Here is a 144,179-nt window from a genome sequence, read left to right on the forward strand (position 1 = left end):
CAATGTATGATTTTTTAACTATTTATTTGTATGATACAGCTGCAAATAAGTATTTGAACACCTGAGAAAATCAATGTTAATATTTGGTACAGTAGCCTTTGTTTGCAATTAAACGTTTCCTGTAGTTTTTCACCAGGTTTGCACACACTGCAGGAGGGATTTTGGCCCACTCCTCCACACAGATCTTCTCTAGATCAGTCAGGTTTCTGGGCTGTCAGCTGAGAAACACGGAGTTTGAGCTCCCTCCAAAGATTCTCTATTGGGTTTAGGTCTGGAGACTGGCTAGGCCACGCCAGAACCTTGATATGCTTCTTACAGAGCCACTCCTTGGTTATCCTGGCTGTGTGCTTGGGTCATTGTCATGTTGGAAGACCCAGCCTCGACCCATCTTCAATGCTCTAACTGAGGGAAGGAGATTGTTCCCCAAAATCTCGCAATACATGGCCCCGGTCATCCTCTCCTTAATACAGTGCAGTTGCCCTGTCCCATGTGCAGAAAAACACCCCCAAAGTATGATGCTACCACCCCCATACTTCACAGTAGGGATGGTGTTCTTGGGATGGTACTCATCTTTCTTCTTCCTCCAAACATGCTTAGTGGAATTATGACCAAAAAGTTCTATTTTGGTCTCATCTGACCACATGACTTTCTCCCATGACTCCTCTGGATCATCCAAATGGTCATTGGCAAACTTAAGACGGCCCTTGACATGTGCTGGTTTAAGCAGGGGTACCTTCCGTGCCATGCATGATTTCAAACCATGACGTCGTAGTGTATTACCAACAGTAACCTTGGAAACGGTGGTCCCAGCTCTTTTCAGTTCATTGACCAGCTCCTCCCGTGTAGTTCTGGGCTGATTTCTCACCTTTCTTAGGATCATTGAGACCCCACGAGGTGAGATCTTGCATGGAGCCCCAGTCCGAGGGAGATTGACAGTCATGTTTAGCTCCTTCCATTTTCTAATGATTGCTCCAACAGTGGACCTTTTTTCACCAAGCTGCTTGGCAATTTCCCCGTAGCCCTTTCCAGCCTTGTGGAGGTGTACAATTTTGTCTCTAGTGTCTTTGGACAGCGCTTTGGTCTTGGCCATGTTAGTAGTTGGATTCTTACTGATTGTATGGGGTGGACAGGTGTCTTTATGCAGCTAACAACCTCAAACAGGTGCATCTAATTTAGGATAATAAATGGAGTGGAGGTGGACATTTTAAAGGCAGACTAACAGGTCTTTGAGGGTCAGAATTCTAGCTGATAGACAGGTGTTCAAATACTTATTTGCAGCTGTATCATACAAATAAATAGTTAAAAATCATACATTGTGATTTCTGGATTTGTTTTTTAGATTATGTCTCTCACAGTGGACATGCACCTACGATGACAATTTCAGACCCCTCCATGATTTCCAAGTGGGAGAACTTGCAAAATAGCAGGGTGTTCAAATACTTATTTTCCTCACTGTATGTTCAGCAGGGAAGATATCTGACCTTGAAACTCTATCAATAAAAGCATGGTATAAACCCATAATTCTGCATGGTAATTTGCAAAGGAACAAATCCAGAGGAACAAATCTTCTCCCTGTTAAATTTAAAAGTTTATATCAGTGTTTAGATGAGTACCCATTTAGCACAGATTATGCAGAGCAGAATATAATTTTTTGTGCAATTCCTTGTCTGAGATGGCTAATAATGGCAAATGACTAAAACTGCTGAGCTCCCTCCCCTGAAATCCTAATTATAGATTCGACTCATCAATGCTCACTGACGCACACACCAAACAACCAGTAGATCAAAGCCTTTTAGCATCTCTGCTGACCCAGCTACAGAATAGCTCCAGAAAGCCTAGGAGCCTACTGAAATGCTGAGACACAAACACTTCACCTGCACAAGCACAAAACAGGCCTTTAACAGAAGACGTTTTAGAGGCCCTGATAGGAAATAAGATCACTTCTACACTGTAGTGATTGGCTGTGTAAAAAAAGACCCATACTGACTGAATCACAGAGGAAATTAAATAAACTATGGTTTATTTGCAGTGGGATATACATTTTACAGTATTTTTATGTTAAAGTCTCAAGTCAAGTCAAGTGGTTTTTATTGTCGTTCAACCATATACAGATTGTACAGTACACAGTGAAACGAGACAACGTTCCTCCAGGACCATGGTGCTACATAAAACACCATAGGACATACACAGAACCACATGAGACTACACAGACTAAATAACATTTCTACATAAAGTGCACATGCAAACGTGTGCAAAAAGTATGGGACAGTACAATAAATTGCTAAAAGGAACAGGACAATTGGCACAGTGAGAGACAGTGCAGCGCCGACCAGTACACATTTGAAATCGAGTAGTGCTAAAGATGACACTTTCTAAAATGCTCAATGTAAACATAACATACCATGAGATAGTGTTCTATGCACATAGCAGTTATTGAGGTAGCAGCCAGGTATAAAGTGACAATAATTAAAGTGTGACTCTGGACATGTGCAAAAGTTGGATGGTGTGTGTGTCAGGCCAGTGCCTGAGTATTAAGGAGTCATCAAATGACTTAGTATTAAATGACATCAAATAGCATTTTCCAATAGTTTTTTGTAACAAAGCAAAACAATGCAGGTTATGTGTCTGTTACAATATAGTGTGATATCCGCGTCACCTCTTGCCTTTGTTTGTGAGTGAACTAAATGAGAAAGTGCTTGCTGTGAGTGTGAGTATACCTGCAAGGTATGGTCAAATTTAAGACTAAGTGACAAGTTTCCTCTGCAGGCTTGATTGCACTGGTGCTTCTGAAGCATTCCTATGTAAGAAAATTGTCTATTTGCTATTTTTCTTGCCTCAAGTTTACTCAAATTTGTAACACTATGAAGCAAGGAATATGTATGTTACATTAACCATGACCAAATGTACTAAGCTATAAAGAAAACATGGACACTGATTTTGTACTCCTGTGCTTTTGTATACTGTAAAACACATCAACCCAACATCCGTTATTGAGCTTTAAATTGTTTTCCTGCCAGCAATTAATATTACACTAAGAGAAAGACTTTTTAATTTGCATAAGTATCACAAATATGAATTATATTCTACAAAACACACCAAATCAAATTACATAAGCTAATACATTTTCAACATTGGGATGCAATTATTAGGCATACTGAAGTAATTCAGTATGATGCCTTAGAAATTTTATAAGAGCTCCTTTGGCACCCTAAACTGAATGGTTGCTGATATTCTGGAGCTGATCATTAAAGGGATAGTTCACCCAAAAATCTAAATTCTCTCATCATTTACTCACCCTCATGCCATCCCAGATGTGTGTGACTTTCTTTCTTCTGCTGAACACAAACAAAGTTTTTTTAGAAGAATTTTTATAGTATAGTAGAATATTGTATTTATTAAGAATATAATAAATGCCATAATGTGTTTTGATATCTTCCTCATTTATTTGAATGTTAATGATTATTTTAATGTTTATGGATTGGCCCCTTTCTCTTCCATTGTAAGTGCCTTACTATAACTACGATAAATTGCAAAATAATTTTTTGTGTTAATCAACATCATACCACAAATGCTGTCGATTGAGCTTAACTTGTATTGACCCTAGAACATTCCTTTAAAGCTTGATAAGAGGAATTCGGCACCTGTTTAACATGGGCTTCACTTCTTCATTTTACACCTACGTTCTATCTTCTTTTCTCTTGGAAGGACAAAACCGCTAGACTCATCAATGTTTACAGCAGACTTCCTGTGATGCTGTAATCCACACTTCTTTTTAGCTGGGTTTCCATTTTCCATCATATTCAAATGTTGACTATAATGATCCTTTTGGTATGAAAACTCAGAGGAGATAGAGGCCATGAGAGGAAGCGAAGTAGGCCTAGTTGCTTGAGATGTGTCTGTACATCGACTGTAAATGTCCAACATCAAGTCATCTGAACCAGTGGTAGTTACAAAGCTAAGACCCTCAGTCTCCAAAAGGGAAGGTTTATGAACATCCTCAGAGAGGCTGGACCTCCTCAAGCATTGTCTTTCATGCGAGCCCTTCCCTGTGGTTGTCATTGGTCTTTTCGTGTGCTTTGACTTTAGGGATTTTTGTTCTTTGTTCCTTTCAACCCCTTGCTCAGCTTCAGGTATACCTCTTTTTTCACAGCTTAAGTGCTTTTGAGTAATGTTAATCTTCATAGAAGACAACTGACTAGCACACTGCTCAACAAGGGAAGCTATGCTGATATCACTTCCTATCGCACAGGTGCTGGCTGGGGATAGCAGGTCTCTGGTTATTGGTAGTGGATTTAGTCTCTTGGACTGGGAAAGGCTGGGACAGGCCCACAGGTCTGAAGACTTGATGTTCTCAATAAGAGACATACAAGAAGGACACAGGTACAGATCTTTAGCTCCATTTCTCAGGGAACTCCTGCAAGATTCACAAAGAGATTGCTTGTTTATGGCCAGCACAAACAAAGATCTTGTGTCAGAGCCAGGTGAGCTTACCACAGGAGACTGCAAATCTCCATTTTGGGTCACTGGGGAGTTGATATTGAATATCCTGAAACATACACCACTCGTTGGGGTTTGGGGTAGTCTCTCTGGAGAGGCCAAGTTTGACATCACTGTGTTAACATCACATTCTGAAGGCAAATGCATTAAGGGAACAACAAAACCTGGCTTGTTTGAGTCTTTGTTTGTGAAATTAAGCATATCTTTCCTACCATTACCAATTCTTGGAGGGGCTCTTCTTGGTGGTTTTCTAACCCCTGTTGACTGGGTTTTGCACCTCAGAGATAAATTGTCTGTTTCCACACTGCTAGTTTGCAAAGACCTCAGTTCTGTTGGGTTGCTATTTTCTGTCCTTTGTTTCAGCCAGTTAACGATACCCATAGCCAGAGAGATCTCTGTGTCACAAAGCTTTAGTAAACAATCCTTCCCCATCCATTTACTCTGCAGAAGCTCTTGGCCTATGACGTCTCTATCCAAATGTGGTGCAAGATTCTCCTCTGCTCCAACGTGAAAGCTGTACATGGATAATGGAAGGTCACTGCATTGGCCAACAATGCTGTCTGTCAGATCTATTTCATCATCAAAGATGTTTGTCATCTCTGCCTCACTGGGGTCGTAGAACAGCTCGTAAAGAGCATCTCCACTGTAAGTGTCCCTAGGGAACTTGTTGGAGCGAACTGGGGTGGGGGAACTTTTGCTGTGGTCCTCAAAACCAGGAGAAACATAATCACAATAGCCTTCATCACTAATGTTCTCTTGGTTGTCACTTTTTGGTGTTATCACATCAGGATTCGGTTCCCTGATCTGTGACTCTTCATGTTTGGGTGGATTTGTTGTGACATTTTCAGATATAGTTGTAGAAGGATAATTTGCAATCGGTGTTATAGTTTCTGTTGCATTTCCCCCTGATCTTGAACTTTGCCCAAAGATTATAGTTCTGTTTAGGGTTTCCCACATTCCAAACATGTCCTGGACGTGATCTGGAGATGCCAGACACTCTTTACCTCCCTGGAAACCTGCAGAAGTAGGACTTTGCCTCTGAGGTACACAAGCAACTTTTTCACATTCAGGGCATATAAGGCATTCCTTATCAGCAAATATCTCTCCACAACCAGCCTGAGATCCAAAGCTTTTTAATGAGGCAGCATCATCACACACATTAGCACAATTTTCACCTGAAGAATCTGAGAATGTCTCACTGAGGTCATGATCATACCTGCTTCCTCTATGCCTTAAAGACTTCTTCGTCCGATTCACTGCTGGAAAATTTTCATCTGCAACACGACACAGTGTTCCTGGGGACATAGCTTTTTCATGGTTGTTTCTTTTATGAACTAACATAAAAGAAGCCTTTTTAGGCTTCTTTAGGGAGATCCTCTTTTTAGGAGTGGATTTTGCTATGCAGGGCACAAAGGGCACTTGTGGTGTAAGATTACGGTAATCAATGATTTCATGACTGCTGCCAGATGTATTCCGATTCTCATGAAGCAGCCGTGGAGGCGCCTCAAATCCTGAAAAGCTAACACTGGACACAAGCTTATGGTGATGGTGCTGTTTGGTCCTGTCTTTGTATACAGGGCTCTCATCCTGCTGCAGCCTTATTCCTCTCACACAGTCATGGGTTCTGCTCCTTTTAACAAAGCTGTAGAGCAGTCCATTGCTTTCTGAGAGAGTGTCACTAAGCTCTGGTGAGAGAACATCAGGAGTGTCTGGCATAGGCAGTGGGCATGGGCATTCACTGGTTCTCACAAATCCATTATTTTGAGTGTTTTGAGATTTATGCTCTTCAGTGTATTTACTTTGGCCATGTGCTGCATTTTTATTTGAACTCTTCCTTTCATCTGAAGGATTTTCGCTTTTTAGTTTCATATACATAACTGTGAATAGAAAATATGTATTCTTGTTATTTATGCACACACCGGGGCTTATGGACATGATAGAAATTATTCAGGCCTTTTACAATGTTAATTTGTTCTTAAATCATAAATGCATCTACTATTTCATCTTCAGAATTTATCACCAAAATTCAACAAGATTTTATGAAAAATAATATTAAGCATATGCTAATAGTTCCCTCTATATAGCGTGATCATTTCACTTCATGAGAAATTTAACAAGTTTCTTTTTTTTTCTTTAAGATGTTGAGTAGGCTTACATATATTCTTAACATGTTGATGTCTTTAAATTTTAACTTATATTTTATCTTTTTGATATTCTAACTCATTAAAATTTAACAAGAATTACAGATGTAAAGAATGTTTCTGGTAGCTACCAGACTTTAAATTGAAATTTATGGAATAAATAATATTAAATAAATAAAAACTGTATAGCGTCTACATCTTCCATTATGAACATTATTTAACCCTTGTGCATTGTTCAAATTCACTACCCTTTCGTTATGTTCATGGCTGAAAACAGGCACTACTTTAAACTGCTGTAAAAATGTATCAGATAAATATTTTTTTCAATTTTTTTTGCATAAATCTATTAATCAACCTTAGTCCTGTTCAAAACTACTAAAGGTTTAAAAAAAAAAATCTGGATTTTAACTCTTTAATTGCCAAATTCATAAATGATGTCACTGATTTGGGGAAAATAACATACAAAATGACGTATTTTCAATATAAAATGTGATTGTGGACTGGATTTTTTTTTACCTTTTATCACAGTCTTGGACATGTCAAAGATTAGAAACAACATTGGTTTCCATGCATTGTTAGTTTTTGTGCAGCATCAGATTTGAACTTTTTCTCCCTCATTTACTGTTCGTGGCTGTTTTTGCCCCATTGACTTCCATTATAACCACATTTTTTGATTGCAAAGCCATGACACCATATAATCATGCATTTTTGATTGTTTGTGGTTTCCCTGTTGGGAAGAGGTAAAATTTGTAATTTTTACTGTTGATAACCAACAGTGGCACCATTAACCCTTTAGATAGGCCTGTGAAAAAAAAGCTTAGTTTCTGGCTTTTACATGGAGTTATATGGAGAATAATAGCATATTAAAGTGTGTGTGTGTGTGTGTGTGTGTGTGTAGAGAGAGAGAGAGAGAGAGAGAGAGAGAGAGAGAGAGAGAGAGTGAGAACTCACCTTGTTGCGTCTGAGAAAATCAAAACATGCACCTCAGCTCTCAGAACTACATGGAGTAAACAAAAACAAAGTGCCTTTTGATGGTGAGAAATGCAGAGTAATCAAAAACAAAGCAAGTGGATTTAAACACTTGCATGCAAGCCTGCTGATCATTTGATGGTGAGAAGAGCAGCAAGCAACATGAGAAAGGGCTTGACTTGTAGTGAAGTTTTAGAGATGATAATGCAGCCTGACCCCTCCAGCGAGCTGCAGGATGTATTGTCTTCTCCCTCTGACACCACAGACTCAGCAGAGTCAGATCCTGATTTGGATGTGGTACCCTCATCATCCTCTCTAGCTTCCACTGAAGGCGAGGAGGATTCGGAGGATCCTGGATCTGGGTGGATTGGAAGAAACGGCGAAGTGTGGTTTTCCACCAACGCGGAGACGACTCCCTTTCTTCAGCCTGCCAGAGGCGTGACTCCAGGGCCGACGCGCTATGCCATCGCAAGGGTCCAGAACACGGATTCTGTGTTTAATCTGTTTTTCACAGAGGAGATGATTGACCTCATTGTCAGCAAAGCAGTGGTGACAGAGGGACCAAAAAAGAAGCCAGAGATAATTGCAGATTACAACCGCTGCAAGGGAGGTGTCGACACAAGGTATGTGCCATTACACATTTGTTACTACATGAATTTTACTTGAATTCATGTGCTTGTTAGAGATAAATTTAGGAGATACTGTTTGTGTTTTGACAATGTTTGCATGATTATTCTCATTGTCATGTGCAGCTTCAAAAATACTTATTATGAAATCTGTACTTATTCTTTTCTTGTTCTTTTATTTTTGTAGGTTGTCGGCACCTACAGCTGCAGAAGGAGGACCAATCGGTGGCCACAGACGTTATTTTTTAATATGCTATTATTCTCCATATAACTCCATGTAAAAGCCAGAAACTAAGCTTTTTTTTTCACAGGCCTATCTAAAGGGTTAATGGTGCCACGTGGTTATCAACAGTAAAAATTACAAATTTTACCTCTTCCCAACAGGGAAAACCACAAACAATCAAAAATGCATGATTATATGGTGTCATGGCTTTGCAATCAAAAAATGTGGTTATAATGGAAGTCAATGGGGCAAAAACAGCCACGAACAGTAAATGAGGGAGAAAAAGTTCAAATCTGATGCTGCACAAAAACTAACAATGCATGGAAACCAATGTTGTTTCTAATCTTTGACATGTCCAAGACTGTGATAAAAGGTAAAAAAAAATCCAGTCCACAGTCACATTTTATATTGAAAATACGTCATTTTGTGTGTTTTTTCCCCCAAATCAGTGACATCATTTATGAATTTGGCAATTAAAGAGTTAAAATCCTGATTTTTTTTTTTTTTTTTTTAAACATTTAGTAGTTTTGAACAGGACTGAGGTTGATTAATAGATTTATGCAAAAAAAATGTGAAAAAAATATTTATCTGAAAATTTTTTACAGCAGTTTAAAGTAGTGGCTGTTTTCAGCCATGAACATAACGAAAGGGTAGTGAATTTGCTCACAGTGTACTGTTGAGTTTTTGAAAATTTTCAAAGCATTTTCCTAAAATATGTGTGAAAATAAGATTTGTCACCAAAAATCATTCCATTTGCTAAAACACGGAGAAAGTTATGGCCAAATTACGACTCAACAGCACCCCCTAGTGGCTGAAAACATCCCGAACAGCACACAAGGGTTAAAGAATGCAGTTGAAGACAAAATATCTAATTAAATGGAATAAACTAATTTAAAATAGGCTATTTAGCCTATAATGTAGGTCCCAGTTAGACTTTTGCATTATATTATTCCTGAAAGCCAAAACAATGAGTACAAAAAAAAGGCAAAAACTATTATCTCAGTTTGTTGAGGTTCTCATACCTTTTTAACCAATACATTTCTATTACTTCCCCATCATGCTTACTGGATATGAGTTTTATAGAGATTGAACTAACAAACAGCAATTCCTATTCGATTAAACATTTTAAAGCTGAACAACTAAAATGTTATATTTACTTAAGGAATTTCAATTACTTTTTCCCCACATCTGTAAATAGTCTAGAATACCTAATGTTGGAACATATGTTTTTTAACTGTACAGCCAACAGCATATAAAATGGGTCACAGGAAAAATCGAATATGACATGCTAGAACACATAGCTCTAAAATTGGAATGATAATGCCTCGGATGGCGCGAAGTCTTAATCCTTCGGCAAAAAACTAAAACCTTATGAAAACGTGTAAATTCCCTTAACATGCGCCATTTCATGATATATGTAACGTGTTCAGCCGTTTGCGGTTCGTCGTTCGGCATTTGAGCTACGCCTCTTAATAAACATTATTTCGTATAAATGCGTTTGAATTCGCCTAATACACGGACCCGTCATTTAATTACATACCTGTATCAGAATGTGACTGAAGGCGTTTGGCGGGAGATGGTGTTCCAGATGCGCGTGACAAGATATGATGCTCTGACTGTCAGAGAGCGTGTGAAGAGAATTACGACAATCAATAAGGGACCAGGAGAACACTCATAACAGACAGCATGACCAGACACACTGCATTTATATGGCTGAAGCGTTGATAGTTTTTACTATGTGGTTATTAAAGGAATATTCCAGGTTCAGTGCAAGTTACGCTCAATCGACAGCATTTGTGGTATAATGTTGATAACCACAACAATGAATTTCGACTCGTCCTTGGTTTTCTTAAAAATTTTTTTTAAAAAATCGAGGTTACAGTGAGCCAATTACTGTACAATGGAAGCGAATTGGTCCCGTTTTTGGAGGGTCTAAAGACAGAAATGTGAATCTTGTAAAACTATAAAAACACTTACATGAATTCTTACCCATTAGCTTCCATTGTAAGTGCCTCAATGTAACCTTTTTTTTCCGGCTTTGGCTTTTTTTTAAAGAATAGGAGGGACCAGTCAAAATACATTTTTGTGGTAATCAATATTATGCCACAAATGCTGCCAATTGATCTTAACTTGTATTGAACCCAGAATGTTCCTTTAAGGGCTTTCATGAAATGTCTGTGTGAAATATTCAAAGACTCAAGCTCACACAAACAGTAAGGGAAAATTGCATAAAACCTGAATCAGAATAAGACTCCAACATAATTGTACAATGACAAGACCAGAGCACATTTTAATTAACATGACCACTTTAAAGATGCACTATAGTGGATGCAAGACTTAGTGGTAAAGAATGTTTGTTTTTACTGTGACATAAGCCATTTCTAGTTCTGAGATTTTCTTTTTCCTGGGAACAGCATCAAAACAACATTTATCATAAGAATATTTACCTCTTAAATATGAAAACATAAAATGTAATCATTTAAGGAACAAGGAATTTAACACTGACATAAACATAACAGAATCTTACCTAAACATATCCCCCCGCATGTGAGAGAAAGTACAAAACTAAACAGAAAGCTTAAGTTCGAGTTTAAGTCTAAATCTTTTAAGTGCAAACATGTTCATCATAGATAAGGACCCCATCCAAGGTACATCAGGCACAAGAGGTTATCATCTGTGGCTTCTTGAATGAGGTAGTGTACGTGCCCCTCAATGGACAGAGGCAAACCCATCACTTTATTCCTGTTCTTGATCACGCCCTGAAGTCGCTGCTCTATGTCCAAAACATGGGTCTTAGCCTAAAATGGAAGAAAGATTAAATTAAAGCTTATTTGTATTGTTACTACTCTGCCTTGAACAAGCTCAATGTGCATAAGAGTGCTTCAATATTCTTGCATCCAAACGTGTTGTATGTTTATATATAATTTAAGCCCACTTAGCTAAATATACAAGAGTCATAGATGAGCACTGTCATTTAAGCTAAAATAACCAAAGGGGCAAATTACCTTCTCATTGAGGATCTCTCCAGATTCATTAACTTGATTCTTGGAGGTACCCTTGACAGGTTTACTCCACTCAACCAAAGGATCATGAAGGAATGTTTTTAAAACACTGTATAAGAAAAAAGTATTAGACAAATACTGTATTTGCACAGTTTTATAATAGAAAAACTAGTAAGTAAAAGAAACAACTCAAACAATATGATTTGTTTGAAACAACTGTATGTGTACAGTTGAAGTCAGATGTTTACATACACCTTAGCCAAATACATTTAAACTCAGTTTTTCACAATTCCTGACATTTAATTGTAGAAAATATCTCAGGTCAGTTAGGATCACTACTTTATTTTAAGAATGTGAAATGTTGGGGGCCTGGGTAGCTTACAGAGTATTGATGCTGACTACCACCCCTGGAGTTGTGAGTTCGAATCCAGGGTGTGCTGAGTGAATGCAGCCAGGTCTCCTAAGCAACCAAATTGGCCTGGTTGCTAGAAAGGGTAGAGTCACCTAGGGTAACCTCCTCATGGTTTTTAAGTGGTTCTCACTCTCAATGGGGCACATGGTAAGTTATGTGTGGATCGCCAGCATGAGCCTCCATATTCTGTGAGTCTCCACGGTGTCATGCACAGCGATCCACGTGATAAGATGCGTGGATTGACTATCTCAGAAGTGGAGGCAACTAAGACTTGTCCTCCTCCACCTGGATTGAGGTGAGTAACTGCGCCACCACGAGGACCTAGTAAGCAGAGGGAATTGGGTATGCCAAATTGGGGAGAAAAAATAAATAAATAAAAATTAAAAGAATGTGAGATGTCAGAATAATAGTAGAGCGAATGATTTATTTCAGCTTTTATTTATTTCATCACATTCCCAGTGGGTCAGAAGTTTACATGCACTTTGTTAGTATTTGGTAGCATTGCTTTTAAATTGTTTAACTAGGGTCAAACGTTTTGGGTAGCCTTCCACAAGCTTCTCAAGTTGCTGGAATTTTGGCCAATTCCTCCAGGCAGAACTGAGTCAGGTTTGTAGGCCTCCTTGCTCGCATATGCTTTTTCAGTTCTGGCCGTACATTTTCTATTGGATTGAGGTCAAGATTGTGCGATGGCTACTCCTTGACTTTGTTGTCCTTAAGCCATTTTCCCACAATTTTGGAGGTATGCTTGAGGTAATTTTCCATTTGGAAGACCCATTTGCGACCGAGTTTTAACGTCCTGACTGTCTTGAGATGTTGCTTCAATATATCCACATCATTTTCCTTCCTCATGATGTCATCTATTTTGTGAAGTGCACCAGTCCCACCTGCAGCGAAGCACCCCCACAACCTGATGCTGCCACCCTCATGCTTCATGGTTGGGATGGTGTTCTGCGGCTTGCAAGCCTTGCCCTTTTTCCTCCAAACATAACGATGGTCATTATGGCCAAACAGTTACATTTTTGTTTCATCAGACCAGAGGACATTTCTCCAAAAGTATAATCTTTGTCCCCATGTCCACTTGCAAACTGTAGGCTTATTTATGGCAGTTTTGGAGCATTGGTTTCTTCTTTGCTGAGCAGCCGTTCAGGTTATGACGATATAGGACTAGTTTTACTGTGGATATAGATTCTTGTCTTCCTGTTTCCTCCAGCATCTTCACAATGTCCTTTGCTGTTGTTCTGGGATTGTTCTGCACTTTTCGAACCAAACTACATTAATCTCTAGGAGAGTGAATGCATCTCCTTCTGAGCGGTATGATGGCTGCCCTGTCCCATGGTGTTTATACTTGCATACTATTGTTTGTACAGATGAATGTGGTACCTTAAGACATTTGGAAATTGCTCCCAAGGATAAACCAGACTTGTGGAGGTCCACATTTTTTTTTTTTTTTTGAGGTCTTAGCTGATTTATTTAGATTTGTCCATGATGTCAAGCAAAGAGGCACTGAGTTTGAAGGTAGGCCTTAAAGTACATCCACAGGTACACCTCCGATTGACTCCAATTAGTTTCTGATAGGCTTGCCTAAAGGGTTGACATTTTCTGGAATTTTCCAAGCTGCTTAAAAGCACAGTTAGCTTAGTGAATATAAATTCTGATCCACTGGAATTGTGATATAGTCAATTAAAAGTGAAACAATCTGTCTGTAAACAATTGTTGGAAAAATTACTTGTGTTATGCACACAGGGGTTTTCAAATTGGGTTAAAGTGAGCCTCCCACAAGAGAACTTGAAGACAGCTTATTTTAGGCTACTTAAGCCAATTCAACTTTCAAAACATCAACATCAGATATCAAACGACGTCAGCAAGATGGACAGCGCTGTTTTGTCACAGAATCAAATGCGTAAAAATCCCTTCCATATAGGCCTACGTTAAGCAAAAAAAAGAAAAAGAAAAAATCCGATAGCCGATTTTGCCTCTTCATTTTCATCATCCCTACATCAGTGGGAACAATGAATCTGGCTTTTTGGGCTGCATGGTAGAAAGGAATAAACGTATATCGTCCTCCACCTGCAGCCTTGATCGGTAATTTGCTTTTAAGCAGGGTCAAAGCGGAAAACCTGCATTCACATAAGTAAGTGGAGGTGAAGGGGATGAGGACTTTCATAGCCTTTTTAGAGAGGTGGGGAAACTCAATCAATACAAAGCGATCCATTTTGAAACTCGCATATACATAACACGCAAGCTAGCAGGGCAGATGTGTACAGACGTGAAGCTTTATCAGGGTTCATACACATTTTTACCAATCATTTTCCATGACTTTGAGGCACATTTTTCATGACCATACATTTCTTAAAACATCTATGTACACATGCCAAATAAGAAAAATCCATGTCAAAATTTACCACAGCATATATCAACTAAAATTAATGACAAATGACAAGCTATGAGGTTTACTAGAAAATAAACATTTATTTAAACAACGCTCACTGACACCAATATGACTGTTAAATAATATAATGTGTCAAACCCTGAGAACTCCATTGTGTAGCCTTCATAAACATAAATGATGAAAAAAAAAAGAGAAAAAGTAAATAAAAGTGTCCAGTAACACTGACATTAACTTAATTAAGATTAAAACAGCAGACTTTAACGCTGTGGAGGCACGTTAGGTCCCAATGCGAGATAAATCCAATGAAAAAAATGCTTTTAGGATAAATGAGAAAGGCGTGTTTGTTTTTGTGCAACCGATGATGTCATCATGCTTAAATAGGCAAAAACGCATGCGCCCACAATTTTCGTGTTCTGTACTGCAATTAACAAATTTTCATGTGAACGCGCTCTGTTTCGGACTAAACTGCCAGCGTGAAACCCCCTGATTTTACACTGATGCGACTCTTGACAGAAAGATCAAGGGACATCAGTGACAACCAGCGCAAGTCTTCTCTCATGTTTTCCATTAAAAACAGGAGAATGTATGTGATACTGAGACTTTTAATGATTGCTCCACAAGAATTAAATAATAACACTGCTCAGACTCACAAGCAAACATTCCCATAAGCTTAATTAATATGGCAAGTTATTACATACAAGCATTTAATGCCTTAATATATTCAAACAATAATATAAATAAGAAATGTAATAATTCCTGGCACAAGGTGCCAAATCATTTACACCACATGGCATTACGCATATTCACAAACTACTCAGTTTACGCACCAATGCATTTTGCATACTGTTGTTCCGCGCGGGCTCTGAGTAGCACTTATTCACGTATCTCTGAAACTTCAAGAATTATTAGCACACTTGTACTGCTGAAAATATTTTTTTGAAAATTACATGACTTTTCCAAAACATTGAGTGTTAACTTGTTTTTCCATTACTTTTCCAGGCCTGGAAAATACAATTTCTAAATTCCATGACATTTCCAGGATTTCATGACCGTACGAACACGTGCTGCGCTTCCCCTGGGGCTCTCTGCCCCCAGGGGAGGTGCGCCTCACCAATTGAAAACCTCTGTCCTAAACTACTTGACAAAACTATAGCTTGCTAATATGAAATCTGTGGAGTTTTTGAGTTTTAATGTCTTCAAGTGTAAACTTATGACTTCAACTGTACATGTATATATGTTTTCTTTTCTATTTGTCTGATATGTTCACCTCATAAGCGGCTCCCTCTGGTCCCTCATGAGTCTGAGCGTGACTTCACAGGCCTGTCTGAACAGACCCTCTGTGCCCATGGGTCCCATTGCATCAACCATGTTCTGAGTGAGACGAAAGGGAACCACCTCAGGTACATCAAACGTCTCCCCCTGCAGCACCATATAACAAATATGTTCTAATGTTGTGTTCCAGATCAAAATCATAGAGAAAAATATGAGCTGTAATGAAATTAAAATACTGCAGAAATGTATTTTCATATAGCCTTTACTTCCTTGCACACCTTGTTGAAGAGACAGTTGAAATCTACATGGACACACTCGCCGGTTAGGGAATCAAACAAAATGTTCTCTCCATGGCGATCACCCAGTCCAAGAATGTAGCCCACCATAGACATGACGGCAGTAGAGCGACAGTAAGCAGACCTGCTGTTGTACCTGCAAACCACATGTGCCATATTTGTCATGTGCTAAAATGTAAATTTGTATTAGTTATGTAACAATTAAACAATTATTTTATATTAATGTGTTATTTAAAATGTTGTTTTAAGTGGAGGGGCCTGGGTAGCTCAGCGAGAACTCCAGGGTGTGCTGAGAGACTCCAGCCAGGTTTCCTAAGCTACCAAATTGGCCCTGTTGCTATGGAGGGTGGAGTCACATGGTGTAACCTCCTCATTGTCGTGATTAGTGGTTCTCGCTCTCAATGGGGCATGTGGTAAGCTGTGCATGGATCGCGGAGAGTATCATGAACCTCCGCATGCAGAGTCTCCGCGGTGTCATGCACAAGGAGCCACTTGATAAGATGCATGGTTTGACGGTCTCAGAAGAGGAGGCAACTGAGACTTATCCTCTGCCACCTGGATTGAGGTGAGTAACCATGCCACCATGAGGACCTACTAAGTAGAGGGAATTGTGTATTCCAAATTGGGGGAAAAGGTGATACAAAAATAAATAAATAATAATAAAAAAGTTAGTTTAAGTGGCTGTTTACATCAAACACATTGTTGCATCTGTCTGCACTGCTTTTTATTAGTTTTCTATCTAAATATGTGCTAGATGGACATTTTGTGACTGTTGCACCATGCCTTTTAATGTTTCATACAGAAGCACAGTGTTTTTAGGACGCAGTGTCAAGTTACAAGAATTTTTTAAATGCACTTAACACTGCAACTGTCAAAAACATCCAGCTAGCGCATATTTATAGTACATAGAAAAACAATTAAAAAAACTGCGCTGAACTATGCAAAGACACATTCAGTTTGAATGACCCTTAAGGGGGTCGCACACCGAACGAGAAGCGCAGCGCCGCGCCGCGCCACGTCTAGAACAACTCACAGGTATCGCACACCGGACGCGCACATACTATTCACGCGAGCTCAATTTTGAATCAACTCCTGGTAGAAGTCTAGAAGAGCTGCACGATGGGTGAGTTTTAACTTGATGTATTATTTATTTTTTATGTTAATTTAATAGCTGATGTTTGATCGTTAATCGAGTAAAAGTGTCTATCACGTTAAGTCTGTTATTTTGTTGTAACGTTATCCGTTGTCTTGGCAACTATGTTACATACAGTAGTATTTATTTAGCTAGCGTTTAGTTAACCCGAGTGACAACGTTAACCAAACAAGTTATTTGTTATATTCTTTTTTATTATATACGTAACTGACGATATGTTATGTAAGAGTGTATGGTTAGTATGGTAGAGTATTGAAAAATGGCACAACAGGGGAAAATGAAAGATTTAAAAGGGCTATGTTTGTTTTATATTTTTTCCAATATGACTTTATTCAAGCTGTTAAATTAGGAATGTTAAACTAAATGTATACTGCAGCACAGGGTGAAGTCAGTATGTATATTAACGACGATTTGAGACAAATAAATGTACATTTAATATACAACTATGTAAATGGCGCTCTGTGGCGCGGCAGGGTTTTGAACAAGGTCCTGAGCCGTAGCTGGGCGCCGCGGACAGACGCCGAATGGCGCCGCCGGTGTGTGTACACTCATAGAGAATAATGTGTTAGAATTTTAAAGACATGGCGCTGCGCGGCGCGTTCGGTGTGCGACCCCCTTTACTCTAAGCTCGTTTAAATGTATAGCTCAACCAAAAATGAACATTCTCTCATAATTTACTCACCCTTATGCCATCCAAGTGTGTATGACTGTCTTTCTTCAGCAGAACACAAATTAAGATTTTTTTAGAAGAATATTTTAGCTCTGTAGGTCCATACAATGCAAGTGAATGGGTGCCAAATTCTTGAAGCTCCAAAAAGTACACATAGCCATCATAAAAATTATCTGGTCCAACACCGACACTGTAGAGAGCATCCTGACTGGCTGCATCACTGCCTGGTACAGCAACAGCACCGCCCTCAACCGCAAAGACCTGCAAAGTGTGGTGCAAACAGCCAGACTCATCTTCGGAGGTGAGCTTCCCTCCCCCTCCAGGAGATCTACACCAGGTAATGTGTGGAAAAAGCTTGGAGGATCATCAGAGACTCCAACCACCCTAGCCATGGGCTGCTCTCTCTGCTACTATCAGGCAGGCGGTATTGCAGCATCAGGATCCGCACCAGCCGACTTCATGACAGCTTCTTCCCCCAAGCAATCAGACTTTTGAACTCTTGATTGCTCACAAAACATATATCAGAACTGCACACTGGACTCTAACTGATTTTTTTTATGATTGCTATATGTGCTTTTTGGAGCTTCAAAAATGTAGCACTCTTTCACTTGGACCTGCAGAGCTGAAATATTCTTCTAAAAATCTTAATTTGTGTTCTGAAGAAGAAAGAAAGTCATACACATCTGGTATGCATGAGGGTGAGTAAATAATGTGAGAATTTTCATTTTTGGGTGAACTAATCATTTAATAGCCAATCTTATGAAAACTTCTGCATACTATGACAGTCTAAATGTTAATGAATGTTAACACTGAAAAACGGAATTTCTACCAAGATGTGGGGTCAGGAAATGTCCGTAGGAACCACTCATGAAAAACTGGTGGGTGTCTGGCACACAGCACATCTTTGTGCAACTTCAGCTTCTCCTGAAAAGAGGCTGTTTTGGGCAAAATCAGCTTCCGCAGCTCTGTCCCACTGACATAGATCCCTGTGTTTTAAAGAGAAAAATACCTAAACTGAACTGAACTGTGTCAAAAAAGTATTTAATGGAGACATGATAGTCAACCTAAAATTTTTTAAGACGGAAAAATATATGAGTTTTAATGCCGAGGTGTGTAACTTTTCCTATCCTAGCTTAATATGCAGAGGCAACTACAATTTGCTATTTGTAAATGCAGTACATTTTCTAAAAAACTGAAAACACTGTGTCTCTGTGGCACTATAAAATTCCTGTTTGTTTTGAGATACCATACAACCCGACCTAACAACATTCACTCAACCAATGGCATGAGTTGGGGGCGGGACAATCTGTTTGTTCAATCAATAGCAGATGCTGGTCATATTAGGAAGGCTGTTTGAAAACAATGTTTATTTTTGCAATTCCGTTCAGTGGCACTAGTGCCGCAGAAATTACTCACCTCAGCTTTAAAAATCTCATATGTACTGTATATAAATAACAAATGTAAAGAAATTCCCATGACAAAACATTAAAGCCAGTTTTTAATCAGTGCTAGATCACTGTGTCAAATTGCTAACAGTATATCATTATGCCATAAATTGTGTACCTATAGCAGTGTATGTAATACCTTTCTCTTTATAGAGCTTTGTAAGGATGTGACGTAAGCCTGCTGTGTTGTTAACCCACTCTATTATTCCACACTCTTCATTCAAAGGAATGACTGCATATGTCCTAATGCGCAAATCCCTCCGTCTAGACTCAGCATCTTTTCTCAAAGACTAAAAAACAAAACATGCAAAAAAAAAACTTTTAATGTTTTGAGCAAATTTTCATTCATTATCAAATTTAGTCAATAGACCTTAGTCAGGGACCTACTGAATTTTACACGAATGAAAATAAGGCTGTAGGGGATAGAATTGCAGTCTGTACAATGGTATGGCCCTAGATCTAATTTTCACAACTCGTGCTTTTGGGAGTTAATTGTCTATTGAAAATGGTTTGGAAAGATGTATTTTCAATTTGTGAGCTGAACAATCAACATCAATTAACAGTGCCCATTGAACAGACTGTAGTTCTATCCCTCAAAGCTTGTTTTTATTACCATGAAAAAATTAAATATGGCGGTACTCTGACAAAGATCCATCATTCTTATATGAATATTTAGTGAAGAGAACAAATCTTTTAGCACTGTGCACAGTACCTTATTAATGAGACAGTTGAACTCCATCAGCCTGCAGTCTTTCCTCAAGTCATCTTTGGGTTTGCACATCATGGTGTAGAACTTTCCATCTGAGCCCTTGAGTGAGATCTTTTTTGGTTTCTGCAAAGATGCCAAGATCTCCACCTTGAAGAGACAAAAAGTTATGCACCATGCACTTCAAAACTGGGATACAGTATATAAAGAAAGTGGAGACATACTGTGTCATCGAAGCCTGCCAGGTAGACCCAGTGGCCTGGAAAAGCATCATGTTTGGGGTTGGCTCCTCCAGTGGAAGGAAGGGTGGGTATAAGGACAGACTGCAGTGGGATGAGGATCTGACTGAAGGTGGGCTCTTCCACCAGCTTCTTCAACATTTTGAAGTGTACACTCATGCTGAGAGTGCTGCTGTTGCCATCCACCTACACAACAAAATATGGACAATATTAGAACAATTTAATCTGAGAGCAAATGTCCAAACCTGAGAAACATTAAAGTTTAATCAATGCAAAAAGCCATTTTTGGAAAACAAGGTTAAATTTTCTAGCTAGGGGAAAAATCTCTCCTACCGGTTTATTGCCAAGCTCCACTAGCTTGTCAGTCAATCTGTTGGCATCACCAATAAATTTCCCAAATGAATCCTTCAAACTGACAGCCTTCTTCAGAATCTCCTTACATCTGATCATCCGAGTAGGATAGGAGGACTAAATAAATCAAACAGATACAAACATTAAACAGTTTATTTCAGAGAAAAGTTTTCTTGAGGCTTAATAGTCATACTGTAGTTGTAGCCAAGGTCTCTGACCTTTGATACCGCAGTCATCATCCACATAGCTTGTTGAGGGTAAGCTAAGAAAACTTTGGCCACTATTTCCAAAAGAACAGCAAAGACCTCATTGTTGGAGTGGCAAATCCGTGAGATCAGCTGTGAAAAGGCTGTGAGGAACTGGTAGGGAGAGAGGTTGCTGGTGTGTTCGCTAATCACAGAATTGATCTTGGCAAGTTCTGCACGCATCTGGGCTCGGTCTGAGCGACCCGCTAAAACAGAAGGAAGAAATCAGTTAGCCGTTCTATTTAAGTGCAGTCTCACTAACCATCTCAGATTTGGGGGGAAAAAATATTTTCATGCTTTACCTTTTTCGAACTCATAAACTTTGGCTCCAAAGTCCAGCCATAAGGTGAGCATTCTGGGCATGGCCTGATAGATGTACTGATTACCAAACTGCAAGGCTCTATGAGATGAGCAGAGAATTATTGTATCTAACTTTGAAAAACTTCCTACTAGAAGTGCTGTGTGAAAGCCCAAGGGAATTCTCAATAGAAAACATCTTACTTTCCAAAATATGTGACAATATAACGAATGAGGTTGCCCTGTCGCTCCAGTTTGTTGTCAGTGACCATTGGCATCACCTTGTCGTAGTACTTGGCCAAGTAGAAGTTACAATCCTCCCATTCTGGTAACAAATAGGTGACATCCTGTGCAAGGGAATTTAGAGCAAAAGTTATTGTCTGCTGAATTCAAATTATTTTATGCTTCCATTGACCTCACCTATAGTTGGCTGATTTACCTTATAAGTTTTCATAATAGCATTGCTCTCAAAGTTGGCGGTCTCCTCCATGTATCTGCCCACCAGCAGCATGGCATTCCCTTTTATCTGGATCCTCTTGGGGTCCAGGAGTGGCTGATCATCAGGAAAACATTGTTGTACACCTTTCTGTAGGATTATCAGAGCCTGATGTACGTCACCCTGCAATAAATCAGCTTTCTGAATAGCAATATAATATAAATATAACTTTCAGTTATAGAGTTAAAGCCAAGTTGAACATATTTATTCAAACTGCTATACCTTAGACCACAGCCACTTGGCTTTCTCAATGAAGAGTTCAGACAGGTGTGAGTTCTCGGCATTAAGCAGGGCATTGAAGGCTGTCTGGTGGTGGCCAGCTCTCCTGGCCACACGAGCACTCTGCAGCCAGCACTCCCCAACCTGCTCCTCACATGAAGACCTGCAAATATATCTTCATTAGAAGTGTATAACTTTTTAAATTATATGCTTTGTAAAAATTTTAGAAATTTTGTATGAATTCAGAAATAACAAAAACACACTGTTCTCAAAAGGCAGTTGAAGTCAGAAGTTTACATACACCTTAGCCAAATATATTTAAACTAATTTTTTCACAATTCCTGACATTTAAAAAATAGAAAACATTCCCTGTCTTAGGTCAGTTAGGATCACTACTTTATTTTAAGAATGTGAATTGTCAGAATAATAGTAGAGAGAATTATTTATTTCAGATTTTATTTTTTTCATAAAATTCCCAGTGGGTCAGATGTTTACATACACTTTGTTAGTATTTGGTAGCATTGCTTTAAATTGTTTAAATTTTAAGTTTTAAGTTTTGGGTAGCCTTCACAAGCTTCTCACAATAAGTTACTGAAACTTTGGCCCATTTCTCCAGACAGAACTGGTGTAACTGAGTCAGGTCTGTAGGCTTCCTTGCTCGCATATGCTTTTTCAGAGTATCGGATTGATGTCAGTGCTTTGTGGTGGCCACTCCAATACCTTCACTTTTTTGTCCTTAAGCCATTTTTCCACAACTTTGGAGGTATGCTTGAGGTAATTTTTCATTTGGAAGACCAATTTGCGACCGAGCCTTAACTTCCTGGCTGATGTCTTGAGGTGCTGCTTCAATATGTCCACATAATTTTCCTTCCTCATGATGCCATCTATCTTGTGAAGTGCACCAGTCCCTCCTGCAGTAAAGCACTCCCACAACATGATACTGCCACCTCATGCTTCACAGCTGGGATGGTGTTCTTTGGCTTGCAAGCCTACCCTTTTTCCTCCAAACATAACGATGGTCATTATGGCCAAACAGTTACATTTTTGTTTCATCAGACCAGAGGACATTTCTCCAAAAGTATGATCTTTGTCCCCATGTCCACTTGCAAACTGTAGGCTTATTTATGGGAGTTTTGGAGCATTGGTTTCTTCTTTCCTGAGCAGCCTTTCAGGTTATGACGATATAGGACTTGTTTTACTGTGGATATAGATAATTGATATGCACTTTCCGCACCAAACTACGTTCAACTCTAGGAGACAGAATGCGTCTCCTTCCTGAGAAGTATGGTGTCTGCGTGGTGTTTATTAGGGATGGTAAGATTCACCGATTCGCTTTGGTGCATCGGCATAAAAGTTAACGATGCATCTATTTAAAAAGTGTGCATCGGATACAAGATGGCATTTGCATCGCGATGCATCGTTTCTAACATTTTGCATTGGTAAAAAACTTTTAATGTGTTTTTGTAAAATTGTAATAAAAATAAATATAATGCCTTTCCTTCTTTTAGATTCTGTCTGACTTGCACTTGACGAGTAAATTTTGACCAGGCAAGATTTTGTTTATTCAGTTGCCATGACAACTAGGTTCACACCTTCCAAGGGCTTCTGAGAACAGAGCGCGAAATTGCGAAGTTAGCAGTGTTTGAGACTTGCTACCAGCAGCTACTGCCCGGATTATGCAAAACTGTCTGATTCCATTCAGTGCAAATCATCAGAATAAGGTAAATGCCCTGGCTATTGTAATCTATTGTGCTGTAGGTGTTTTGGATTTAGTGTTAAAACTGGATGATATCTACATTGAACATTATTATATATTTTTTAATTAATTAGAAGATGAATTCCATGTAGGGATACATGCAGTAGTCCCAACAACCATTTAAAAAAAAAAATAAAACTGTGTTTTTTTTCAACTGTAGTTGGTAGATCTTATTGAGTTGGTCATTTAAATTAGATAATAACGCAAAAAAGTGTTGACACCCCTGACATAGAATATAGATTAACATGGCAGAGGCAGAGCTGCATCTTTCACCAAATAATTTCAAATCCAATGTTTGGAAACACTTTGGGTTTATAAGAGAGATTGAGATTTTGATAAACCAATGTAGTTTGTAAAATATGTCATGCTGCTATAAAATATACAGGCAGTACGACTAATTTAACAACACACTTGAAGCGCCGACACAAAACACATTCGTCTGAATGCAAGTTACGGAACATTTCTTCATTGTTTATCCCCGAGCATCCTTATATTGTGGCACTGTTAAATGTGTGAACTGTTAAAAGTGTAACTGGTAACAGAACAAGAAAATAACATCTGGTTTTATTTAAACTTTTTATTTATTTTTTTGCACTACAAAGGCCTGTTTGTGAAAGGTCCATGTGTTAGAAGTCAGAAGGCACTTAAGTTTATTTATGATTTACTGTCTATCTGAACCTAAGAAATAAAAGCGAACTCTCTGTATCCTACAATACTGAATTGCATATAATAATTTCCCATGGCATTGTATTGCATTGAATCGCATTGTGTTGAATCTAAATCGGATCGCACTGCATCGTAACAGGGGTGAATCATATCGCATCGGTAGCTGCTTCATATGTATCTTTAATGTATTGTATCGTTGGGCTATGCATCGAGATGCGTATCGCATCGGCCTCAGTTATGGAGATGCGCATCCCTAGTGTTTATACATGCATACTATTGTTTGTACAGATGAACATGGTACCTTCTGGCATTTGGAAATGGCTCCCAATGATGAACCAGTCTTGGAGGACCAAATTTTATTTCTGTGGTCTTGGCTGATTTCTTTTGATTTCACAGGTACACCTCCAATTGACTCCATTTAGCCTATCAGAAGCTAATTGGCTAATCATTTTCTGGAATTTTCCAAGCTGCTTAAAGGCACAGTTAGATTCTGATCCACTGGAATTGTGATATAGTCAATTAAAAGTGAAACAATCTGTCTGTAAACAATTGTTGGAAAAATTACTCATGTCATGCACAAAGAAGATGTCCTAAATTACTTGCCAAAACTATAGTTTGCTAATATGAAATCTGTGGAGTGTAGCTCGTTACTTTGTTTTTTGACACAAAAATTCTGTACATTCTACTGAAATAGGCAAATGGATAGACTTATCTACTAATCTAAAGTAATATGCTCTTACCCCTTGCTGAGGCTGAGCAGAGCTCTTCGCAGAGCTAGGACTGGTTCCTTGGCTCTGAATGAGTTCTGGGTCATGAGAAGGCGGGCGTCCCATTTTAGTTTGGGCTCTGGCTTCTTGGATCCTCCAGCTTCCATGCTATCTTTCTGCAGCTCAGTAAAGGCATGCTCCAACTCACACAGCATGTGCAGCCTAACACACACCACCGTATAGAGTATAGAGTAAAGCAGTGCCAAAAATCATTGTAGGTGCACACTGAAGAAATTTCTCTTAAACAGTTCTTAATATTTTTTTTTATTGTTTATACAAAAGAATGTACCACTAGATGACATTACCTGACTAGGTACTCATATCCTCTCTGATAGGTGCCACACTCAAAACTGGCAGCCGATAAAGGGACCACCTGCTCTTTCCTGGCTATTTTAAGCTTTTCATACAATCCTTCAGAATCTTGCTTCTTGGCCGCCAGCAGCATTTGGCCAAGTCTGACACCCCAAGTGCTGGAATTACAATCTGCAAAACACAAATAAAAATCTTACCACTTTTTGATCTGAATGACCTTATATAAGGTTTCTAAAAATAGTCAAAACCCTGTACCAGAGGCAAGATAGTCCTCAACTAAGTCCCATTTTGAAAGCTTCCAAGCTGCCTCAACCCGGTAAGCATTCAAATCTGACTTCCATCGAGGCCTATATAAAGGAAATAGAATTAGTTTTAATAATACAAAACCTGGGGATGCTTGAAACACAGTTTAATTGAAATCGCCCAGAGGCCTTTAAGTCTGCATTAGTAATGCTACCTGCTTGCCAGAACTCCATTGACCTGGGTTATTACAGAGGAGAGTTGACCAAGACCCAGCATAGAGTTCATAAAACCATGGTAATGGACAAGCTGCATACAGTGGTGGTAAAAAAAGAGGGAGAAAAGCATCAATTAACATGACATTTTTTAAAAATGAGAGGAAATGTACAGTATTGATTGGCATTATTTACATTTACATTTATGCATTTGGCAGATGCTTTTATCCAAAGCGACTTACAGAGCCCTTATTACAGGGACAATCCCCCGAGCAACCTGGAGTTAAGTGCCTTGCTCAAGGACACAATGGTGGTGGCTGTGGGGATCGAACCGACATCCTTCTGCTTAACAGTTAAATGCTTTAGCCCACTACGCCACTACCACTCCATATTTACACCTATGTCAGTAGCCAAATTTCCATCCATGTTTTGCGCTGTTCTGTTATCGACAAAGTGAAAATGGGTACAAAAAATGTTTGCGAAATTTTCTCTCTCGTTTCCATCCAATTGGCCTTTTATTGATAAAACGGTGTGTGTGTGCTGACTTCATTCTTAAAAAAAACACACTGTCGCATATGTTTTGGTTTATTGCAAATGAAATCTGCCCTTGAGCCTTTTTTACAAAATTTTGTGCATTTTGCAAGTTGTGTACATTTCGTGTCCTAGATGTCCCCAAGTCTTTGTAAAATGGAGAGAATATTATGACAATTAAAATTTGCCAGTTTACTGTAATTTTCATTTCACAAATAATTGCAATAGTAGGAAATATCAGAAGCCTACATAGAAACTCCTGGAAATGGCCCATGACGCAGCTGTGTTTGCGGCATCCAATCTATACATGTAAGCCTAACCTGCATTCTGTAAATTTGGTCATGTGACAATTTTATTTTATATTTATGCCAATTTCTTTATACAAAAAGTCTTTCCAAACTATTATTTTGGGATATTTGAAGTATCGACATATACTCACTGACCACTTTATTAGGTACACCTGTACACCTAATTATTCATGTGATTTTCTAATCAGCCAATCGTGTGGCAGAAGTGCAATGTATAAAATCATGCAGATACGGGTCAGGAGTTTCAGCTAATGTTCACATCAACAGATCAGACACATCAGAATGGGGAAAAATATGATCTCAGTGATTTTGACCTTGGCATGATTGTTGGTGCCAGACAGGCTAACTGGAAAAACATTTCCTGGTCTGACGAATCTCGATTTCTGCTGTGACATGCGGATGGTAGGCCACTGCAGCCTCAATTTTCTATTTATGGCTGACAGGAGAGGAACCCAATGTGGTCTTCTGCTGTTGTTGCCCATCCACCTCAAAGTTCGACATGTTGTGCATTCTGAGATGCTATTCTGCTCACTACAATTTTACAGGGGTTATCTGAGTTACCGTAGCCTTTCTGTCAGCTTGAACCAGTCTGGCCATTCTTTGTTGACCTCTCTCATCAACAAGGCATTTCGTCCGCAGAACTGCCACTCAATGGATGTTTTTTGTTTTCAACACCATTCTAAGTAAACTCTAGAGACTGTTGTGCATGAAAGTCCCAAGAGATCAGCAGTTACATAAATACTTAAACCAGCCCATTTGACACCAAAAATCATGCCACGGTCAAAATTACTGAGATAAAAATGTTTCCCCATTCTGATGGTTGATGTGAACATTAACTGAAGCTCCTGACCCATATCTGAATGATTTTATGCATTGCACTGCTGGCACATGATTGGCTGATTAGAATCACTTGATTAAGTAGGTGTACAGGTGTGCCTAATAAAGTGCTTGTGAGTGTAGAATTTAAGTGCTAAAATTTAATTAAAAAAGATTTTGAGTGAAAAAAACATTTCATTTTATTGATAATTTGCATTTCCAGCAGCTATATTGGTAAACATTTTGATGCAATAAACCCCAAAAAAGCACTTACTAGAAAATGTAATTACAAGGTTCTAACCTTTTAACCTTTTAAGTTTCTAATTACCTTAAAACATATTAACTGTAAATGTAAACTGTAAAATGTACTGGTAATAAGCTTAAGCTTGGCTATGATTTTGTTTGGAGAATGGTAGCATGCACAGATCACCTGAATTTGGTTGGTACTGATAAGAACTGGTGTGTGTGTGTGTGGTACTGGCCTGGTCTGGCTCCAGTTGGATTGCTCTGTCATAGCAGGCAGTAGATTCACGCAGCAGTCCAATACTTTCATGCTCCAGGATTTGCTCTCTCAAAGATGGCTCTTCTTTCCTTAGAGCATTCACACCCCTCACACCATCTGGCTCGTGCATGGCCGCATACAGAGTCTAGAAAAAGTTTGATGCGGTTTACAACAACAGAGAGCGGAGCTCATTTCAAACCAAGTAATAATAATACTAATGTCCATGCCAGTTTTTTTTACTTTTACAAATATTTTAACTTCAATATAACCTTATGAATATTTGATAGATCATAACTAAGTAAACTAATGATGCTAATATGATGTGTCTCACGTAGAATCTGCACACTTCTCTCTCTAGGCTGATCCACAATCTGTGGAATTCTGTGGAATACTTTTGGTATGGTCATTTTAAAATGTGTTTAAAAAGATCTGAGAGAATTACACTCATACATTAGGAGCTGAATGCATAATCAAACTTGATAAATTCAAATTTTGAGAAATGTATAAGTTTGAATGAGTCAGAGTGATGAAATTATTAAATCTGCAGAATGTTCTTCTCATAGGCAAAGTTTAGATAATCTATTCCACTTTAATCAAATTATCTTTGCAAAACACTTACAATACATTAAATGCAAATATTAGACATACAAAACAAATCCTGCCAGTGCATCTATCGTGTGGATTTTCAAAACTCAAAACCTGCACAACCACAAAATCTCAGGCAAAGATATGCAAACTGTAAGGACCTGTAGGAATGTAAGATGGTCCTGAATGTTCTGCTTTTTCTCACGTATAAAGGACTCAAAGTGCATGACAGCCCGTGTGTAGGCTCTGGAGCGGAAAGATGCTTTGGCCAGTACATCCTGAGGAATGCTGTTTAGAAAGGCTACCACACTCTGATATTCACTGTTCTCTGGGCCTAACAGGAAGAATAAAGAATCATAAACACTGCAAAGCAAAAAAAAGTCTAAACTTACATTATGCATTATATCGGCTGTAATTTTCATTTTGCGTTTATATACCAGCACAGGTTTACGGCATGTAGCAAAACAAATCCAAAAGTCCACTTCAGAACTCCTTAACTCACCAGTTGTCTGTGGCTGCTCTCTGGCATGTTTGCCTGACCTTTTGTTGGTACTCAGGCTCTGCAGTTTGTGGCGGGACCACTGAGTGAGATGATCCATCATGGAGAAGACGGTCTGTGTGCTGAGTTGACTCAGACTGGAGGCATTGTCCTGCAGTCGAGCTAACCGCGGGTCACCCTCCTTCAGGACTGCCTTGATCTCCTCAGTCACCTATAGGACACAAGAGTACAAACTCACTCACTGATTAAAAGAAACACTAGTATTTTAAGGCTTGTTCACTGATACTTTCACTAAACAATCAACATTCCCATCAACAATCATTAGCATGTTTTTTCAATAGGGATTGAATTTCTACCTCTTGCTGCTCCTCTTGAGTGCATCCAATAAGCACATAGACCAAAATGTGGGGCAGGAGGTAGATGGTCACTTTGTAATCATGCTTTATGATAAAACTACAGCAGTTAAAAACCTTTCCAGCAAGCTCATGTCTAACCTAAAAAAAATAAATAAAATAAAATAAAATAAATGTCATGTATATTAGAAGTTAGATTTTGTATTCATAGAAAGCAAGTGGAGACAGACTTACTTTACTGATCAGATACCCTGCCCATGTTGCAGACCAGTCAGAGAATTTGCTTCCACGGCTGCTGAGATATATCGGCTTTTTTAGCTTAGACCAGTTCACCACCTTCTGAGAACTCTTATACCTTCAGATGATTAAAAGAAGTCAGTTTTATACTCTGGACAGCTGGATTTGGATTTTGGCACAGTATAAGCCAGGGGTCAGCAACCTATTTCACACATGCCCGCATTGGCACATGGAGGGGTGATCACTGGCACGCAATCAACGGCGAGAGAGGAGCAGAATATTTTATTCATGTGAAATGCTGCACCTGCATTCCAATCTACATTTTTATGTAACTCTTCCTCTTGATCACACAGCATGTTTTCTTTCATCAGCTGAATGGGAGGCTAAACAAAAAGTTAAAATGTGACAAGACTGCAGAATACTAGAGCTGTTGGAAAAAATGGTTTCAGCAATTCATACTCAAACGATTCCGAATCGATTCTCAAAAAATCAGAATCGATTCTGAGTTCAGTTTAAATCATGGCAGAACAGTGGTACATGCCATAGACATATGTGGAAACAAAGACTCGAGTTAAGTGCATACACTAAATTGAAGTGCACAAACATGACTGGTTGCAGACCAGCTGTATCAAGCACATGCCCATTTGTGCCCGAATGAAACTACGATCCACAGATTTTTTCACAAACCCACTCACATAGCAACGGGAGAGTTTATTCGTGATAAGAAGCCAACAAACAACATGAAAGACAAGCTTGCACCCATAATTGCACTGATTTGCACACAACAGGGGAAAACACTGAAGGAAATAATGACGAGGCAGCGGTTCGGGAGATGTTGATGTTTTCATTTAATTACACCCCCCCTCCCCCCGATGCCTTTCTCTACTCTTTCGTGCTCTTGTCATTGTCGGTCACTTGTTTCTCAGGACAGAGCGCACACCTGATGATAAATGTTTTATCTTCTACTCGCAGAGCAAACAGATAGAACAGTACATACGGGACGCTTGATACATTTCTGAAGCAACAATTGCGCTATTTAAACTGCTTTACTGTCACCTGTGCAGGTGTGGAGAGGAGAAGCTGACAGCTGCACTCTCAAAGAAGCAGATATATCTCTCAACCTGGACCAGCAGCTTCCAGTTGTGTTTAAAAATGAAAATGAATAGCATGCCATAGATTAATATTAAATAATAATTAAATGCTAGTAAATGATTTACAATGCTTAAACAAAAATAAAAATAATAAAATAATCAGTTAAAGTAATAGTATTCAGTGTGTTTTGATGGAGAACCAATTTTTTTTTTGTGCTTTCAAGAGATTTTTTATAAGGTTCTAAGGAAAGAAACTGAAAAACTGAGATACATTTTAAACTACAGAACTATTTATTTAATCTTGTGGATGTTCCATGTTTTGTTCACAGCTCATACTAAAGATAAAAGGCCAGTTTATGTAAAGTGACTCGTTATGATTTTTAAAACAGCTGTTAAATAAAAAGCTGAAAGGGACAAAATAGAGTAAAAAATTAATTTTGAAGAAACTGAAAAAATAAATATATTGAAGGACAAGATGCATTGTGATGCATCGAGAATCTTTTTATAATCGAAGCCAGTGAAGATTCACATCTCTACAGTATACCCAAAAGACTCGTGCAGCACATTTAAGCCATTCACACATCATGAGCCGGCAGCGCTTCACTTTCGGTTAATCGCAAGAGTAAACGAGCCCGTTTTACTTCGGTCAGACTGCTGGATGACACCCTTCATTTCATGTTTCTTTTTGCTTTAAGAAAAGCACGTCATGTAATAAGGAAAATACCACTATTAATACACAGCCATTGACCAGGAAAATAAAAATGGCACTTCATGTCAAAAAGGCTGCCGACCCCTGGTAAAAGCCAACTGCAACAAGCTATGTGTGCGATCTTGCCAAACCTGGTATTGAGATGGGGTTCAAGGATTTCCTGAATCTGTTCTGGGAATCTCCTCCATAGTCTCCGACCTGGTGAGTCTGTCCTGCCCTCTCGACATTCAAATAGTGACAGCAACTCCTGAAACAGAACTCTCTTGGTCAACAACAGACATTTACAACGTCTACAACATAGTAAACCAGAATCGATTTCAACTGAGATAGTACACAAAGCCTGTCTGAAAGTGAGAGTTCTTTGCCTTGTTCCATACCTGCATGGCATATGCTGCAGCATCTTGTGCTCTCACATCATCAGCATAGGCCAAAAAGGTTCTGGTCAATTCTGTCAGTAGCTCATAGGCAAAGTTTGGATCATCAATCCCACTCTAAAACCATCAAGAAATTTGATTTATTCTTTGCAAAATGAAACCATGGTCAAGATTCTGCTTGAAACAAAACTGTTTGGAGAATGTTTTTACCACAAAAGTCAAGCCAGCTCCCTGTGTGTCAGTAGGTGACAAGTCTAGACGGCCGGGATCAATGGCTCCCAACTCCCCCAGGCATTCCCCACATAAAAGCCTAGCCTCAGGATTGACGTCCTGGCACCCCCGGAGCAACACAGTCACTAGCTGAGAGATCACTGGCTCTACCATTTCACTGTCCAACACATGCTTCAACAGAGCATCCTGTGGAACAAAAACTAATTATAGATTCAAATAACAGACATTCTGTGCACTCAATGATGAAAGTGGTTCATAAGGTAAATTCATTAAAAACAGTATATGGGATGGGTATGGATATGAGTAGCTCATCGAGTATTGATGCTGACTACCACCCCTGGAGTCACGAGTTTGAATCCAGGGTGTGCTGAGTGACTCCAGCCATGTCTCCTAAACAAAAATATTGGCCCGGTAGCTAAGGAGGGTAGAGTCATGTGGGGTAACCTCCTCGTGGTCGCAATTAGTGGTTCTCGAGTAGCATGAGATTCCACATGCTGGGAGTCTCCGCGGTGTCATGCACAATGAGCCATGTGATAAAATGTGCGGATTGACTGTCTCAGAAGCGGAGGAAACTGAGGCTTGTCCTCCGCCACCCGGATTAAGGTGAGTAACTGCGCCACCACCAAATGTATTTTATTTTAACAGTATACGAGTATATGAATCATTTGTTATGTTAACTCAATTTTGTGAGGAACATTAGTAGATGATGAGTTGTGACATGTAGATACATGTCTTTGAAACAAAGCTGGAAATGTTCTCAAATTCATTAAGAGTGTGTCTGACCTGGTTCTTATATATCATCTCCTTCAGGCTGGTGAGGGCATGGATGCGCACGTCCACATTCTCATGCTGGATGGCCCGCATGGAGAGCTGTAATGCTGTTTGCATGTCTGTACTCTTGGAGGTTTGCTGTGGTTTGTACATTTCACATATCATTACTGCAATCATTTAATTTATAATGTTGCTCATGTCTCAATGCCTAACACAAATTTGTACAACAGACTTTTAAACTTGTACTTTTAGTCCTTTGATGGTTGTTTAGGTTGTACCTTACGGTAGTCTTGAAGCACTTTGTGGATGTTTTTCAGTTCTGGATGGTCAGGCAGGAAGTAGATCTCATGAAGAAAGTCCTGCACTTCCTCCCTTAGATGAGAGTATCATAATGAAACCATTTTAAAATAACAACCTAAAATTCACATCTATATGACTTTTTCCTAGATAAATTAAAATGCTCTTCATGAAAATCTATATAAAATTCAAAGCACTTAAAAAATAACACCAGATCTTGCCTACGGCAAAACAAGAGAAAACAGGTACTATACACACCTGTTCTCTACTATGAGGTAGTGCATGATTACCGCCGTCTCTTTAGGCTGGATGGAGATGAGAGGTAATAGAGCAACAATTACATGACTCAGGAGTGGCCCCAGATAAGATGGATCAAGACAGCGCACAAAACAGTCCCATGTCCTGTTAAACAAAAAGATAAGAATGAAAACCATATCCTTTTTTGTTATTTTTGTGGGCAAAGAGCAATTAAGATTTCATCCTCAGATCTGATTACATTTTAAATGCAGATGGTTTCTGGAGAGCTTAAAGATTGTTAAAAATTATATGAGAAATACTTGAAATTCTAAACAAATGTTCTGTTGAGCTCATCGAGCTAATTAAAGGACCATCTGGATCTCATCGTTAGCACTCTCATAGAGATGGCACTTATGATGCTATTTCTTGTGTATTTATTTGCATCCTTTTCAGTGCTTCAGACCAATCTACAATCTACATACCTGCAGCAGAGTTCTGGGAAGTCCTCCTTGTATCTCAGGCCAGTTCTGAGTGTGGTCATCATCTTCACTCTCACTAAGCTGATGTGCTTTGGTCCCATTAGATTCATCAGTGCCATTATACTGTTCAGAGCCTGAGAGGAAAGAAGTAATAATACGGCAGCTAAAGTAAATAGATTCATATCTCTATCCCATTTACCAATATCATGATAGCTCCAGCAATTTCTTCTTTGGATTCTTTGTACTTGTTCAATAGTACGCTAAAATTATTGTAGCTAAAATACTGAGTTTCTGGTTATGTCTTCGCTGTCCTGACACCAAGCCGTTACACAACAGAAACAAGTGATACATCTATTTCATGTTAATCTTAGTTAGTGTACCAACTAGTGGAGGTAGACCAAAATATCGGTTTTACAGATTAATCGGTGCTGATAGTTGCTTTTAGGAACACTTGTTATCTGCAAAAATCTATGCAGACATTTACTGATAAATTGTTCCCCTCTGTGTCCGGTGCTGGAGGATTCTAGATGTAATAACTGTGGCCTCACTCACTCACTGACAATATTTGTCCATATATGTATCCTGACTCCAATGCAAATTTGGTTAATTAGATAAATTGAATGTTCTAAATTGAGGCAAGGGCATGAAAAGAAAAATGTGATGATATAGGAACATGCCCTGTCAGCACACACAATGAGTCTCCAAACTTTTTTTCTTGTGAATAATAATAAAAAACCTCATCTGGTGAAATACATATCTAATGTATATAATGTATATCCACACACATACAGTGTCCTTAATCTGGTGAATATATAGGCTATAAAGCTTAATTTGCTTTAAAAAGCATTGAAATGGAGCCAGGTCTCTAAAAATCCTGAAATAAGTGGGCTTGTTCATAGTTCCACGATATGCTTCAAATCCTCTTTTTTTTGCTATTATTGGGATTTTGGTTGAACAATTAACAGCATATGGAATTTTATCCATTTTGAATTCTTATAGCCTCTATCTCTGAGCTTGTCATATTAAGGAAAGCCTAATTACGTTTTTAAAAAAATTCTATAAATCGATTTTAAAAAGTATCTGTCAATTAATCGGTTATTGCCCTTTTCCATCACCTTAGTTATCTGAATTTGCAAAATCCACTATCGGTCAACCTTTACTAATTAACCACATAAAGCAACCAGACATTTTGTAAGTCAATATTTCTAAAGCATCATGCTGGCTAGCCCCACCCACTGTGAAATCTAATTGGTATAAATTCCAGCTCCAGATCACTGGATTTTAAACATATAATTTGTTCTTATTGGCTAGACTTTGAGTCGCACAGCATTTCACTTTCAGTGAGGATGGAAAAAATACATTGTATGTCCAGAACATGGTAGGAAAGATGTGGTAGGAAAGATCAAAGCTACTGAGAGCTACCAATAAATCCTGTACAGACAAAACATCCATATTTTGCATTGCAAACCAGACAAAACAATATCTAAGATTTTCAATACATGCTGAACACCTAACCGTTTTCTTTTTCTCCTTCTCTCCAGCACTAGAGCTCAGCAGCTGCATGTTGAAGAAGGCCAGGATGCCCAGGAGCTTGGGCTGCAGGTAATCAGCCTGCACAGAATTGTGGAGACTATTCAGATATTGTTATTTCCAGACAGAGCACTGACTACAATAGAAGGCTGACATTAAAACTATGTAGAACAATTCTCTTGGGTCAGTTTATGCTTAATGGATAAAATAACATGAATCTTGAGAGACCTAGTTGCACTTGAGCTCTGATCTGTAATATTATTTGAACTACGAGAAATTAGGGCAGCTGTACCATGCGCCCTGGGGTGGTGATTTCTCTGGGTCCCTGATAGGGATCATCACTGGAAGCGAAGGAAGCTAAAATAGCAAGTCCATTAAAGACCTGCTGGTAGTGTTCTCCTAAACGCAACAGCAGTTCGTTATGAAGACCCTGGAAGTCTTGTCTAAGCAGGCTGCCCAATTCAATTTCTGTCTCATTCTATAGAAAAACAAAAAACAAAATACAGTTAAGTTTTAACAACATACTGTACAACCAGCAGGAAGTGTAAATACAACCTCAACTTTTGTTTGTCCTCATCTGAAAATCCCACCTTAAGGTAATGAAAGGCTCTCTCCAGCTCCTCCTTGGTACAGGAACACACAAGGTGGGAGAAAATGAACTTGAAGTTATTGATGAGCATTTCCCTGCGATTGACATTCAGCTGCTTTGCAATGGTGCGAATAAGGGCAGAGGCGGTGGGACTGGCCTTGGCTGCCAAGAAGGGAAGAAGGACCTGTAAAGTCCGCTGTGAACAGAGAGAGAGATTACATGGTTGAAATTACACATTTAAATCACACTTTGGTTCATCAAAGTAATGTATAATTAAAGGTAATTTAAATACACTTAAAATCATGAGCCCTTGAGATGAAGACTCCAGTCTATGGTTGCAGCGATATACCGGTTTCACGGTATACCACGGTTTAGAAAATTGACAGTTATCATACCATGTACATTTGCTTATCTACGTTATTGAGAAAAAAATGCAACTGGACGGAGAATCTCACATGCGCGTGCGCATCTCCTTTGTCAGGCGTGTCAACTTGCGACACACACACATGCAGCGGAGAAAATGTCAGAGACAAGCGAGGTGATGGGATCTGACATGAGTGTGTGAGTTAAAGCAGTGTTTTTCAACTGGTCTATTTGGACTGGGTCGCGGACAGCAGGGAAAGAACAATGCCATGTTTCTCCCATTGAAGATATTTTGGCGGCCGCCCAAGTGATAGACTATTTAAGACTGCCGAGGCAGATTTAATGATAATCTCGCAAACAGCTAAAGCAGACATGGGCAATTTACGGCCCACTGTATAATTTAGCGTAAAAGTGTTTTTTTTTCATTGGACATTTCAGTTAACTTGCATTGGGACATAACGCATCTCTACAAGCGTTTAACATGCTCAGGGTTGCCTGATAAGAGACGCAACACCCCCAGTTTGAGATTTATATTTGCGCAAATTGGAAATATTCCGTCTAATGTTATACTTAATTTGTGCAATCTGGCAACCATGCTCGTGAGTGCACTTTTTCTGTCTCTCACTTTTCCCTTTGAACAAATTTAGCGATCTGTAGTGCAATATTCTGCTCAAGGAAAAGTGTTATACGGCTACTCTGTGTCCATTCTTGAGGCTGCTTGTGATGTTTGGTGCTACTTTGCAGGTAAACCTTCTCAGTGATTAAATGAAATATAGAAGTAGATCTCGGCATCATTGACACATGGAGGAGTAATCATTGACATGCAAAACCATCCAGGAGACCCGCATCATGACCCTTTTAGCATGTAAACGGGTAAAGTTTTAGAAAAAACAAGTAAACTCGCCTCCTTTGCGACAAACATGAAAAGTTCTATAATTTTTTTTATTAAAACAGACCCCTGATGTAGAGATTGTTAGATTGAATAATAAATTAACAGGGAAGTAGAGATGGTAAAATACATTTATAATCTCAATCTTTATTCAGTTTTTTAATGCCTGATAGAAAAGTATCTACCTTTGTAGAGCACTGTACAAAACTTTAGAAAACCTTTTTAAAAATATTAATAATTACACACCATCACCTTTACCAATTTGTTTCAGGATTTTACATGAGTAAAACAAATTGTTATATTTTAACAAAATGTTTCAGTTTCATTTGAAATAATCTAAAAGGTAGAACTAATTTTATATCAACAGTGGCAGTTTTAGTTAAAGTTTCAAGATGTGTTTCAGATAGTATTTATTTTTCATAAATACATTAATTTATTATTATTATTACTACTATTTAAGACTAGTACACTGACCTAACCATGGTAATGAGGAGCCTTTCCTTATGTGTAATATGTGTATAAATATGTAATATTAGTTAACAAATGGGATAATAATGGGCTCATATATGTAAATATGTTCTTCAATTTTTAAAAGGGGTAGAGAAAACCTGTAGATTTCTTTGTTGACATCATCAACAAAAATAATGTCACTTGATGCATGTCCTTGTACTGGAAACCATGAACAAAACTATACAACATAAAAGGAAATGCAACCCAGGATACATTAATTACAGGTTATGTTTAATCTATGGCAGGTCGACACTTGATGTCCAATGTAAAATCTGTCCTGAAGCAAAACCAGCTGAGAAATACTGAGTTAAAGAGACAGACAGGAGCAGTCTGGCCTCGCTGTCATGCACCTACAGCATATGTTAACTGTTAATAATCATTGGACAAAAGCTCACACAGCTGATGTTATTTTTCATTTAGTAGTTAATTTAACATACTATGCTAACATGTAAACTAACATGCTTTAGTTATATAACATGTTATAGTTATATAATTAAACCCTAACCCTATAATTGTTTATTATAATTCTGTTATCTTTCTTATTTTTTCTATTTGTTTTATTTTCAAAAGGGAGACTTTTTTACACATACTTCAATACAAAGTTTAAAGTGTTTGCTCAAAAATACATAAATAAATAACCCTTCTGTTTTCACTGATAATACTAATAATTGTGTAATACCGTGATTCCGTGAAAACGTGATAGATGGTTATCATACCGTGAAAATCTCATACCGTTGCAACCCTACTCCAGTCACATCAGTAACATTATAAAAGCTGTTTAATTTTACATGGAGAGGGTCTCTTCATGGGGGCTACCAAATTAGGATCACATGACCAGCCGAATACTACTCACTTAATCTCAGTAACCGCCCTGTTATTGGACACTTTCCCTCTTGGATTAAATTAATCATGGCTGATTTTGAAGTGAATTTCTACAATGGCATTATTAACTGGAAACAATTGCATTTGAATGATGCTGCATTCATACCTCTCAGGCATCAAATATGTAGACTTTTCTTGATACTTAATATTGGTTTGCAAACAGTTAAACACACTAATGCATAAGGATTGTTTTTGTTGGACTCATTACATTTTCTCAGAGTGATTTCATGATTACATCAAACTTTATTGAACTATATTAATCAAAAACCAAAGGCTTTTCCTTTACATCAGAGGCTGATTTTGTCAAACCTGGTATCGAGATGTCTATTATTGTGCTTACGTTGAGGAAACGGTTCAGGTCAGGAAAATCAAAGACATGTGCCACATTAGAAAGGATGTCCAGTGCCAGTTCTCGCTGATGAGCCGCCTCCTCCTGCAGAGCCTCATTGCTCTGATCTGGCGTACACCGGAGAGCCGTTACATGTCGTGAGTGCAAGGATTCCACCAAAAACTGTAATAGAACATGAAACAAAGTATGAAAAGAAAAGTGTGCATTTTGAAAATAATCTGCAGCCATTACTATAATTTTACAAAATGCGACGACAACAACAACACACTCAACTTGATCATTTAATTTACTCACTATGATAATGTGTGTTTTTTTTTTTTTTTATTTCCATTTTATGTTGTCTCTCTAAAAGAGTTAAATCAAGAGGGACAGAAAATTGAGAAGAAAGAGGGGAATGGAATTAGGAAACGTTGCAGTCCAGACTTGAAACTTCATCACCTATTTGAGTATATACACTACTGGTCAAAGGTTTTGAAACACTTGACTGAAAAATATAATTGTGCCACCATATTCATTTATTTCATTATAAAACAAAAATTTTATAATAATAAAAAACATTTTGAAATTGATGACTTGGACCAAATAATAAAGAAAAGCAGCCAATAAGTGCCTGACATAGATGGGAACTCCTTCATATCTGTTTTAAATCATCCCAGGGTGATTCCTGAAGAAGTTGGTTGAGAAAATGTCAAGAGTACATGTCTGCAAATTCTAGGCCAAGGGTGACTACTTTGAAGATGCTAAAATATAACACAGTATTGATTTATTTTGGATTTTGTTTAGTCACAACATAATTCCCATAGTTCAATTTATGTTATTCCATAGTTTTGATGACTTTACTATTATTCTAAAATGTGTAGAAAAAAAAATTATAATAAAGAATGAGTGTTTCAAAACTTTTGACCGGTAGTGTATGAGCACTACCACTACTACTAATGCTGGACCACAGTTTTGACAGTATTATTAGGGTTACACTGACCTGGCAAATTGGGTTCCTATACTGGTTGAAGAAGGATTGCAGTTTTAGGTCTCTACATGTAGCCAACGCCTGAATCTCTGTGTAGGCTGCTACTGAAACCTGAGTGGACTTTGAGAGCAGGCAGTGCAGGAGACGAAGCAGAGCAAAAGACACCAGGTTCCCTTCAGCAGCTCTGACAAGCGCCACAAGCAAGAAAAGCACCATAACATGCAACAATATCTTATACATATTTAAAGCATCAATACATATTAATAGTGGAACCAAAAGAAGACAATATGTTACATGGCATAAGGTAGAAGCATTTGCCCTACCTCCCAATTTCTCCGGTGGTAAATATCAGTGTGTTTTTGAGTTCATCGTTTCTGGAAGTCTTCGCATTTGTATAAGCTTCTTTCAGTCGGGACACAAGGAGCTGTGGAGCAGGAAAGCAAATCATAAACCATGCTCTAAGCAAGTACAAGCTTATGATTAAATAATTTTATGCGTTGATATGACGATCTGTACCTCTTTGAGAAAGCCATTTCCATTCCAAAACTCTAGAAGATTCTTGATGTTTTGGCCGAACATTGTGCGTACTTCCTGGTTTGGGTCTTCAATGAGGTTGACCAGTGCACTGACCAGAGCTTTTGTATCAGGGTCACTGTTACCCAGATCCACATGCTTGAACAAGTGTCGTATGTTCCTGATAAAGGCTACCATTTCAAAAGACAAGTTAACGTTGCATATAAGTTTCAAGTCATTTTAGGTTAGTGTTGCTCTGAATTATTTGTCTTCCTAAATAACCAATACAATGGTGAACTTGGACTTTATACTGAAACATATCAGCATGGACACATGAAGACCTTGTTTATTAACTTGAATTGGTCAGAAAATAATCAGGGTTGGTCATGTGACCTCAACATGTTATGGCATAATGTGACTCACCTTAACTGCAATAAAATATATTTTTCTAAGCCTGATACAATTGGAGCCTTCATGTTTTTTAATTGTGTACATAATTTAAAACATATTTGTCAGAAGTACTATTCATTTGCAGAATGGTGGAATGCCTTAAAGGTGCACTCAGTTTTCAGGTAGATCCCATTGTAGAAATTCACTATTCACAGTCAGCCATGATTAATTTAATCCAAGAGGGAAAGTGTCCAATAACAAGATGGTTACTGATATTAAGCAAGAAGTATTAAGCTGGACATGTGATTCTAAAATAGCAGCCCCCATGTAGAAATGTTTCAAAATTACAATTAATTTCTTTAAGAGTAAATGTTTTTTTAATGGGGAAAAAATTACTGCGTGCACCTTTAAGTCTGATACAGGGAGCAAAAGAAACTTAGAAAAAAAAGAAACGTTTCTTTTTCAGGACACTGTATTTTAAAGATAATTTTGTAAAAATCTAAATAACTTTAAAGATCTTTATTGTAAAGGGTTTAAACAATGTTTTCCATGCGTGTTCAATGAACCATAAACAATTAATGAACATGCACCTGTGGAAAGGTCATTAAGACACTAACAGCTTACAGACGGTAGGCAATTAAGGTCACAGTTATAAAACTGAGGACACTAAAGAGACCTTTCTACTGACTCTGAAATACACCAAAAGAAAGATGTCCAGGGTCCCTGCTCGTCTGCGTGAACGTGCCTTAGGCATGCTGCATGGAGGCATAAGGACTGCAGATGTGGCCAGGGCAATAAATTGCAATGTCCGTACTGTGAGACTCCTAAGACAGCACTACAGGGAGACAGGAAGGACAGCTGATCGTCCTTGCAGTGGCAGACCACTGTACTATGGAGCGGGACCGATTTGGAGGTGGAGGGTCCGTCACGGTCTGGGGCAGTGCGTCACCTCATCATCGGACTGAGCTTGTTGTCATTGCAGGCAAGCTCAACGCTGTGCGTTACAGGGAAGACATCCTCCTCCCTCATGTGTTACCCCCCCCCCCACCCCACCCCCTCCTCCTCTGCTCAGGGACACATTATTCCATTTCTGTTAGTCACATGTCTGTGAAACTTGTTCAGTTTATGTCTTAGTTAGAGTTTAGAAAAGTATAAGGTTTAGTTTAATGATTATATAATATTTACTTTTGATATGTACTGGATTTGCCTCTAGGTTACAGTGTAATGCTTAGATCATTGTAAAACAATGATGCAAGCCACTTTTAAAACGATGAGTATTGTGAAAAGTGCTATAAAAATAAAAATTACATGACATGCAAGATTGACAAAAAGTCTTCTTGACTTAAATACTTCAAAAGCTCACAGTAATTAAATTTAGCCACTTACATTCTTCTAAATAAGCTTTTAATCCCCATCAGTGTAAAAAAATAGAAAAATTAAATATCGCTTTATTGACAGTGATGCTGACTGGACTAACCTTTCTTCACCTTCATGTCCTCTCCAGTTTTGAGCAGCAATAGAAATGGGGTGAGAATGGAGGCACCGATGAAGGATGTTTGGCTGAGATGGGAGTCTGAAATGCTGAGACCATTACAGAGTAGCTCATGGGGAGGCATCGTCTCCAGAGGAAACTGCAGCTGTGAACTCTCAGACAAACAGCAGGCCAGTTGACCTGTAATGCCAGCCAGCTCTATCTTTACTTGTGTTGAGCTGTCCTGAAGTCTGTTCCTAAATACAGTTGAAGTCAGAAGTTTACATACACCTTAGCCAAATACATTTAAACTCAGTTTTTCACAATTCCTGATATTTAATCGTAGAAAACATTCCTTGTCTTAGGTCAGTTAGGATCACTACATTTTAAGAATGTGAAATGTCAGAATATTAGGAGTGAATTAGTTATTTAATCTTTCCTTTCATCACATTCCCAGTGGGTCAGAAGTTTACATACACTTAGTACTTGGTTGAATTGCATTTAAATTGTTCCACAAGCTTCTCAAAATAAGTTGCTGTAATTTTGATCCATTCCTCCAGACAGAGCTGATGTTATCGAGTCAGGTTTGTAGGCCTTCTTGCTCACACGCTTTTTCAGTTTTGCCCACAAATTTCCTATCGGATTGAGGTCAGGGCTTTTTGGTGGCCACTCCAATACCTTGACTTTGTTGCCCTTAAGCCATTTTGACACAGCTTTGGAGGTATGCTTGGGGTCATTGTCCATTAGGAAGACCCATTTGCGACCAAGCTTTAACTTCCTGTCTGATGTCTTGAGATGTTGCTTCAATATATCCACATAATTTTCCTACCTCATGATGCCATATATTTTGTGAAGTGCACCAGTCCCTCCTGCAGCAAAGCTCCCCACAACATGATACTGCCACCCCCATGCTTCATGTTTGGGATGGTGTTCTTCGACCTCACCATTTTTCCTCCAAACATAATTATGGTCATAATGGCCAAAGAGCTCATTTTGTTTCATCAGACCAGAGGACATTTCTCCAAAAAGTATGATCTTTGTCCCCATGTGCACTTGCAAACTGTAGTCTGGCTTTTTTATGGCAGTTATAACATTGGTTTCTTCCTTGCTGAGCAGACTTTCAGGTTATGACGATATAGGACTTGTTTTACTGTGGATATAGATACTTGTCTACTTGTTTCCTCCAGCATCTTCACAGAGTCCTTTGCTGTTGTTCTGGGATTGATTTGCACTTTTCGCACCAAACTACGTTCATCTCTAGGAGACAGAATTCATCTCATTCCTGAGCAGTATGATAGCTGCGTGGTCCCATCGTGTTTACACTTCCGTACTATTGTTTGTAAAGATGAACGTAGTAACTTTAGGCGTTTGGAAATTGCTCCCAAGGATGAACCAGGTCCAATATCTTATTTTCTGAAGTCCTTGCTGATTTCTTTTGATTTTCCCATGATGTTAAGCAAAGACGCTCTGAGTTTGAAGGTAGGCTTTAAAATACATCCACAGGTACACCTCCAATTGATTCAAATTAGCCTATCAGAAGCTACTTTGCAAATTGCCTAAAGGCTTGCCATAATTTTCTTGAATTTTCCAAGCTGCTTAAAGGCACGGTTAAATTTATGTATAAACTTCTGACCCACTGGAATTAAAAGGCCATTGCAGACATGAACATTCCATTTCCATACCTTGTGTGAAAATTCTACAGTGTTCAGGGTTTCCACAACTTTTGACTTTTCCAGTTATTCATGTTTAGATAATGATTTTGAAAAATTAATGAACAGAGGTTGCACTCAAAAAGAGCGGTTTCTAGCTGAAGCATTTCTGAACTGAGCATCACTACCACAATTTATATTCATTAGAAAGTTCCAGGACTTTTTAATAATTTTAGAAGGAGAAGGGCTGAAAATAACAATAAAAAAAAATCCCAAATATGTCTAGTTTTTCCTTGACCATGGGAATCCTGATTAATTTACCCAGCTGAGACAACTTTTTCATCTAGATTCTCAGTGTATGACTGTTAGGGCCTGTTTACACTTGGCAACTTCATGCATTTTCAGTGATCAGATCATGAAAAGACCTGGTGTAAATGCATTTGAGATGGATTGAACTCAAACACTTCAGGAGGTGGTTTGAGACACATTCCAGATGAAACTGGTAAAGTGTAACTGTGTTAGTCACATATGTAAACTTTGATCTGCCCAAAAAGCATTGCATCAACATAACAGCTGTCCCCGAGTATTTACATAGGGCTTCTGTCCCACAATAACATCAAATTAACCGTTGTAAACAGACAGAACTTTTTTCCTCACTTATTTGATGCAGAGAGTTGATGAAACTGTAACACTGACATGAGAGCAGCTGATGCGCATCATACCTACGAGAAGCCCAGAGGGGGGGAAATAATGTTCGTGCACAAACAGGAAACACACGCTTGAACAAACTGTTCAAGGTCACTTGGAAGAAAATAATAAATCTCATCTTTTAAAATCGCTGCCCAGAATTAGCATAGTCATGGACATGAACTCTGGTTTATTTGCATATAGTGTGGGAATTGAAGATCAGATTTACAGTATATCCGTTTGGTGGAGACAAATTGGTCAAGTGTAATTGGAATGAGCTTATTCAATCGGATAGCTATCCGATCACTAAAAACCCATGAAGTGACCAAAGGTAAATAGGCCCTTAGATGACGTACAGAAGGACCTCGTGGATGAGGTTGTAGGATTTGACACCCAGGTGGTGCAACAGCAGGGGGAAGCCCCGAACAGCATTGGCCCGTTCAGCTTCAGTCTTACTCTGAAGAGCCCAGCGGTACACAGATGACCGCCAGTCACCACACACACTCTTCGACAGTAGAGAGAGCAGGAAAACACAGTGTGCTCGAGTCTGTGCAGCTGCGGATAAAATTACAATTAATATAAAATAAAACATAGTTCAAGTACATTTAAAGCATTTAGGAACTAAATTAAAACAAACAGCAATAAAACTTTTGCTTTGGTACTTCCTGTTAGGTATGCAGAAAGTGTGGTATACCATTAAAAGATTACAGACTTACAGTAGCCACGAGCAAGTTTCTGGGAGAGGGCAATCAGACTTGCAGGGAAAGAGGCTGTCTGATAAGCAGCTTGTGAAGAATGCTCAAGCACCCATGGAATCGACAACAGTGCACAAAGATTCCTGTATAGACTTGTGTCACCCTGGCTATTGGCTGCAAACAGAAAAAAAATGAATGCAAATGATCTAAGGCGATGTTTTGTCTTATATGCACATGAGTCCTAAAAGCTCCAGTCTCCAGTGACCTCGAGGGGAGTGCATCTGATTTCATGATAACATACACTTCATCAGTTGCTGCATGATGAAGTGCAAAAAGTTTAAAAAGACAAAAGAAAGTGCAATAAACATCTGGCATTGTTTCAACCTATAACACAAATATAAACACAAATGCGACATTTCAAAAAAATTCTCTGCTATTTCAGTGGAGGACCTGTATTAGCGGAGCTTCAGATGTTTGTGCTTCTCATCTGTGTCACTTCATGTTGATATTCAATACAGTGAAGAAGATCTGTAATGTTCTCATGCTTGTAAATATATTTGCTTTTTCAAATTTTCTGATCAGACTTTTTTTTTTTTTTTTTATATAACCTGTGCGTGATCAGCAGTGGTTGACGGACAGGTGAGTGGGTCGTGCTTCGTTGCTGTCTGGGATGCATCAGGATAGATTAGTGTTTACACCTCAAATGCAATGTGGTCGTGTTTTTGACTACGTTTGCTGTTTTTGTGATCTGATCACAAAATATTTTGGACTCTGTTGTGTTTAGCGCTGTCCACTTGTAATCGGCCTACTCATTCTTAATACAAGGAGTAAACAGAGTCTAACATAACATGCCCTGGAATGATAAACATAACTGACAGTTATAAACATAACTGACATGAAAACAAAGCCCTTTAGGAATGGACACATACCGTTAATGTAAAGGACAGCATCAATGATCCTGACAGTACCATCTATCATAGGCTCCAGCTCTTCCTCATTAGAGGAATTGGCCATCACAGTGCGACAGCTTTCCACTACCTGAGCCAAAATCTGAGGCTTTAACCAAATCAACTGCACTGCATCCAAGGTCTCTGATGTCTTCTCTCCACTGCCACTGAAGAGGTTTTTAAAATGAGAATCACTAATCAAGACAAACAGGCCTAAAATGAAATTGAGATTGTGATTACTTTCTACCTCTGTGTGGCATTCAGACAATGCTTGGAGCAGAGTGCAGCCAAGTGGAATATAACTGCCAGTCCTTGTACAATGCTCACACACTGGGTCAATTTGTGGTCCCTTAGCTGGATTAGCAAGTCTTCTAGACGACTGTCTACAGCAGCCCACACCTCACTTCTGCTCTTCATATCTACCTGGCTGAACATGGACAAGAATAATGTGCATAGTCAGAAAACAGATTGAGGGAATAAATAAAAGAATGAAGGAGATAAGAAAAAATATTGTATACATAGCCTGGGTTTTGGCCCCGCTCCTCAGCTGGGTTGGAAGAGAGAGGTTTGGTCGTTTGGCTGGAACCTCCTCTTTATACATACTAGGATCAGTCAGCTCAGAAACACTGGCCAGTGTATCCTGTAGTGCAGCGAAGGCCTCTGTCTTTAGGGCACTGTACAGGTAACCTTCCACACTCTGCTAATTTTAACAAAACAGATTTATTTTTACTATTATAGTATCACAAGAAAACGACATAGTGGATCCCATATATTTGCAGTATAATTTATATTTGAATGTACATGAACGGGACTGAGATTTGAAGGAATAGTTTACCCTCCTGCCATCCCAGATATTTGTGACTTTCTTCTCCAGAACACAATCAAAGATTTTTAGAGGAATAGCTCAGCTCTGTAGGCCCATACAATGCAAGTGAATGGTAACCAAAATTTTCAAGGTCTAAAAAGCACATAAATGCAGCATAAAAGTAATCCATTCAACTGCAGCAGTTAAATACACGTCTTCTAAAGCGATCCAATCAGTTTTGTGTGAGAACAAACCAAAATATGACTCTTTCTTACTCTAAATCTTGATATTAGCAGTCTCCTTTGCCATCATGGTTTCAAGCTCGATGACACTTCCTACTGCCATCTAGCACTCTGTGAATATCTCAAGCTCTAGGAAGTGTAATTGAGCGTGAAATCACGATCGTGCCTAGAGGCTGCAATGGCACAGTGTACAGTGAAAAAAAAGTGTTACATATTGGTCTGTTCTCACACAAGACCAATTAGATTGCTTCAGAAGATGGATTAAACCACTGCAGTCATATGGATTAGTTTTACTTTGTGTGCTTTTTAGAGCTTTCAAAATGTGGGTTGCCATTCACATGCATTGTATGGACCTACAGAGCTGAGACATTCTTCTAAAAATCTTAATTTGTGTTCTACAGAAAAAGTCACAAATATCTGGGATGGCATGATGCGGAGTAAATGATGAGAGTATTTTTGTTTCTAGGGTGAACTTTTAAGAGCTACTGCGGAGGACAAAATTTTAAATTTTGGTCTGTTGATCACATAAAGCTTTCGTATGACTTCAGAAGAATTGGAATACAGCGCACAATTAATATTGACCAATTTATGATGCTTTTTAGTCATTTTTGGAGCTCGACAGACCCTGTTCCATTCCCCTTCATTTTATGGAAAAGAGCAGCAAGGACATTCTGCTAAATTTCTCCTTTTGTGTTCCATTAAATAAAGAAAGTGACAGGGATTTGGAATGACCTGAGGGTTTTTAAAAATTATGATACATTTTTATTTTTAGGTGTACTATTCCTTCAAGTCATTACCTCCTGCTGTCCTCGAGTTCCAATGGTCTTAATCAGAGCTTGGCAAATTGCTGTGACTTTCTTTTTTCGGATCTGCACCGCACACTCATAACCAGGAGGAACAAACCCCAGGATGAAGCAGAAGACATCACAAAGTGTAGCCTTCGCCTCCATCACCATCAACTGCTCAAGAATCCCACCAACCACCAGGTTCTCAAGCCTCTCCATCAGCATGTTTAGGTGGACTCTTTCAAACTTGACATGAGCACCTTGCTCTGGCTGGAAAACACATTGGGAGAGACTCTGGAACTCCTTGGCATAGACACGGAGATCTGACACCTCACAAGCAGGCAAGGAGTCCAGAAGATGTAAATAAGCAGAGAAAAATGGCTGTGAATGGTCTTCAGGGAAACCTCCCAGAGTCACAATTTGAATTAAAAGCACCATGGACACTGCTTTGAGCTTTGGGCTTCCATTTGACATGATCAGACATGTAGTATCCCAAATGATGCCCACTTCTCTCAGGAAGAAGATACCTTTCAGAATATCTGTCAGAACTGTTAATGAAGTTACTAACAATGCCTGTGCTGAGGCACTTGAGGACAGCTGAAGGACAGTTGGGGTCAGGTAAACAGCAGCTTCTGTAGACGTGATGGAGAAGCATTCCACCACCACTGGCCATTCTCGTCTGACAAAGAGATTCTTATGCACTAGATCTTGCATTAAATGAATCAGCTCTGTTGAAAACAGACCAAATATGACTGGACCCTTGGCTCTGAAAAGATGTAGCAAAGAACAAATGACTGAGGAGATCCTCATGTGAAGATCCTCACATTCTGGGCTAGCAGCAATTCGCAAGAGGCGGTTTATGATCCATCTACTGAAATCTGTGAAGGGAGAAAGACAGTCAGAAAATCGAAGCTCAGCAGGATGTATTTGAGCATAACTTTTGATAGCTAGAGTTGCAAAGGGATAGTTCACCCAAACATGAAAATTCTGTCATGTTGTTCCAAACCTGTATGACTTTCTTTCTTCTCTGGAACACAAAAGGAGATGTTAGGCAGAATTGAAAATTCTCATCATTTACTCACCCTCATACCATCCCAGATGTGTATGACATTCTTTCTTCTGCTGAACACAAATGAAGATTTTTAGAGGAATATCTCAGCACTGTAGGTCCTCACAATGCAAGATAATGAGTACCAAAATCTTAAAACTCCAAAAAGCAAATAAATGCAGCATAAAAATTATCCATTTGACAATAGTGGTTAAATTAAAGTCTTTAGGTGTGGGTGAGATATATAATATAATACAATATAATATAATATAACATAACAGCTATTCAGGTTGACTGGGTTCTAACATCAACAGAATAAATGCAAAATGGACCAAGACTAAAGTTGTCTACAAAGAGAGAGAGATTTTATGTATTTTTAAATATTTTGATATTTAAAATATTACTCTTAATGTCACTCATAAGTTTTAAAACATTAAAGGAAATCAAGTCAAAGGTAAATATTAATAAATGACTTCTTAAAGTTTATGAAGCACACATATACCTATGACAAAATTGTGACAATGTATATGACAATTAATCATCATAATTGTGCAAGCCCTAAAACTTGTCATAATTGCAATTATTTGTTTGACAATTAAACCTCAATGTCAGCCAAATTTCATAATCATTTCAGCCCTAGTGTGGATTACTTTTATGCTACCTTTGTGCTTTTTGTTGCTTCAAAGTTTTGGTCACCATTCACTTACGTTGTATGGATCTACAGAGATTAAATATTCTTCTAAAAATCTTCATTTGTGTTCTGCAGAAGACGGAAAGTCATACACATATGGGATAGCATGAATGTGAGTAAATGATGAGAGAATTTTCATTTTGGGAGAACTATTCCTTTAAAAGATAGAATGTCAGACGAATTTGGAACAAAATTTTCTTTTCTTCTGATTTTCAAGTGAACAGTTCCTTTCAAATAAACTGTTTACATCAAATCAGCCTACCAGTAGAGCTGTTTTCTGTGTTTTTGAAGTTATCTGAAAGACATGCTGGGTTTAAGAACATCAATGAAGAGGATTTAATGATGTGCTGCACAAAGTCCAGAAGCATGACACATGCTGGTTCAGAACTGGTCTTCTTACACAACTCCAGAGCAACTAGAATATGAGAAAGAAAAACAGTAAAACTGTGAAGATATATAGTAAAGTCTGAGACAAAATCATACAAAATTGAATGATTTATCACCTCAGAATTAATTTGGACATCACTACATTTGCCTTAAACTTTAACATACTTAAAGCGGTAACATTAAAGTTAGTAGCTTAACCAAATGCAAGCTGAAATCTTACCGACATCAACATCAGTCAGAATTCTGTCAATGAACTGACACAGTATCTGACGAGGTTTTTGCACGGCCTGGTTGTACTCAACAGCACTAGCACTGTAAAAGACAAAAGTGGGTAATGTCTGACGTAAATATGTACATTAAGTACATGTTAATAAACTACCAACATTATATAACGGGAAAATGTCCAGCACTGTTAGCAGCCATTGATGTTACCTGGCTAGATCTTGCAATGCAGGAATCATTGCTGACATCTCCAGTCCCTGCTCCATCTTTACTAAGCAAATTAGGTTTTATTGTTTACAAAACAAAAATTAATTTAGACGTAATTTGCCTTATAAAACATTTAGACAAATGAACTCAGCAGTCTGTCCATCTTCTCCTCTCATATTCGCCTCACTTTCAAAAACTATTTTCGTTCTTTGGAACTCATGTACGGCAAGCGTCATGGGACAGTTTGTGTGTATTTGCGAAACGAGTGATGGTGATGTGCAGTCACGGTAGCCTATCAGCGCTCTGCAAATTGTACGTTACGGAAATGTACCGTATGACGAGGGACAATAACAACTGTCAGAAACCTCTTTCATTTAACATGGGGATCGCAAAGTTGGCAAAATTAATTCGTTCTGATGCGCCAACGTCTGTGCGCAACAAAGAGATCGGCGATTATTCTGGTAAGATCAGTGCAGTGTTTAATAATGTGAAGAAGCAGCTAATTGAGCTGTTTTACAGGAATGCATTACCAACATGAAAGAAGAGAAAACAGTAAGAAAAGCCCGTGACAAGCTGAAAAAGCCATTAATTGTTCTAATTGTTATGTATTTGACGGAGGTAAAGTTGTTTTTATATTGGACATTTGTTAGACATTCGGCAGGCAAAGTTAGGGAGAGTCTCTAAAGTGTGAAAAGGACAAAGGATGGTGAAAAATAGATTACTCTGTGGCTATGTGTAGCTTTATCCAGATGTAACGTAATGTTAAGTAGAAATATATGGTACAAAAAACAAACATTTAAAGCCATAAATGGCTTATTCCTTAGGATATGTAATGATATTATAACAATGTAATGTAACTGATATTGCATTTAACCTATAGCTAACAGAAATAGATGAATGTCAGACCTATAGCACATGTATATACAACACCTTTTTTATGATTTTTAATTTTATTTTCAAAAATAAACCTGTGTGTGGCCTGATGATGTCAGACCACCTGTGATATATTTACAAATACCTGACTCCAAGATGTGTATCTTACATGACTTGGATTTTGGAGATTTAATTTTGTGAGTTTTTAAGAATTTTTGAAATGTTCAAACTTCCTGATCATGTGACATAGTGATGTCAGACCACCTGTAATGCATTCACACACACCTGACACACATCTTACTTGACTTGGATTTTGGATTTGAAAATTTCAAAAATTTATAAAAAAATACACAAAATTATATTTCAAAAATTCAAGTCATGTAAGATGTGTGTCAGGTGTGTGTGGGAATGCATTACAGGTGGTCTGACATCACCAGGTCACATGACCAGGAAGTTATATGGAGTTGAAATTTTTAAAAAGTTTAGAAAAAATACACAAAAATAATATTTCCAAGTTCCAAGCATGTAAGATGGGTTATAGAGATGTTTGTGAATATATTACAGGTGGTGTGACATCATCAGGTGAAATTAGCAAGAAGTTAAATGGATTTTAGTATTTGATAAATTCCAGAAAAATACACAAAAAACATATTTCCACAATCAAAACTGTGTAAGATATGTAGCAGATGTGTATAAATACAAATACATTGCAGGTGATGTGAGGTCTTTAGGTAAAGAAAAGCCAGAAAGTTCATTAGTAGTTATAACATGGATATAAATAATAAGAAAATTTAAAAATATTTAAATATAACTGAATTTGTTTACCAACATAAACATTACACATGTAAAAGGATCCACTTTTTAATGTAGTCATGGATTAGTTGATATTTGTGCTGATATTTGTGCAGTTTGCACTTTTGAGACACTCGCTAACTTTTATTGCCCTTGTTGGGATCACTGTTTTGCGTTTTTCACTTTTGATGCTTAAAACAATTACATTTATCGAATACCATCATAATTACTTTTGTACCAATTAATGTTAAAGGAATAACCAAATGTCAAACAAATATCCAACATAAAAACAACTTTAATTCACTATGTATTTGTGCTCCAGGGAAGATTATTGCACTGGATACATCTATTGTGTTGAATCAGTTTCGCTCAGCTGTCCCTGGCCACCTGAAGCTAAGGTGAATTCTACATACAAAAGCTTGTCACATCACATCTAAAGTCATCTTAAAACACTGACTTTGTTTTATGCTGTATTAAAATCTGTGTCCTTTATCTTTATTAAATGTTATGTTCAAATGACATTCTAATACTTATTTATATTTACAGCAGATAGATGGTTTTCCACAGTGTTCTATTATGATATGAACTTCTGATGTTGTAGCCCTCTCACAGGCCTGTTTTACCGCACACTTACTTTCCTGGAGCATGACATTAAACCTGTCTTTGTATTTGATGGCAGGCCTCCCAAAGAAAAGAGAGCTGTGGTGAGATGTGCACTAGCAAATTTAAATGTCTCAGTAAAGTCTTAAAGGTGCACTCAGTAATGTTTTCCGCATTAAAAAAAAGTTTTACTCTTAAAGAAATTAAATGTAATTTTGATGAATGCATATACATTCATGATAATCCACATGAGATGAAGAATCCAGTTAGAGGTCTTCAACCTGACATGGGCCCGACAAGATCCGAGAACCCGGTGGTTTTCGAACCGGGTTCGGGTCAGTTTTTCAAGTAGGACTTCCGGTTGGGTTGGGATTTGTAATTAATGAAAAAATAAGCTTGAACCTTTTCGTGCACGCGCACACTCTCACAGACACATGCAAATGGACCAGCTTTAAGCTGCGTTCACACTGCCAGCTACTTTGTCGTGGTGTGTATGGAGGGTCTAAACAGCAATGTTTCTTTACAATTAATAATATTATTAAAATATTAGGATCACGTGAGCTCTACCATTTTCTCACGTATTGGCGGTCGCCCCCGAATGTCGCTCTTCATTTGCATACAGTTAAACATTTCTCAACATTGTCGTGTTGCTGGACACGCCCTCATACATTCGCCGTCGCTCGTGTTGCCGGAAGTTGCCAGCTCTCATTGCAAATTAATGAGATGAGGTTGTTTTGTTGCTGTGTGACGCAAGCAGGACGAATTTCTTTGAAGTTTGCACCGCGTCTCACTTTTTCATCAGCATCTTGCGCAGAACCAGCATACTTTAAACACCATGTCAAGTTAAAAAGAACTGCAAATTGTCAAAAAACGCATGTTGAGACACATGTGCTCAGTTTCATTCTTTGCGCTGCGTCTAGATTGTTTTTAGCGCAGGTTTCATAAAGATTCAACAATCTGAACTAGTTCAGGGTCCATAAAGGGGACTGTTTCATATTATTCCAGATTGTTCTGCACCAAGTGAAGTTTCAGTAAATAAACGGTAAGGCAATCAGGGGCGGCTGGTCCATAGGGGGCACTGGGGCACCGCCCCAACTGGTGGAAAGTTCTTTTAATTTTTTTTTAATAAAAACATTTTAAGTACATTTTTTAACTTATTTTAAGTGTGTGTTTAAAATTCATAATGGCTTGTAATATATAAAATATAAATCATTATGTAGGGGGAAATTAACTTCCTTTTCATCCCTTCTCTTGAATTCTGGCCAGGTGGGGTGTTGTTACGGGTCGAATTTCATTTTAAGACCCATGCAGTCATATCAGTAACCTGCAAAAAAAGCTGTTTTATTCTACATGGAGTGGGTCCCCTCATAGGGGCTGCCATATACTACTGCTTAAAGGTGCTATAAGCAATTGTTATGGAAAGGTATGCAGAACATTTTCCCACTCCCTGAAAGATACCACTGAAATAAGTGTCCTGAGATATCTCACCAGTCTCTGTGACAGCACTAGACTCTAAACGGCAAACAAAAATGTATCTGTGGGCTGCAGTCTTTGACACTTTGTTCCTGTCAATCATTATGCATGTTCTCATAGTGTTGTAGATGAAACAGATGGGGCTCAATGCCATATTCAGATTCAGAATAATTGCCAGTTCAGGGCGCTATAGAGTGCAACAGTGCCTGCCCACTTATTCAGCCATCTGGGTTCCAGAAGTATTTTCCCCATTCATTACTTTAAGAGACTTTTCGTAAAATCCCCCTTAAAAGTGTTGTAAGCCATGAACCAAACCAACCAGCTCCGAGGTAAATCACAACCACAAACTTTGTTTTTGAGGCGAAAAAGTATTTGAAAATCAAACAAAAAGACAAATGTACAAAGATGTGGATTTACCGTCCTACATGAGGGCACGGACTATGAAGCATTGCAAATTATGTAATTCAATAAAAAATGATGGTAATATAAAACTATTGATTTTAGATTGTTAATTATAAGTATAGAAACAATATATTTTGTGTATATTGCTAAATATCCTGATATGTACAAATATATAGTAAGTAGTTTAATGGCGAAGAGACACCAACTCAATTACGTCCTTCACAGTGCGTCATGGGAGTGGGTGGTTGCTCTTGAGGCACGTTTCGCGGGCTTCTTTGGTAGTGGTTGTCTTATTGTCATCTCTGCTAATGCAGACGTATGCCTTTAACGGAAGCATATACCATCGATGAACAATCTTGTAGCTCACTGTAGGTCCGCCTCTAAAGGTGTATAAGTTATAGTTGAATATCAATTGGTCTGTGGGATAAATGTATGGGATTTTTCCTTTTTAACCCAACTGTTGTACTCTATTTTGCTACTGTTGTGTTTGACAACCGTGGGAACATGCGTTAATGCTGTGTTTCTCCTCAGTGACAGTCTCAATGGTATCTTTTATGTGATGGGTTTTGGAAATAGAGGGCGTGGCTAATTCAACGGCAAAGTCTTGTGGAAGTTAGAATGGCTTAAATTGCTTACAGCACCTTTAAACTCAGCAACCGCCCTGTTATTTGACACTTTCACTCAGATTAAATTAATCATGTCTGACTTTGAATAGTGATTTTCTTTAACTGAAAACTATTGTGTTTCAATGATGCTGCATTCACACTGCTTGGTGTCAGTGTAAGTCCAAGATGACATTAACAAAAACTTACTGAGTGCACCTTTAAAAGTGATTTATTTTAAAAAAAAAATACAATAAAGAAGTTTTTGTACAAAAATAGAGGTTAAAAAAATCAATCAATTAAATATGAATTTAATAAAAATCTATTTTTTATCCCTGTAGCTGGAGAAAAGAGCTCAAAGCACAGGCTGGAGCAGCTCACTGAGTTCAAACACAGGTAGTATAAATGTATGGCCAAAACATTGTGCTAAGAATGGTTCTGCCAAGAAAATAAATGTGAATCACATTCTATTTTACGTAAATGTTAGGAAAAAAATAAGGTTAAAAAGACATTCTTTCTCCTAGGTTTTGTTAAACTCATACTGTAATGAGTTAGGCTCTTCACGTTTTTCAAGTTTCATGCTTCCCATCAATATTCACAGTTTGCTGAAGACTATGACATATTTCCCATGCTTTTGCAGTGTCCTGCTTTACACAAGAATGCCAACATCTTCTACTCCTCATGGGTGTACCATGTATCAGGGTATGACTTTCCCTTTTCCCTATTTAATTGACCTCAACCCAAATAAACCAAATAGAAATGTTTTACCACATAAGGGTCTTATAATTTTGACTTTCAGGCTCCAGGTGAAGCAGAGGCACTCTGTGCCCACTTGGTTAAAAGTGGCGCAGTTAATGCTGTAGCCTCAGAGGACATGGACACACTAGCTTTTGGTGGAACTGTTCTTCTACGCCAGCTCAATGCAAAGAAAGACAGGTGAGAAAAAGTCTCAAAATAATTTGCCGATTGCCGACTTAAAGATTCTGAATATTATAGATTTTGAAGGAGACCATTGAACAAGATAATTGAGGCTATGTATTTCAATGATAAAAGCAGTGTTATTGTTTTAGTAATTACATTAGTGCTTTTTTAAATGTTATTACAAAAATTGCTTACTTTATTTTCCATGAATGCCCAAAATAGTAAATGAAAGCTGCTTTAAGTTGGATACAAATTATAAATGGCTTTGAACCAGCATAAACTCACAGCTGGTGTGAGACAGTTTAATCTACAAAATATCCTACTTATATTAATACTATATTAGTACTGTGTCTATTGTGCAACCAAAATATCCTACTTATATTAATACTAATAATGACTGTTATTGTTGTTTCTATCATATTTTCTTTTAAATGAGCCTGTTAAATGCCCTCCTAAATACAAATAATAGTTAGGGAGCTATTTTATTTATTTATACCTTTATTTTGACCAACCTGACACATGTGTAATTATGGGATTACAAATATTATATTATTGTTATATATATATATTATGCAATATTAAATTATGGAATACTATGGCATATACAGAACTGTATATGTACAGACAGAGCAAGATACAAATCTTACACTACAAATAATTCACAGGAATGTCCTTATTTCATGTATCTCATAGTGAGGTGTCAGAGTACTCCTTGCCAAAGCTATTGGAAGCTTTACAGCTGACACATAAAGAGGTAAAACATTCAGTCTTTTTTCTGATCTTCTCCTGAATGTCTAGACCGACACAACAATGTTGACTCAATGGCATGAGATGGGGGCGGGACTGTCTGTTTGTTTGATCAACAGAAGTGGGGAGTGGCATATTCCATTTGGTTATAGCACAGAAATTACACACTTCAGCTTTAAAGGGGTCGTGACATAACTTTTTTTTTATTATTTTACTATGTTCATTGAGGTTCACGTATAATATTTGTAAAAGAACAAATTCACAAATAAATTATATATTTATAAAAAATTTACAAAATATTTGTAAGACATGATAATTTTTCACCGTTATACTGAACCTCTGTCAGAAATGCTCAGTTTTGGTGCTGCTTCTCCTTTAAGACTTGACAGTAAACGCCCACTTTTATGATTGGCTCTCTGCTCTTGATTGGCCTGCTATCTCCTTGCCATCTCACTGCTACCGGGTGGGGCTTCGTAAGTGATCAGGTAAAGTAGGCATTGATTTGTGTATGTGGAGGCGGTCAGATGCAAAAATCTACCGCAGTGTGACATCACAATGTGGAGGAAGTAGAGAACGAGTTGATTTGACAGCTTGGTTTACACAAATGTTCTTTTTGCATTGAGAAGGACGTTTTGAGTTCTAATACATGCAGTATATTTTTATAGTGCAATGACCTCTCAAATGTCAAAGGATCAAGGAAGGACCTGGGTAGCGAATAGTGGTTCTTGCTCTCAATGTGGTGCGCGGTAAGTTGTGGGTGAATCTTGGAGAGTGGCATGAGCCTCCACATGCTGTGAGTCTCTGCTGTGTCACGCACAACAAGACACATGATAAGATGTGCGGATTGACGGTCTCAGAAGCGAAGGCAACTGAGACTTGTCCTCCACCACCCGAATTGAAGAGAGTAATCATGCCACCACGAGAACCTACTAAGTAGTGGGAATTGGGCATTCCAAATTGGGAGAAAAGGGGATTAAATAAAAAAAGATCAAGGAAAATGTGATTCTTCATGCCATGACCTCTTTAAGAGAAAAATAATATAAAAGAACAGGACTTTGGTTTAATACAGGAAAGTGTGCTTTAAATTTTTCTTCACTGTCTTCTGTTTCTCTCTCACAGTTTGTTGACCTATGTATCTTATTGGGCTGTGACTACTGTGATAAGATTGTGGGCCTCGGGCCAAGTCGAGCACTAAAGCTTATAAAGGAGCATCATACAATAGAGGTTGTGATGGAACACGTCAACAAAAAGGTTCATTTTCAGAAACGATCTTATTAAAGGAAAAGTTCACAATTCTCTCAATATTTACTCACATTATGCCATCCCAGATGTGTATGACTTTCTTTCTTCTGCTGATCACAAACAATTGATCTGTTTCTCACCCGCACTTCATATCACATCTGAAGACATAATTTTAACCTCTGTAGTCTTATGGATTACTTATATTGTTCCTTTATGAGCATTTTGGAGCTTCAGACTTTTGGTCACCATTTACTTTCATGGTATGGACCTACAGAGCTGAAATATTCTTCTAGAAATATGTTTATGATCAGCAGAAGAAAGAAAGTAATACACATCTTGGATGGTATGAGGGTGAGGAAAGGAGGACTTTACATTACTGGATGAATTATTCATCAAACAGAATGTTATGTGTCAGAGAAATCAAGCATTGATAAAGTTTACCCCACTCGATGACCATATTCTGTACTAAATAATCCTGTGTAACTGACAGTTTCTGATTCTTAAAGACACACCCTATCCCTTCTAACTGGGATTACAAGGCTGCCCGCAAGCTGTTTTTTGAAAAGCCACAAATTGATGCCCCTGTACTGGCTTGGAATGAGCCTGATGAAGAGGGCCTGGTGCAGTTTCTATGCCGGGAGAAACCTTTGAAGTAGGTCTCTGAGTTTAGCATTCAATATGAACTGATACTGTATTCTTGGACTGTCAATAGCTGGACAAATAAAGGTTGAGAATGCATAATGTTATCTGATTCTGTTTAGTTTGTTTAGTTGTGTGTATAACCGTTCTTTAGCATCTGTGATCACTGTTTTAAAGGGAAATAAAAGTGCGGGGACGCATTCAGAAGTTTCGTGAGTCTCTCTTAAAGAGAAGGAAAAAGAGGGAGGTGGATGACAAGATGGGGCCAACTAGACAGTCACGTCTTGAGGAATTTTTCCCTGCAACACGGAGGAGAAAGGTAAGATATCAATTAATGGTATAAATTCTCTAATTATTTACTCACCCTCATGATATCCCAGGTGTGTATGACTTTTTTCTTCACCAGAACATATTTGAAGAAAAATTGAAAAATATCTCAGTACGTCCTTAAAATGCAAGTGAGTGGCGATTTGAAGCTCCAGAAATCACAGACAGTCAGCATAAATGTCATAGATACTACTCCAGCGGTTAAATTAATGTCTTCTAATGCGATACGATCACTTTTGGGTGCGAAAAAAGATCAATATTTAAGAACTTTTTAACTATAATTCAACATGAGGGTAAGCTTCACGAGAAGGTGGATATTTTTTCCCAATATGGAATGCCCAATTCCCACTACTTAGTAGGTCCTCATGGTGGCATGGTTACTCATCTCAAGAGGACAAGTCTCAGTTGCCTCCGATTCTGAGACCGACAATCCACGTGCATGACACTGCGGAGACTCACAGCAATTCCCTGTACTTAAATATTTATCTTTTTCACACCAAAAGCAAACATGTTGCTTTAGAAGACATTAATTTAACAGCTGGAGGCGTATGGATGATGTTTATGCTGACTATCTGTGACTATCTGTGAAACAGGAGCTTCAAAAGAGAAATCACCATTCAATTGCATTTTAAGGACCTACTGAGCCAAGTTATTTTTCTAATTTGATCAAAAATTTAAAATAGAAAAATAAAGACTTGACTTGGCTTGAAATGTGTTTTGTGAAGAAAGAAATTTATACACACCTGGGATATCATGAGGGTGAGTACATTTCTTTCTTCCTTTAAGGAGTAGTGTAAATTGGCTGCTTGCTTGAACAGTTTAACAAGCATTCTTGCCTTCCTTATCCAGGCAGAATCTACAGTTGTTGGAAGATCTGGTGGCACAAAACGATCAAAGACTAAATAAAACACAGTGTTGGTTGAACCATGTCTTCAACCGAACAGTCAGAATATCTGGCATATCTGATGATGAAGATAAAGCATGGATAACTTTCTCTACTGAATATTTCAATTTTTTCCAAAAAGCAACATAACATATAACCAGTGCCAAGAGAAAATATATTTTACATTTTTGTTTGTATCATGCAAAAAATACTTTCATGTTTGGTAACCTGAAGTAGATTACAGTAAACTTTTTAAACTACACTGTGCCTCATGTTTTCTTAATGTCATACAATACTAGTATGTGTTGCTCCTGTTTGTGTGGCTCCATATGTAATTGCTTATATAGAGTAAATGCTATGTATCAGGGGATGCACAGACTAGTCGACTACAACTAAGTAGTTGATAGGGGTCAGATAATTTTTTTTCATTGGCTTTTTGATGAGGGGGGGGCTCCACTAAGGTCCTCTAGACCTGCTCTAGTGTAGCCTACTCATTGGAGGCCAAGGGAGGAAGGGACCCAGACCAAAGGTCCTTTCAAGGCAAGTCAGTCCACTCAGAGGCCATCTTGGAAACACTCACATGAAGCTATTTTTATGGATATAAGCGGCATGAAAATACAGTTCTTATTGACAGTACATGAATGGGGAAAGTCTGAAATGTCCAAAACTGCCTCTCCCCTCACATAAAAACTAACATGGTATCAAAATAAGTATTATCATCTATTGTTTTTGTTAGGGTCTCATGCTCCTGATCATAATTGGGTGTGCTTTCAGCTTTGGGCACTTTTAGCACTGTGAACTTCCAGATATTTAATACTCTAACTAGTTTAATTTTTCAACTAATAATTATATTCAACAGTATATAAAGTATATGTGTAACAGCATAAATATGTCATTTCTGGAAATTACATTTGAAACTTTTTTATATAAAATGTTGTTATAGGTGCACTCATAAATTTTTTGCAGTATGTCGTGGCCTGGATTTTGCACCATTCAAAAACAGTAGTTTTCAGTTACAGGTGCCATTGTAGAAATTCACTATGCACAGTAAACCAGGATTAATTCCATGAATAAAAGTGTCCAATAACAGGGCAGTTTCTGAGATTAAACCAGTAATATTCAACTGGTCATGTGATGCTAACATGGCTGTCCCTGCTCCATGTAGAATAAAATAGCTTTTATATGGTAACTGATATGACTGAACTCTTCATCTCACAGAGTGATCTTGCTTTTGTACATGTTTTAAAATGAATATTAATTCCTTTAGAAGTAAAGCTTTTTAAATGAGGAACAAAAATTGTGAGTGCACCTTTTAGGCTAACATCATTGCTAACATTTTATGTATCCTAAATACACACAATTAAATAATATGTTCACACTTTTTGCATCATTTGGCAAAAATTACAGCTTTATTGGAAATGGACAATAAATACATTCTTTTCACAAGTGATGATAGTTTTCTTGATTTTTCTGTTTCTTCAAACATCAAGTTTGTCAAATTTTTCACCTCAAGCATCCACATCACAAACACTTTTATCGACATGGTTAACATGTACACCAACTTTGTAAAAAAAAAAAATTGCTAGTTGTGTTAAACTACTGTGGGACAGTAGTAAAGCTATTTTTATTGAATATTGAAATTATTTGTTTATCTTTCTCTTTGTTTAGGTATTATACTAGTTTTAAACTTGTAGTAATTTGTATTTTAGTCTAAATGGATTTTCATAGATTAATATTTAAAATCTTGGTCAGGGACAAGAGTAAAACAGTACAATAATACTTCATTTATGACCATATTCGCTCATTCACCACCCTCCTCCCCTCTCCTGCTACTCAACATGCACTTAAGATCTGTGAAAATGATCTGTGCCAGATCTTCCGCATGCTGAAGACAAGAAAAGGACAGGGCCCAGATTGTGTTTCACCCACTTGTCTAAAATCCAGTGCTGACCAGCTGGCCCACATCTTCACACAAATCTTTAACTGATCACTGGAGCAGTGTGAAGTTCCCTGTCACTTCAAACACTCCACACTCAGCCCCGTCCCAAAGAAACAAAGGACTTAATGATTACAGACCCATCGCTCTGATGTCTGTGGTCAGGAAGTCATTTGAGAGACTGGTGTTGGCCCACCTGAAGGACATCACTGAACACTTTCTGGATCAGCACTGGTACCCACATCGATGTGTGCTCTACTTACTACTCTTCTCCCTGTACACAAATGACTGCACTGCCAAGGACCCCTCTGTTGACCTGAAGTTTGCAGATGAGATTACTGTCATCGGCCTCATCCAAGATGACGATGAGTCTGCATACAGAAGGGAGGTTGACTAGCTGGCCATCTGGTGCAGTCAAAACAACATGGAGCTCAACACACTCAAAACAGTGGAGATGATAGTGGACTTTAGGAGAAACACCCCAACATTAAACCCGCTCTCCGTTCTGAACAACACTGTGGCAGCAGTGGAGTCATTCAGGTTCCTGAGCACTACCATCTCACAGGACCTTTAGTGGGAGACCCACATTGACTCCATTGTGTAAAAGGCCCAGCAGAGGTTGTACTTCCTTCGCCAGCTGAGGAAGTTCAACCTGCCACAGGTGCTGCTGATAGTTATATTCAGCAGTCATTGAGTCTGTCCTTTACACTTCAATAGCTGTCTGGTTTGGTTCAGCTACCAATTCAGATATCAGAAGACTCCAAAGGATAGTTTGGACTGCTGAAAGGAATATTGGTGCTCCCCTACCCACCCTGCTAGAACTTTATGCATCCAGAGTGACGAATAGGGCTGGTAAAATCACTCTTGACCCCATTCACCCAGCACACTTCCTCTTCGAACTGTTGCCCTCTGGCCAGCGCTACAGAGCACTGAGCACAAGAACAGTCAGACACAGGAACAGTTTTTTCCCTCAGACCATCCACCTCATGAACAGTTAAAACTGCCCCCAAAAACTTTCCTTTGGTCAATACAATCATGTGCAAAATTCAGTCCACCCATTCTTACTTATATCCATATTTCATTTATATTATTTTAACATGTCCTACCTCTTCTTCAAAACGTTACATCACCTGCACATGTATATCTGTATATAACATATTTTAACAACATTATTGCACTACTGTATATTTATCTTTTTTATCTGTTACATTGTATTTTTTATGTCACTATATGATATGTTTAAATGTATATGTTTGTATGTATGTATTTACATTGCATTCTCTTGCACTGGAAGCTTCTGTCACCATGACAAATTCCGCGTGTGTCAGTAAAGCTCACTTTGATATATCGGTAATTGCGTGGCTCTCTCCGGTGCAGCAGGTGGCAGTATTCACATTGCCAGACTACAGCGCCCGATTTTATTCAGTGCAGCGAGGAACCGACCGTTCATGGCTATTTCTAGCAGTCTAATAGGGAACGGGTTTCCAGTGTAGCTGGGCCTGTTTATGCACAAGATTAAGCCACAACTAACAGCTCTACATGCACTAGAGTCGACTGGTTTATTATTTAGTGATGGCGGCGAGTGCCAAGCGAAAACAGGAGGAAAAACATGACCAGCCTGCCTCCCAATAGGAAATGCTTTGATTGCGACCAGCGCGGCCCGACCTACGCCAACATGACAGTGGGCTCGTTTGTGTGTACCACCTGTTCCGGAATACGGTAAATGTGTAAACAAGGGCCCGCGCATTCACACAGATGGTAGATGAAGTTGTTGTTTTTCCACGAGTAGCGACATTCCGTACTGGCACACGCTTAATAACCCCCACCCCCTGAGAGAGCATCTGCAGAATCTGTCCCAGCTGCCTCTCTAACATCATCATAACATCAGCTTCCACAAAAATAACACAAGATTCAGAGCCAGAACAGCCGTACATCATGCTCCCGTTTAACCCTTGTGAGACCGTCATGATTTCAGTGCCATTAAAGCATAAAATCTTGAATTCTATTATATCATGCTTTCATTCCAAAGCCCGGCTTCAAAATTTAAATGTTTAATATTTTCCAACAAATGGCGCCTATGGAGCAAATACATGCTTTTTTTTTCCTATTTAGGGCCCAAGCCTTGAAAAGGCAAGGCCCTATTGTTTTCGTTAGGATGACTATGATTATTATTTTTTTTACGACTATTGGGGCACTTTTGGGGCTCTTAACGTGCTCGAAATCTCTTGAAACTTTGCACACGGGTCAGAACCCGCGGCCATTAGGGCCGGGCTGAAGCTGGTACCGGGGCGTGGCAGGGGGTTCGACGGCGCCCTGGAACGGGGTCCGAAAACTTGGTCCATAAATCAAACACGCTTGCATGTAATAATATGAAACTCGGTACACATATAGATCTCATTGTTTCATATATCCTTCATACTTTTACTTTTTACCTCAGCCCAACAGGAAATCGTCTATTTAGGGTTGTTTGGAAAAGGCATGCAATGGAATTTGAAATACTCCTCCTAGAGAATTCCACCAATCGCCACGAAACTCGGTCAGCATGAAGTCAAGACATTGAGGATGAAAAATTGCCGGCGGATTTTTGATATCTCGAACGGTTTGGCCGTGGCGAGGAAACGAAATGATGGCGCGAAAAGAGAAACAGGAAGTGTGTTATAACTTCTGCATACATTAATTGATCTCGATGAAACTTCAGCAGTTTGTTCGCTGTAAGAGCCCGATCGCATGGATGTGACTATTGTGAGTCAAAGTTATAGCGCCACCAACTGGCAGAAGGAAGTGTGTCACTTTCAAAATGCTTTGAAATCACCCTCTTATTTTTACCCGATTTACTTAAAACTTTTGGTGTGTAATGTAAACACACGGCAGATGTAGACATGTGAAAGGATTATTGATATCTTGGATACTGTTGCAGCGGCAATGCTTCAAACTCGAATATTCTTTTTGATGCTTTTAGACTCTTAGCATACTTGAAATTGCATGAAACTCGACAGACACATCACATTTATTAGCCAGTAGACATGTGCAAAGTTTCAGAAACGGGCGTGGTGCAGGGGCTCAGTAGCGCCACCTTTTGACAAAAGTGAGGGGGTTGGTTTTATACTTTAACCCACAGTCACAAAACTCAGTAATTATATTGTTCTCATCGAGCCGGACAACTTTCTAATTTACAGTCATTAGCTCAGACCAACAGAAAGTCAGATATTTTGGTTTGAATGTGGATATTTTGGAGAATTTTCTCTGCCTCTCCCACTGACCCTACGTCTCTCTGTGTCTGGGGGGAGGGGGCTGATTTTGCTGATGAGTGAAATGCTTTTATTTTTGTTTTTCAAGGTTTTGGGGCCCTTAACGTGCTCAAAAACTCTTGAAACTTTGCACACGGGTCGGAACCCGCGGCTATCAGGGCCGGGCCGAAGATGGTACCCGGGCGTGGCAGGGGGGCTCGACAGCGCCCCCTGGAATGGGATTCAAACACTTGTCCGTATATCAAACATGCTTGCATGTAACAATATGAAACTCGGTACACTTGTAGATCACATCGGGCCGAACAACTTTCGTGCTCTAAGTTTTACGCCAGCCCAACAGGAAGTCGGCTATTATGGGTTGTTTGGAAACACATGCTCTGGAATTATATATATTTCTCCTAGAGAATGAATCCAATCGCCACCAAACTCGGTCGGCATGAAGTCAAGACATTGAGGATGCTACATTCCGGACGGATTTTTGATATCTCGAACGGTTTGGCCGTGGCGAGGAAATTGATTTAGGACTAAAAAGGACACATGAAGTGTGTTATAACTTAGTTAGTTCTATCTACAGTTACAAAACTCGGCGTGTATATTGTTCTCGTCGAGCTGAACAACTTTCTAATTTACAGTCATTAGCTCCGACCAACAGAAAGTCAGATATTGTGGTTTGAATGTGGATTTCTCTGAATTTTTCTCTCTCTGACAGACAGACCTGCGATTCTGTGTGTGTGTGTGTGTGTGTGTGTGGGGGGAGGGGAGGGGAGGGGAGGGGGAGGGAGAGGGGTTTTCTGTTGGGTGAGATTTGCATTAAGATATTGTTTTTCAAGGTTTCCGGGACTTTTGGGGCCCTTAACGTGCTCAAAAACTCTTGAAACTTTGCACACGGGTCAGAACCCGCGGCCATCGGGGCCGGGCTGAAGCTGGTACCCGGGCGTGGCAGGGGGGCTCGACAGCGCCCCCTTGAACGGGGTCTGAAAACTTGGTCCATATATCAAACATGCTTGCATGTAATAATATGAAACTTGGAACACTTCTAGATCTCATCGGGCCGAACAACTTTCGTGGTCTAAGTTTTACGCCAGCCCAACAGGAAGTCGGCTATTATAGGTTGTTTGGAAACACATGCTCTGGAATTATATATATTCCTCCTAGAGAATTAATCCAATCACCACCAAACTCGGTCAGCATGAAGTCAAGACATTGAGGATGCTACATTGCGTATGGATTTTTGATATCTCCAACGTTTTGGCCGTGGCGAGGAAATTAATTTATGAATAAAAAAGGACAGCATAATAATGGGAGCATAAAAGCAATCCATACAACTCCATTGGTATAATTCATAATTCCCACAGTGTACTTGCTTGTTATATTAGCTACTACAAAATATATAAATACATTTACTATCTTAACTTTAATGATCTACTTAACATAATGATAAATAATCGTAAAATATGATATCGTATGCTATGTATTGTGAATACACCCATGTTAAACATAAAAATGTACTTCCATTGCATATCATAGGAACACATAAGCGTAAATTATAATTACATTAATAAACCTGTACAAAGACCTCCAGATAAATACTGGCCTTCTGGATTAACACATTTAAGTGCTGCAAAAGATATTGGCCTATGACATCCTATGACATTAAAAATTATTCTACATTTGAATTACCTCATAGATGTGACTATTGTGGTTCACGGTCATAGGCCCTGTCCCAAATGGCACACTTCATATGAATTTTCAGTCCTGTGTACTTATTTCATGTGTCCATTAACTCCATGAGACCGTAGGGTGTCTCATTTTTCATTTTAGGTATCAGAAGGGTGCTCACGCATACTTTGTGGTTGATATGTGCCCTCGATGCGCACTTTTGCAGAGCCCACACTGATGCAAGGTCTACAGCACACATCTTCTCGACAGTCAAAGCGAGGTTACGTTATTGCCCATTGTGCACAGCAACCCTAAAGGCACGGGGTGGCGGTGCCACCGGCTTGGGCCCGCCATCGCTGCTCGCAGCTATATTTTCTGTTTGCTGTTTTATGTAGAGCACTGCAGGCCAATTTAATAAATTATACAGCTAAACATTTTTAAACTGGTATTTAAAGAGTTAAAATTCTGAAACTGAATGAATATTGGGTAGTTATGATCAGGACTGATTTTGGTTCAAATAATTCAGTGAAAGTGGAAAATAATATGAATAAATAATATTTTTCTGGCAGTTTTTTGACATGGACATTTTTGTCCTCTAAGGTCGTGTGTTTTTATTTATTTAGTTATTTATTATTTGACACTGCACACAAATAATAATGCATCAAAATCAGTGTTGTTGCTAATCATTGACCTATCAGTATGGTATCCCTCCCCTTTAGCATTTAGTATATGGAAAATAATAATCTTTATTTATTCATTTATAAAAAATAAAACAAAACTGTGGCATTATATAAACATTAAAGGGTTAAAATCCTGTAAATGAATTAATGTTAGGTAGTTATGATCATGTTGGTTAAAAAAAATATATATATTTTCCTTTTCAACAGATTCGTTCAATGTGAATTTGCCAAGGAGCAAAGAAAAGATGTTTTGCACGTTATAAAAAAAAAATGCTAGTATCATTATTAACACGCTTTGTTTCATTGATGTCTGTTCTAATGAATTTGACACAGTTTAAGAGTGATTTTAAAGGTTCACAGGGTGCCATGGTTTCCCATGTTAACGTGGAAACTGGCGATTACACTTGTCAGAGCAGTAAATCGCAAGTGGAATTATTTTATTTGCAAAATTAAATCATCAAAGGCTGAAATGTGTCAATAATTGGCCTATACACCTAAATTACATTTATTTAGGAAAAAATAATAGTTTGATAAAATTACTGTTCTTTTTTAATTATTAGGCTTTATGGTCTAGCGGTTGTGTGTCTGCTAACCATGCATATCGACCTGGGTAAAAATCTCCTGTAATCATTTGTATTTTTATCTAATTTTATTATTCACCTTATGCGCCAGAGAAACTAGCATGGAGCCATCTTGAAAAATGTGTCTCGCAACATCCGTTTTACCGGTTCTGTATAGGTATCTATGGTGTTGATGACCGTGTAATTAGCTAGCGAAGTTGCGGTTAGATTGTTGCTTTTTTAATGTTTTAAGATGTCTTAAAAATTTACCAGACAATGTGTGCAGTTAATGGTTATCCTAATAATCAAGTGAAACTAAAGTTTTGTCTAAAACAGCAATGTTATGATCAGAAACCACACGCAAAGCACAGCGCTCCAGTCCCTGATGCTGCTTCTTCCATCGCTGCCTACAGAAGGACTGACTAGTAACATTTGTTTGAAAAAACTTTGGTAAATGTGTTTGTGTGCTATTTTCACTTTATTGGCAAGAAGTCAACAGCAGGGATTACTTATATTATCCACCGTTATGGTCCGGCAATGATAGACGTCCAGAAATGGAGCGTTGTGAATTACATATTAACTATATCATTATTGGGCCAACAGGTGTGTGTACATGTGCTGAAAGTTCATTATAAATATAGAGTTTGTTAATTTCTATTTAGCATCTTTTTTGTGTGAATGCTTCAAATGTTTTGAAATTCCATTATTACAGAGTATACAAAGGAACAGTGTTTTTCCTGAACTGTGAGAAGAGATGATGTTTTCAGTTGTTTTCATGCTGTGATGCTAAATGGATAAATTCTACAGTGAAACACCATAATTATTAGATGAGACATGTACTGTAGTGAGATGTTTCATCACATTTGAAATTAACTCTGATATTCCTCTGCCCTGCATTTTTCCTGCCTGCAATTCACTTTCTTTAGAGTGTCTTTGCAGAATGTGCTTGTCTTCCCTTAAGGGGAAAAGGTGATTTGGAAAACAGTGTGGACATTAAATCATTATTAATTAAATGTGTTTGTACAGCTAGTGCTTTTTTCTTTTCCTCTCTCTCTCTCCCTTTTTCTCCCCAATTTGGAATGCCCAATTCACTCTTAAGTACTCGTGCCTCTTCATCCGAGACGTATATCTGTGCATCTTATCACGTGGCTTGTTGAGCGCGTTACCACGGAGACCTAGCGCCTGTGGAGGCTTCACATTATTCTCTGTGACATCCATGCACAACACACCACATGCCCCACCGAGAGCGAACCACTTTATAGCAAGCATGAGGAGGATACGCCATGTGACTCTTGACAATTTGGTTGCTTAGGAGACCTGGTTGGAATCACTCAGAACACCCTGGATTCGAACCTGTGACTCCAGGGGTGATAGTCAGCATCAATACTTGCTGAGCTGCCTGTTTTATAGTTGCTTTACAGAGAACATTGAACTTTTGTGTACAATGTTTATAATGTATGTCCAAGTAAATATGTTTATTTGTATTGGACGTAGTTCTTTTGGTATGGTACAGTTTATTGTGTGGCTGCTAATAATACATCATTATTTCCTACACAAGAACAATAAATTAAATCTACCTACAGGATCAGTTGTTCAGTCAACAATAAAACATTTAATGTGTAGCATTTATGGATATTTATGTAAACTAACTGTTATAAAGCTAGATTGAGCTTGCTACACAGTCATCTCCCTCAAAATAATTGTGTTTTAGCCGAAAAACGGCAGCATGACAGTTTCATCGCCTGAGTCCTGTAATACACAAGCATCCTGCTGTCTGGACCTCTCCTGGATCTGCAGTAAGTACATAATCTTGGTTCAAAAAACTCTTCAGGTTCTGACTAGACTCAATATATGCTTTAAAATAAACATAATTATCTACAGTTCTCAAGACATGTCCAACTTAGCTGTGAAGGCACTAATACTATATTTTTTCCACACACATACACACGAGAAAGTGTATGCTTTATTATATATTCCGTTTACAACCATTTTAATAATATATAAGCCTCTACAAATGTAGGGTGACAAATTAATTTTAAAAAGTACAATTTAAATTTTCTTTAATTATGAACTTGCATATGTAATAATATGAGCTGTCACTGTTGGACATTTCATATCAACTACACATTTTAACACAAAATATAAAAGTATTCAGTTAAAACCTAAACATTAAGCAGAATTACACGTACACCAATTAAACGCTTCTATTGTGGAAAAAGTGCAGCGTGTCATAGCTGTCTGAACATTTAGAGTGGCAGAAAACCTCACGAGCATATTCACGTTGTAAAGTAGTGCTGTACACTTGCCATCAACTCTTGCTTTAATGCAAACAGAAAGTTGGAAAAGGGGCGGGGCTAAAAAAGGTGACTAACAGCGTCCTTTACTTTTGAAACGAAATTGTGCTGCACATAACCTATGCTTATAACTACCCATGACACTGCCAAAAGATGATCTTTAAGAAAAGTTTTTTTTTTTTTGGAGAGCAAGTGCAAAGGCCAAATTGACCAATGGGTGAGGTGAGAATAAAATGAAAGCTTGAGAAAGTTCTTCAGAAACGTAATGATTTTGTTTATTGGCCATCTTAAATTGGTTTGACAATTTTAATAAGCCTCTTAACTATGTATGGAAAACGTAGTTTGTGTGTGTGTGTATATATATATTTTTTTATTAGTAATTCAAGCGTTCTCAGAAAATTCAATAGTTTATACTGTAATTACTGGCTGTCAGATTCAGTTTGATTGATTTATTTAAAACAATTCAATAAATTGTTTGAATGAGTGTTTTACAAAATAAAAAATACATCCAAATCTGCAACAAACGCATCCTGTCTGACCTGTATTTGAACCCGGGTCAAATTCAATAAAACAGACATCAGAGAAACAACATCTTTTTTTTTCTTTTTTTTTTTTTTTTTGCTCCTTGGCAATTCACATTGAGCGAATCTGCTAAAAAGGCAAGTGAAATTATTCACATGCACACACACACACACATCCCCAGTTAACATGATCCCCAGTTGATCCATAACAAAGTCTGTATTAAGTATGTATCATAAAGTTCTCCATCAACCTGTGACACACCATGGCCATGTCCAAACATTACACCTCCTTATACATACAAAGATTACGCAAAATGCAAGGCTGGTAGAACACGGGTGGTAGAACAGACCGTCGGATCTCTGATCGCTCTTGTCAGATTAGACTATTTTTAATTGTATAATAGCACATCTCACGATACACATTGTTTCAAAACAGCTTAAAAGAAAAGCATGCCTTAATGTCGTTTAAGGATGGAGTAGAACAGAACAGTGCTTTAGACACTGCTGTACAAGTATATTTGATATATCAAAAGAGGAATGCATTTTGCGGACATAATTTAAAGGGATAGTTCACCCAGAAAATACAATTCTCATAATTTACTCACCCTCATGTCATCCCAGATGCTAATGACTTTCTTTCTTCTGCAGAACACAAACAAATATTTTTAGAAGAATATTTCAGCTCTGCTGGTCCATAAAATGCAAGTGAATGGTGTTCAAAACATTATAGCTCAAAAAAGCACATAAAGGCAGCATAAAAATAATCCATAGGACTCCAGTGGTTTAAACTTTGTTTTCTGAAGCGAGATGGTTTTTGGGTGAGAATAGACCAAATTGTACCTCCTTTTTAACTATAAATTGTTTCAAAAGCAGTCTCCTTGGGAATTGTAATTTCAAGCTTGATTACACTTCTTCACGCCATATCACGCTCTGAGCAAGTGTCAAGCACTAGGAAGTGAAATCAAGCTTGAAATCATGATTGTGCCTAGAGACTGCAATGGCAAGATGTCCAGTGAAAAATTATCTGTATTTTGGTCTGTTCTCACACAAAACCAATTTTAAGTGAAAAAGGAGATACATTTTGATCTGTTCTCACACTATTAGATCGCTTCAGAAGACATTGATCAAACTACTGGAATCTTGTGGATTACTTTTATGCTGCCTTGATATGCTTTTTGGAGCTTCAAAGTTTTGGTCGCCATTCATTGTATGAACTTGCAGAGTTGAAATATTCTTCAAATTAGCTTCATTTGTGTTCTACAGAGGATAAAAAGTCATATACATCTGGAATGGCATGAAGGTGAGTAAATTAAGATCATTTTTATTTTGGGGTGAACTATTACTTTAACCTTGTCTATACAGTGAACACATTCTTTGATGTTTACTTAAGTTATGAGGACAGTGCTTCTCATTTTTCAGTGAAAATGTTACATTTGCTTTCATTTGTGTTTCAGACGAGGGCTCAATCCTCCACACAGAGTGAAGTCCATCTCTATGACATCTTTCTCCCAACTGGAAATCGAGTTCTTACAAAAACATACCAATGAGGTACTACTTTAATATAGGCTCATCACAATATACTGGATGAGCATATTGAGGTCTCTCTCTGAGTAGTCTCTTTTTGTGTGTATTTAGGTCTGTAAACACATCTGGCTTGGGTTATATGATGATAAGAGCTCTGTGATCCCAGACTTCCGCGAACCTCATAAAACTGTTAGTTCTTCTCACTAATACCAGGTTGTGCCACAGTTTTCTCCATTTTTTTTTTTTTTCTCTTGAATTCTTACCTTGGTTTTTCTCACACAGTCACCAGTGAGCAGTCATATTCAGGCCCAGTCCGCAGGCCAGGAGAAGTAGTTTGACCTCCTGTCTGATTTGGGTTGATATATTTTTTCTGCCCCTTCAGCTCAAACTAGCAGCTCCTCAAACTTTGCTAATTTTGCACATTTTACAAGGCCTTCAGGTAACTTGATTGTGCACTTAGCTCCAATAAAATACTTACTATACGGTTGGGACTAAAACTAGTACTCTACAGCACGGGTTTTCAGACCCAGCGACTCCTCATCCAGATTCTCAGCCATCTCGGGGATCCCCAGTATAAAAACGTTGCATAGTTACCTTATGTAATATTTAATAGATCATTGATCTACCACATTTATAAATAAATGTTCAAATTAATATTTTTGAAAATAGATATTTAAAGAAAATCCTGTAAATGGATCCCTTGGTTGAAACCCCTGGCTCTAGAGCTATTTGTATTTACATGATCACTGTCAGTCAACAAGCCTTGAACGCTCACTGTTGGGTTTTTGTTCACCTGATTTTATGTCCACCATATCATGATTTCAGACAGTCGCTTGAATTGTCCTCATCAGTCATGTTCATTAACAAACTTTGTTCACCCTGTGCCATCTGTAGCACAAAATAATTCAACTACAGACTTTGCCAACTTTGATTCCTTTGGAAATGCCAGTGTACCTTAACATTTTTGGCACATCACCCCCTTCAAAGCCTTCAAGCCTTAGCAACCCCATACAGGTACCACACCCTGCCCCATGAAGCGATCCATTGTGTGTTTGTTCCATCACCCTTATATTCCATATCCTGTCATTTCTTCTAAATGTCAACACAGTGTGAATTTTATGAAATATGTGTTTCTATAAAACAGCCAGTGTTATTACTGTTACCGATCATTTTAGGAAGGTGATGCTTTTGCTAAAGCAATAAGTCAGGAATAATTTCTATAGGAAGCAGCATGTCAGTTCCTCCACTACCTGGTATGGCTCCTACCCCACCTCAGAGCAGTTCATCAAGAGAGGACCGTTACGCTGCCTTGGCTGAGCTTGAGAGTGTTCTCAGTTCCTCAGTCTCAAGCGGAGGTCCACAAGGTGTGAGCAGACACTTTAGTCTCTATGTACAGTGCAGAGACCTCCATGTAACAGCACATATGCTTTTCAGACCTTTTTGCAAATTACGTTACATTTTCACAATACAATGACAAAGCATGCAGAACATGTAAGAAATACAAAAATTAATCATGACAAAAAAAAACTTCATAGCATTTGAAAATCAATAGCAGTTGATCGGTTATGAATTGTTCATGGTGAAAAATGTATTGTTTTAGAAGCTGTCAATTCAGCTATGCTTTTTTCTACTGCTAATTTCTGTAAGTGATACTTAAAGGGATAGTTCACCCAAAAATGAAAATTATCTTACCATTTACACACCCTCATGCCATCCCAGATGTGTATGCTTTCTTTCTTCATCAGAACACAAACTAAGATTTTTAGGTAAGTCCATACAATGTAACTGAATGGTGATCAGACCTTTTGAGCTCTAAAAATCACATGAAGGAAGCATACAAGTTATGCATATGACTTCAGTGTTTAAATCCATTTCTTCAGAAGCAATTTAATAGGTGTGGTGCGAAACAGATCAATTTTGAAGTCCTTTTTTTACTGTCAGATGTGAAAGTGAAACTAAACAGGCACCACATGTGACTTTCAGATGTGAAAGTGGAGATTTAGAGTAAAAAAGGATTTACATTTTTATCTGTTTCTCACCCACACCTATTATATAGTTGCTGAATACATTAATTTAAACACTGATGTCATATGGATTACGTCTGTTTTCTTTATGTGATTTCTGGAGCTACAAAGGTCTGATCACCATTCACTTGCATTATATGGACCTACAGAGCTGAGATATTCTTCTAAAAATCTTAATTTATGTTTTGCTGAAGAAAGAAATTCATTTGCATCTGGAAAGGCATGAGGGTGAGTAAATGATGAGAGAATATTCATTTTTGAGTGACCTATCTCTTTAATTAATTAATTAATTAATTAAATGAACTTAGACATAAAAGGATATCCACTATAACAAGTTTTAACTACAAACTTCGAATTGTCCATAATATAATGCCGTTTCCAAAGTGTAAGGCTATAATGACCAACTGAACCAGTTTTAAATTTGATCAGTTTTTATAATTTAATGACTTTAAACAAGCACAACATAAATGCACAAGCATAAACTTTGAATGTATCAATTGATTATAATATGTTGCTTCATTTGCCACACTGAAACTTTTAGATGCTTTTTCAAAGGGAAAGTTTATCCAAAAAGGAAAATTCATGTTGTTTCAAACCCTTTTAACTTTCTTCAATTGAACACAAAAGGTAACGTTTGGCAGAATGACAACCTCAGTCACCATTCACTTTAATTACATCTATTTCCATACAATAGAAGTGAATGGTGACTGAGGCTGTCATGCTGCTTAAAGGGATAGATCACCCAAAAATATACGTTCTCTCATCATTTACACTCATGCCATCCCAGATGTGTATGACTTTCTTTCTTATGTAGAAAACAAATGAATAATTTTAGAAGAATGTTCGGCCCATAAAATGCAAGTGAGTGGTGACCAAAAATTTGAAGCTATAAAAGCAACATAAAGGTAATCCATAAAACTCCAGTGGTTTAATCCATGTCTTCTGAAGATACCCTATCGGTTTTGAGGGAGGACAGACCCAAATGTTACTACTTTTTCACCATAAACCTTGACATCAGCGGTCTCCTTTGTGATCATGATTTAAAGCTTGATTACACTTCCTATTGCACCATCTAGCACTCTGCACATGGATCAAGCGCTAGGAAGTGTAACCAAGCTTGAAATAATTAGCATGCTTAGAGACTGCAATGGCAAGATGTACAGTGAAAAAGGATCTGTATTTTGGTCTGTTCTCACTCAAAACCAATTTTATGTGCTTTTTGGAGCTTCAAAGTTTTGGTTGTTATTCACATGCATTGTGTGGACCTACAGAGCGGAGATATTCTAATAAAAATCTTAATTTGTGTTCTTCAGAACAAATAAAGTCACACATCTGGGATGGCATGAGGGTGAGTAGATAATGAGGGATTAAAAATTGTAATCCCCTTTAATCTTTATTTGCTTGTTCATCTTTTTGTGTGTTCATGCATTAACTTGGGAATGCAGAAATGTGTATGGACCTGTGCCAGGATCTGCTCCAACTCAGCCAGGAGTACAAAACTTGCAACAGGGTTTTGCAGGTGGAAGCCACAGCACTTTTAAGTGTCTTCAATGTATTTATTTTTTAACATAGTTTTTACACAAACTGACTTGACACTTACTTTATCTCTCCAGCTGCTCCTTCCTCAAACCCATTTGTAGCTGCTGGGATGGTTCAGGAGCCAATGTCAACAAATCCCACAGGTAAAATCCAACCTCCGTCAGATCAGCATGCTCGCTTTGTGTCTGTCCATTTAAGGAATGAGCAGATGAAACATGCTACTCCTCCTCTGGTCTCCCTTTTATTTACACCAGCCTCATTTGGCACTGGCTCCATGATCATGCCAGCTGGCTTTGGGAACACAACAAGTTACTGCCTGCCAACCAGTTTTAGTGGGACCTTCCAGCAGCAATTCCCTGGCCATGGTCCTTTTTCCCCACCTGCAGCCTACCACCAACAGCCCAATGGTATGTGAGACTATGTGTTTTTGTGAGTGTAAGGTGGCCCAAAATCCCAGTGGCTTATGCCTTCTTTTGTGCATAATATTAAGTCATGAGGAAGTTTTTTTTTTTTTTTTTTCAACTCTATGCTTTGATGTGACTTTCGGTGTTGCATGTGTCGGAGTAGCAGGTTTAGTTTTTTTGGCAGTGAGGTACATTTTTAATGGCTAATAATATAACACACCAGCTCCATGGCTTTTGTTCTTTCATGTTCCTTTTCAGGTGGGTTTCCTTCCTATGGTCAGGCGGTCACAGGGCATGGGATCTCTAGCAACCCATTCATGGTAAGCAAACCAATGGCTTGAAAATAAATATAAAGTATGAAGGACATTAAAGTTAAGCATTTATTGACATAACTTAATAGCTGCTGAAGTGTGTAATTTCTCTGCCACTAGCATCATCAAATGCAATTACAGATAGTCCAGCCCCAAACTCACTTCATGTGTCTGGATGTTTTGATAGCACGCTTTTCAGGAAATTCAGCCTACAAATAGTTTATTTTTTGGTTAATTCTGCATATTAAATTGTAAATAGTCTACACTCATATAGCGCCTTTTATTAACCTTAGAGGCTACCAAAGCACTTTACACTGTGTCCCATGCACCCATTCACACACGCACTCACATACACCAATGGTGGCAGAGCTGCCATGCAACTTGGGGTTCAGTGTCTTGCCCAAGAACACTTCGGCATGTGGAGTCATGTGGGCCAGGAATCGAACCGCCAACCCTGCGATTAGCGGCCGACCCGCTCTACCACCTGAGCCGCAGCAATGATAAACGTGTTATCATTTTGAAAACATCAGCCACATGGAACAATAGTGAATGTCACATTCCAGTTTGCATAATGGAATTCTGAATAGTTTAACATCTGGATTACTGGTCTTATTAAGTTGCATTAAAGGAAAGGAAAGTTTATTTATATAGTATAGTATATAAAGTTCATAGTATATTTCATACACAATGGCAATTTAAAGTTCTTAACATAAAAAGGATAAAGAAAATACAAAATAATAAAAAATACATTTTAAAACCAGTTAAGAACAAATCTAAATTATAAAAGGTTTACTTCTCCACAATTACCATCATTTAAATAACTTTAAATTTAACAGGATTGCCTTTTAATGGTAACAGTACTTCTAATGTGCCCTTAGAGCCAAGTTGCAGGGAGGCAAGAATTATGCATTTAACCATTAATAATCTGCATTGATCCTTACATTGTTTTCTTTTCAGGGTGGAGGCCCAGCAGGACCATACCCCAAAGGAGGTTCCTCTACCAACCCCTTTCTCTAGAGCGCTTTTTACACCACATCTCCACAGTGTCATGCACACATTCCACATCACCAACGCTCTAAAACATTGTCTTCAAGAATCTGAACGTATTCAGATATTCACTGCACTGATTCTTGGACATTTCTAAAGAAAGTGCTATGGGTCTGCACATGCTGGGCTCCCCCACCCATATGTGTATTCGGAACAAATATTGTTGGAATTGAAGCAAAACTCCACAATTGTCCTTGATCGTTTATGCCTTTGACTCAATAAGTGATGTTTTATGCCTAGAAAGTAAGCTGCTTGTGCATATCAGCATTTGTAATCCTTTTAAAAATATGGGTTATTCACAAAGAGAAAATGTGACAGAACTGCAGAACAAAATGGTGTCTAAGGATGCTATGATTAGCTGTCCAAACAACTAAGTTTGTCCTTAGCACCTGCTCTTGCAGAAATGTTTAGTTCGGTAAGGGTGAAAAGCCATTATAAGGAATATACACCACTGAGTGCCTCAAGGAGGCAAGAAAAACATGGTTTGATTTTGAAAGGGCAGAGGAGCTCAGCACAAGAGGGTATGTAGGAAAAACAGGTGTCTAGAGCACAAAAGGACTGAGTTGAAATAAATGGTATGGAGATTTATTTCTGTTATCTGCCTTCGGGGTCTATAGGTGCACCTTGAAAAATGGCAGGTCTGACCTGCAGGTTTTTTGACCACATCAAAAGTTACCAATACATGCATACAAGTTAATGTGTACATATATAAATATATGTATAAAATATTAAATCATTTTTAACTATTGTGTTACATGTGTATGTTTGTTTGTTTTCTTGTTAACTTCATTGAGTGGGAAGTGCAAGGGTTTTTATTTAGTTGAGTGTGCTAGTTTAGTTCTCGCAATGTTAAAATTATACACATATCAAGACAGTATAATGCAAATTTAGAAATTAATTTTAAGTAGGAACATAAAAGGAAAGAAAACATTTGCGGCACTAAAAATCAAAGCATTCTTTTTATTTATTGGAGCATATGCTGAATGACTCCTAACTATTGTCTTTAGTGCTCATCAATTACTGAGAGCCCTTATAATACTTGCATTAGCTGTCAACAATTAATGTACTTTAATAGCAAAAAAAAAGCTTACTATAATTAAAGCATCTATTTTGCGTTTGAAGTAGTTAGAAGAACATAATAAGCACGTTTACTGATCCTGCACAAATCCAAGGTTTCTTATTTCCAAATGAATTAATTGCTAAATCAGGTAAAATTCTACTACATGTGCCCCCTTTGCAGTACATGGGAACGCATGAATTAATGTTATCTAGCATACAGAGTACAATTTGTTAAGTTCGTCCATTTTACTTTCACCAGAGACAATGTGAAGATACCCACATGCGTGTAAGGTCAGATTATTTATTTTTGTTTGTGTGTATTTGCCTGCATGCATTTCAGTCTGATTAATTTGTCACGTGTGAGCCATGCTAATTGTTGTTATCAAAGACTTTTGCTCGGACAATAATACAGTAATTCTGTTATACCTGGTGGTCGTCTTCTTTTAATAACAGTGTGTGTAACTGGTAAGAAAAGAAGAGTCCAAAGACGAATGAGCAGAACCTGTTAACTGACTAGAACGCACCATAATATTACAGCTGCACAGATTGTACGAAGCGCGGCTATTGGTGCAATTATGACGCGCGCGCAAAAGCATTCCCGTTGGCGCGCGACCCTACAATATTTTCACCATTAGCAACTGTGGCACGCACAAGCCTATAGAATCAATTCCATGCCACATATATTTGCAAAAATATAAAGTATTGCAAAATAAAATAAAGTTTTGCAAAACAAAAAAAGTATTGAGCAAACAAAAAAAAAAAATTTTAAAACAAAAATTAAGTATCACAAACGTAAAATAAAGTATCGAGAGAAAAAAGAAAGTTTTGCAAACAAAAATAAAGAATTGCAAAATATAAATAAAATATAGCAAAAACCAAGATGTAATTAATTGCAAAAATCAATGACTGTTGTAAAATAATCTAAAGATCTTTTATCCTTTTTTATCTCTGCAACAGATTTTTAGGCAGCAATGATTTTGCCACACATCTTTTTCTTTGCAACGCTCCTTTTAATCTGCATTTCCATCACGTGTGAGCTCGTGATACCGTTTTGCCTTTGCGCTTCACTTTTCTCTGCGTTTCACTTTATGGCACTGTTTTGACGTGGGGTGGAGTCAGGGGATTGGGGCGTGTACAACGGGCTCAGTGACGCCGCTCTGGAAGTTACGTCATTAGCTTGAGACGCGGATCAAACATCATGGCTGAGCACAGGCATGCAGGTGGATCTCAGGTATATAAAGTTGATTGTTTAAGGAAACTCATTTTAAAATATTCAATGGGGTATACCCGTCAAGTGAATTTTTAAGACAACGGTTTAATTTTGAAGAAAATGCCTGTACTTTTTGTCAAATTGACAGAGACGTTCTGATCATCTTTTTTCTCGTTTTTCTTCAAATACTTTTTGGGAAAATATGTCTTATTGGTTGGAATCAAAGATTCACTCACTGCCCACTTTTGCTAGGAAACATGTTATGTTTGGAGTGCTGTTGGACGAGAAAAGAAATGAATTTCTTATTAATGTAATGGGCACATTTTTCATTCATAAGTCCAAATGTATGAAGACGAAACCTTATTTTTCTGTATTTAAAAGAGAATTGTAATTTCTTTCCAGCGTTGGAATGTATGTAAAGTAAAAAGGCCCAGAAATTGGCTGGAATAATAAGAGACCTTGAGCTCTTAAAAGAGGAATAAAGAGACCCCTCTGTATTTGTATTTTTTATTTTATACATTTAATTTATTTATTTTAACTGATATGTGCCTTGCTTAATACTCATTTACCTGTACTTACCAATGCCATTATAGATGTACATTCTGTTTTTTGTTCTGTTCTTGGTGTTCAATAAAAAAATAATAATAATTGTTTCCTTTTATTTAATTAGCATTAAATGTGCTTTAACAGCGTTTGCTTCAGATAAAGTAGTTAGAGATCAGTTAAAGCGGTGGATTTATTAGCCATACTCGCTAACATAGCCAGCATCTGCAGTTTATTCTCTCTCAATTGATTGGACTATTGATTGATTCTTATGTTTACTTTATAGATTATAATTGTCTATACCATAGTATGTTGTCTTCTAAAAAATGTAAACTCCATATTTAAAAATACATAAATAGATGTTACATTAATCACTGTTAAAGGAGACAATAAATAGATTACAAATAAAAAGTTAAACGATCGTAACAAATAAGCATCCCAGGAAACGATCTACAAACAATAAAAGAACATCACTTATGTTAATTGTGCAAAAGCAAAACAAATTTAACAGATTGATTCTTAAGAGTAGGTGCTGATAACCTGGTTATATCCTGCTCTACTCGAGGCAGAGAAACAGCAGGAGAAAGCTGTTGTTGTTGCTGCTGACCCGCCTGAATATGACCGAAGCTTTGAGTCAGAACACTAATAAGATCCGTCACGACATCTATAGATATTCTCTCTGCTAAATGTGACATGGCAAATCATTACATGAGATGACATTTACTGTGAGCATTGTAAGAACTTAAGTAGCTTGTGAACAGGATCGTTGAGCAATGGAGGAGTCAGGAGACAGCGAAGCAGGTTTGAAATCAGCACTTTAATTTCTTTCACGAACATACGACGGTCACCGCCGTAGAAATGTAAACATAAACAAAACAATATCACACTCAGTCTGTGGAGCTTTCTGGATCCACTCTCGACACTTGGCGTCCCTTTAAATGTCTCTCTCCGTATCACTACAACAAGACACAGGTGTTAGAGATAATTACAAACAAGGTGACAAGCCTTACCGCTCTCTCTCTCTCCCGCAGACCGACACACGACCATGCCCCCCATGCCACATAGCTGTATAACGCAGGGTTAAGAATATAGGGAATGTGAACATTTTATATTTCAAAACTTTATTTTTAAAGACAGAACTCGTTTGTTACGATCGTTTAACTTTTTATTTGTAATCTATTTATTGTCTCCTTTAACAGTGATAATGTTACATCTAAATATGGAGTTTACATTTTTTTAGAAGACAACATACTATGGTATAGACAATTATAATCTATAAAATAAACATAAGAATCAATCAATAGTCCAATCAATTGAGAGAGAATAAACTGCAGATGCTGGCTATGTTAGCGAGTATGGCTAATAAATCCACCGCTTTAACTGATCTCTAACTTCTTTATCTGAAGCAAACGCTGTTAAAACACATTTAATGCTAATTAAATAAAAGGAAACAATCAACTTTATATACCTGAGATCCACCTGCATGCCTGTGCTCAGCCATGATGTTTGATCCGCGTCTCAAGCTAATGACGTAACTTCCAGAGCGGCGTCACTGAGCCCGTTGTACACGCCCCAATCCCCTGACTCCACCCCCACGTCAAAACAGTGCCATAAAGTGAAACGCAGAGAAAAGTGAAGCGCAAAGGCAAAACGGTATCACGAGCTCACACGTGATGGAAATGCAGATTAAAAGGAGCGTTGCAAAGAAAAAGATGTGTGGCAAAATCATTGCTGCCTAAAAATCTGTTGCAGAGATAAAAAAGGATAAAAGATCTTTAGATTATTTTACAACAGTCATTGATTTTTGCAATTAATTACATCTTGATTTTTACTATATTTTATTTATATTTTGCAATTCTTTATTTTTGTTTGCAAAACTTTCTTTTTTCTCTCGATACTTTATTTTACGTTTGTGATACTTAATTTTTGTTTTAAAATTTTTTTTTTTGTTTGCTCAATACTTTTTTTGTTTTGCAAAACTTTATTTTATTTTGCAATACTTTATATTTTTGCAAATATATGTGGCATGGAATTGATCCCATACAAGCCAACCTACGACAGTTTGCGTGAAGACGCTGATATTCGTCTAATAAAGGAAAGGCTTCTTTTTTTTAGGACATCCAATAACTATGAACACCATATACTCACTGATCAAGCGTATTGTCTAATTCTAACCATGACGACTGTGAAATCGAGCTGTAGCCACTGATCTATATATATAGATCAGTGGCTGTAGCTCGCTCTAGAGCTGATGACGTGGACCGTGGAGCTCTGTTGCCATGGTAACGTGTCATCGGCGTCAGGGAATGGCGAGTTTGCTGGGAGAAACTCTCTTTGTAATAAGTGGACAGGGTCCTGCACCCATGAAGGACTATTTCCAGTTTGAAATAAGGCAGTCTGAGGTTAGCTGAAGTTTTCAATTGTTCAACTTGGTAAAATGTTGCACTTGCGGCAATATGTGTGTGTTTATTTGAAGTCGGCTAGCGTGTCTCAGCTCTCCTATTGATTTACGGTTTAATTACTGAGATACAGGGTTAGGCCACGTCCTTATTTGATGTGGTAGAATAATAACTTTATATACAGTATGGAACAGTGCTGTACATTTTCCAGAATATTTTCCATTTTGGTTACTAAATGGCATATTTGAAAACAGCTTGAATTAACCTAGTAATACAGTACTCCTTTAATCCTTTAATGGGATCCATTTTTTTGGAGTTGTGCCCACATTTTATTAGTTTTTTAGCTTAGAATTTGCAGCTCAAACTGATAGCTGTGTTTTGGAACATGGTACCTGGTCCAAGCTGGACAAGAGGTTGTCCTAGCTGGTCGACGACCTTGCGCTGGTATGAAAAGCTGGTCTAAGATGGTCTCCCAGCTTGAACCAGCTAAAGACCAGCTTGGATCAGCTAATGACCAGATTAGACAAGCTTGAACCAACTACAGACCAGCTTGAACCAGCTAAAGACCATCTTGGATCAGCTCATGACCATCTTGGACCAGCTACCATGTTCCAAAACACAGCTACCAGCTTAAAATTGATTTTCCAGCAGGGATTAGCTTCCATAAATAATATTTGTATGATTATTTAATATCTATATACGTTTATTATCACAGGATATTTATTTCTTTGTTTATTACAAGAGAAATTAATACTATATTCATACAAATAACTATGATTTTGAATTGTCATTATCTCATATGCGTGCACGCACGCACACACACACATACACACACACACACTTACATCTAATATACATGCTATGTATTACTCATGGTGGTGCTAATGTTTCAGCAATTGATTTGATTTACATTTGTCATTGCTTTTTGATGAAAAAGCAAAATGGAAGTAAACTATAGCAAGTGTAACACATGAACAGTATGAATTGGCTATTGTCATTTGGGTTTACTTCTGAAATGATGTAAATTGCCGTGCACCTATTTAAACTCAATAAGTGCCTGAGAAAATACATTCGCAGCCCATGTCTAGCTTATGTGTAATTATGTGTAACTTAATATGTTTTTGACAGCCAGATGCGTCTCATGAAATTTCAGTGTGGAATTAATGAATCCTGTTCAATATTTTTGGCATCATCTCTTTGATTTATAAAATAAAACATCAAAATATGTCAGAATATATTCCATTCTATTTAATTTATAATTGTCTTGAAATTGTTTTGAAAATTTGACACTATCTGGGCATTTTGTAGATCCATTTGTGTTAAATCATGTTTGGCAAAGCAACAATGCATTTAAGAGTTAAATGAGCCTTAATATACTCTTTTGCATTTCATCACACTGCAAATGGTGCAGTGGTCTTAATTAATTATCTTAATTAAACTTTAATAAGAATTTAAAATGGCACACATGAAAACAAGCTTTATTTATATGATTTAAATAATACCACAATTACTGTACACAAACAAAAATGAATTATCAAAATGTAGAATTATCGTTATTTTTACAATATATCTTCTCCTCAGGTAATTTGGAGGTGGTGGAAGATTTCTTTGAGATCAGAGTGCAGGAACCAAAAGCCAGGACAACTGAGAGAATCACATGAAGACTACATAGAAGACCAACACCTGCAAAGTAGGTTCATCAATGAACATTAGTATGTAGTGTTATTGTGCTTGCTGGCTAAATTCAAATCACAAACTGACTGATCTCATCCAGGTCAAGTGGCCATGGTATTTGGCCTTCACATCTTGCAGTACTCCAAAAACTTATGCCAGGGCCACTATGATTACATCGTGCGCCTGCCCAACTCTTTACTTTTAAAGATCTTGGCACATCTGGACCTTGAAGACATTTCAGGCCTTTCACGCACCTGCTGTAGGTTTCGAGAGGTAAGGCCTATTGTTATCCCATCACTGTAAGGTTGTAGTCATTGACATTAGTTAATTACATTAGTTAACGAAATAACAATCAATTTAAATAAAAAAATTTAGATGATAACTTTAACCAAGATGAAAAAATGCTGTAAAAATATATGATTTCTTGTTAGTTCACGATACCTAAAGCATTAACTAATGTTAACGAATAGATCTTTATTCTAAAGTGTTACCATGATTTAAGACTGATATAATGTGTACCTGTGGTTACTCTTCAATGGTTACTGACTTCATGCATCTACAGGAAATCATCTTAGGCCCAGTTGTTTAAAAATGAAAAATGACAAAACTAAATGAAAATAAATATTTAGACACATTCAGGTTGTCCTATCAACTAAGTGGAACATGTCCATTATTATTGTGATAAACTACACCTGGTTACTCTGCTTTGACACCTGTGTAAACTTGAGGGAATCTGACAGAATATTACAAAAAAAATACCTAAAAATGTTTTGGAGCCGCTGGTTTGTGTTGTGTGCCTGTATTCAATTATTTATATATACATTTTTTCTCCAGCTTTGTAAGTCTGAGGAGTTCTGGGAGCAGACAGTGAGAAAGAACAGTGAAACAGTCACTCCCACACTGGAGGATTTAGCTAACGAGGTTGGCTGGAGGACAATTTTCTTCACCAACAAGCTGCAGCTGCAGATGCAGATTAGCCGTCGGAAGCAGAGGGAGAATCAGCCCTGTGAGGATACAAACGAGCCAAGATCTTTTTGAGTACATTTGAAGTAAGGGTCGAGTTGGAAGACCCTTTTCAAGGCTCTTTTACAACTGCTTGGCCAGAGCCTTCATTTAAAGTTGCCCATTTTTGCTTGTTTGCTTATTACATCCACTTGAGATGGTTCACTATAAATTGTAGAATGTACATTTATTCTAAAAAAAAAATGTTGACTTTGTTTTTTACACAAATATATATATATATATATATATATATATATATATATATATATATATATATATATATATATATATTTTTGTATTTTTTTTGTACCAAAATAACCAGTTTTGAGGTGAAAGAATATCTGCATCTTGCAACTTGTGAGACAAGCTCATCATAGCTGATTTTCTTGCATATTTATTGCACTCTTTTTGGTTACCTTAAAAACATATTAAAAGTATGAGATTATGTCTGCATGTGAAAGACAGGTTTTCTTGAATTTACTGAGGAGTACAAACAAGACTGACAATATTGTCCTGTGCATATGCCAAATTTTGTGAATTGCGCCTATAATTTAGAAACATTTTGTGAAACATTTGAAGTTTGATATTTGGCTGTGGGGGATGGTACACCTTAGCAAGGATGTGTAGATGTCCTGTTTTGTTTGATAAAAATACATGTTGCAGTTCCATAATAAAAGTACATTGTATATTTTAATTCCCTGGCTCTTCGTCTTGTGTATTTGTAAGGAAAATTAAAATATTGTTTAGAAGTAGCGTAAGAAAAAAGAAGTTTTAAATATATACTGTATATAAAATGTTCATCCTCAACTCATCTATATTGCTGGATTCCATTGAAAGACTGCAATGTTACCATGACAATCCACTCCATCATTAGCTTTAACAATCATTACACCAGAAAACACCCAACCATGTAAAAAGTATCCACAGCATTCCATCTGCTGGGTCATGGAGGTGCCAAATTTCTCATTTATAAGCATGTGCTTAAATCACACGCCTATATATTACTGTTGCATGGCTTTGTGTGACAGAACAGAAAAAGACCATGTGTTGGGGGATGTTCGAAATCTGAGAAACTGACTAAACCACTGGCTGCAGGTGAGGATCGTTCAGGCGCTCTTCATGTGTGAATAAGCATGAGAAAGACCAGAGGGAGTATTGAATGGCAAAGCTGTTTATTTTTGCTCAAGTTGAGAGAGAGTCAGGAGGAGAGACTGAGACGTGTATTTGATTTATGAATCAAACAAGTGACAAATCAACAATGACTAATACCAGTGATAGGATGGATTTAGCTCTTCTTCTTCAAACAGGTGAGTGAATATCTACATTTGAAGAATAAAATTACTTTACTGCAATATACAGTCAGGAAAATTGCATTTACAACAATTGTACAGCTGTTAATCTAGCAGTATTTTTACTAGCAGAGCTTGTTACTGCTTTATTTAATTTTCTTGAACACAGAATTACATATGTGCCAGTAGATAATGGCATGAGAAGCTTGTTGGATACATTTAATTTTTTCAATTATGTTAAGTACAGTTATGTTGCTTACTCATTATATAACTGTTGATTTTTTGTGTTATAATATTTTTCTTTCTGCAGGGCACAGTAGCTCCACTTTAGCTGAGGGCAGCAAGCTTTTAGAGACAGTGAAAGCCTATGTCAACTTTGGAGCTTTCATTGTCACCAGTCTCTTCACCTACCTTATCATAGTGACAGTGTGGGACTCCCCAGAGCTGCGTCAGAACCCTCGTTACACCCTGTTATCTCAACACTGTATCTGTGTAACTGGCTTTAATGTTACTGGTGCTGCAGTGCACGGTTTGCGCAGCCTCCATTGGCCAATCTCTCGAATTATCTGCTGGATCCTCTTTGACCTGCATGTAGTAATGGCTCGTGGTTTGATGATCACCCTCACGCTAATGTCTGTGAGCACCTGTCTGTCTATTTGCATGCCACTGCGTTACCCAGTGCTGGTTCAGAGCTTCCACCGCTGGGTCATGCTGGTGGCTTGTGTCCTTGCCCTGTTGAACCCTGTGGTGTTCACTGTCCTAGCCTGTATGCGTTTCCCGTGGGAATACGTGATTGGGCTGGACACAGAGTGCTCCACAGCTTTGGAAGGCATGGCTTGCATCATTAGTGCTTTAGTAGTGCTGTCATTGCTGGTTCTGCTCATCATCATAAGCTATGTTGCAATTTACCTGGAGGGCAGACGCGCTGGCCATTTCACATGCTCCAATACTAAGGGCCGACGCACCATTCTCATCCACAGCCTGCAAATGAGCTTTCATATTCTGCCCTCTGCCATCATCATCACCCGGCATCAGGAGCCAATAGCTGTGGCAATAGCTATTTATATTGTCTTCAGCTTTGCACAGTCACTGAGTCCCGTGGTGTTTGGCTTGCGCTGCAAAGAGCTTTACAAGGAGATGCCACGTTTCCTGCCATGCATCCAGGGAAACTGTGGGAGCTGTGGCCAAATAAGGAGCATGGATGACACCAGCACAGGGACATTAACCAGTGTAGTGACTGGAGCCAGTATAGAGACAAATGCATCTACCTGTCTGGCCACCAGCACCTTATCTGCCATTATCACAGAGCGAGAACTTGAGGAGGGGGGATTCAGTGATTCGAATTTCAGTAAGCTCAGACCAATTTCAGCAGTAAATCTTTTGACTTAATGTTGCCGAATTCACAGTGTGATCAGTCTGAAGTGATATACTATACTTACGTTGGACTTGGTGAAGAGTCTCGGCATTTAACTGTGTTGTACTGTCAAAAATGTTAATGTTATTTTTAGGGCTGTCGATTTAACACGTTAATTCTGTGTGATTAATTTTATAAAAAATAACACGTTCAAAAAATTAACACAGTAAATCGCAATGCCCCCGGACCGTAAAAAGGAAGATTCCTGAGAAATGCAAGCTTGTAGTACCACCTGTTTACTCCAGAGGGCAGTAATTGAAACTTCAGCTGTATGGGCAACGTGCAGTTTATACAGTGAACAAAACAACCCACAACACAAATATGCGTTATGTTCTTGCATTCAAAACACTTGATGGAGCGCAAATCCGAACTAAGAGATCTCAAGGTATGTTCTAAGTATTAAACTATATTTAACTTGACACAGTGACCTAAAAATGTATGTTTATGACGCATAGCACCCGAGACGCTACACAAGCATCTGTCTGACGCAGGTGTACATTGACAGGTCCTTAAACAAGCCCTCATAATAAATCTTCAACTGATTGACAAATTCACTTGCGAAATGGATTGCTGTGAACTGTATGAAAGTAATGCATTTGAATTATCTGAGCATTTTTTATTATATATACATATAGAATATATTTTTTTTTACATTTAAAGATAACTATATATAAATATTTCATCATTATATATTGAATTATTGTTATATGAGGGGCTTTCTCAGGAAATATTTTTATATGTGATGTAATTAATTCGATTAAAAATTGTAATCGATAGACAGCCCTAGTTATTTTGAAATCCTTATAAATGAGGCATCTCTAGCTAAAAAACATACTGAGGAGGTAGAGAGAAGAGACAAAACTGAGTTTAACTTGAAGTTTGTCAGAAGAAGAAACAACTTAATAGAACTGTCACTGATGAGTAGGCTACATGGTACCCTCAAGGGGACCCCTTTTTTACATCTAGTTAGAGCTCCTAACTCATTTTGGGTACATAATTGTACCTATTAGGATCCCTTGTGTCCCTGTAAAGAGGCACTTACAATCTAAGTTAATGGGGGATTTTTTTGGAGGGTTTAAAGGCAGTAATGTGAAGCACATAATTTTATAAAACCACTTACACATTAATTCTTCCATAAGAACTTGTGTGTTTTTTGAGCTGTAAAGTGGTTTGAATATAGGATATAGGACCAGGATAACAAGGTTTATGGTGTCATGTCATCATGGCAACACAATTGTAAACCTGGATATAACTTTACACAGAAAATGTTAGTAAGAGATTTTATCACACTAAAATAATGTTAGCATGCATATTGTTTATTTTTTATTTTTTTTTAAGTTTACCGATTTACCCCATTCACGTCCATTGTAAGTGCCTCAATGTAACCCAGATTTGTTCTTTGATTAAAGAAAAGGAGGGACAAATCTAAATGAATTTATTTGGTTTTTGCTTTGTCATTTGAGGTATGGAGTGTAGATTGATGTGAAAAAAACAAACATTTGAAAGCATTTTAGCATAAGGCTGCTACATAACAAAAATGTGGCGGTCTGAATGCTTTATACATGCACTGTATATGGACTTGTTATCTAAAAATAATCTCATGAATAAGCCTTAGACAGGGGCGGAGCCAGTAGTTTTTCACAGGGGTGGCCGGGCAGGGGCCAGTGATCTGTCTGTGATGGCACAGAAATCTGTGGCAGAAAACTGCCTTCCTGGCAGTACATGTTAAGGCTTGTGCTCAAAAACGGCAATTCCATGTGGGGTGGCCAATGGGGTGGCCAGGCCAACCCCTAGATCTGCCACTGGCCTTAGAATGGTCAGATACTTTTGAATAAAATTGTATAAAAACATTTTCCACCATCAAATGTTTTTTTCCTTTAGGTATTTAATATTAATATTCAGTACATATTAATTAATCTGAATATTCTTTAATAGTTTAAGGTTTTCGATTGGTTTATTAATAACTCTTGGCACTATATATTTTAAATTGATCTTTTCTATTTATTAGCTGCAGTCATATGCATGTGCACATTTATAGAGTAAAGTAAAAAACAAACATCAGGCTTTCTCAGGATTTGGACCCAAAGTTGGAATCATACCCCTATATCAACAAGACAAGTGCAAAAAATTGTGGAATTTGCAGTCATTAACCTGCACTGTTAACGGCCAGCAATCGACGTGGTCTCACTTGAATTTATGTAGACAACCTTTTTAAAGTTGTATATAATTTTGTTGTGTTTGAATAAGATATTTCTTTATTACTTTCTTGTTGTAGGTGAACTGTTCCTGCACATTTCTTTTCACATAGATTCATCTCTGAGTTCATATTTAAAATACACTATAAAATATTGGATATTGGAATTTCATTCATAGATTGTTCTATGTGGGCTAATACAAAAGTATGTTGTGTCTGCAATCTGGTTACACATTTTCACTTTTTTTGTTTTATCTGGTGTGGTATGTGAAATTTGCAAAAAGGATCAAAGTACTTTGATATAAGTTACATTCATTTGATTATTTATACACAAATTAATTACCTATTCAAATGCATTTATATTCCTTCTTTTGTTTGCATTTTTCCTAAAGCTTGTGTCTTTAATCACTAAGACAAGGTCAATAACAACTACATTTTTACAGATTTAAATTGTAAACAGGAAATTGTAGGACATTTTGATTTCAATACTATACATAAAAAGGTTACCTTAGGGGTCAAAATAATCCATAGAGCATCTAACTAATACAAGCTCACTTTGTCAGTTTTGTGATTAACATGCTTTTGAGTTGACATAACCACAAAATATTGTCTAATCTTATTCTTTTGAGTAATCAGATGTTTCTCCCCCAACATGGCCAGACATAATTATAATAAACACCTTCAGACAAAACCATTTATGGCTAATAAAGCCTAAACAATCTGTGCCTAATTTGACAAAAGGTCAATGAACAATCAAATCCACTTCTGCTTGTGAAAGTGACTGGCCTTTGTTTTGTACATAGTAACAACAGCTAAATACAAGCTGAATTTTTACACCTGAGTCTGTAATACTCCCCCATTTCGGTATTGTGTATAATAACAAGCACTTACACTGTTTAATATCTACCTTGAACATAATATACCTTTTGCATATAACATAGTCATAGTATACATCAAATTGTAATAAATTGTTTAAGACCCACATCATTTCTCATTCTGTTTGCTGACATTTTATTCCAGTCCCTGTAAATTGCTGCTTTGACCAAATGTCTATATAGTCAAATAGTTTAAATATCATATTGCTAAAACAATTAATTGTTTAATGTTTTTAATTTTAAAGTTCTGTACTTAAAGGGACAGTTCACCCAAAAATTTAAATTGTTTCTGCAGGACACATATAAAAAAATAATTAAAAGAATATTTCAGCTCTATTGGTCCTCACAATGCAAGTGAATGGTGACCAGAATTTGAATGTCCAAAAGGGGCATAAGGGCAGCATAAAAGTTATCCATAATACTCCAGTGGTTTAATCCATGCCTTCTGAAGCGATATGATAGGTGTGGGTGAGAAACAGATCAATATTAAGTCCTTTTTTACTATCAATCTCCACCTATCAGCCCCAACCAGTAGGTGGCTGAATGTGAAAGTGAAAATCTCTTCCACACCAGAATATAGAAGTGAAAGTGTAGATTTACAGTAAAAAAGGATTTGTATATTTATCTGTTTCTCACTCACAACTATCATATCGCTTCAGAAGACATGGATTAAACCACTGGAGTCTTATGGATTTCTTTTACTGCCTTTATATCCCCTTAGGACTTTTAAAGTTCTGGTCACCATTCACTTGCATTGTGAGGACCTACAGAGCTGAAATATTCTTCAAAAAATCTTTGCTTGTGTTCTGAAAAAGAAAGAAAGTGATACACAACTGGGATTACATGAGGGCGAATGATGAGAGAATTTTATTTTCTTTAAACTAAAACATTAAGATATTGTTAAGATATTTTAATAAGGTGATAAAAACTTTGACAGATTGTTAATACCATGCCTTTTATGATGTTAGATATGTATTATCTATATACTTAAAGTTATCTGTGTGGTCTTTCATACCTTTTCATTTTAAGTTATTAGAATGTGGTACATTGTAAATGCAAAGTTAAAGCATGGAAAGAGAATCTGTATAAAGTCAAATGGTGTCTGTGATGTGTACTTAAAAATGTGTTACTGGATTGTTCGGTCAATATTTTGTATTGACCCCTCTCAGATCGAATATTATCAGTAAGCTTTAAAATCAAACCCTGCACAACATAAATATTGATGTCTGATTACAGAATCTACTGTTGGTGCATCTTCAACACTCTGAATTGAACAACATTTTGTGAAGTCATTCACAAACAACTCTGAAGGGATATAAAAAGCATTTAAAAGACATGTTAAGCCAAACCATGAAATGTTGCATTATGTATTGTATGCATGTATAATGTATTATTGTTCAGCAAAACCTGACAGCATGTCACATATCATCAAATAAATTATGTAAACAGTGATTATTATGCTCCATTTCATACATATCTATTTGTACATTCATAAATGAAAGGCATATGTAATTTTAAACAACAATTTCTGAATCAGAAAAAGCGCCTGGTGGGGGTCAATTAGCAGTTCAGCACTAATTGCTACCTGTGGAATACAGTCAGAGGACATCTTATCTAGATGAAGGGCAATTTTTATATCTCTCTCATTAGCAGACCTCCTGAGTGGAGTTCTCTCAGACACCTCTACATGTTCTTCTTCACATCACAGCGAACTATACTGGTATCACACAGAGTAGGTGGACCGCGGCAGTCTTAATTATCTGAGACTCGATTGGATTCAGTATTGAATTAAAATGAGAACTTACAGTACTTAGTTGCAGTGTTGGGTAGGTTACTCATAAAGTAATCCACTGCACATTAATTACTTAATCATTAAATTGATACATGACTTAAATTATCATCATCTTACTAATTACTTTTCACTGTAATGTTTTTGTTTTTCCATTCAACAAACTGAAAATATTTTTCTATATTTCCTCCTCGTTAATTATCACATGCCAGTCAACACCTTACGTTTCTCCCTTACAAAGGTACAGTGGTAGTGCCTGAAGAGGTGGCATACTGTAAATTTATGAAGAACATGCGAAAAGCATCAAAACGTGTGCAATAAAATGCAGTATTTTCACAAAGTTGAATTGCTTAAGTTAAATTTAAATGTATATACCCCGATCAGCTGCAACATTAAAACCACCTGCCTAATATTGTGTTGGTCCCCCTTTCGTCAAAACAGCACCAACCCTCATCTCTGAACAGCATTCAGAGATTATATTCTTCTCATCGCAATTGTACAGAGCGGTTATCTGAGTTACGGAAGACTTTGTCAGTTCGAAGCAGTCTGGCCATTTTCTGTTGACCTCTCTCATCAACAAGGCATTTCCGTTCACAGAACTGCAGCTCACTGGATGTTTTTGTTTTTGGCACCATTCGGAGTGTTGATGAGAGAGGTCAACGGAGAATGGCCAGACTGGTTAGAACTGGCAAAGTCTACGGCAACTCAGATAACAGCTCTGTACATTTGTGGTAAGATGAATATCATCTCAGAATGCTATTCTGAGATGTGGGTTGGCACTGTTTTGGCAGCACAAGGTGGACCTACACAATATTAGGCAGTTGGTTTCACTGTTGTGGCTGATCGGTGTATTTACAGTATATAAACTGTTTAGCAGGGAAATTTATAGTATCATTTAAAGTATCATTACTCCAGGGATGCTTGTGCTGATGCAGGAAATGCATTAGACGCTGAAAATGTCCCGCCCCTTACTGAAACAGAAAATATGATTGGTTAGCAAATTTCCAATCGCTTGTGAAATGAACGTTCTGATTGTTGGATCGGCTTAGTCGAACTGTCTGTCTTGCCAGTGCCATCAGTTACTCTCCCACCTCCCACTGCTCTGTGGGTGTTAAAAAAGAATCACTGTATACTATTTAAAGTAATAATAATAATCAAACAATTCACTCAAAGGTGCTGCGGCATTGCGATATTAGGGGAAATTTGCAGGTCAAGAGTCTACTCATTGTACTGGCGGCCATATGTATCATCACTTATTTTAGGTGGGCTTACGCAAAATCCTTAGAAAGATAGGTGGGCACACTGCGTATGCCTGCGTATGCCCTAGACTACACTACAGAGAATGTATGAACATCAATCATATTTTAAATGTTTTCCGCGTAAATAATATTATTTTAGAAATATGTGTAACCCAAGTAATGCAACTTTAACATAATCAAAAGTCTGTAACCGTAATCAAATTACTATAATTTAAAATGTAATCTGTTACACTACTTTTTGACTGAAATTAAATTTGTATCTTATATAAAATAAATACATACTTTATAATCACCTGCTTGGCTGTCAGAAAGAAAGGCATGAAAGTATAAAACTTGAATTTCTTAAAGGATGTCTTCATTTTACACAAGTACTGCATTCAGTGTGGTGTCCGTTTGTATGCTTAGGAGAGATGCTTTAAATGCTCGGAGTTTCGGATGGTAACTGATCCATTGTTGACTGTTGCTTTGCCATAAGTGGTGACTTGATCCAGATACAAAACAAAAAAACCTCTGTTTTCCTGTCACTGCATCTCTGTGCATTTATTCTAAAACTGCACTTGCCTATTCCTCACCATGCCTCCATCAATATGCAACAACCCAACACTTAACACCAGGTGCACCACATACTGAAGGACTAACCTTTGTAGCCATCAGTCGAAACACATTATCATTTCCTGTCTCATATGCAGTCCACCCGGGACATACGATAGGTGAAGGCAAGACAATGCATGCATATTGTATATTGAATGAAGAGCAAAAATATACTAAAGCAGATTTTTTGCTTCATCCATACTTACAGGGAGACTGAACGAGAATTCAGGACAAGTCTGTCTGAACGAGACTTTCATTTAAGTGAAAGCTATTATAAGGAAACATGAAAACATGTAATAATGCAATTCTAATATTTAGTTTTGTACAGGCTTTTGATGATATGTGACTAGAAAATTAGTATGTACAAGACTAGCAAAACTAACAAATTCAAATAAGCAGACCAAAAACTATCTTGACAATACAAAGCTAAACATTACTGATATATTGATATAATTTGCTTATAAATAAAATGCATATAAAAACTATTAAAAGTAGGATCAAGACCCCAAACACAAGACTAAAGTGTACACTGAAGTGGCCTATAGAATAAAAAAAGTAAGTGGCAATATTTTCAAACACTTGTGCGAAAAATTATTTTCAGTCTTCTCTGAATTTCTTTTCTTTTTTTTTAAACAATCAAAGTGAAAGAAATTTCAGTAAAATGACAGAATTGTTCTGATACACTTTGCAAAGCACTCCTTATTCTTCTATAAGAGCAGCACTAGATGCTATGTCACACTATTGTTTGGATATGTGTAGTTAAAAATCACAATATCTGAACCTGCAATATATTCAAATATTGCAGGTTCAAATATTATCTTGGACAGTGTGGGCATTGAATTAAAAAAAGTTGTGATTTAATGACTTGCTTCTGCCAGCTTCTTCCAGAGTTATTTAGATCCTGTCAGAGGAATAGAATAGGACAAAAGAAGGAGAGAGATGCAGAGGAACAAAGAAAGAGGACATCTTATCCTACCTTACGATAAGCCATCTTTAAAAGTGTAACAATCTTTATCCACAACAGGAGGAGGGATATGTGGCTTACTGGATTTAAAACAGATTAAATCAGAGTAAGATATGTCCTCAAAACACAATGCAAGATTTAAGCCATGTAACACTCAGGTATGTTCTGAAGTGAAAAATTTATATACATTTGAAATCATTTAGTACATACCCTTCCAAAAAATACTGTGGTTGTTACATTATTTAATGGTATCAGATAGTAATACCATGGTACTGAATGATTACCATTTTCATATACTCTATACCACGGTATTTCCATTGAACTCTAAAATCCTGTAGCTTACAAGGGAAGAAAAGTGGAAGTACCACATTACTTTTTGGTACTTTTAGTTAGTGAAATTAATGAGTAATGTATTTCTGAAAATATAGCACAAACTGCATTTTTATTCATATTTAAGGAATTTAGCAGACTTATTTTAGCATGCACGGCGTCTTGCAAAATGTTTAGTAGGAAACATTAGGGGGAACGGTTTGGTATCTGGCTTTGACTCTCATGCTTTTGACTTTCAGCACACTGGCTTCCCTAACTAACCTGTTGTTCAGTCCTTTTTTGTTTCCAAGTTAACTTGGTAAATTCTTTTTTTAACCACCCTTACCTGCTTTGACATACTTTGAACTATGACATAATTAGCCACTTCTTCTTCTGGTGATGTTTTATGGCGGTTGGCAAACCAACGTAAAAGGTGCATTTCCACCACCTACCTGACTGGAGTGTGGAGGGTAAAATGGTTGAATAATAGCAAAAATATATAATTAAATAATAAATAATAATAATAATACAAATAAAAATGATTACATCCTAAATCCTATTGATCAATCCTGTCTCTTTCAACTAATTAAATAATGTATAATCCTTCTCCATGCTGCAGTCAGTGCTGGGTACCCCTGATGCTTCACCAGCTCATTCTGTGTTTAATAAAAAACTGTTCCTTGCCTCCACACATGAATCGTTTGTCTCATCCTTTCTGACAGATCAATCGAGCCAGAATGGATCCAGTGGAGGACACTGACCTGCGAACCATGCTCGCTCAGCAGGGAGTGTTTTTGGAAGACCAGATCTCCGACTCCAACCGTGCCATAGAGATGATGGCATCCCAGCTAACGGTGCTCTGGTTCAACGACTCCCACAACTCCATCAGTTTCCTGATCCCAACCTCACTTCGGATGTTTCCACACTGGTCCCGGCAGTTTCCCCCATCACCGGATGCTCAGAGCCCCGTATCAACCCCTCGCCTCCATACTGAGGTGAGTCAGGGTTATGCCATACATTCCTCATGCAGTGCTAACTCTGTTTCTCGCTGCAGTAACCATTCTGTCGGGGAATATGCCATTGAGTTCCGCAACTTCTCTGCATCCAGCAACTGGAATGATGGGGCTCATTGGAGTCGGTTCCTGGATGGCTTGTCAGATACGATCCAGTATGAGATTTATGCTCTGGACTTGCCTCCCCATTTTGACAACCTGGTCGATCTGATCATTAAAGTTGACCAGCACCTCACGCTTCGACGCAGCTGATGTCGCTCTTCACTCCCTAAGTCGGCTGACTGTTACCTTCCTCCCACTCCTGTGACCGGGGCATTGGAAAAACAGTCTGAGGTGGAACCCATGCAGATTTGGAGGACACGCTTGTCACCAGAAGAGAGACAGCATTGCATGTCCAAGGGACTTTTACTCTATTGCGCTGGTCCTGGTCACATCATTGCCAATTGCCCAGTAAAAACACATGATCATCGGTAGGAAAGAGGTTAATGGCAAGTGCAACTCTACTGAGACAAAACCCCGCACAATGACCTCTTCTGCCGGCCCAGCTGCAGCACGGAATAACCACTCATTTTGTCTCTGCCTTGGAGGACTCCGGAGCGGATGCATGCCCTTGGCCATCGTCATCCATTCTACTAAGCCTCTCACACTCATCACGGGCAATCACTTTGAACAGCTGCCCTTCCTACTGGTCCGCTCCCCCTCTGCACCAGTTGTACTAGGGCATCCATGGTTGGTAATGCACAATCTGCACTTTAACTGGTCAACCAACTGTTTTTGCCTGGAGTCCTTATTGTCTTTCTTATTGTCTTAACTCTGCTGTTTCCCCTGTCCAGTCTGTGTCTTTTGAGGATGAACCAGCAGACTTATTCAGAGTATCTGTGGCATACCATGATCTGAGGGCGGTGTTCAGTCGGTCCTGCTCTCTGCTCCTGAGAGGCAGGACATGAATAAATACATGAATGATTCTCTGATATCTGTGCGCATGGATCCGATTAAGGTCAGAGCAGTTTCCAATTGGATGATCCCAGATTCCCGCAAGTCCATGCAAAGGTTTCTGGGGTTTGTAAATTTTTCGTTTCATAAGAAACTTCAGCCAGCTCGATGTGCCCCTGACTGATCTCACCTCAAACCATACCAAGTTTTGTTGGTCCCCGTGGGCAGAAGCTGCATTTTCTAAATTGAAAGAGAAGTTTACTACTGCTCCCATTCTTAATACTCCTGACCCTTCATGTCAGTTCATGGTGGAGGTGGATGCGTCATAGGTCGGTGTCAGTGCTGTTCTGTCACAGAGCTCTTCCTCGGATGGGAAGATGCACCCATGCACCTTTTTCTCACACCCCCTTTCCCAAGATGAATGGAATTACAACATTAGTAATAGGGAATTGTTGGTGGTCAGGTTGGCCTTGGAGGAGTGATGCCATTGGTTAGAGTAATACATTTTGAGCTACAACTACTTAAACTGGATCTGACTCACATAGTGTATTGTGCTTTGATCTATCGCCCACCCAAATATGACAAGGATTTTATTTCTTTCATTGTACCCAGCACTGACAATCCATTGATCATTGGGCACTTTAATATCCATGTGTGTTGTCCGACAAAACCACTGGCATGACAGTTCTCTGAACTTATGGACTCTTTTAATTTGACTCAGTCAGTCTGTGATGCTACTGATAGGCATGTTCACATACTTGACCTGGAATTTTCCATTTGTTTAACCATCAATAATGTGGTCATAGAGGACAGATATCTGTCTGACCATAAACCTGTCTTTAATGTCAAACTACCTTCTTTTACATCTAAGAGTTGTTTGGTTGACTGTCAATTTCTATCTTTTACAGCAAAACAATTTGCAGAGGCTTATGTAGCATGTTCAGTTTCTACTATTATTGAGACCCCAGAGCCCTTTCTAGGTACAGAGTAGTTGAATGTACTGTTAAATTTTTCATGCCTGGACATAATGAATGTTGGTGCCCCATTTAGAAATAAATATCACAAATCTCAACCTCAACCATTGTTCAGAAATGAGAAACGTGCTCTTATGATATGTAGAAAAGCTAAACACTGGTGGAAGAGAGACAAGAGTCAGATTTCTTATATGTTAAGAGACTCACTTAATAATTATCAGCATGTGGCCAAAGCTGCAAGAACAAAATACTTCTCAGACTTAATAAATAGAAATGCTTAGTACCCAAATGTCCTTGGCTAACCTGGCTATCATACCCTTACATTCAACTCCAAATACCTGTGAATACTTTTTAAACATTTTTGTAAATAAGATTGATCTTATCAGATCACACATTACTTCCTCTAATATTGAGGAAGTAATGTTAAAAGTTGGGATGGCTGTAGTGTTAATTATGTTAGACCTCAGTGCAGCATTCGACACTGTCAGTCACTCGATTCTCTTAGACCGCATGGAGTGTGATACTGGCATCCGAGGGACTGCGCTGAAGTGGTGTGATTCATATCTTCATGATAGGTCATTTTTGTGAACATTGGAATCTATTCATATTCCTTTATTACCCTGAAATATGGCCTCCCTCAAGGCTCTATCTTGGGCCCAATTCTGTTTTCATTATACATATGACCTCTAGGATCTATTTGCTGCTGACATGCCATTTCTTATCATATTTGTGCAGACAACAAACAGCTGTGCTTACCTCTGAAAATTGGGAATGATCAATCCCTTAAATCCCTGATGGTCTGTCTGGAAGAGGTTAAAAGCTGGTTGTCTAATAATTTTTTCCAGCTAAACGAAAACAAGTCAGAGATTATTATATTTGGGCCTCTTAAATATACTGAGATGATAGCTAGTATTCTTGCTCCCTTGGCGATAACTGTGAAAGATGAGGTGAGAAATCTCGGTGTCATAATTGATCAGATAAATTCTGTTGTTAAAAACAGCTTTTACCAGCTCAGAATGATTTCTAGGCTGAAACCCTTGCTTAGTGTCAAAGATTTAAAGACAGATGTCCATGCTTTTATTACCTCAAGACTAGACTATTGTAACTCTCTCTATGCAGGGGTCTGTCAGAGGCAACTGTCCCGTTTGCAACTCGTGCAGAATGCTGCAGCCTGGCTACTGCCAGGCACCAAAAAAGGGAGCATATTACTCCTGTAATACTCTCTTCACAGGCTTCCGGTCCGCTATGGAACTTATTGTTTGTTTGTTTGTTTTTGTACTCATATTCCCAACAATCTTTCAGTACTTTGAATGGATAACTTTCAAAATGACCCTTCACAGCAGTCCAAAATCACATCCTTAACTTAAGCCTACAGATTTCTAGAGGCATTTCCAACATCTCCACTTGTAAAGCACGGGAGATGTTCTAATATGCTCCACAGCATATTCTTAGTTCTTGTGATTGTATTTCCTCAACCTTTTTAAGCCATGTTATAGATGCAGAACTGTACACCATACAGCCATAATCTATAGCTGAGCTGGTCAGTGCACAATATATATTTTAAAGTGACTGATGACTTGACCCCCATTCATCTCCTGCCAAGCACATACTTTTTTACATGTATCTATCAGTTTCTTGATGTGCTCTCTTATTTACAGCAGTCTACATAGAGTGTATCCGGAAAGTATTCACAGCGCTTCCCTTTTTCCACATTTTGTTATTGTTATGTTAAGGGAAAAACATCACTGAAAATGTGAAGCGCTGTGAATACTTTCCAGATGCACTGTACGTTTCACCACATATGTAACATTGCACCCCTTCTTCAATAAAGTGTCATCATCTGTGTATAAGGATCTCCCTATTCCAATGTCTATCTGAGAGAAAATGCCATTAATCATTATATAAAGAGATTAGGGCTGCAAACACTTCTTTGAGGAGTTCCATACTCTATTGGGTATATCGGGGGAAACGCAGACCCCACTCTTTCTTGTATAGTTCTACCAAATAAGAAGCTCATGATGCAGTTGTACATTCCCCTTTGATTCCCATTCTACCCTCCTTCCACAACATATCATATGCTTTTTCCACATGAAAAAAAACCACTCCCACTAATATTTCTCTATTGTCTTGAACCTTTCTTAATTCAGCTTCCAAACAGAGAGTAGAATCCATTGTATTTCGCCTCTTCCATAAGCCACTCTGGAATGGGAAAAAAAGACTCTTGTTTTCAATAACATAAACCAATCTAAACATGTTATGCATTCCATAAGCTTGCATAAATTAGACATCAATGCTATGGGCCTGTAGTTAAAAGGCTGCAATTATCTTTTCCTGGCTTTGTAATCGGAAAAATGACCCCATGCTAATTCCCTGTTTCCCATCGCTTATTAAAAAGCCTCAGAATAGTACTCAATGATGCATCTGATAAATGTTTATAATTACCCACTAGAGGGCAGCGTCACTTTTGACTTGATGCCATGACTCACCAAGACAGGTTTTTTTTTGCCTTTTGGGGGCTGTGTCTCAAACCAAAATCTCGCGAGAGTCAAATTTGCTGTTATTTAGTTTTGGGGTAAGGTTATACTCAGGGGCCTCATACACCAATTTTCTTTCTTTTTTTTTTTTTGTTCTTTTTTTTTTTTGAGGGGGCACCATGGTCTGCAACTGAAACCCCAAATAATACAATCATTATAGAGATTTGTTTGTTTGTAGAATATTTAAGATACAATAAATTGCAAAATGTGTTTGAAATTAACAGGAAATCACTGAACTTTTCAGGAGTAGTTATTTTGAGTAAGCATCTTAATTTGTTACTCAAAAAAGCATCTTGCTGTCTCAAAATTATTTGTATTAGTTGACAAATTGTGCCCTTTAACTATTGCCCTGGTATCTACACAATCTCACTTAAAAACCCCCTATAGCCCTTTTAAGTGTGGGGTAAAAGGTTCCCTCAACACCATTTTTTTAAAAACTTAATTTCAATTGAAACAACCTTCTGTTTTTATTTCTTTTCACACAAATTATGTTGCTCCACCAATATTTAATATATTATTTATTTATTATTATTATTATTTAATATATATTTAAACATATACATTTTTTACATTGATACATTTTGTGACTAGAAAAAAGCTAAATATCCTTAAGGGGTGCCTTTAGCCAGTTGTACCCTATTGTCCATTGTTAGCTCATGTTAACTACTGTTGATAACTAATGTTAAAAATTGGAACCTTATTGAAAAGTGTTACCAATGCCCACAACTGCTTCAGTTCAACAGAGAATGAAAACACTTATTTTTTCTCTGAATGTTGCAATCCTGCAAATATTGTCTATTCCATGTTTAGTTGAAGTGATAGCTAATAAAACTAATACACTTTTCATAAAAAAAAATGGTTTGTATTTCTCAGTGTTATTTCTCCATAAGATAGTTTAACCATGAATAGAACTCCAAAATGTGAAATCGCTCACTTTATCAATGGTCTCTATAGTGATTGCCACACATACACTATTTGGGATCAATCAATCAGATTCAGATCAGACTGTGCTTAAGGGAACTGAATAAATAAAAGCTAAATGCCGGATGATTAAAATAATCTCTGTGAGATGTCTGGGATTCCATCCATGTTTTTTAATGCGCATATTGATATATCACATAAAACTGCTGGATGGAGACACCAAGATGTGAATAAAATCTTCAAAATGCACATAAAAACTTAGAAGCTTAGAAGCATTTTATTTGAAAAGAAGAAATGCACATAAACAATATGCTGGTTTCCATCCAAAAAATTTTAAGTGCATTTCTAAAAATTTGACTGAAGAAAATGCTAATTGTTGAGCACTTCCATCCACTATGTAATGCGCATTTTCATGAGGGAGCCTCCTATTCATGATGGAAAAGCTGAATGTCCTCTCCCTGCTTTGGGGACAGTTTTATGTGCAAGATTGGTGTAAGTATCTAATTTTATTAAATACATCCACGAGACACAGCAGAATAAGTGTAATATCTGATATAATTTGGCCTGAAATAGCTGCGATGCCCACACACTGCCAGTCTCCTATGCCTGGGAATGCCCGCCCTCTGTTCTGGCAGATTGTGAGGACCCACTTTATCAACCATCTGTGGGTTAAACAATTCCGAATGACAAGGGCTGTGTTCAAAGAATTGTGTGCCAAGGTCAGACCTTTTGGTGGGCTAGTCACATCAAGCCATCACACACTCATAACACATGCACGAATAATCAAAACGTATCATCGTTTTGCGAATAAACCATTTCCATCACCTTAATGCGCATTTTAACTAATGCAAAACTCAAGAAAATCCACCTCCTCCAAGCGTATTACATTTTAATCGAATTTAGAAAGGTTATTTTGCATATCAAGCGTTTCTATTCAGGATCTCTTAAGACTGCAAAGAGTTTGCAGAGCAAATAAGTAGAAAACTTGAACTTTGCTGAAGAGCAGGTTTATAGACCTTATTCAAGCTAGCGCCATCTTTGATTTCTAATAGGAATGACAACGAGGCTGTGAGGAGTAGCCTAAACTTACCATCTCTTCAATGGCACGAATGGTATAAAGCTCCTAGATCACATCTGATTTCCACAACTCATGTTGTCTGGAGATGTTTTGTATACTGAATGCTCTTGGTTAGGTATTTTATCAATGTTTTATCCGCAATCCAAAAACACTTTAAACAGCAGGACAGCCCATTGAAGAGACTGTAATTCTATCCCTCACAGCCTTGTTGTCATTCCCGTTAAAAATCAAAGATGGCGCTGCTGTGAATATGGTCTAAATTCAAGGTAAAGTCATAAGGATGGAGGAATGCAAACACATAGTGCTGTGCTATGCGCAGTTGCTCCAAGACATAGAATATTTTTATCTTGCGCAGAGTGTGCTGTAAGCAGTTATGCAAGACTTGGCTGATGTCATGTGAACACAAGCGCTGCTGCTTCAATCTGTTTAGGCGCTCGCTGCCTTTCTCCCATTGAAGATATGGAACACGTATCCACTGAGGAACCATGTAAAATTACCTTTCATAACTTAAAGTTTTTATAATGACTGGAAAGGAGAGGTTTCACGCTGAAATAAGACAATAAGCTACTGCTTTCTTTAAATAGGAAGAAAAGAGAGTGTTAAATTCGGGTTAGGGTTATTTTTAGGAGTTGACATTATCTATTTTTACACTTTCATAAAGGGATTGTAGCATGGCTTAAGCTTTGCTGTGAGGTATACCCTAGACCTCTTTATTCTTGAAATACTCCTCCTGACCTATACATTTTATTTATTTATATTATTTAAAATATTTTTTTTTAGTACAGCTGAAAGGGTTCTTTGCACTCCAGCTGTTAAACAAGTGTGACTGAGCCAATGTTTAACTATGGCTGATGAAGTAACCCTTCAGTTTAGAGACATTATTGGAAGACTTAACTGAAGCATATACTTAATAGAAATAATCTCTTGATTCATAAGATGTGTAAGTGATAGTGAGTAAATCTTACCATTATAGGCAATGCAGAGATGTGGTCTTTTCTAAACGGATTTACTTGACACTATGAAATACAAACTGCCCTGCTGAAAAAAAGACCAGCTTACACCAACTTTTCCATGCTGGTTCAGGCTGGTTTATGGTGGTTTGGCACTGGTCTAGTAGGTAAACCAGCATTAAAAAAGGCTGGTCAACCAGCATCTCTCTTGTTATGTTAACTTAAAAAAATTTGCTGCATGTGGTGTCATATGTGGTGTCATCTATCATTTAACTGGTTTCATTCAAGTCAAACTTGTTATTTAAAGGAATAGTTCACCCAAAAATGAAAATTCTCTCATCATTTATTCACCCTCATGACATCCCAGATGTGTATTACTTTCTTTCCTCTGCAGAAAACATATGATGATTTTTAGAAGAATATCTCGCCTCTGACTTAAATATTGAACTGTTTCTCACCCACACCTATCATACTGCTTCAGAAGCCATGGATTAGCAGAGGGTGAGTAAATAATCAGCTAATTAAAATTTTTGGGTGAACTATCATTTTGACATCTATGAATCAAACTGAAGACATTATGTTACAGCAACAAAATGAATTTTAAGTGTTCCTTAAGGTAACAATTGCAAGTTACCACTTTTTACAGTGTTGTTAATAAAAGTACTGTTGTCTTGCAGGTTAAGCTAGTAATGAATGAAGTCTGCCATCTCAAGCTGCGGACCAACATCTAAAACATAACATATACAGGTGATGGTCCATGCAGTGTTGTTGTTTTTTTTACTATATATTTTTTTACAGTTATTCTAACTGTCAGAGAATGTCAAAAATACCTTAAAGCTTGTATACTGTAATATAGAGGAAAAAGTGTCCATGTTCAATCGTGTCATTTGTTCGAGTGGCCTGCTGATCTGCTCAGTACTTTGTGTCTCTGGGTTAAAAAGCTGTTGTGGTTGCCTGTTCTCTCCTTCCACCACCTTCATAATCTTCTACAATAAGAGGAGGTGATCTCCAGGTGAAACAAGGCAATCCTTCTGCCATGAAGGATAGACATTTCTGCCTAGCATTGTAAAATCTAGAGAGAAGAGCAAATACCAGATTTTCTACTACATAGTATGTACATTTTGGTTCTCTGGATCTCATTTCTAATTTAAATGTGTCTTCTGTGGTTTTTACACAAAATTACAAACAAAGAAATTATAAACATTATAATCAACAATCCTAGTTTTTTCTGTTACAGTATCAACAAACAATTGTTTTGACATACTGATCTTTTGAAGCTTTTTGAGCTACAAATAGCTAATCCTTTCACCCTTTTGTTAACAGCATATACTCGGCTGCTGATCAACGTGACCTAGAAAGTTTGGTTGAGCAGCTTTAACCTCTCACTTCAGTGTACATGAATGAGACCCCTCCCACTCTGTTTAGAGGTATAAGACACTTTTGGTATGGATTAACTCATATTAGCTTAGCTTTAGCAGACTGAATTAGCTTATATGGCAGAATCTTAGATACAGTGATCCCTCCCAGCCAGCAGGAGAATTATGTAATTGCAATTACTACATGACCCCTGACTAGAGCTTTCAACAAGTCTACTTGTCAAGATGGTGTAGCTGTGAGCAATTGTCATCCTTACTGTTTCACTAGACAGTGCTCTATATAAATATACACAATACATGCCATGATTGCTCTATATTGTATACTTTGTATGCCTTTGCCTTACTGCTATTTATGTTTTATATTTTTATTGTAATGTTTTCAAAAATTCAGGAAAACATAAAGAATATATTCTTATAATGATGATTATTATTATTAACAACAACTATACTACTACTGCTACTACTACTACTAATTATAATAATAGTAATAACAATATTGTTAATATAATAATAATTATTATTATTATTATTAGTAGTAGTAGTAGTAGTAGATGTTGTTGTAGAACATTTAAATCCCATTTTACCAAATGTGTGTGTGTGACAAAACTTAACTATGTGCATTAGAAATGGTGATTGCCTGGACAAAAATGTGAAAGTTAATGCTCATTAAAGCAGGTCTAAGAGAGACAGGTACACTGCAGAGAAGAGGCCATGTAATGAGAAGAGGCCATGTAATAGGCTGAAACCCATGAATAAGAAGATATCTGCATTGTTTTAACCTTTACATACCTTTACTTACCTTTTCCTCAGCTTAAACTTAAAGCATTTATACAAAGAAAAAAAATGTTGGCCAACATTTCGTAGTCATCTGTACATTGCTTAAAGTGAAAAACAAATGCATGTACTCTCCTTGTTAGTATTAAACTAAGATTTTTTCCTATATATATATATATGATACTGTGAGACTGTTTTTGTTCACAACATATGTTTATCTCAAAATAAATAATAAACTTGTGGTTTTATACTAAACGGCAGGGCTACTTTGTGCATGACATGAGTACGTTTTCCAACAATTATTTACGGACAGATTGTTTCATTTTTAATTGACTATATCACAATTCTAGCAGGTCAGAAGTTTACATTCACTAAGTTAACTGTGCCTTTAAGCAGCTTGGAAAATTCCAGAAAATTATGTCAAGCCTTTAGGCAATTAGCCAATTAGCTTCTGATAGGCTAATTGACTAATTGGAGTCAATTGGAGGTGTAATATGGATGTATTTTAAGGCCTACCTTCAAACTCACTGCCTCTTTGCTTGACATCATGGGAAAATCAAAAGAAATCAGCTGAGATCTCAGAATAAATTGTGGACCTCCACAAGACTGGTTCATCCTTGGGAGCAATTTCCAAACACCTCAAGGTACCACGTTCATCTGTACAAACAAATGGCCATAATGACAATTGATAAGTTTGGAGAAAAAAGGGCGAGGCTTGCAAGCTGAAGAACACCATCCCAACTGTGAAGCATGGGGATTGCAGTATCATGATGTGGGGGAGCTTTGCTGCATGAGGGACTGGTGCACTACTCAAAATAGATGGCATCATGAGGGAGGAAAATGATGTGGATATATTGAAGCAACATAGTTAAAGTATAGTTAAAGCTTGGTCTCAAATGGGTCTTCCAAATGGACAATGACCCCAAGCATGCCTCCAAAGTTGTGTCAAAATGGCTTAAAGACAACAAAGTCACGGCATTGGAGTGACCATCACAAAGCCCTGACCTCAATCTGATTTTGTGGGCAGAACTGAAAAAGCATGTGCGAGCAAGGAGGCCTGCAAACCTAACTCCGCTGCACCAGTTCTGTTTGGCGGATTCCAGCAACTTATTGTGAGAAGCTTGTGGAAGACTACCCAAAATGTTTGATCCAAGTTAAACAATTTAAAGGCAATGCATACCAAATACTAACAAAGTGAATGTAAATGTCTGACCCACTAGGAATGTGATGAAAGAAATTATGAAAGACAGGGAATGATTTCTACGATTAAATGTCAGGAATTGTGAAAAACTGTATCACTGACAATATCAACTCTCATAAGAGAACAGTGGCAATCTAATGTAGAACTCTCTTTTTTCCACAAAATAAATGTAATAAAGAGAATAATGTCTGTTTCAGTTTAATATTTAAGAGAGGAGAGATACCCAGAGAAATGATGCTGAGCCTTGTGAAGAAGAAGCTGTCTGTCACATTATTAAACCAATCAGGTCAGAGTTAACTGGTCATGGAAAACCTCATTTGTTTTGTTACTAGAAACCGGTAGACCCACCTTCCTCCTCATGCTTGCAAATTGTTTTTCCAAACAGAAATTTATACCAAAAGTGTGAGCGCAACAAAGGGAAGACGGAACAATGTATATCGGATTATATCTGGAAAAATGTTATGCCACAAACACAAGTCATTTACATGTTTGCAGCAGTTTATTTTACACATGCAGACTGATTTTACGCGGTCAATCCCTTTTGCTATTCATGACACCTTTACTTGCATATCACTGATTGCAGGTTTGCAATGTTTTTGGCCATGTTTAGGTGCAAAAACAGTGAAAAAAGGAAGTCAGAAGAATACACACCAAATTTACTTTGTGTTAATACGAAATCACAGGATCACAACACATCATTTACACTTATGCAAAGCATTAAAGTATTGATAATATTTTTTATTACGCTTGCAACTGATTTATACATTTCCAAACTTTCTGTGTGCATGCAATTTATTTCAATGCTTGCAATTTTATTTACTCTTTCACAAATATTACTCTGCACATGCACAGTTTTCTATCACACTTGTAACTTCATTTACGCTTTTACAAATCTTAATCTGCACATGCAAATCATTTAGGCACAATTTTACCTTCATAGATCGTCCCGTATTGAAGTATGAAATGATACATTACAACTGAACCGTTTTTGTTTGTTTGTTTGCTTTTTCAGGCTAGAAAAGGCAAACATATGAACTAGATTCATATGAATAACTATTTGGGATTTTTAAGTCTCAGTGACATCACATGAATTCTAGCCAGAGAGATTTAATAAGATGAGCTGGACAGACAATAGACAAATAGTAAGCATCCTGTAGAGACAGTAATTCATTAAAAACTTTAAAAACAAGAGACCTACCTTACATATTATTATTATTATTATTATTATGAATAATAATAATATCCAAAGTATAGTGCAACACATATATCAGGTTAAACTTTTCATATTGCACTCATTGAGTGCCCATTGAGAAATAATGACCTCAGTCTTGTCTTATGCTTTTGGAGGGGAAAAGTTAGTCTACTTAAAAAGTTGCTGATAGGCTTTTGTGCAGTCATCTGTTACATGGTGCAACAGCAATTTGTCTTTACAAGCAATCTTGTGTTAGAATACTTGAATAACTAAAACAGAAAGAATGTGGCAGGAAGACATTAACACATTGACTTTCGGTTCATTCATTTTTTGACAATGTCAAACAGTGCCTTATGAAATTTTGGTTTCAATTGTTGTTAAGAAGGGTACATTTTAAAGGAAAAGTTTGCCCATATATTTAAATTGTCATGATTTACCCTCAAGTCATCCCAAGCCAGTAAGAGAACATGTTGATACTGCTCTTTTTTTCTGTAGAATGAAAGTGAATGGTGATTGAGGCTGTCACTCCCTAATATTCAAATATAAACATATTTTGCATTCCATAGAATAAAGTCAAATAAGTTTGGAACAACATGAGGGTTTGTAAATGATGACAGAATTATCATTTTTGATAAAACTATTCCTTTAACTTCTGCTAAAAATCATTATGCTAAATAAACATATTTAAACAGATTGAATGGTAAATCTTCATAAAACAAAAATGGACATATTTAATTTCTCATCTCATTGTCAGAGTCAGCAGATGGCCATTTGCCCCTTTCAGTATTTTTAGTATTGCCCCTTTTAGTATTTGGTCCGACAATAACTGTTGGCCTATGAACAACAGGAGGAAGTTTAAGTGAAACCTGCTGCCCTCAGCATTTTGTACTTATGCTGAGCTGTTAGCTCCCACAATTTTTCTCCTCTCATCGTATCATCATTTGTGTTTGAACAACAGAGCCTGATGGCCAGCCATTAGCTACCGCTCTGCATCGGCCTAAATATAGCCAGCCCTAAAGCTTCTTAGTGGGAGAACCCTCTTATAAGTTCCTTTCCTTGAATAGCAGCTGAGTATAGACCACACAAATATACTTAAGTGAAAATCCCTTGCAGGTATTTAATTCTAAATGAGTAATTACTGGGCTGTCAGTGTGTCTTGCCCTCCAGCTGCATGTGTCTTAGTGGCTCATTCGCGCCTTGGCTTTGGAGTGGGTTGCACACAGACGCACTGACCACTGGCATCTTCTAGCCTGGTAACACAGTCTGTGGTACTTCCATTTCTCTGGATTGAGTAACCCAACACAGCCGCCAGAATGTGTGACATGGGTGGACTCGATAACTTGGTGGCCAACACGGCCTACCTGAAAGCCCAAGGTGGAGATGACAAGGAGATGAAGAAACGTCGCCGAAGTCTCTCTTTGCCTAAGGCGGATCAATGTGCAGCACTCAGGTCAAGTCTGGAGAAGGACTTTGAGACCCTCTGTGAAAAGCAGCCTATAGGGAAGAAGCTGTTCCGAAAATTTCTTGATCAAGCGGGACCAGAGTGCGCTGCTGCTGCTGAATTTCTGGATGATCTAAATGATTGGGAATTGTCTGAGGCGGCTGCCAAAGACAAGGCTCGTACAAATGTCATTAACAAATTCTGCAAGGATGGCTCCAAGAGCTTCCTCACCTACCTGACTGGAGATGTAGCGACCAAGTGCAAGGCAGTTTCTGACAAAGATTTTGAGGATGTGATGAAGCAAGTGAAGGAAGCCACCAAAGAGTACCTCAAAGGCAAGCCATTTACAGAATACCAGACAACCCCATTCTTTGACCAGTTTTTACAGTGGAAAGAATATGAGAAACAGCCCATCACTGATAAGTACTTCTATGAATTCAGGACACTTGGCAAGGGTGGATTTGGAGAGGTATGTTCTTTTCATGAAGAGTGAAAATATTGAGATTACACACATTTTAAAAATGTATTTTATCGTAAATATGTTGAATGTATTTCAGATTTGCATGTAGAGTTTGGAGAGCATTTTTGGATCCAAGATTTAGAATGTAATCTCTAAAATTTTACCATGTTGTTTGCACTTTCAGGTGTGTGCAGTGCAGGTGAAAAACACGGGCCAGATGTATGCCTGCAAGAAGCTGTGCAAGAAACGTCTCAAGAAGAAACATGGTGAGAAAATGGCCCTTCTGGAGAAGAAGATCTTAGAGAAGGTCAACAGCCTGTTTATTGTCAACCTGGCTTATGCTTACGATACCAAGACCCACCTCTGCCTGGTCATGAGCTTGATGAATGGAGGTGACCTTAAGTATCACATCTATAACATTGGTGAGAAGGGTATCGAAATGGACCGGATCATCTATTATACTGCTCAGATTGCTACCGGCATCCTGCACCTGCATGACATGGACATTGTCTACCGTGACATGAAGCCTGAGAATGTGCTCTTGGATAGCCAGGGCCAGTGCCGTCTTTCAGATCTCGGTCTTGCTGTGGAGCTTCCAGCTGGAAAGACCATCACCCAAAAGGTGAGCTAATTGCATGTTTTCTATACTTATTACAGTTAAAGGCATCACACAACTTTTGGGTATCTTTTAAGTATGCTTGCATGACATGAGAGTGGAAGTCAATCAATTGTGTTTAGTTGTATCTATTCTTTACTTAAAAGATTATTTCACCAAAATGATAAATCTGCCATCATATTTCTTCCAAATTTTCATATTTGCATTAACTATCCCCCTTAGGTAACTATCCCTAATTAAGTACAAACACTGTCTCTGACCTCAGATTATTTGGCTTTTACATGGTAATTCAGGGGATTACTGTCTTGTTAGAGTAGTATTCTGCACTGTTATACAATTCTTGGAGATCTTCGTCATCCTGAGAACAACTATACCCATCATGGATGCTAAAAGACTGCATGCAGAAGGTATACACAGATCAGTTAGCGGCATTGTCCTCATCTGCACCCTTGGCTCATTGTCTCTTTATGTCCTTACAGTATGGTTGAAAGGATTCTTGGAATGAATGGAACTCATCCACAGGTTCTGGTTCTGAAAGGTTCTAATTTTTCAATGAGTAGCTTCCAACTATGCCATACTAAAAATGTCTCTCTAAAACAAGAAGTTGACTTAACCTAAAGGGCTCGCAAGTGCTTCACCTCAATCTATCATTTTTTTTAATCTAACCTAATAAATGTGCTTCATGTGGCAATTTCTAAATGAACTTTTACTTAAGTCAAAAACATTATATAATATCACTGAATCAACCTCTCTACATAAGATTACACCAACAAAACATATTTTTTAAGGGTAAGATCAAGCTGAAAAAGCACCTTAAGGAGTCAATTGCAGGTATTTTTTTACAGTGCAGTGTTCCTCAAGTGTGGTTAATGACCCTCTGCAAAATGAAATTCACAAAGGCTGACAGACTGTTATCCTGTCATCGAGATAAAAGAATAGTTGTACTAACCATGCTACTATTGAGACACTTTATACCTTCTTGGTGCATTAGTAATAATAAAGTGATTGCGATTGAGAAACTTTCTCATAATAGTAAGATCAAAACATAATAAATGGATGAAGTATTTGTACTGATTAAATGATATAAGAATTCTTGGTGAATTTTCTCTCTGAGTGGAGATTTATGGAGGTAAAAACATCAATAAATTATAGCTCTTTAATATTAAGGGCCCCAATTTAATTTCACAGACAAAACATTTTTCAGTGCTCAATACATTTTGTACAAAGATTCAATTTAAATGAAATATTAGCTTCCAATAAGTTGTTCAAACAGTTTGTTGGTGCTAAAAGTTACATTCTAAGACCACATATATTTTTATACATTTGAGGCAAAATCAAAGCATTTTCAACCAAAACGTATTAATGTGGACATGACATAAAGATACATAGTAGATGATAAAAATGATAGCAAAGGGAAGCATTGTAACTTCTATTCTTTTTAAAAAGCATATCTTCAAATATACATATAGATATGTTTTAGAGGTTAGCCTATATTTTCAAAAGTCAAAATTAAACATCATTCATGGAGTGACACTAAGCTTATTATCCAGTGCCCTTCTTGAGTCCTCAGTGCAGGTTGAAGCCCAAGCTGAACCACAGAGGGTTTGGTTGGCTTTACACTCCTGATCCTCTTAAGAAGCATTACACAAAGCTGCTTCTGATCAGACCACCAAAGGCAGGGGGAGGGGGAAGCATTACATTTTATTTATGAATGAGTTTAATATTAGATATTGTAACACCTTAATGATTATCACCAATTATTGCTGTGTTCATTTCATTGGTCTTTGCTGAAAGCTATTGGCTCTTAATAGAATCTTCATGTCCTGAAGATTTCCCAACTGGAGTGCCATCACCCAGCAGTTTGTTTTGTGTAACCAGACTATATGCACAGCTATAAACTCAATGATATGAAGGTTGAGACATTGATATCACTATGTGGTTGTCATGCTAGCTGAGCTGATTATGTTAGACAAGCACAATGACGGAGCCTCCAGTCTCATGTAATCTCTATGTTTTAGCTTGTCAACCCTTGGCATTTCAGGAGCATTCTTAAATTAAGTCTTAAATCATAAATTAAAAAGGTTTCTTCAAGATATAATTAAGCATTATTTATTCTTGCTTGTGTAATGTAATACAAAATTAATTTAATTACACTCATGTTCTCTGCATGCTATGTATGACTCTAGGTCATTGCCAAGTCAAACATCTGGAGATTATTTTGCCAAAACATTTGGAACATCATGATTATTGTTTATAAGCTAATATAAATGTTATCATGTTGAAAATCCAATATGATGAGATAACACTCAAGAAATTCACTCAAAGAAAATTATCATTGTAGAAGCCAATAATGTAATAACTACTGTAATGTAATAACTGCCAATAACGTAGTATATATTCCATTCTTAATGTAATAAAAGTCAGTATTGTAATAACTTACCAATAACGTAATACATTTTTGCCCATAATCTAATAAATTCTTACATTATTGGCTGCTACAATCATTCTTGTAAATATGCAAATAAGCTGAGGTGATAGTTCTAGTTTTAGATTAGGCCTATAGCTATTAATGAATAAGTCTAGATGAAACAAATGTACACATGTCCAGTTGATCCTAAGAATGGCTGTCTTTATATAAGCAGACAGTGTACTTCATCAGAGTGGATCGGCACATGACTCCTGACAGGTAGTAGAGGATTACGATTAAGCTTCTTCTCTCTGGCAAAGAGAAGATGTAATGTAGGAGTATAGATAGGATAGTACTTACATAAAATGATTTGCCATAAAGGGTAAACTATTTCAGTGCTGTCACCTTAATAAATGCCACTGACAAACATCCAGTCCAGTTTCATGCAAATTCATTGCACTGAATTTCAAGCAACAAATATAATTGGTTCTCATCGAACCACCCAAAAGATTAAAAAAAAAGTAATAGTAATATTAGTCTGTGATTATTTCTGCCCAAAACTAAACAATGGTCCTTTGTCCCTATGTTCACAGGCTGGAACCGGTGCATATATGGCCCCGGAAATTCTGAATGACACACCATACAGGACATCAGTGGACTGGTGGGCTCTGGGCTGCAGTATCTATGAAATGGTAGCTGGCTACACCCCCTTTAAAGGTCCCGAAGCCAAGAAGGAGAAGGTGGAGAAGGAGGAGGTACAGAGGCGCATCCTCAATGAAGAGCCCAAGTTTGAGCACAAGAACTTTGATGCCTCCACCACAGACATCATCAAGCAGTTCCTCAAGAAGAAGATTGATGAACGTCTTGGCTGCAAGTAAGTCCTTCTATCCCTCTTAACTACCTGATCCATCAGTATGAAGAGGTTAAAGCAGGATACATAAGACCCTAACCTAACCTGTTTGAAATCCTCCACCTCAAGATTCTTCACTTTCTCCAGCTTTCATCCAAAGATATTGTAGTGATTTCCTATCACTGGGCAAAGATGAGGTTTAGGTTTCTTTTGCCATCCACATAGGACAAAAATACTCATCAACATATCATTTATGAAAATAATTGGTAAATCTTAACATAAAAATTGCATATGTCAAGAGAATATTACGATTTGTGGCATAATGTCGATTGCACAAAAATAATTTAGACTCATCCCTCCTTTTTTTAAAAACAAAAAAACAAAACAAAAAACAGTTGAAATCTAGGATACAGTGAGGCATTTACAATCGAAAAACAAATTGGGCCAATCCTAAAACGACTGTATTAAACATTGATTTAAACAACTTAACAGCTCAAATAATACACAAGTTTTAACTGAAGACTTAGTGTAACTGCTTTTATAAAATTGTGAGCTTCTTTTCTAAAATTATACGCTTCTATTATAAGCATTTCTGCTTTTAAACCCTCCAAATATTGGTCCCATTCACTTACACGGTAAGTGCCTTTTTTGTAAGAAAAGAAGGAACGAGCCATTTCTAAAGCGTTTCCAAACAATTTGTTCGTCGCCAGAGAATCAAATGTAATAAGCATTGTAGTTACAGTACATGACCTGTTTCCAACATGAAGGCAAAAGTCCAAAGGGCATCAGAACTCACATTTAAGTCCATGTGGCCAGGATATTTTCAACAAAATGTGTGCTTTTTTATAGGAGTGATGATCCCAGGAAGCACGAGTGGTTCAAGTCCATTAACTTTGCTCGTTTGGAGGCTGGCCTTATTGACCCTCCCTGGGTGCCCAAACCCAACGTTGTCTATGCAAAGGATACAGGTGACATTGCTGAGTTCTCTGAAATCAAGGGTATTGAGTTTGATGCAAAGGATGATACATTTTTCAAAGAGTTCAGCACAGGCGCTATTCCCATTGCCTGGCAAATGGAGATGATCGACACTGGACTCTTTGATGAGCTCAGCGACCCCAACCGGAAAGAGTCAGCAGCTGGCTTGGATGACGACAAGAAATCAGGCACTTGCACGCTCCTGTGAGGGAACAATCCAGCCGCCCAGCCCAGAATTCCCCAGGAAATGTAACTGCATTCAGTGGCACCACTAATAAAAATCTGTTGCTCAGTGTTGAAGAAGAGTGAAGCATGGGTGGGAAGAGATGGGACATTAGTCCATTGTAGCATAGAGGGAGATTCATATTGCTTCAGTTACAGAGCCACAGGGTCTGAGAAACACTCTAGACCATCCATGATATGGTGGACTGAGCTTTGGACCAGACAGGGAAGCAGGTGCTCACCTTCTTCTCTGCAGTTCTTTATGTCTTGTGAAGTAGTCAACCTCCTATCCAGCAGGGGGTGTAAGTAAAATTACCATTCCATATTGAGAAGATGCTAGAAGTGTAGTCAAGATCTACAGACTGCCTAAACAGACTTTGAGATTATTATGTAACCATAGCAACATAGGTGTGTGATCAGAAGCCAGAGATGTCTGGATACACAAAGTTGAGATATTCACAGGAAGAAGCAGCTTGCGTTCCAAACATCTCTCGACTTGCCAAAGCACAATTTATTTGTGGATTAGTTAAAGTAATTACTAGTACACAATTGACATCTACACATACTCCTACAAGAGTATTATAGGCTACTATGACACAGGTAAACAGATAAAAAGCTACATTCTAACAAAAGTGCTTTTGACTGAACTGTGTAATTGTAAGTAGTTGTCGCATTAATTGTCCTTTGTTGCAATAATTCATGATGACCTCCATGCTTCACTAGTTTGATAGCAGGGCTATACTGATTATGCACTTATTGATTTTTAAATATAATTTTATGTATAAATATGTACATATACACAATATATATATATATATATATATATATATATATATATATATATATATATATATATATATAATGTAATAAATCTCTATATAATATTTGCTCTGAAATTAATTAAAAACAGCTTGGTTAATTAGCATTTACAGGTAACAATTCCATTTGTGTTTTGTTACTAATGTCCCATGATATCAGAGTGATAATTTTCTGGGCAGGAAACTTCAGCTGAAAAAAGGTCACAAAGACAGGGCTTTTGTACTGATATGTCTGCTCAATCCTCACCAGTTGCTCTACATAACCATGGTAAAGGATGTGTCCCTTTAGTCCTCAGTGGTGCTGCTTCTATGATGCCGAATAAAGAGATGCAGTGAGCAAAACCTGTTACTGTGAAGCATACAGTATGTGGCAGAAATGGACCAAACAACTTGTCTGCAAATTAATTATTTGTTCCTTGTCTTTGCCAGGGTTCAGTTTTTAATGTAATTGTGAATAAACCTTCAGAGAATGATTCTATATAGAATTGTCAGATATTTAGCAGGGACGTGGATACATGATAAAAATGGGTCAATAAAATGTCTTTTACAGATTTCTTTTCTGAGCTTTTTTTCCCCCTGAAATGGTGGTAGTTGGTTTGAAAGTGTTTGTGTCCTTGTTTTTCCAGTACATATTCCTAAGATAATGGCATCTAAATTTAATCTCAAATGCGATGCTTAATGAAGATTAAACCAGAGTCAAACTTTTTGTTGGTACTAAAAATATTACAGGTCAGTCTGCAAGAGTCAGATCCCATGCAAAATCTAATAATATTCTTTAAATTAAGACCATTATGTTGTCAAATTACAGACGGCCAGAAAAGTTCTGGTCTGATTTAAGAACGCTGCACTTATCTTATAAAGACGATAATCTGGCTTACACTTGCGTACTTAAATCAACCTCTAATCCCTGCAACCTCCAACCTGATTTGCTGAACCAAGAAGAGTGACTCTCACCAGGCTCAATCCAACTTTTGATATACCTGTACATAGAAATAATCATTCGACACTAAAGAATGGATCTGCTTCCTGCATTCATGTTTTACTCAGCAACTGTATGCCATGTACATTTGCAAGTGTAGTTGACAAATAACATGAACAGGAACTTTCTTATTCAACATCAAGATTTAGGTATATATATATATATGCCAGGGTTCATTTATGAATGTTTAAAGACAAAAATGTGTAAATTAGGTGGTCACCATTTTTATCTTCAGTTCACTTAATCCTGTGGTGTGACACATTTAAAAGTGCAAATATTAAATGTAGGCTCAGAATTATTCAAGGGTATAGCTATATGATACTTTTACAAGTTAGTTGGAGAATAGCATGTCACACTGAAAGACTTAATATCAACTACCCAAACATATATTCTCCATATACATACAGTATACAGTATATGAATTACAGTTACCATGTTGTTTAATATACAATTTTATTCTGCTTATGACTGGGGTTTTGATGGTGTGATAGTAAGTAAAGACAGGAAGAAAGACAGTTCTCCAGATGGAGAAGCTAAAGACCCTGTTAACCCAAAAAGATCCCCCCTCCTTATCTGAAGCACCATCCTCTAATGCTGAAAATTAGCTTATGTGTGGTGCGAGAGGAAGTGTTATTGAGAGTGTCAAAAGATTTCTGTGTTTTCACTTAAGCAAATAAAAACATTTGTGACTAGAAATTTTTTTTAGGATTCTGACTGGGGGTTTGATATTGGCATGTCTGTGGAAGCATACGTTGCCAGTAAGCACTGCATAAATGCATAGGCTGTATATTTGACAGTTGTTAATTATGCTACGATAATCCTGTATGTTAGCCTTCCTTCAGCAAACACTGCCAGCTTGAAAGACCATCCATGCACAGAAGCTTCATGTCTGTGACTAAATCTGGGCAACTAATCAGCTGACGCAAAAGCTGTTGGCAGAAATAGACTGCTATGTTTGAGACATGGTTAAGGAAAACTAATATAACACAAGGTACATTAAGTGTTTGAGTGAAGCAAGAGCATCAGTTCAAATGAAGGGAACATAATTCATGCAAATTTGTAAAAGAACAATATTAGCTCCTATTAAAGTGCTCTAAAACAATTGCTGGAATATGGTCTCATGCTACACAATCAGTAGAGCTGTTCAAAATATCGATACAACAATATCGTCTCGTTGTACTTTTGGATGCTTTTATCAATGCAGCAGCATCCGTACAGTTTACAACAGCTGCTATACTAAATTAATTCAATTGTTTTAGAGCCGGCACACATGCCGGAACTGTGACAATTACACACACATCATAACAAACAGTTAAATCTATGTCTTCAGAAGTGATATAATAGGTATGGGTGAAAAACAGATTAATATTTAAGTCCTTATTTACTATCCACCTTTTTCCTGAATGCGGAAGTGTTCCACGTTTCGACTGTGTTCAATTTCCAGTCTCCAGTGTTTTCACTTGCATCAGTGTATATTCTTAGAAGGTAATTTAATGTTTAAGGAATTACATTTGTAAAACTTGTCAAAAACATTCCGAAACTTCAGAGTCGAGATTACCTTTTTTTTTTATATATATATATAGACTTTGCCTCACCTGGGTGTGTAGATGGCATGAAGCGATGGTCTGAGGTTAGTTACGTTGATATCATGAATTATTCTGATTTGTTATGAAAGCCAACAACTGTACAAATTGAGCCTGAAATTCATTTTTAAACCAAGTAACACGGCGACCGACATAAGTATGCCGCAAGTGAATGACTCTCATGGTGAACCAGGAGGGGAACACTCAGAATGAACATATGAACTATAGACATGTGGTATGAAGAGAGTTGTATTTTGGGGGGAATACAATGGTCTGAATACAGGCAGTTGTGTGAAATGATAGAGAGCCAGTACTTAGAAAAGGGGCATAAGTGTATGTTTGGCAAACAAAATAGCAAGCACTCAAGACAGAGAGGATTTATGATGAGAGAGATGTTACATCTAAGTCAGGGGTCAGCAACCTATGGCACACGTACCAGCATTGGTAATCACTGGCATGCCATTAACGGCGAGAGTGGAGTAGACTATTATTTCTTTAATTCCGCACCTGAAATCCAATCTACATCTTGATGTAATCCTTTCTCATGATCACGCAGCATGTTTTCACGAGCTGAATGGGAGGCTTAACCTGGGGGGTTGGGTTGGCACAGCCACAGAGGAGGTGAACCACCTGCGCTCTGAAGGGTATGGTTAAAACTTAGGCACATATCCATTTCTGGGTTTGACAGTGGCTTTTGAAAGACCTGGACCAAACTTCAGACATGAACTGTCAACTGACAGTGCTTGCATACCCCTAACCCATTTTACTGAGGCCAGAGCCAGAAGTAATGCGGTTTTAAGAGAAAGCACATGCAATTCAACAGAGTCCAGAGGCTTGAATGGAGGACCCGCGAGCGCTTTTAAGACCAAAGACAGGTCCCAAGTTGGAACTGTAGCTGAGCAAGGACGATTTAGCTGCCTCGCTCCCCTAAGGAACATTATGATTAAGTCATGTTTGCCTATAGAGGTGCCAGCTTCGGGTGAGTGATATGCGTATATAGTCTCCACATAGACTTTGAGCGTTGACGGAGTGTGTCCTGTGTTCAATTGCTCTTGAAGAAATGTGAGAACTTCAGATATGGGGTAGTTCACTCCTTCACACAGCCTGGGACATATGTCGCCTGTGATGAGAGAAGATGATGCTCGCTCCACAGGAGGAGGCGATGCGTCAGTCTCATCATTGGCAGGGAACAAATTCTGCCTAGGTATGTATGCCACAACTGTCATGTTGTCCGAGATAATCAGATCATGATAATACACTATTTCGTACTGAAAAGCCTTCAAGAATAGGAAAACAGCTGACAGTTCCAGGCAGTTGATGTGCCACACCCTTTTGCACCTGTCCATGAGCCGATAGCTGGGCGTCCGTCACACATCGCACCCAATCTGTGTTGGAAGCATCCATAGTCACCACTTTCCACCAGAAAATCTGCCCCAGCATGACATCTTGCTGGTAGAAGGCAGTAGCTGTCCAAGGTGCTAGAGCAGCTAGACAGCGGCGAGATATAGTGATGCGCATGCGCCCTTTGGGCCAGGCTTAAGTCAACAATGAAGAGGTCTCATGTGTAAAAGACCTAATGGAATGATGGAGGAAGCCGCCTCCATCAGCCCCAATGCTTTTTGAAACAGCTTCAGTGGAAGCGTTCTCCCCAGTTTGAACTGAGACAGACACTTGAGAATGGCCTGAACATGCTCGCCTGTGAGATGTGCGTGCTCGCTCATAGAGTCTAGACGAATTCCCAAAAAGGACATTTATTGGCAGGGGGAAAGTGTGCTCTTCGTCCAGTTGACATTGAGGCCCAGGCTGTTCAGATGTTGGAGCAATAGTCCCTGTGCTGGCATATTAAATCCTCCGATTGGGCCAGTGAATCATCGAGGTAGTTCAAAATGCACGGACGGAACCGGGGAAGACAGAGTGCTGTTGAAAAAGGGCTGCCGAAATTGGCAAATTGGCTCATTGGTACAATCATGTTTGATCGTTTTTAACCCCCAGTTGGAAACGCCTATAAGCTCAACACAGGTCCACGTAATGGGACAGAGGGCCACCTGGTTTGTTCATTGTATTACATAGGGAAGTGGTTGTGCATAATGTGAGCTTTGAAGAGGAAGAGAGCTCTTTATTGAAAAGTGGGAGTGACTTGAGCATTTGCAACGAATGCTGTACTCTTTTTTTGCATACTTTATTGCAAGTGAATGAATGTAAGACACAGAAACAACATTTTGAGCAACAATATTCCTTTCCTGACAAAAAGCTGTGGGGAAGAGGGGAACCGCATCATGTGTCTCTAATCAAGCCTTCTTCAGACAGGTCCGTAAGGAACGGTGAGCTCTGCATTCTGCTTCATAGGGATGTGCCCATCAGAAGCAATTTTGCTGCAGGTTTTTCCCAATGGCATAGGGCTCGCTCTGGGGCAGCTGCCTTTGTTTGGGCCATGGCTTGTGCAGCTTTACCGACAGTGAATTTTGCCGGTGCTGATGCAGCAGGCGTGGGGTTTTTAGCCAGGCGCTGGCTCGAGACAGAGTGAGAGCAAGCCGGTTGTGTTGCAGTACTGCTCCATTTCTTTATGAAATATCTCATATCTTGTGATAAGTCTGTAGCTCGTAGGGCTAAGTCCGTAGTGGGGCAAAGCTCTTTGAACGTTCCTGGATCGTAGCAGTGCTCATCCATCTGATTGGCTTGAAAGCACGGCCATCATGTGGAGTGCCAAACCAGCTAGGCCCACTGATAAGTATGCTCTTCCAGCAAGTGCGGACGTAAGTCGACACGGTTTGGAGGACTGAACGGGAAGTGACTTCCACACCCAGTTACTCGATGAATCGCTGTCTTTAAGGAAGAAAATTCTGTGGAATAGTGTTTGCGTGCCCAATTTTTTACCAGAGAGCTTTGCGCCTAAAATGGCATGGCTTAAACACCATAGCCAATTTTAGAATCGTTGTTATTTAAGACAGGTTTCAACTAGGTCATATAGAAGGGCATTCCCTATAGCGTCAGCTTAGTGACGCAATCCCAAGTGTACTAAATCGTAAGGGAACTGTGGATAAGTCTCCTCTTCCACTTCTACATTCTTCTTTTATTGTTTGTTGGAGATTTGCATCCTTCAAGCATATCGCCACCTATTGGTCAGGGCTGGTCCCTCACCCACACCTATCATATCACTTCAGATGATATAGATTTACAAACTGGAGTCTGGGTGAGTAAAAGATGAGTCAATTGTCATTTAAGGGTGAACTATTCCTTTAACAGATTCATATTGCCTTTGTGTAAGCCAGGGGTTCTAAATGGCTGTGGTTCCTTCTCCCTCACCCTTTTTATAGATGTTATAGATATCCTTGCAGTTGTGAAGACCTGAAAATGTACATCTGCATTCAAATCAAAATCAATGCCATACTGTATAATAAGCATTTCAGTGGGACAAAATGTGCAATATGATTGTTCTTTTCACTTATTGTTTTTTTTTTTATATATAATAAAACTATCAATTTTATTGTTAGTTTCTGTCATCGGCTAAGGGAATGAAGTAGCGGTTCTCAACAAAAAAGGTTGAGAACCACTGGTGTAAACGTTTCATCCCTTTTTTACTACACAACATTGTGTCCTAGCGCCATCGTGTGGAAGACTCTAACATATGTGGAAGAATTTAACATATGTGAATAAAAATACAATAGAAGCTTTTTTGTTTTTATTTGTCAAAATAGATGTTATTTGTACCAAGATGTTAAATGGCTCAGGCATCTACATGAACCAAGATCCATGCAGAGGTTATGAAAATCATTTGTTACAAATTTGATTCCTTGAAGTATTTCATAAGTTTAAAATTTGTCATATAATGCCACATTTCAACATAAATCTTACAGCAGTTTTACAATACGATCATTAAATATATTCACAGAGAGAAAAACAAAACAAACACAAAAACATCAACCAAGGACTAAGGTATTGACTAACCCCTGTCTAATCAATCACATTGTAAACAAAATCCCTTTGAGGGTACAATGCAATTATTTTCAAGAATTCAAAATATCTAGGGAATGAGAGACCTGGGGAAAAATACATTTACATTTTCAGTGATAGTCACGTCTTCAGGAGGAGAATGTGCTCGCCAGGAGACTAAACAGAGATCATGTTAAGACATGTTAAATGGGACATTAAATAAATAATTAATCAGTCATGCCTTGTCTGTGAAGGGTAAATGAATTCCTGAAGTATATTGGAGAGCTTAAGAGGAGAACAGGGACAATAGGAAAAAAAGAGGTCCGCACCAGCTACAGGTTTACTCAGTCACCAGGACCCGAAAGGTGACACGTCCAAGAAACTTGTCACGCTCGTCATTGTTCTTAAGGTTAGAGCCCTCTAACCTGCATTCTACAGTTAGCTCAGAGTTGTAGTCTTCCTTCATAAGCAACAGCTTCACAGCAACCAGAGGCTGAACATAGCCCTCCTATAGATGGTCAAGAGTATACTTTACTAAACATGCTAAATTATTCACTCAGCACACTGACAGAATGACAGAAATGTAATTTGATTTCAAAATCAAATCTTTTAGCATGTGCTCAGCTTCATACTTACATGTGCCTTTTTACCATAGTAAGGAAAGTACATCCTATCGATAGTCCCATCATGGGGGAAGTACTGCATCCGGAGAGGTTTCTCACTCTTAATAAATAGAAAGGAGACCGTCAACAACTAGAGGACACACTGCCGCTGGGTGAGAGCGGATAACACAGTCTGATGTAGTTTTAACACTAATGTAATTCCTCCAAATAACATATAAAGCAGCATTTAAATGTGCACTCAGTATAAAAGTTTCCCACCTGAAGCAATGAATAGTACTTTTAAAAATATATTACGGTCTGATTTTAGTCTGTTTTATCTCACATTGAGCTGGTCACCTTTTGAGGGCAGACATATTGAGTTCATATGGCCCTCTGAATACTACTCACTTCATCTTTGTAACCCTCTGTTAAAGGACACATTCACAAGTGGAATAATTTAAGAATGGCTGAGTGCTAATAGCGCATTTATACAATGGCATCAGTAACTGAAAACATTTGCTTTTGTGTGATGCTGCATCCGCACCACTAGGTGTCAGTGTAAGTACAAGACAACTGCCATATCAGCCTGCACAACATAAACAAAAGAATACTGAGTGCACCTTTAAATAGATTTTGAATGCAGTACATAATAAAATCCAGCAGAGAGTAAACAAAGCTGACATTATAAACAGCCCCTTCACTGAATGAGAAACAGGGCAGAACAAGCATTAAAATTCATGCTTCTGCTTTGCCATGCTAAATTATTTACTATTTGTCCAACTTTTAGCTGTCCGTCTGTAGCACTTGAGTCACTGGAAAAGACTGCATCATTAATTTCCAAACCGAGATCATGCAAAAAGTTATTTGTATTCACTGCATATGACAATGACATGCTCAATCATCGTGACTGGAAAACGAGAGAGTGAGGGAGAGTGAGGGAGACCATTAATACAGTAAATCTTACCTATCACTTTAATAAGGAGTTCAACTGACAGCATGCAATAGAGACATGAGAGAAAAAGAAAAAAGACAGGGAAAAATAGAAGAAAAAAACTTTTGTGTGAGAGGACGGACTAACAATTAGAAATCCAGGGAGGTGACACAACAACATATAAGTCAAACCTTAAAGCTGAAATCCATGAGAAAAGTTCATAAAACAGTAATAATTACAAACACCCAAACAGGTATCAGTGGTATCAGGTTATAGGTGGGAAGTTCTGCTCCACAATTAAATCAGCCAACATTTAATTTATCATATCTTGGCTACGATTTGGAAAATTAATAACTTTAGCAAAATAACAGACCTCGCTTACACCTGGTATTAAGACGTGTCTTGGGTGTTCCGATCACACGTGGTCAGGTGAGATCCATCACTGTTTACACCTGGCCTGTTAAATGAGTCTCCTGTGACCACTTGTGATCGGATTTGGAGGGGAGGGACATACATACATCATGAAGACATACATCAATCACTATGTCAGTGTGTTACTGCATGACATTTAAGTGCCACAAAGTCCGAAAAAACAAAGAAAGTGTGAAAAAAAAAAAGTGTGTTATTTCTCCCAGAGGTATCTGAAATTGAATCTAAGCACAAAAGCAACATTTCGAGCAAAATTATCCTTAATTTATCAGATTACCCGTGTAAACCTGAGTTGCAGCTGTTCGTGCTTATCATAAGTGTCCCTGCATGCTGATTTCAGACTTATGAAGTTCTTGTGTTTGTGTATATATATGCTTTTATACATTTCCCGATCAGATAGTTATTTCCTTTTAAAGCCGCCCATAACCAGCAAAGTTTAACCTCTTGTTTATCACAGCAGTTGATTGACAGGTGAGGGGTGGTGATTTACTTCAGTCTGGGACACATACAGGATGGATTAGCATTTACACTTCAAATGCGATGAGGTCATATTTGTTTTTGACCACAATCACATGTGTGTTTTCTGATTTAGCACTGACCACATGTGATCGGATCACCAAAAACGCTAACTGATACCAGGTGTGTGTTATATCGGGGCATAGTTATATCATGAGAAAGGTGAGACTTTCCTGTTTGCATTAGTGCATTTGACTCAAAACTTGTTACAGGGTCAAAGTGACTTGTGCAGGTCACATATTGTTCTGAAGCAGCTTTATAAAGACGTAAAGTGCTTACAAGCCCTATTGAGCACAATGATGGCAATGAAAAAGTCCCTAAGATGTGGAAGAAACCTTGAGAGGAATCAAAACTTAGCAGGGGGAATTTACCTAGATAGCACACGTACATATCCAAGATGTCTGTTTTTGATCTTTTCATCTGCTAAACATCTTAAAAGATCAGATTTACAAAGAATCAAAATCATAAATGTCTCATAGACATCTGCTGAGTGTCTTATTGGCATCTGAAACATACTTGCTGACATACGTCTTTTAGACGTATTGCAGATGAGCAAACAATGTAAACAAAATAAGTCTTCCAGATGTAAACCACGAGTGATGTATGTGTGCTATCAGGGTAAACATATGCTTAAACACACAAGTTATAAGGGGGCTTTTTATTTACCCAACCACTAGAAAAATCTATTGAAGCCAAAGCATTGACCTGCTTTAGTTGTGATTACTCTGAGAAATTGCCATTAAAGGAGCTTAATCAGTTTCAAAAGTGTAGGATACCTGTTTGTTTTGAGGTGTTTTTGCTTTGTGAGTTTCATTGTCCAGATTTCCCTTACAAATTTCAGCTTTAAATCACATAAACTCCACACACACACACACACACACACAAACATTTACATCTAGAACGTGTTTCTGAACAAATATAGGCTAATATCTCTCACAAATTAGAATCAATCTATGATTTTTACCTGCACTTACATTAAACAGGTCAATTATTTACCTTTGATGTGCAGTTGATGTATGGATCTCCAGTAGGCTTAAGACCAATGACCTGAGGATTACGAATAATGCAATATCAGAGTGAATCCCCTCTAACTGCAAATAGACATGGATACCCCGCCATTTTGAAATATGTGTTTGGGTACATTGGTGACAATTTGATAATTGAGAACGAAAAGAGGTCACTCACCCTATTCATCTTGACAATAACACATGGATGTCCCGCAGCATAGCCAAAGGTGGTGTCCTCCATACCTGAGCAACGATGGAGTAAACTCCTCCTGAACTGGCACACCTTCTTCTGAGGTTCCTCATCCTGCTCTGAGTACTGACCCGCCATGCACAAGTCATTTTTAGCTTGTTCTGAGTCGTTATACTCTGGACATGGACAATTGGTAAAGAAAGGGAGGCAGAGACGTAGAAAAGGGGATAGAACATGTTTGGGTTGGGGTAATTTTAACTTAATTATTACAGATTTAAACCATAATGACTGGAGCTGCAGTCCCAAGATAAGAAAACACTTGGAGAGAAAGTGTAAAGCACTTACGATGCAGAAATGATTCTAGATGTTGGACAAACTGCCCATATTCAACAGGGTTTGACCTGTTGAAAATTATATTCAAAGAGTTTGGCCTGATAACCAACCCTGAAAAAATAAGTCAATTGTGAATTAAGTTTAAGCAACAGACTTTCATAAGATTAACATAAATCCTTCTAATTTAGAACAACTAGCTGTTAATGCTTTGAGACAAATTATATATTTCACTACAGTTATTTGTATAGATACCACTTAATTGTGTAACGAACACAGTCCATTGACCTGCATATTGAAGAGCTCACCTGGGGATGCAACACGATACTTGGGTGTGTTTTCATTCAGCGTCTGAAGCATCGCCCACATAGTGAAAGTAAACATCACAGTCAAGAAGCCATAAAAGGCCATGTAAAATAGGAGGATGAGGCCTAAAACACAATCACTTTGAATGTCAGTTGTTTGAACTATATTGATTACACTGTTGCCAAAAAAGCTCTAATCTTACATTCACCATTTGAACTGTCGCCTATTAAATATAACAATAACCAATTAAACACTTTCATTGAACTGAACCAACTAACATCAACAAGAGCACATTTTTAATTAGAGCTTATTTTTTATCTGACGGTGTGCAACACAAACGTATTAAATTTCCCTGCTCTTTAAGTTGAAAAGAACTATACATTTGTTGCCGAAACAATGCAAAATAAGTGAAACAATGATAGTGGTATTAAAGTAGGCTTAACCAGTAGCATTATCAAATAAAATAAAACAACAGTGTAAAATATAATTGTTTAAATAACAGGGCAGAATTAGATTACACTGAAAAAAAAGTGTTTTTGTTACCTTAAAGAACTATTTCTGCCGAATCTAACCCTTAAAATTAGTTTTGTTGAAGTAACCTATAATGTATTCAGAGTGATAACATCTAAATGAACTGGTTTTCCATCCATCCATCCATCGTCAAACGCTTATCCTGTGTACAGGGTCGCGGGGGGCTGGAGCCTATCCCAGCCAACATTGGGCGAAAGGCGGGGGACACCCTGGACAGGTCGCCAGTCCATGGCAGGGCTGAACTGGTTTTCCTCAAGTCAAAAATAATATTTAACATCACTGAATTAATCTGAAGACATTAGGTGTATTCAGGTTAATGTAGTGATGTTAAATATTATTTTAACATCTTAAGGATTTGATACTGTAGAAAATAAATCCTTAAGGAGAGAGTTGCAGGTTCCTTGTCACTTTTTAGTTATTTTCAGTGTATGAATTATCAGAAAATTAGGCAAAGAATAATACAGTATAAAGGTAACGTTAATTGAACTAGAGTTATTAGAACACTCAAAAAAGTCTTTTTTTAAGATTGAAAAATTGTAATATAATAAAATTCATTAAAATGTAATTGTGTAATGTTTAATGAAATTAAATCAATATATATATATATATACACTCACCTAAAGGATTATTAGGAACACCATACTAATACTGTGTTTGACCCCCTTTCGCCTTCAGAACTGCCTTAATTCTACGTGGCATTGATTCAACAAGGTGCTGAAAGCATTCTTTAGAAATGTTGGCCCATATTGATAGGATAGCATCTTGCAGTTGATGGAGATTTGTGGGATGCACATCCAGGGCACGAAGCTCCTGTTCCACCACATCCCAAAGATGCTCTATTGGGTTGAGATCTGGTGACTGTGGGGGCCATTTTAGTTCAGTGAACTCATTGTCATGTTCAAGAAACCAGTTTGAAATGATTCGAGCTTTGTGACATGGTGCATTATCCTGCTGGAAGTAGCCATCAGAGGATGGGTACATGGTGGCCATAAAGGGATGGGCATGGTCAGAAACACTGCTCAGGTAGGCCGTGGCATTTAAACGATGCCCAATTGGCACTAAGGGGCCTAAAGTGTGCCAAGAAAACATCCCCCACACCATTACACCACCACCACCAGCCTGCACAGTGGTAACAAGGCATGATGGATCCATGTTCTCATTCTGTTTACGCCAAATTCTGACTCTACCATCTGAATGTGTCAACAGAAATCGAGACTCATCAGACCAGGCAACATTTTTCCAGTCTTCAACTGTCCAATTTTGGTGAGCTCTTGCAAATTGTAGCCTCTTTTTCCTATTTGTAGTGGAGATGAGTGGTACCCGGTGGGGTCTTCTGCTGTTGTAGCCCATCCGCCTCAAGGTTGTGCGTGTTGTGGCTTCACAAATGCTTTGCTGCATACCTCGGTTGTAACGAGTGGTTATTTCAGGCAAAGTTGCTCTTCTATCAGCTTGAATCAGTCGGCCCATTCTCCTCTGACCTCTAGCATCAACAAGGCATTTTCAGCCCACAGGACTGCCGCATACTGGATGTTTTTCCCTTTTCACACCATTCTTTGTAAACCCTAGAAATGGTTGTGCGTGAAAATCCCAGTAACTGAGCAGATTGTGAAATACTCAGACCGGCCCGTCTGGCACCAACAACCATGCCATGCTCAAAATTGCTTAAATCACCTTTCTTTCCCATTCTGACATTCAGTTTGGAGTTCAGGAGATTGTCTTGACCAGGACCACACCCCTAAATGCATTGAAGCAACTGCCATGTGATTGGTTGATTAGATAATTGCATTAATAAGAAATTGAACAGGTGTTCCTAATAATCCTTTAGGTGAGTGTATATTAGAGCTGTCAATCGATTAAAATTGTTAATCTAATTAATTCGATGGTGTCTTAATTAATTAATTACATTAATTAATCGCATTTAATCGCATATACAAATATTTGCTGAGAAAGCCCCTCATATAACAATAATTCAATATATAATGATGAAATTATACATAGTTGTCTTTAAATATTAAAAACTTTATATATATATATATATATATATATATATATATATATATATATATATATATATATATATACATATATATATATATGTGTGTGTGTTTTATCACTGTGTGAGGACCAAATGTCCCCATAAGGATAGTAAAACCTGAAATCTTTGATGTTGTGGGGACAATTTGTCAGTCCACATGAGGAAAACAGCTTATAAATCATCCTAAATTATGTTTTTTGAAAATGTAAAAAAGCAGAACGTTTTCTGTGAGGGTTAGGTGATAGAATATAAAGTTTGTACAGTATAAAAACCATTATGTCTATGGAAAGTCCTCATAAAACATTGAAACCCAACGTGTGTGTGTGTGTGTGTGTGTGTGTGTGTGTGATTATTATTATTATTATTAATAAAGATTCCTCAATCTAATGAATGATATTTTGTTTTAAAAAAGGAAATGTGTAAATCTTATTATTCTTTTTAGTGAAGGGATACAATAAAGATTTATATGTATTTTCTATATTAATGTCTAGTATATAATGTCATAGACATAGTCAATTCGGCACTTGATCATTTTCACCCTGGCGATAATCAAATGTGTCATTCAAACAGAAAGTTTAGTGAGGCACGAAAACGGGACCTTTTCATCCTTCAAAGATTCCCACGGTCCCAGCAACGTCAGAGCGCTCCGCATCGTCACCACGAATGTTAATGAGCGCTGTGACGTTGCCAATATGCTGTCTTCAAACGAAACTCTAATGAGAATACGTGTTTGTGCTGTTTAGTTTTAGAAAATCTGTGTTGTTTACTGTGACTAATTGAGTGTGATTAATCACTGACAAATAATCTTTTGGACGGTCTAATTTTGCTATATATATATATATATATATATATATATATACACTCACCTAAAGGATTATTAGGAACACCTGTTCAATTTCTCATTAATGCAATTATCTAATCAACCAATCACATGGCAGTTGCTTCAATGCATTTAGGGGTGTGGTCCTGGTCAAGACAATCTCCTGAACTCCAAACTGAATGTCAGAATTGGAAAGAAAGATGATTGAAGCAATTTTGAGTGTGGCATGGTTGTTGGTGCCAGACGGGCCGGTCTGAGTATTTCACAATCTGCTCAGTTACTGGGATTTTCACGCACAACCATTTCTAGGGTTTACAAAGAATGGTGTGAAAAGGGAAAAACATCCAGTATGCGGCAGTCCTGTGGGCAAAAATGCCTTGTTGATGCTAGAGGTCAGAGGAGAATGGGCCGACTGATTCAAGCTGATAGAAGAGCAACTTTGCCTGAAATAACCACTCGTTACAACCGAGGTATGCAGCAAAGCATTTGTGAAGCCACAACACGCACAACCTTGAGGCGGATGGGCTACAACAGCAGAAGACCCCACCGGTACCACTCATCTCCACTACAAATAGGAAAAAGAGGCTACAATTTGCAAGAGCTCACCAAAATTGGACAGTTGAAGACTGGAAAAATGTTGCCTGGTCTGATGAGTCTCGATTTCTGTTGAGACATTCAGATGGTAGAGTCAGAATTTGGCGTAAACAGAATGAGAACATGGATCCATCATGCCTTGTTACCACTGTGAAGGCTGGTGGTGGTGGTGTAATGTGTGGGGGATGTTTTCTTGGCACACTTTAGGCCCCTTAGTGCCAATTGGGCATCGTTTAAATGCCACGGCCTACCTGAGCATTGTTTCTGACCATGTCCATCCCTTTATGGCCACCATGTACCCATCCTCTGATGGCTACTTCCAGCAGGATAATGCACCATGTCACAAAGCTCGAATCATTTCAAATTGGTTTCTTGAACATGACAATGAGTTCACTGAACTACTAAAGTGGCCCCCACAGTCACCAGATCTCAACCCAATAGAGCATCTTTGGGATGTGGTGGAACAGGAGCTTCGTGCCCTGGATGTGCATCCCACAAATCTCCATCAACTGCAAGATGCTATCCTATCAATATGGGCCAACATTTCTAAAGAATGCTTTCAGCACCTTGTTGAATCAATGCCACGTAGAATTAAGGCAGTTCTGAAGGCGAAAGGGGTCAAACACAGTTTTAGTATGGTGTTCCTAATAATCCTTTAGGTGAGTGTGTATATATATATATATATATATATATATATATATATATATAGATAGATAGATAGATAGATAGATAGATATCCAGGGTTGGGAGGGTTACTTTTGAAATGTATTCCACTACAGATTACAGAATATATATGCTGTAAAATGTAATTTGTAAAATATTCCATTAGATTACTCAAGGTCAGTAACGTATTCTAAATACTTTGGATTACTTCTTCAGCACTGGCAGGTTTTTTCACTTGTTTTGACTATAAAAACTCAGCCAGTACAGTAACACAAAATACACATGTTAAAAATACATTCTCTAAAAAAACAAATTATCTTATGCAGTGTTGTTTATAAAACAAGATTAATCAAATTGATCTTGTTTTAAGGATTTTTTTTATTAGTATTATTATTACAGGAAAACAATACAAAAATTATAATTCTAATCAAGAACACGATTTTCTACCCTAATATCAAAGAAATGATGATCCAACGTGAATTTTATTGATAAAAAAAATATGATCGTGCCTGGTAACATGTGCATGTAAAATGGCCAAAAATAGCATTTTAGCTTAGCGCAAATCTGACAATTTACACAAGGTTTATTTAAATTTCTTCTGCTCCAAACTTACTTCTCTGTCTGCTCGTAAGAATGTAACACATCATGAGAAAGTGTTTCACTGCTGTTCAAATGCACTTTGGATCTCATAATTTATATGGATAAATGTTTTCCATCTGAAAGAACTAAATATTAAATGAAACTAATGACAATAAAATGCAAAGTAATCTCTTCAGTAATGAAAATACTTTTTCTAAATGTAACTGTATTATAAATTCCAATCATTTAAATTGTAACTGTAGTGGAATACAGTTATTTGATATTTTAAATAGGTAATCCCGTTACATACATTTCGTTACTCCCAACCCTCGCAAGATGTGGACTCACCCATTAGAAATAATGGGAAGCTTTTTAAATCTTGTTTTTACACCCCCTAATGAGATCTGCTCAGGTTTAGAGATGGCGTTGATCTTCTAAACTGTTACTGATGTCATCAGTGAAAGAGTTGATGACATCAAGATGTCGATGATGCGATTACATCAAGGATGTGCTTTCGTCAAGGATCGGATTCGGTGTACAGGGGACTCTCCATTCATTGATCCTAGGCAGTCTAGATTGTGAATTACAGAAAGTTATGAATTAAAAATGACCAAAAGCCGTCCCCATTCTCATGTCACCAATATATCGTTTATTATAAGGTCGTTATTAATTTAGCAAGATGCATATTTAATCACGAGCTACAGTAAATGACGCGCGAGCAAGCTTTGCAGACATCCAACGCTCAGCATGAAGGATGTAAAATGTGTGCTGTTTCATAGGATTTGTATGAACTCACCCCAATTTCTAGCAGTCCGACCGAATAATTCTCCAGTTCTTGGATTGTAGATCGCGTCTTTCCAGCTGCTTTCTGGCTCTTTGCCCTCCCCTGGTTTTTCGCTGTTTGTAGACATGCTGTACATTTGGGCTAGATTTAGAGAAACTGTCTGTATGCACGATTGTGATACTGTCTGATATAATGAGACTAAAATCAGTGGGCTGGTGCCCTGACAGAAGAGGAAAAACCTCTGGCCTCTGACGTCTCCAGATGTACTGCAACGCAATGTTGCTCATTACAAACTGGTCCAATAATCCGGACCGACAGCAGTATCACGTCATGTCGTGGGGGACACGTGCGCATGCGCAATATTATGTTTTTAATATTAAAATGAAATTGCCAGCGCTATATAATGGATTTAGCTAAATAGTTCAGTGTTCATGCTAGTAATGGTATCAGATCAGAGTACCATGGTACATTGATTCATGCCATGGTACTGAATGATTAATATATTAATATGTCAAGGTATTTACATGCAACTCCAAGGTACTAAAAAGAATACACAGAGCATGGTGACTGGCCAAAACCCATGATTTTAACTTGATTCCGTGATCAAAACAACATAGGGATGCCATGGTCTAATTTCCATTATTATTAATGAATTCGTTTCTAAATTAAATTAAATATTTCATAACAAAGTTTAGAAGTTACCGAATCATTCTGATTAACCACTATCAATGTTTTTTTTTTTTAAAGAAATTCAACAACGGATGCAACCACATGCATCCGTTGTTATAATAATAAATTATTATTCAAATGTAATAATTTAAAGGGATAGTTCACCCAAAAAATTTTATTATCTCCACACTCATACTCATGCAATCCCATATGTGTATGACAATGTTTCTTCAACAGAACAAAAACAAAGATTTTTAGAAGAATATCTCAGCTCTGTAGGTCCATACAAGTGAATGGTGATCAGACATTTGTAGCTCCAAAAATCACACAGCCTAAAGGAAGCTCCAAAAGCTACATAAAGTGAGAACAATAGTGTTACATTCGTACAGGCCTGGATTAAGAATTCAGAGGCCCCTGGGCACAATGTCTTGTAGGGCCCCCCACCCCACCCACACAATCAAGCTTTTGAATTTTTGGATACTATTTGCTGGTAACACCTATAGCGAGCAACTAGCTGGCATATGCAAGCACATAGTGCCTCACCTTTACCAATCCAGTTATATGAATCAAATTCTTCCATAATTAACACACAAACACGTACACACACCCATTAATGTAGCTTTCCTGTCTGTCTCTCTCTTCCTCTCCTGTCCTCTACTCCTCGGCTCTACAGGGGCTGCCGCTCTTTGTCTCTCTCCCCTCTCCTCTTCCTGTGATGAAAAGGATGCAAACAGTATAGGTCATCTTAACTCAACTTTTTACTCTTCTTTATACTCTCTCTTCTTTATACTAAAAAATTCTGCACTTATGTATTTAGCACTTTATTATTCATGACCCCTAATGGCACTTTGTTTGATGATTGAATGATAGTGAAATGGTAGTAGACACATTACAAGATGCTGTAAGTATTATGGTATAATATTGGTTGCTTACAATACAAATTACAATTGCTGGTGTATGACCTGTCCAACTATTGACAAATGTACTACATGTAAGTCGCTTTGGATAAAAGCATCTGCCAAATGCCCTAAATGTAAATGTAAATCAAATGTAAAATAAAGCAGCTTGTTTTTGTTTTTTTTTGATAATACTATATTTCATGTAAGTTGTTCTCTCTCTCTCTCTCTCTCTCTCTCACACACACACACACACACACACACACACACACACACACACACACACACACACACACACACACACACACACACAATACCTCCTCCTCTCCTCAGGGTCTGTCTGTCTGTCTGTCTCATGCTCTCCTCCTCTCCTCAGGGGCTGTCTGTCTATCTGTCTGTCTATCTGTCTGTCTTTCTCCTCCTCTCCTCAGTCTCAGGGTCTGTCTTTCTCCTCCTCTCCTCAGGGGCTGTCTGTCTCATCCTCTCCTCCTCTCCTCAGGGGCTGTCTGTCTCATCCTCTCCTCCTCTCCTCAGGGTCTGTCTGTCTGTCTCATGCTCTCCTCCTCTCCTCAGGGGCTGTCTGTCTGTCTCATGCTCTCCTCCTCTCCTCAGGGGCTGTCTGTCTGTCTCATGCTCTCCTCCTCTCCTCAGGGGCTGTCTGTCTGTCTCATCCTCTCCTCCTCTCCTCAGGGTCTGTCTGTCTGTCTCATGCTCTCCTCCTCTCCTCAGGGGCTGTCTGTCTGTCTGTCTTTCTCCTCCTCTCCTCAGGGTCTGTCTGTCTCATCCTCTCCTCCTCTCCTCAGGGGCTGTCTGTCTGTCTGTCTTTCTCCTCCTCTCCTCAGGGTCTTTCTGTCTGTCTGTCTGTCTGTCTTTCTTTCTTTCTCCTCCTCTCCCTTATTAAGGGGACATTCTAATATGCATAAAGCCACATTTAGCTTTCTTATAATGTTTTATATGGGAGGAAAATACTTAACGTGAAATTAAACGCGTTACGTTCATATTCTGGACTCATCTGATTTTTTGTAGTATACATACTTTATTATGATTTTAGTATCATAATGATTCATAATACTAATTTAATAGATCAGATGCAAGCACAATTATCCATGAACTTGACAAATGTTGCAGATATGTTCTTCTAGGATAGCCTGTGCCTACTATCCACAAACAAATTGCTTTCAACTAATGTGTGCAAAATTCAGAATTCAACGAATGTGCAGCAATTTCTACAAATAGAGACATTTTTGTGAATAAAATGTTGTATTTTGTATTAGTGATCATAATTTGCGCATGCTACAAAGAGGATGTAGCAGGTGACGCGTGCATTTATTGACGTCTTTTCTGAGTCGATCTCATTTGAGTGTATTCGGCAATGCTTATAACGTGTAATTAAACACGTTGAGTTTATATTCTGGGCTCATCAGATTTTTTTTACATAGTATTATTAGTATGATTTTTTACTGTCTGTTAATAACACTGTCCGTCTCTTTATGTTAAGGTTTGTATTAATTTCGATATGCCAGAGGGCAGAATAAGACAGGGAATTAAAGAATGCATTGTAGTTATGTTGACCTATACTGTTTTCATAACACTGGATATTCTGCTAATTCATACTTTTCTAAAACGTTGCATAATGGCAATTAACTTATTTAGCAATTACACTAGTGCTAGTTTTGTTGCCAGTGTTGCTCAAATGCACGCGTACGTGTCACCACCAGCAGTAGGCCTAAGTACCTGCATGTGTTGGGTAAAGGGAGAAGAGCGAGTTCGGCAAAAGGCGGATTCTATGGCGCTTACTCCGTGCCAAAATCAAACATTCTATGGCGCTTACTCCGTGCCAAAATCAAACATTCTATGGCGCTTACTCCGTGCCAAAATCAAACATTCGACCGACCGACCGACTGATCGAACATCTATCCGAACGTCTATCCGAACGTCTATCCGAACGTCTTGTACTTTTGAGCGTCTTACCGAGCGGGTTGACCCACGTGACGACCTGACGTGACGTCAACGTCTTGAAAATAGCAGTTTTTTAACCATGCAAGTATCCAAGCTAATGTGTAAAGACTATAAATGGACATTAAAGGCAATACATATAAATATTGTACCCCTAAAACAACACTAAAACATTTCTCCTGAATCCTGTGCATGTGAGGCTATGTGTTTTACTTTCAAAGAGCAGAAATACTGTAGGCTAGCCTATATACAGTCATTCAATAGTCTTAATTTGACCAATATAATCATTTTAACTAGTTTTTATTGTTCATTTTATTGCCCAATGTACAATGTTCTCACAGTCCATAAAAGAAAGCACTCCCAAATTAATAAATGTAGCCTTTCATTTAAAAAGAAGGTTTTCATAAATATATATTATATTTATATATTTGGAAATACAGATAGACCTAGCCTATATAGAATATCCATTTATACACACACACACACACACACACACACACATTTATATTTTAAACTGTTGTGACCTGTGAATCTACAGTTTAAAATATTTGCAGAACTTAAAAAAAATGCTAAGTACAATTTATTGTAATAATATTGTTACTGAAAGTTTTATATAGCATAATTAAAATAATTTACTTTTTCCAACAAATGTTACAAGTCCAGTACTGTCATGGTGCTCTTCGGTCACTTTTGACCAAACAATTTTCTGTTTTGAATTTTAAAATTCACAATTATACACAAATGAACTGGTAGGGCTATTACCACACAGCATAATTGAGTCAGAAGACTGAAATAAGAGGTGGAAATGAGATCAGATCCAGATGGATTAAGCTGTGATAAAATATTTGCTGTTTATTTTTTATTTATTGATTTTTTCTGTTATGTGTAACAAAATGCTTTCTCTGTATTCAGGTTTGACTGTAATAATAGCCTAATGCAAATATATTTTTTTTTTATTGACTCTTGTGTGCATGATCTGAAAGCACTGTTTGATTTTGAGCACAGATAAAATCACAGATAGAGTCTTTTTTTTTCTTTTTTTTTTTTTGAAAGAAGAGTCAGATGTTCTCTGAATGTAGTTTGAAAATTTGGTTTTGTGTTTAAGGTTTTAAAAAATGAATGATGTTTCCAAGAAATGTGTTTTAGCAATTCAGGAAACCTGTAGGCTAATATATTAAAAACATTCATACTATTTTTTTATACATAGGCTATCACACAGATAACAAACTAATAAAAAGTTAATCTAATCAAGCATAATCTCAGTCTTAATAAAATTACTAAATTATCATAATCTTTCACAAATAGACATCATAAATGTTAAAGTGGAAAGGTTTATTTAAAAAATTTGTATAACAGTTCTAATATTACATATAGACATAGTCAGCTGAATATACTTTACTTTGTAATTAAGGTTCATTGATTTTCATGTCTGCCACATATAAACAATGAGCCAAAACGAAATTATTGATCATTTTCATAAAATCATATGTAACACGTTCCTACGTGTGCTGACGTGTTGTTAACGCGTTCCTATGGCGACCGGTCGGAAGTGCGAGTAACCCGATCGTCATCCCAACGTGTTGTTTACGTGTGAAGACACGTTGTAACACGTTTGTGTTTTTCTTACCTTAGTTTAACTTCTTATGCTTCTATTGTGTCCTCTAACTAGTCCACATTTGATTAGTGCAATGGCTGATGGCTTAGAAAGTTATGTGCGGTGTAGGCTATTATTAAAGTTAAATATAGCAGAGGATAAATATTATTGACAAATCTGGCATGCTTTAACGGCTATTTCGGAAAAGCACGATATTATACATAATTTTTATATATCTCCCATTAAATCGGAAGGTTTAGGAATAGATCTAATTTCGAATGTGTCTTATTTAATAGAAATACGCTCTACCATATTCAAATGCAGCGAAAACTGCAATCAGTATCCCATCTGCTTTGCCTAAATATAAAAATCATAGACAATGAATCATATAAAGTAGGCTACAGCTGAGACGCTCGTGTTGACATGCAAGTTAAATTTATTCTCTTAACTTCTCACTATTTACCATATCACCACAAATAGCGTAATCAAATAACCAATTTACAAATAAGCTATTATTTGAAGGATACAGATTTCTCTTAATATAACAGTTATTCAAAAATATTTTTTTGTCTGCTTGCACATGATTGCATAGCAAAATATGTTAGAGCGGAGATATGTTTTACTTGTAGTACAACTATGATTTACAATGGCATGTTTTTCTTTTTAGTAAAAGTGCATGTAAAAAATAACATCAATATTTTGCCTGATAAGGACAAATAGATATGGTTGATAATAAAACATTTACCAGAGAATTATAAAAATCGCAGATTAGTAACAACAGTTTGAACATGCGCTGCATGTCTGTCAACAAAAATAAAATAGATTATATTTCATCTATAAAAAAGTCGTTTCATTTCAATTGTTTCCAATAAAGAGCTGCAATCTCTATGGATGTGATATAAATGCATTTTTAAGTTAAGTTTAAGGGTAAGGGCAGGGATTAGTATTAAAATCATGCTTTTGTATTTATGACATCAAGGCTACTTTATTTGTTCATAGACGGAAGTAATTTAAAATGTTATTTGTGTATTGTAGGCTAGCTAGCCTACTTTTCAGTAGCTATAATAGGCCTACAGAGAATGTCCGTAGACGGGCTTTGGCCTACAGCAAAACTACAGCTCATCCAAGGATATTTTACGGAGCTGTCAACACTGGAAACTCCGACAGCATGCAGTCAGTTGACGAACACCCAATTTATAAATAAAATGTATGTTATTAATAAATTGTATACTATTATCAATGTACAAGACTACAAGTTTCGTGCTTGTGTTTCCGCCCTGTTTTATTCGTTGCACCCGCTTCGGAAAATTGCATTATCTAATTTAGATTAATCAATATTCAGGAATTGGCCGGGTTTTTTCCCTCCAACGTGAATAAGAACCGTGAAAAAATTGCTTATACAGAAACATAAATTAGGATTAAGATAATTATTATATATTATAATGATTATATAGCCTATTATATATATATTAGTCTCTAACATACTATTATTAGCACTCTTTCTAATGTCAAAATATGCAATCTTTCAGAAGTCTTTATAGGCCTACATTAACAAGGATTTGGGACGATTATAATGCCATGCTGCAAACCACTTTAATAATATGTTTACAAGATGAGAACAGGAGAGACAGTGAAAATTCATGTTAGAAACAGTGACCTCTCTCTCTCTGACAGAAGAAATGTATATATCAGAGTTCATCTATCAGAGTAGCCTATCCAAAACCATCAACAGCTTGTTATGTTACAGTAACTCAGCCCACGAGTCAGCGGAGGCAGCAAAGGCAATTTCAGAAGGAAGAAAACGAAATCATGAACAAAGTCTATTGAATAATCTTAACTGCGTCTTTCTCAATGTGTTACCAATGGTAACTTACCATGAAAAGTGAATGGGCAATTAATGACAACATGGTCCCATATGGCATTGAAAACTTTTAAATTAAAATCATTTTTCTTATATCTTTTAACTCTTACTTCTAAAACAATATATCAGACAATATATAATTAATCAGTTTGACAGAAAAAAGCTTACCACTGTATGTATGTACAGTTACAATAGGTGAGTTTGGTGTTTGAAACATTAGAGTCATGAAATACAGAGAAAGTCATGATATACAGGTGGTATCTTTTTCAGTTCATCCCTCAGAAAGACTTAGAATAGGCCTAGCCTACAACACCTTTTTTCAAAGGCTTATTCAGGGAAGTGCAGCAGAATGCAGGAAATGGTTGAGTATTTTAGGTAAAACATCTGTATTTAGTGCCTTTAATGTCCATGTATAGTCTTTACACATTAGCTTGGATACTTGCATGGTTAAAAAACTGCTATTTTCAAGACGTTGACGTCATGTCAGGTCGTCACGTGGGTCAACCCGCTCGGTAAGACGCTCAAAAGTACAAGACGTTCGGATAGACGTTCGGATAGACGTTCGATCGGTCGGTCGGTCGGTCGAATGTTTGATTTTGGCACGGAGTAAGCGTCATACGAATGTTTGATTTTGGCACGGAATAAGCGCCATAGTAAGCGCCATAGTACGGAGTAAGCGCCATAGATTCGAACTCTGGCCGAACGCGTCAAAAACCATCATGCGCCTCACGCCTTATATGGAACGCCAGGCAGTTCAAATATACGCGAATTTTAACACGTAGACAACGCGTAAACAACATGTCAACAACACGTTTGCACGTTGTTAACGTGTTGTCTACGCGTTGTCTACGTGTTAACTTTTCACGCGTTGTTTACGTGTTGTTAACGTGTTGTTTACGTGTTAACAACGTGTTGATTTCATGTGATTCTGAGCCATTTGGCCACTTGTCCAGTTTGAAGGGTTGAGTGTTGCACTTTTCCATTGGCTGCTGAGTTGTAGGGTTAAACCATTTCTGTAAGCCTGGGGGGTTTGCCTGCCACTATTTAACATACTAAGATCCTCTAATTTCTTGGTCCTTTTCTTCCTTTTGTGTGTAGCCTATACAAATGTAATATTAGGATTGCAGTTTTAAGACTTTACAATTTATTTTAAGTTATAAATTATTTTCATAAAGACAAATTGCCTCCTTATGCTTCACTGCTGATATTCTTGCTTTACACCATTCAACAGTTGTGTTGCTGCAAAGTTACAGTGGTACTCACTAAATGATGGTTTAGGATACAAACCATTGTAATAAATGTATTTGGAAAACATTAAATTTTACCCTTTGAACATTTTTATTGAATGTAGGTTATGACCAGCAGGGGGGCATACCAGACTAGCCTATACCCTTAAGATATAGTGAGTGAGTGAGTGAATGACTGAAAGATATAGTGAATGAGCGAGTGAGTGAGTGAGTGACTGAAAGATATAGTGAATGAGCGAGTGAGTGAGTGAGTGAGTGACTGAAAGATATAGTGAGTGAGTGAGTGAGTGAGTGAGTGACTGAAAGATATAGGTGAGTGAGTGAGTGAGTGAGTGAGTGAGTGACTGAAAGAGATAGTAAGTGATGAGTGTGTGTGTGAGTGAACCAAACAGAGTTAAGTTAACAGAAAATAAATTGATTAGCCTATATTGGACTCCTTGATTTCACACATCCTCACATTCAAACGGGAAGCAGAACCACCCCATCACATCCCTTACCACCACGTCACAATAAAACATGTGATGGGGTGGTAAATTTCATCCCAAAATGGCAGCAGATCTCACATGTGGTCAAGTTCCTCACATAGCTTAAATGCATTCAATCTGAAATATAATTTTCTTTGCATTAATAATGTAAAAAATGTCATAAAAAAACAGTTATCTATTTTTTATGACGGGGTGGTTGGTTTGAGCTTGATGGACCCTGCCTAACATGAAAAAGCAACAAATAAACAAAGTAAAAGAATGTCAGTACTTGCTTTTGTTTGTGGTGGCTACAAGGCTCAAATGATGTAATTTCCACTTTGTGATGTGATGTGATTTAAAGCAACGGTACATTATTTATAGATAAAACAATTAGTGTGACGGGTGGTAAGTCAAACTGAGGGACGCACACAAATCATAAAATATTTACCAAAAAATAATATTTATTTTAAATAAATATATCTTATATATATACAGGGACACACATAAAATCCTGAAAATAATAAATGTTTGAAAAAAATGTATAACTTATTTGGTGATATTTTAGATGCAAGTGTCATGTTGGTCAACACGGACATGTGAAATTGGCTATGTACTAATGAAAAATGATTAAAAATAGTATGTTACTCTTTAAGAATAGTATTTTTATCATATATCATGTTAACAAGAACACTTCATTTAATAACTTTAAGCTTTGGAAACACACTTTGGGACATTTTTTGTGCCTTATGCATCTCATCAAACGCTATGGACACAAATGGCAGCCGTTTCATGGGATAACTATTTTACACAGTTATGTTTTTAACACTAATAGACACCTCCTGACCTTAGGTTCTCAGTTGAATATGATCATAATCGTTTGTCTTTTTTGGATATGTGGATCGAATTATGCAGTGGCAGCCTTATATCAAAAATAAACAGATAAGACTACAATCTGCCTAGCCAGCAGTGCTCATCGAGCTCTGGAATATGGTTTACCCAAGAGCTCAGATGTCATTTTAATGAGGAACTAATTGATAAAGCTGCTGCAATGAAAAATAAAGCTTTCGGGACAGAGCCTACTCTTTACAGTGTGTTGATGAGGCTTACCAAGGTGCATTTAAATTCTAGTTTGATCTTTTACAAAAAAGTGTCAAATAGGGTAAAAGTTACTCTGTCAGAACACTATTCTTAAACACTGGACTATTTTTGCCTCTGATACGGCATAAGCATTAGCATACCCAGCATTTTAATGATCCTCCCCTCTTTGTCTATAGAAGAGGTCCTAACTTATGCAACAAGCTGGTGCAGGGCTAACATTAAGGCAGGTCCTAAACAGAATATTTTAGCTCCTCTAAAAGATGGGAATAATCCATCTGGCAATTGTGCCCAGTGCCAAACAACAAGGAAAAATCCTCAACTTGGATTTTGATATGTGTTGTGCTGAAATCCAAGATGTTTCTTTTCTTCATCTCTCATGTACAGTTTAGGGTCTATGGTTTGTGGTGCCCCTCACCTGATATCTCTCCATTAGCCCTTTGTTCTGAGATGCTTTTTACTTATAGATCTGGGGACTTCTGATTTATGATGGCTCAAGCCTGATCCCTCTCAAATCCCCATTTAATTTGTGATTAGATTGTATTGTACTATTATCATGGGCAAGTAAGGCTTCTAATGGCATGCATCGCAG

General features: G+C 37.8%; 6 protein-coding genes and 1 pseudogene across 9 annotated transcripts; 5 read left to right on the plus strand and 2 right to left on the minus strand.

The window, feature by feature from the left end:
• Nucleotides 1-10,738: 10,738 nt before the first annotated feature.
• Nucleotides 10,739-50,617, minus strand: atr (ATR serine/threonine kinase). Its single transcript, XM_052129029.1, has 47 exons — nucleotides 50,446-50,617; nucleotides 50,234-50,325; nucleotides 49,889-50,041; nucleotides 47,900-48,765; nucleotides 46,574-46,755; nucleotides 46,303-46,482; nucleotides 46,038-46,222; nucleotides 45,130-45,282; nucleotides 44,770-44,968; nucleotides 42,084-42,334; nucleotides 40,220-40,407; nucleotides 40,027-40,127; nucleotides 39,716-39,887; nucleotides 38,728-38,898; nucleotides 35,745-35,939; nucleotides 35,447-35,632; nucleotides 35,140-35,235; nucleotides 33,628-33,758; nucleotides 33,167-33,310; nucleotides 32,890-32,983; nucleotides 32,624-32,749; nucleotides 31,820-32,026; nucleotides 31,613-31,726; nucleotides 31,367-31,482; nucleotides 29,433-29,553; nucleotides 29,202-29,339; nucleotides 28,849-29,056; nucleotides 28,508-28,680; nucleotides 27,742-27,906; nucleotides 25,607-25,698; nucleotides 25,405-25,496; nucleotides 25,143-25,320; nucleotides 24,811-24,999; nucleotides 21,652-21,811; nucleotides 21,373-21,552; nucleotides 21,138-21,280; nucleotides 20,939-21,036; nucleotides 20,610-20,842; nucleotides 20,374-20,508; nucleotides 20,026-20,226; nucleotides 19,808-19,951; nucleotides 19,235-19,385; nucleotides 18,480-18,636; nucleotides 15,810-15,963; nucleotides 15,527-15,678; nucleotides 11,462-11,567; nucleotides 10,739-11,254 (listed from the first exon to the last, which is right to left on the minus strand). Exons 1-47 carry the CDS (start codon nucleotides 50,499-50,501, stop codon nucleotides 11,081-11,083), a joined length of 7,902 nt encoding a protein of 2,633 aa, XP_051984989.1. The 5' UTR covers nucleotides 50,502-50,617; the 3' UTR covers nucleotides 10,739-11,080.
• Nucleotides 50,618-50,768: 151 nt separating this feature from the next.
• Nucleotides 50,769-61,361, plus strand: zgc:110269 (probable flap endonuclease 1 homolog). 2 transcript variants are annotated; one of them, XM_052127694.1, is made up of 11 exons: nucleotides 50,769-50,903; nucleotides 52,430-52,505; nucleotides 52,709-52,811; nucleotides 55,526-55,580; nucleotides 55,825-55,886; nucleotides 55,984-56,120; nucleotides 56,799-56,859; nucleotides 57,972-58,103; nucleotides 58,601-58,746; nucleotides 58,911-59,052; nucleotides 59,910-61,361. In XM_052127694.1, the coding sequence occupies exons 1-11, from the start codon at nucleotides 50,777-50,779 to the stop codon at nucleotides 59,964-59,966; spliced, it is 1,098 nt and encodes a 365-aa protein (XP_051983654.1). In that variant the 5' UTR covers nucleotides 50,769-50,776; the 3' UTR covers nucleotides 59,967-61,361. The 2 variants fall into 2 exon arrangements, with proteins under 2 accessions (XP_051983654.1, XP_051983655.1); XM_052127695.1 differs by having other exon boundaries at nucleotides 52,787-52,811.
• A 2,090-nt stretch (nucleotides 61,362-63,451) lies between these two features.
• Nucleotides 63,452-77,706, plus strand: LOC127645625 (arf-GAP domain and FG repeat-containing protein 1-like; annotated as a pseudogene).
• Nucleotides 77,707-79,938: 2,232 nt separating this feature from the next.
• On the plus strand, nucleotides 79,939-85,770 carry fbxo36b (F-box protein 36b). 2 transcript variants are annotated; one of them, XM_052129098.1, is made up of 4 exons: nucleotides 79,939-79,980; nucleotides 84,483-84,591; nucleotides 84,676-84,848; nucleotides 85,410-85,770. In XM_052129098.1, exons 1-4 carry the CDS (start codon nucleotides 79,948-79,950, stop codon nucleotides 85,611-85,613), a joined length of 519 nt encoding a protein of 172 aa, XP_051985058.1. In that variant the 5' UTR covers nucleotides 79,939-79,947; the 3' UTR covers nucleotides 85,614-85,770. The 2 variants fall into 2 exon arrangements, with proteins under 2 accessions (XP_051985058.1, XP_051985057.1); XM_052129097.1 differs by lacking the exon at nucleotides 79,939-79,980 and adding an exon at nucleotides 82,809-82,904.
• Nucleotides 85,771-86,835: 1,065 nt separating this feature from the next.
• On the plus strand, nucleotides 86,836-88,255 carry LOC127645702 (olfactory receptor 10G3). The gene is made up of 2 exons (XM_052129373.1): nucleotides 86,836-86,884; nucleotides 87,177-88,255. The coding sequence occupies exons 1-2, from the start codon at nucleotides 86,836-86,838 to the stop codon at nucleotides 88,253-88,255; spliced, it is 1,128 nt and encodes a 375-aa protein (XP_051985333.1).
• A 22,113-nt stretch (nucleotides 88,256-110,368) lies between these two features.
• grk7a (G protein-coupled receptor kinase 7a) lies at nucleotides 110,369-116,925 on the plus strand. Its single transcript, XM_052128912.1, has 4 exons — nucleotides 110,369-111,117; nucleotides 111,293-111,730; nucleotides 114,725-115,005; nucleotides 115,831-116,925. Exons 1-4 carry the CDS (start codon nucleotides 110,521-110,523, stop codon nucleotides 116,162-116,164), a joined length of 1,650 nt encoding a protein of 549 aa, XP_051984872.1. The 5' UTR covers nucleotides 110,369-110,520; the 3' UTR covers nucleotides 116,165-116,925.
• Nucleotides 116,926-123,281: 6,356 nt separating this feature from the next.
• LOC127645395 (sodium/potassium-transporting ATPase subunit beta-3-like) lies at nucleotides 123,282-134,038 on the minus strand. Of its 2 annotated transcripts, none has more exons than XM_052128994.1 (7): nucleotides 133,818-134,038; nucleotides 127,802-127,924; nucleotides 127,509-127,607; nucleotides 127,152-127,339; nucleotides 126,963-127,013; nucleotides 124,125-124,211; nucleotides 123,282-123,996 (listed from the first exon to the last, which is right to left on the minus strand). In XM_052128994.1, exons 1-7 carry the CDS (start codon nucleotides 133,939-133,941, stop codon nucleotides 123,829-123,831), a joined length of 840 nt encoding a protein of 279 aa, XP_051984954.1. In that variant the 5' UTR covers nucleotides 133,942-134,038; the 3' UTR covers nucleotides 123,282-123,828. The 2 variants fall into 2 exon arrangements, with proteins under 2 accessions (XP_051984954.1, XP_051984956.1); XM_052128996.1 differs by lacking the exon at nucleotides 133,818-134,038 and adding an exon at nucleotides 133,370-133,485.
• Between the last annotated feature and the right edge of the window lie 10,141 nt (nucleotides 134,039-144,179).

This window comes from Xyrauchen texanus, chromosome 6 (assembly GCF_025860055.1).
Source record: "Xyrauchen texanus isolate HMW12.3.18 chromosome 6, RBS_HiC_50CHRs, whole genome shotgun sequence".
NCBI lineage: Eukaryota > Metazoa > Chordata > Actinopteri > Cypriniformes > Catostomidae > Xyrauchen > Xyrauchen texanus.

Coding starts and splice junctions, on each gene's coding strand:
- atr (XM_052129029.1), bottom strand. CDS start 50,501: ATGGAGCAGGGACTGGAGATGTCAGCAATGATTCCTGCATTGCAAGAT. Junction 46,483..46,573: donor GGGGCCAAAACCCAGGCTAT/GTATACAATATT, acceptor GTCCATGTTCAG/CCAGGTAGATATGAAGAGCA. Junction 19,952..20,025: donor TGGCAGGCTTCGATGACACA/GTATGTCTCCAC, acceptor TGTCTCTTCAAG/GTGGAGATCTTGGCATCTTT.
- zgc:110269 (XM_052127694.1), top strand. CDS start 50,777: ATGACGAGGGACAATAACAACTGTCAGAAACCTCTTTCATTTAACATG. Junction 52,506..52,708: donor CCTGGCCACCTGAAGCTAAG/GTGAATTCTACA, acceptor CTGATGTTGTAG/CCCTCTCACAGGCCTGTTTT. Junction 58,104..58,600: donor TGGAACACGTCAACAAAAAG/GTTCATTTTCAG, acceptor TGATTCTTAAAG/ACACACCCTATCCCTTCTAA.
- fbxo36b (XM_052129097.1), top strand. CDS start 82,809: ATGGCGAGTTTGCTGGGAGAAACTCTCTTTGTAATAAGTGGACAGGGT. Junction 84,592..84,675: donor AGAAGACCAACACCTGCAAA/GTAGGTTCATCA, acceptor GATCTCATCCAG/GTCAAGTGGCCATGGTATTT. Junction 84,849..85,409: donor CCTGCTGTAGGTTTCGAGAG/GTAAGGCCTATT, acceptor TTTTTTCTCCAG/CTTTGTAAGTCTGAGGAGTT.
- LOC127645702 (XM_052129373.1), top strand. CDS start 86,836: ATGACTAATACCAGTGATAGGATGGATTTAGCTCTTCTTCTTCAAACA. Junction 86,885..87,176: donor AGCTCTTCTTCTTCAAACAG/GTGAGTGAATAT, acceptor TTCTTTCTGCAG/GGCACAGTAGCTCCACTTTA.
- grk7a (XM_052128912.1), top strand. CDS start 110,521: ATGTGTGACATGGGTGGACTCGATAACTTGGTGGCCAACACGGCCTAC. Junction 111,118..111,292: donor GCAAGGGTGGATTTGGAGAG/GTATGTTCTTTT, acceptor TTGCACTTTCAG/GTGTGTGCAGTGCAGGTGAA. Junction 111,731..114,724: donor GAAAGACCATCACCCAAAAG/GTGAGCTAATTG, acceptor CTATGTTCACAG/GCTGGAACCGGTGCATATAT.
- LOC127645395 (XM_052128994.1), bottom strand. CDS start 133,941: ATGTACAGCATGTCTACAAACAGCGAAAAACCAGGGGAGGGCAAAGAG. Junction 124,212..126,962: donor ACATCAACTGCACATCAAAG/GTAAATAATTGA, acceptor CTATTTATTAAG/AGTGAGAAACCTCTCCGGAT. Junction 123,997..124,124: donor ACTATGGTAAAAAGGCACAT/GTAAGTATGAAG, acceptor GACCATCTATAG/GAGGGCTATGTTCAGCCTCT.